This window comes from Ranitomeya variabilis, chromosome 2, assembly GCF_051348905.1.
Source record: "Ranitomeya variabilis isolate aRanVar5 chromosome 2, aRanVar5.hap1, whole genome shotgun sequence".
Classification (NCBI taxonomy): Eukaryota; Metazoa; Chordata; class Amphibia; order Anura; family Dendrobatidae; genus Ranitomeya; species Ranitomeya variabilis.
Genome location: NC_135233.1, coordinates 481,284,266 through 481,428,444, shown reverse-complemented (window position 1 = coordinate 481,428,444; position 144,179 = coordinate 481,284,266).

The following is a 144,179-nucleotide window of genomic DNA, read 5'->3' as shown; positions in this document are numbered from 1 at the left end:
TAAACACAGCCCACGTAGTATATAGCAGTGTGGGCACCATTTACCTGTTAAAAAAAATGAAAATAAAAAATAGTTATGTACTCACCCTCCGGCGTACACCGAAGCTGTCCCGATGTGTGCAATGCTGCTGCCAGCTTCCCTTCCCAGTGATGCATTGCAAAATTGCCCAGATTACTTAGCGGTCTCGCAAGACCGCTAAGTCATATGGCTAATTTCGCAATGCATCACTGGGAAGGGAAGCTGGCGGCAGCATCACGAGCATCAGTGGACGGCAGAAGGTGAGAATAGCACAATTTTTTATTTTTTTAATTATTTTCAACATTATATCTTTTTACTATTGATGCTGCATAGGCAGCATCAATAGTAAAAAGTTGGTCTGGGATGGGGCGTCACACTGGCACTGACTGGAGGGGAGTAGGGAGGGGGCACTGACTTGAGGAGAGTAGAGAGGGGCCAATTCGTGGCCGGACTAAGCCTGTCACCAATCAGCGACGCGGGATTTCCGTTACAGACAGAAAGACAGACAGACAAACAGACGGAAGTACCCCTTTGTGATTATATAGATAGATTGTGATCACGTCTGTAGATATAAATATGGAGATTATAGATTATTGTGATCACATCTGTTGATATAAATATGGAGATTATAGATTACTAGATGGTGGCCCGATTCTAACGCATTGGGTATTCTAGAATATGTATGTGCATCACGCTTAGCACAGCCACGTAGTATATAGCACAGCCACGTAGTATATAACACAGCCACGTAGTATATAACAGCCACGTAGTATATAACACAACCCACATAGTATATAGCACAGCCACATAGTATATAGCACATCCACATAGTATATAGCACAGCCACGTAGTATATGACACAGCCATGTAGTATATGACACAGCCACATAGTATATTGCACAGCCACGTAGTATATAGCAGCCACATAGTATATAGCAGCCTCATAGAATATAGCACAGCCACATAGTATATAACACAGCCACGTAGTATATAACACAGCCACGTAGTATATAACACAGCCAGCCACGTAGTATATAGCACAGCCACATAGTATATAGCACAGCCATGTAGTATATTGCACAGCCACGTAGTATATAGCAGCCACATAGCATATAGCATCCACATAGTATATAGCACAGTTACATAGTATATAACGCAGCCACGTAGTATGTAGCACAGCCACGTATTATATTGCACAGCCACATAGTATATAGCATAGCCACGTAGAATATAGCAGCCGCATAGTATATAGCAGCCACATATTATATAGCACAGCCCACATAACACAGACAGCCACATAGTATATAGCACAGCCACGTAGTATATAGCAGCCACGCAGTATATAGCAGCCACATAGTATATTACACAGCCCACATAATATATAGTACAGCCCACATAATATATAGCACAGCCCACGCAGTATAAAACACAGGCCACGTAGTATATAACACAGCCCACACAGTATATAACACTGCCCTCATAGTATATAGCAGCCAGGCAGTATATAACTGTTGTGAATTCTGTTCTTGAACTCCCTCCTGTGGTCATGAATGATACTTCGGCGAGTTCTGTCTGTGGACTCCCTCTGGTGGCTGTGAGTGGAGCTGCTGGTTATGAGGTCGCTTCCTCAGCTGCCCTCATTTGCGGCTAGGCTGGCTTCTCTATTTAACTCCACTCAGATCGTTACTCCATGCCAGCTGTCAATGTATTAGCACTGGTTCAGATCTCTCTTGAATCTTTCTGATGACCTGTCTACTCCAGCAGAAGCTAAGTCCCTGCTAGTTCATTTGTTGTTCATTTTGCACTGAATATATTTCTTAGTACTTGCTAAGTTCTTGTCCAGCTTGCTAACATGATATTGCCTTGCTAGCTGGAAGCTCTGGGTTGCAGAGTGGCACCTCCGCACCGTGAGTCGGTGCGGGGGTCTTTTTGCACACTCTGCGTGGCTTTTTGTAGTTTTTTGTGCTGACCGCATAGATCCATTTCCTATCCTCAGTCTATCTAGTAAGTCTGGCCTCCTTTGCTGAAACCTGTTTCATCCCTGTGTTTGTGACTTTCCTCTTAACGCACAGTTAATATATGTGGGGGGCTGCCTTTACCTTTGAGGAATTTTCTCTGAGGCAAGGTAAGGCTTATTTTCCTATCTTTAGGGGTAGTTAGCTCTTAGGCTGTGAAGAGGCGTCTAGGGAGAGTTAGGTACGCTCCACAGCTATTTATAGTGTGTGTTGTTGTGAATCCGCTTTTTGGACTCCCCTGGTGGTTGCTGGTGGTACTGGTGACTTGTGTGTGCTTTGCTGTCTCAGTTCACCTGCTCCCATCAGTGTTTGGGAGTTTCCTATTTAGCCTTGCTCTTCAGTCATTTCCTTGCCGGTCATCATTGTAACCAGAGCCTTCGGTTGCATGTTCCTGCTACTAGTCTGCTGATCAGCTAAGTGGACTTTGTCCTTTTGTTTTGTATCTTTTGTCCAGTTTGCAGTTTTTGTTATTCTCTGTAGCTGGAAGCTCTTGCGGGCTGAAATTGCCACTCCTGTGTCATGAGTTGACACAGGAGTCTTAAAGTAATTTCAGGATGGTTTTTTGAAAGGGTTTTCAGTTGACCGTGAAGTCCTCTTTTGTATCCTTCTGCTATCTAGTAAGTGGACCTCTCTTTGCTAAATCTACTTTCATACTGTGTATGTCTTTTCCTCTTAACTCACCGTTATTACATGTGGGGGGCTGCTATCATCTTTTGGGGTATTTCCCTAGAGGTAAGCCAGGTCTGTTCCTTCCTCTACCAGGCGTAGTTAGTCCTCCGGCTGGCGCGTGGCATCCAGGAAGTCGTAGGCATGCTCCCTGGCTACTATTAGTTGTGTGGTAGATTTAGCTCACGGTCAGCTCGAGATTCCATCACCCAGAGCTCGTCCGTTATTTTTGTGTTCTGATGTTTCCCGGCCATTGGGAATCATGACAGTATGACCGGCCAATGTTAAAGTTATTGGCAGAAGAAAGGAGAGAAAAAAGAAGTCTGTAGATTTTTTTTTTTTTTCCCTCCTATGCTTGCTCCATAGTTGGATCAGTTGTATTTCAGCTCTAATTACAGCCTTTGCCTTTTTCTCCTTCTAATCCTTGAATGGCTCTGATCTCACCTGTTTAAAGATGGACCCTCAGAGATTGGCTGTAGGTTTAAATAATCTTGCTAAAAAGGTTCAAAATTTACAAGATTTTGTTATACATACTCCGATGTCTGAACCTAAAATTCCTACACCAGAGGTGTTTTCCGGAGATAGATCTCGGTTCCTGAATTTCAAATATAATTGTAAATTGTTCCTTTCTCTCAGACCTCACTCCTCTGGAGATCCTGTTCAGCAGGTTAAGATTGTAATCTCTTTGCTGCGAGGTGACCCTCAAAATTGGGCATTTTCATTGACACCAGGGGATCCTGCGTTGCTCAATGTGGATGCGTTTTTTCTGGCTTTAGGGTTGCTTTATGAGGAACCTAATTTGGAGATTCAAGCTGAAAAAGCTTTGATAGCCCTATCTCAAGGGCAAGATGAAGCTGAGATATACTGCCAAAAATTTCGTAGATGGTCTGTGCTTACTCAGTGGAATGAGTGCGCCCTAGCGGCAAATTTCAGAGAGGGCCTTTCTGATGCCGTTAAAGATGTTATGGTCGGGTTCCCTGCGCCCACAGGTCTGAATGAGTCCATGACAATGGCTATTCAGATTGATCGGCGTTTGCGGGAGCGCAAACCCGTGCACCATTTGGCGGTATCTTCTGAAGATACGCCAGAGAAAATGCAATGTGACAGAATTCTGTCCAGAAGCGAGCGGCAGAATTATAGGCGTAAAAATGGGTTATGCTTCTATTGTGGTGATTCTGCTCATGTTATATCAGCATGCTCTAAACGTACAAGGAAGGTTGACAAGTCTATTTCAATTGGCACTTTACAGTCTAAATTTATTCTGTCTGTAACCTTGATTTGTTCATTATCAGTTATTACCGTGGATGCCTATGTGGACTCTGGCGCCGCTCTGAGTCTTATGGATTGGTCCTTTGCCAGGCGCTGTGGGTTTGATTTAGAGCCTCTGGAAGTCCCTATACCTCTGAAGGGTATTGATTCTACGCCTTTGGCTTGTAATAAACCACAATTCTGGACGCAAGTGACTATGCGTATGACTCCAGACCATCAGGAGGTGATTCGCTTCCTTGTGTTGTACAATTTGCATGATGTTTTGGTGCTTGGATTACCATGGTTACAATCTCATAACCCAGTCCTTGACTGGAAAACAATGTCTGTGTTAAGCTGGGGATGTCGGGGGGCTCATGGGGATATACCTTTGGTTTCCATTTCGTCATCTATTCCCTCTGAGATTCCGGCATTTTTGTCTGATTATCGTGATATTTTTGAGGAGCCAAAAATTGGTTCACTCCCTCCCCACAGAGATTGTGATTGCGCCTTAGATCTGATTCCTGGCAGTAAATTTACAAAGGGTCGTTTGTTTAACTTATCTGTACCTGAACATGTTGCTATGCGAGAGTATATTAAGGAGTCCCTGGAAAAGGGACATATTCGTCCTTCTTCATCTCCTTTAGGAGCTGGTTTTTTCTTTGTATCTAAAAAGGATGGCTCTCTGAGGCCTTGTATTGATTATCGACTCCTGAATAAAATTACCGTCAAATATCAGTATCCATTGCCTTTGCTGACTGATTTGTTTGCTCGCATAAGGGGGGCTAAGTGGTTCTCTAAGATTGATCTTCGTGGGGCATATAATTTGGTGCGAATTAAGCAGGGGGATGAGTGGAAAACCGCATTTAATACGCCTGAGGGCCATTTTGAGTATTTAGTAATGCCTTTCGGCCTTTCTAATGCACCTTCAGTTTTTCAGTCCTTAATGCATGATATTTTCCGTGAATATTTGGATAAATTTATGATTGTGTATTTGGATGATATTTTGATTTTTTCTGATGACTGGGAGTCTCATGTTCAACAGGTCAGGAGGGTTTTTCAGGTTTTTCGGGAGAATTCTTTGTGTGTAAAGGGTTCAAAGTGTGTTTTTGGGGTTCAAAAGATTTCCTTTTTGGGGTACATTTTTTCCCCTTCTTCTATTGAGATGGACCCTGTCAAGGTTCGGGCTATTTGTGACTGGACGCAGCCTACTTCTCTTAAGAGTCTTCAGAAATTCTTGGGCTTTGCTAATTTTTATCGTCGATTTATAACTGGTTTTTCTGGCGTTGTTAAACCTCTGACGGATTTGACCAAAAAGGGTGCTGATGTTGCCAATTGGTCCCCTGCTGCTGTGGAGGCCTTTCGGGAGCTTAAGCGCCGCTTTTTGTCTGCCCCTGTGTTGCACCAGCCTGATGTTTCTCTTCCCTTTCAGGTTGAGGTCGATGCTTCCGAGATCGGAGCGGGGGCGGTTTTGTCGCAGAAAAGTTCCGACTGCTCAGTGATGAGACCTTGTGCGTTCTTTTCTCGAAAATTTTCGGCCGCCGAGCGAAACTATGATGTTGGTAATCGGGAGCTTTTGGCCATGAAGTGGGCATTTTAGGAGTGGCGTCATTGGCTTGAGGGTGCCAGACATCAGGTGGTAGTTTTGACTGATCACAAGAATCTGATTTATCTAGAGTCTGCCAGGCGCCTGAATCCTAGACAGGCACGATGGTCGTTGTTTTTTTCTCGGTTTAATTTTGTGGTTTCATACTTACCGGGTTCTAAAAATGTTAAGGCAGATGCTCTTTCTAGGAGTTTTGAGCCTGACTCTCCTGGGGATTCTGAACCTGCTGGTGTCCTTAAGGATGGGGTGGTTTTGTCTGCTGTCTCCCCAGATCTGCGACGTGCTTTGCAAGAATTTCAGGTGGATAGACCTGATCGTTGTCCGCCTGGTAGACTGTTTGTTCCTGATGATTGGACCAGTAGAGTCATCTCGGAAGTTCATTCTACTTCGCTGGCAGGTCATCCTGGAATTTTTGGTACCAGAGATTTGGTGGCTAGATCCTTCTGGTGGCCTTCCCTGTCTCGGGATGTGCGTGTTTTTGTGCAGTCTTGTGATGTGTGTGCTCGGGTCAAGCCTTGTTGTTCTAGGGCTAGTGGGTTATTGTTGCCCTTGCCTGTTCCGAAGAGGCCTTGGATGCACATCTCTATGGACTTTATTTCTGATCTCCCTGTTTCTCAGAAGATGTCTGTCATCTGGGTGGTGTGTGACCGTTTTTCTAAAATGGTTCATTTGGTACCATTGCCTAAGTTGCCTTCCTCATCTGAGTTGGTCCCTCTATTTTTTCAAAATGTGGTTCGCTTGCATGGTATTCCGGAAAACATCGTTTCTGACAGGGGAACCCAGTTCGTGTCTAGATTTTGGCAGGCATTCTGTGCCAGGTTGGGCATTGATTTGTCCTTTTCGTCTGCATTCCATCCTCAGACTAATGGCCAGACGGAGCGAACTAATCAAACTTTGGAGACTTATTTGAGGTGTTTTGTGTCTGCGGATCAGGATGACTGGGTTGCCTTTTTGCCGTTGGCAGAATTTGCTCTTAATAATCGGGCTAGTTCTGCCACTTTGGTTTCTCCTTTCTTTTGCAATTCAGGGTTTCATCCTCGTTTTTCATCTGGTCAGGTGGAATCTTCGGATTGTCCTGGAGTGGATGCGGTGGTGGATCGGTTGCATCAGATTTGGGGACAAGTGGTGGACAATTTGAAGTTGTCCCAGGAGAGGACTCAGCAGTTTGCTAACCGCCGTCGTCGTGTTGGTCCTCGCCTTCGTGTTGGGGACTTGGTGTGGTTGTCTTCCCGTTTTGTCCCTATGAGGGTTTCTTCTCCTAAGTTTAAGCCTCGGTTCATCGGTCCTTATAGGATTTTGGAGATACTTAACCCTGTGTCCTTTCGTTTGGACCTCCCGGCATCTTTCGCTATCCATAATGTATTCCATCGGTCGTTGTTGCGGAGATATGAGGTACCGGTGGTTCCTTCTACTGAACCTCCTGCTCCTGTGCTGGTGGAGGGTGAATTGGAGTACGTTGTAGAGAAGATCTTGGATTCCCGTATTTCCAGATGGAGACTTCAATATCTGGTTAAATGGAAGGGCTATGGTCAGGAAGATAATTCTTGGGTAACTGCCTCTGATGTTCATGCCTCGGATTTTGTTCGTGCCTTTCATAGGGCTCATCCAGATCGCCCTGGCGGTTCTCGTGAGGGTTCGGTGCCCCCTCCTTAAGGGGGGGGTACTGTTGTGAATCCGCTTTTTGGGCTCCCCTGGTGGTTGCTGGTGGTACTGGTGACTTGTGTGTGCTTTGCTGTCTCAGTTCACCTGCTCCCATCAGTGTTTGGGAGTTTCCTATTTAGCCTTGCTCTCCAGTCATTTCCTTGCCGGTCATCATTGTAACCAGAGCCTTCGGTTGCATGTTCCTGCTACTAGTCTGCTGATCAGCTAAGTGGACTTTGTCCTTTTGTTTTGTATCTTTTGTCCAGTTTGCAGTTTTTGTTATTCTCTGTAGCTGGAAGCTCTTGCGGGCTGAAATTGCCACTCCTGTGTCATGAGTTGACACAGGAGTCTTAAAGTAATTTCAGGATGGTTTTTTGAAAGGGTTTTCAGTTGACCGTGAAGTCCTCTTTTGTATCCTTCTGCTATCTAGTAAGTGGACCTCTCTTTGCTAAATCTACTTTCATACTGTGTATGTCTTTTCCTCTTAACTCACCGTTATTACATGTGGGGGGCTGCTATCATCTTTTGGGGTATTTCCCTAGAGGTAAGCCAGGTCTGTTCCTTCCTCTACCAGGCGTAGTTAGTCCTCCGGCTGGCACGTGGCATCCAGGAAGTTGTAGGTATGCTCCCTGGCTACTATTAGTTGTGTGGTAGATTTAGCTCACGGTCAGCTCGAGATTCCATCACCCAGAGCTCGTCCGTTATTTTTGTGTTCTGATGTTTCCCGGCCATTGGGAATCATGACAGTGTGTGTTATAGGATTAGGATTTGCGGTCAGCAGAGTTCCCACTTCCCAGAGCTCGTCCTGTCTTCTAGTTTAACCATCAGGTCATTCCAGGTGCACCTAACCACCAGGTCCAAAACAATAACACAGCCCACATAAAATATAGCACAGCCCACGTAGTATATAACACAGCCCACATAGTATATAACACACCCAACACAGTATATAACACAGCCCACACAGTATATAACACAGCCCACGTAGTATATAGCAGTGTGGGCACCATATCTCTATTAAAAAAAATTAAAATAAAAAATAGTTATATACTCACCCTGCAGCGTCCACCGAGGCTGTCCCGACTTGTGCCGTGACCTTGCCCAAAACCGTTCCTCATCAGAGTCAGATGTCCCGGCTCATTGTAAGATGCCTGGATAGTTCAGCATCAGCATCGAGGATTAGAAGATGCATCAAGTACCAGACAGGTATCTATGAAGATCGAAGGGGCAAAACAGGTGAGCGTTAAAATGAGTATATGGATTTTTACATTTTTTATTGACCTTTTGTTGGCCCTTTACAGGTCAGAAAAATGTCAGGCTTTGTTGAATCCACAAAAACGCAAATTGCAAAAAATTCAAATCACCAGAAACATCAATTCATAGCCCACATGTTATCAGAACTCACTAAAAGTGGTGGTCCGAAACACAAATTTTATTTTAATCCTAAAGGTCTATACAGTTTAATTAAAAAATCCCTATCCTTCTTTCATCAGGCTATCTAACTGCTTTTATTTATATTTTTACTACTTTCTCTTTGACTCTTTGTTTGAGAATCCTAGTGCATACTGGGATATTTAAACGGGGTGCAGAACCCGCTGTAGTTACTTCTGATCTGAGATGGCAAGAGCACGCTGTGCATTGAGAAGAATAGTGTACAGTGTCACAAATCTACTGAGCATACATGGAATTGACAACCGACACATGCTCAGTAGAGCAGGGACTGGTCCAGAGCCAAGAAATGAACATCACTGATGACTAGAGATGAGCGAACCTGAACTTAAAAGTTTGGCGATGGTACGGGACAGTTAGTGTCACAAGGACAAGGACCCTTGACGTGGGTTGCCAGCTTCCGTATTGTGTCCCCAATATTAACTAATACCTGACATATACTGATAATTTTTTTGCACTTTATCTTACAGGATGCAGTTGGACCCAGATGGCTCTGTAAACTGGGGCCTCTGTTCACATAGTATGCTTTTTGTAGCACTGGGCGGCCTAACTGTGTGTGCACTACTAATAGGCCGTTAGCCAGATGCTCTGCATTGCCGGTGTGAATACCATAACACCACATACAGATTATTATCTTTTATCTTTTATGCACTAATAAAACAAGCAATCACCCCCTCCATGGATTGGTAGGCTGAGACTGATTGCTATATCTGTATTGCTGCATCTGTGTTTCTGCCATCATTAATCGGGTCCGCTGCACCCTGTCAGTGCATTTATTTGGAGGCCTGAGCAGGTAAACATCTCTGCTTCGTTTTCTGTGATTTTTCAAATTTTTGGAGGATTTTCAAGTCCTCTTTTTGTGTCGGTGAGCTCTGCTAAATGCAGATGATGGCCTTTCCCCAAACATCCATTGCAATGTTTGCAGTTCCAGGGGAAGAGAGAAAGAGATATTTTTTGTTTTAAAGTCAATGTCCTCATTGTTTTCAATGGGGTTTGAGTTCTAGTTCAAGGTTTGTGTAGAGTTCTTTGAATTCAGTTTGGGTCAGGTACCAGAACCCGAACTTCCACGAGTCCTCTCATCCCTACTGATGATGCTTCATTTCAGGGTAGGGGCAGTGGCTGTGTCAGTGAATTTTAATTAAGGTTTATTAAAAAAAAGATTATATTATGATATTAAATTAATAAGCATTAAGGATTAAAGTTAATTTGTGTTTTGTCCCACTCCTTTAGCTCCCTGTGGAATAGTCCACAAAATTCACAAAGACCAGGCAGTAAGGGTCTTTAAGGGTATCGGTTAGATGCCCCACAGTCCCCTGATGAATCATTATTGAGAAAATGCGTCAGAAGAAAGGAAATAAGCATGCCTGGAAGAGACCAGTGAGTTAAACATGTTTGGGAGAGACAAGTGTGGGAGTACAGATTAGGAATTTTGTGAACTGTGTCCTTAAAATTACCTTTGGTTGGTCATATTTCCTGATCTGTATTTGTGTTGACCCCTATTGTTTGGCCTAAGTGGGGCTATTTTTCAGATGGTTCTTAGACCCAGTACTCCAGGTGGTTAAAGATAACTGGCTGGTTTTCTGAGCAGGACTGGAGCAGACCTATCTAGGGGATCAAATTAATTTAATATCCCCCTACTTTTAGTAGGGTTTTGAGTAGTAATCTGCTACTTTTTACCGTTGCGTTAGCACAACACTTGGGCACGTTTGTACTTTATATGTTGTCTGCGTTGTTTGTGATTTTGGTTTTCAATTTAAACATTTATTAAAGGTTATATTTTATATATCCCAATCTCGATAATACCTACCTTATTCTGACTTGGATTTATTACTGCTCCTACTCTTTCATATTTGACCACCTCCCAGCCAGCAATAATTCTGGCACTCACAGACCTGTTAGTTTTTCTTTAAGAAGCCCTCCTACTCTGGACTCATTACCTGTATTAATTGCACCTGTTTGAACTTGTTACCTGTATAAAAGACACCTGTCCACACACTCAATCAAACTCTAACCTCTCCAACATGGCCAAGACCAAAGACCTGTCTAAGGACACCAGTGACAAAATTGTAGACCTGCACAAGGCTGTGATGGGTTACAAGGCAATAGGCAAGCAGCTTGGTGAGAAGGCAATAACTGTTGGCACAATAATTAGAAAATGAAAGAAACCTAAGATGACGGTCAATCTTCCGCAGTCTAGGACTCCATGCAAGATCCAAGTAAGGATGATTCTAAGAAAGGTCAGGAATCAGCCCAGAACTACGCAGGAGGACTTGATCAATGACCTGAAGAAAGCTGAGACCACAGTCTCAAACATTACCGATAGTAACACACTACGCTGACATGGATTAAAATCCTGCAAGGCACACAAGTTCCACCTGCTCACTCCAGCACATGATGAGGCTTGTTTTAAATTCACCAATGACATTTCGATGATCCAGAAGAGGGATGGGAAAAGGTAATATGATCAGATGGGAACAAAATAGAACTTTTTGGTATCAACTCCACTCATCGTGTTTGGAGGAAGAAGGAGGAGTACAACCCCAAGAGCACAGTCCCAACCATGAAGAATCATGGAGGAAACATCATACTTTGGGGGAGCTTTTCTGCAAATGGGGCAGAATGGCTGCACCATATTGAAGGGAGGATGGATGGGGTCATGTATTGCGAGATTTTGGCCAGCAGCCTTCTCCTCTCAGTAAGAGCATTGAAGATGGGTCATGGCTGGGTCTTCCAGCAGGCAATAACCTAAACACACAGCCAGGGCAATTAAACAGTGGCTCCGTAAGAAGCATTTCAAGGTCCTGGACAGTCCTACTCAGTCTCCAGACCTGAACCCAATAAAAATTCTTTGGAGGGAGCTGAAACTGAATGTTACCCAGTGACAGTCCTGAATAGAGTTGAGCGACTTTTACTTTTTTCGGATCGAGTGGGGTTTCGCGAAACCCGACTTTGTCAAAAGTCGGGTCAGGTGAAATCGGACGATTATTGCGAAAAGTCGGGGGCCGACTGAAACACGAAACCCAATGCAAGTCAATGGGGAATCAAAGTCGGCAGTGAGTGGAGGACAGGAAAACACCTACAGTGCCCATTTTAATGCCAAAAACATCAACTCATTACTTAAGCTTGACAATCTTAATTTACTTTATAATAATAGTTAGGCATTGAAAACTGGGGGTTATATGGCTAAAGTTGTGGGGGGGTAGGGCTGGCTCAAGATTTTCATGGGCCCAGGAAACGCGGAATATGTCACGGCGGTGGAGCAGTGAGAGGTAAGTATTTCAACTTTGCAAGTGCTGTGATCCTGAGCAAGCAGGGAGGCCCACTCATTCATAGGAAGGTGCAGATGAAAGTGCAGGTTCCTTCATCAGGTAGGGGGGCATACTCGTTGGCGACGTCACTGGCACAGGGCCCCTCATAATACAGCAGTGTGTTTGACGGCAGCTGGCGCCTCCCACTGGCAGAGACACTTTTGCATACTATGAGGAGCCCTGTGCCAGTGACGTCGCCAACGAGTATGCCCCCCACCTGATGAAGGAACCTGCACTTTCATCTGCACCTTTATCTTTGTCCCCGTGTAAGGTGGTATAGTATGCGGGAATGGGAACCTGAATTTCAGCAGGGTCAGATTCTGGCTGTGTGGAGTGCAAGGGGAATGTAGTGGTCTGGGTCAATGTACCAGCAGACTCATCTAGCAGTGGCTGGGCAATGGGCAGGATGAGGAGGAAACACAGTTAGTAGGCCCAAATAATAAAGTGGGCTAAATGCAGTTCAAATGTGATAACCGGACTAAACAGGCTGCATTGCTTTGTTCAGTGGAGGAAAAATGATAATTACTTATGGGTAATTTGATTTTCCAGATCCATGACAGCACCGGTACATGAGAGATGGTCCCGCCCCCAAGAACAGGAAACCTGCATAGGAGATAAAAGATGGGGGCGGCACCTCTCTCCTCAGTTTGTTTACAGAGAATGCAAGGTAACCGCTATGTTAGTTTTAGGCATATATACATTATCTTAAACCCATCTTTTGTTTGTGTTTTTTTTTTTTAAGAGAATTTTTTTTTTTTTAAGATTTTTTTTTTTTTGTGAATCACACACCATCACCAAGATAGGGCGGGAACTAGAGCGGTGCTGTCATGGATCTGGAAAATCAAATTACCCGTAAGTAATTATCATTTTTTCCCTTCCCCATGACAGCACCGGTACATGAGAGGAAGAAATAGAAAGAACCTCTAGGGTGGGACAACAGCAGATAGTACTTTTCTACCAAAGGCAAGATCTGATAGCCCCAGATTTTATCTATAATGGCGGAAGAAAGTAGAGGGTGAAGACCATACTGCTGCATTACAGATTTGCTCTATCGATGCATTTGCCCTCTCTGCCCAAGATGTGGAAATAGCCCTCGTAGAGTGGGCCGTAACACCAGGTGGAGGAACCTACCCCGAAGAGGAATAGGAAAGTGATATAGCCATACAGAGCCATCGTGCAATGGTTGATTTTGTGGCCTTTTTTCCCCTGTTTGCCCCCTGAAAGGAGACAAAAAGGGCTAAAGACTGTCGCCATGGTTTTGTCACTTCTATATATTGAAGTAGACAACGTCTGACGTCCAAGCAATAGAAGGTTTCTTCTCCCTGGGATTTTGGATTGGCACAAAATGAAGGCAAGACTATCTCCTGGTCCCTGTGAAATTTCGAGTTGACCTTTGGTAAGAAGGCCGGATCAGATTTTATAATTACCCTGTCCTCTAGAAATGTAGTGTAAGGAGGGTCTATAGATATAGCCTAAAGCTCACTAATGCGTCTGGCTGAGGTAAGGGCAATGAGAAGAACCGTTTTTAAAGTTAGCACTTTTTCCGATATGGAGGAAAGAGGCTCAAAGGGAGAGGAGGTCAAGGCATTTAAAACTAAATTTAAATCCCAGGGAGCGACCTTTGGACGAGGTTTGAATGGTCTGGCTGTAAAGGAGGCCCGAATGAACCTACACACCCAGGGGTGATCAGCCAATTTTTGGTCAAACAGGGCGCTAAGCGCCGAGACTTGCACTTTTAGGGTGCTGGTAGATAATCCTCTCTCCAGCCCCTTTTGGAGAAATTCTAGGATTTCTGATATAGGGACTTTCTGAACGGTATCTGTTATCCGTCGGCCTGAGAATTCTAAAAATTTTCCCCATACCCTTTGGTATTTATCAGCCGTGATCTTCTTTCTACTGGACAGTAGAGTAGTAACCAACGTATCCGAGAACCCCTTTGCTACCAGAAGTCCCCTCTCAAGTTCCAAGCAGTGAGGTGTAGGCTGTGAACCTGAGGATGTGTCACTGGACCCTGGTGCAGAAGGTTTGGAACCTCTGGAAGTATCCATGGGTCCGAGATGGACATACGTCTGAGCCAAGTGAACCAAACTCTCTTTGGCCAGAAGGGTGCGATTAAGATTATGCGTGATTTCTCTTCTCGGATCTTCAGGACTGTAGGGATTAATGGGATTGGGGGAAACGCATAGGCTAGTTGGAATCTCCATTGGTGCAGTAACGCATCTACTCCTTCCGGGTTTTCTTTCGGGTTTAGGGAGTAGAATCTTTCTACTTTTCGATTCTGCCTTGTGGAAAAAAGATCCACTTGAGGAAGCCCCCAGATGGCACAGATTTCTCCAAATATTTTTTGATTTAGTGACCACTCGCCCTGGTGCAGGACGTGACGACTCAGAAAATCTGCGACAAAGCTGTCCGACCCCTTTAAGTGTGTACTTGTAAGAGATAAAAGGTGGTTTTCGGCCCAAATAAATAGTCTTCTTGCTTCTTCCATTAGGGGACTTGATCTGGTTCCTCCCTGTCGATTTATATACGACACCGTTGTGCTGTTGTCGGACAACACTACCAGATGTTTTCCTTTGACATCCTCTTCCGTTTGAAGAATCGCTTGCTTTACCGCTGTTAATTCCTTCAAGTTTGAGGAGGCTAATTGCATTTGTGGATCCCATAGACCCTGTAGGATCCGATCTGATAGGTGTGCCCCCCAACCTAATGGGCTCGCATCCGTGGTTAGTACCACCGGATTCTGGATTGACCATGGGACCCCTTTTTTTAGATTTTCGGAATCTAGCCACCAGCTTAGAGAGTCCCGTACATGTTGTGACAATACGATTCTTCGATTTAAGTTGTAAGGTATTTTTGTTTGTTCTGACAGGATCTGCCACTGTAGGTCCCTTGAATGAAGTTGTGCCCATTGGACTGCCGGAATTGTTGCAGTTAGCATACCTAGGAGGGACATGGCTTCCCTCACCGAGACATATTGGGCCACCTGTATTTGTCTTACTCGTTGTTTTCTGGCCTCGACTTTTCTGTCTGGAAGGATACAGACTTGTCTGATTGAATTTAATTGAATCCCCAGGAACTCCTGTATCTGGACCGGAATCAATCTTGATTTTTTTAAGTTTATTATCCACCCTAGTCTGGTTAGCAGCTCTCGTACTGTCGTAACTGCTTTTATGCAATCTTCTTGATTGTTGGCTATAAGGAGGAAATCGTCTAAATAGGGCACTAGTAGAATGTTTTCTCTCCTTACGAAGGATGCTACTCCCGAAATTATTTTTGTAAAAATACGAGGAGCCACCGATACCCCAAAGGGGAGACATTGGTATTGTAGGTGGGTGTAGACCTGCCCCAGCTGCACAACCAACCTCAGGAATTGTTGATGCTCTCTGCTGATCGGCACATGATAATAGGCATCGGTAAGGTCTATCACTGCCATGTAACATCCTGGATACAGCAGTTTTACCGCCGTTCTCAGAGTCTCCATTTTGAATTTTTCCACTCGGATGAATTTGTTTAATTCTTTTAAGTTGAAAATTGTTCTTAATGACCCATCCGGTTTTGGAGTGAGGAAAAGGGTGCTGTAAAACCCCCTCCCTATTTCCTGTGGAGGTACTCTTACCAGGACTTTTTTGTCTAAAAGAAGACGAACTTCTTTCTCGAGAACTAACTGGTTCTTTTTGGTCGCTTAGTTCCTCTAGCCATTTAACCATGGCACGGGCAGTGCAGGTAGCCGCTACTCCAGGCTTGAACACCCAAGTTGAGGCTTCCCAGGCTGATTTTAGAAAGGCATCCGCCTTTTTATCTAGGGGGTCTTTTAGGGCCCCCATATCCTCGAAGGGAAGCGCTATGCCCCTGGAGGTACTTGCGATAGCCGCGTCCAACCTAGGCGCTTTTTCCCATTTCTCGCAAATTTCCTCATCAAAGGGATATTTACGTTTTAAGGCCTGGGGAACTGAAATCCTCTTATTCGGTTTTTTCCATTCTTTTTTGATAAGATTTAATATATTATCGTGAAAAGGGAAAACTTTCCGTATTTTATCTTCTAAATTACTGAATATGGAGTCCTGAATCGTTTGTTTTTCTTTTGGCGTCTCAACCCCCAGGGTGGACCTGACCAGTTTCAGCAACTTCCCCATGTCTTCTGATAACATATATGGCCGGCCACACTCTTCATCTGAAGAGTCCAGGCCCGAACCCTCCTCGGGCGGAAGTTCCCCCAGTTCACCCTCGGATTCTACATCAGACATTTGGGCAGGCGTAGAGGGCGGGTTTACGGAGCTCTGCAATCCATGATGTTTTAACTGCTCCTTTACAGTGCTGTGTACTTCGTTTCTCACAATATCCTTTATACTCTGAAGCAAAGATGATGACTCTTCAGATACAGTTTTTTCTATGCATGAGCGGCACATACGCTTCTCATATGCTTTGGGAAGGCTTCTATCACAGAGTGCACACACTTTATGCTTTTGTTTAGAGGTAACTTTCTTTCCCTGCATATATATATATATACAGAAAACACAGAGTTACTAACATGTTTTTTTGCCTTACAAAGGCACTCACCCACCGGACCCTTAGTACCACGACAGGCTGTGGGTTCTCTGCTGGGATCGCTGATTCCTTTGGATCTGCCATCTTGCAGGAGACCGTTACCGGTGCCTGCTTGCCGCCTTGCAGTTTAAATATAGCCGGCCAGGAAGCGGTGTGTGCGCCCCTGAACTTCCTCCCCCCTGGGGAGTGTCAGCACACCGCTCCTTCAGCATGTAGCGTCACTTCCGGTTCCCACCCGGAAGTTCCTTCATTCACTCGGCGCCAGCGTCGTGATGGACACGCTTTCACCGTCTCCCCCAGCCCAGCCTCCGGCCAGGAGCAGACGCCGGGGAGTCCGCAGTGGGGAGGACGCACCTGCAGTCAGGTATGGAGGCGACGCTCGTACGCCGCCGCCGCCGCTGCTCCCACCGCGGACCTCGGTCAGAGACTGGCCTTAGCAAGGGAGACCTCTCCCCATGCAGCACCGCAGGTTCCCCGCAGGAACAGGAAACCAAACTGAGGAGAGAGGTGCTGCCCCCATCTTTTATCTCCTATGCAGGTTTCCTGTTCTTGGGGGCGGGACCATCTCTCATGTACCGGTGCTGTCATGGGGAAGGGAAAAACTGTAATGAGTGGCACACACAGTTAGTAGGCACACATAATAAAGTGGGCTAAATGTCTGCCAAAAAATTGTTCATAAATAAACAGGTGGCATAGCTAGGTACAGGGGTGGGCTCCTCTGCTGAGTAGCAGACAGTGGTAGTAGGCGTAAAGTATTAACTGGTCTAAATGGAGGCCAAGGCCCCTGTATATTTTAACTATCATCTATTATTTCTACAAATTTGTATTGGCAGTGCCATTGAAGGATTTAACAGCACAGACTACACAGTGGTGGAGCAGGGAGAGGTAAGTATTGCAGGTGGTAGAGAACTGTTCGAGCTGGGGGGAACACTCTCTCATGGGCGGCGATTGTTGTGAAATTGGATTCTGGGCTCCCCCGGTGGCCACTTGTGGAATTTAACTTGTGTGCATCATCCCCTCTGTTCACCTGCTCCTATCAGGATGTGGGAGTCGCTATATAACCTTGCTCCTCTGTCAGTTTCATGCCGGTCAACAATGTAATCAGTAGCCTTTCTGTGCATGTTCCTGCTACTAGACAACTCCCAGCTAAGTTGGACTTTTGTCCTTGTGTGTTTTTGCATTTTGTTCCTGTTCACAGCTGCTGTTTCGTTACTGTGTCTGGAAAGCTCTTGTGAGCGGAAATTGCCACTCTGGTGTTATGAGTTAATGCTAGAGTCTTAAAGTAATTTCTGGATGGTGTTTTGATAGGGTTTTCTGCTGACCATGAAAGTGCCCTTTCTGTCTTCATGCTATCTAGTAAGCGGACCTCGATTTTGCTAAACCTATTTTCATACTACGTTTGTCATTTCATCTTAAATCACCGCCAATATATGTGGGGGCCTCTGTCTGCCTTTTGGGAAAATTTCTCTAGAGGTGAGCCAGGACTGTCTTTTCCTCTGCTAGGATTAGGTAGTTCTCCGGCTGGCGCTGGGCATCTAGGGATAAAAAAACGTAGGCATGCTACCCGGCCACTTCTAGTTGTGCGGCAGGTTTAGTTCATGGTCAGTATAGTTTCCATCTTCCAAGAGCTAGTTCTCATATATGCTGGGCTATGTTCTCTAGCCATTGAGAATCATGACAGTTTGACCGGCCCAAAAAAGGGTTAAATTACTGGCTGAGAAAGGAGAGAAAAAAGAAGTCTGCTACAATTTTTTTTTTTTTTTTTTTCCCTCTAGTTCTGAGTGTGCTCTTAATTGAATCACTTGCTAGTCTGCCTATACTGCAGCCTTCCTCTCTTCCTCTCCTTCTAATCCTTGAATGGCTCTGTGTTCACCTGTTTCAAATGGATCTTCAGAGTGTAGCTACAGGTTTGAATAATCTCGCCACAAAGGTACAAAATTTGCAAGATTTTGTTGTTCATGCACCTATGTCTGAGCCTAGAATTCCTTTGCCTGAATTCTTCTCGGGGAATAGATCTCACTTTCAAAATTTTAAAAATAATTGCAAATTGTTTTTGTCCCTGAAGTCTCGCTCTGCCGGAGACCCTGCACAGCAGGTCAGGATTGTAATTTCCTTGCTCCGGGGCGACCCTCAAGACTGGGCTTTTGCATTGGCACCAGGGGATCCTGCGTTGCTCAATGTGGATGCGTTTTTTCTGGCCTTGGGGTTGCTTTATGAGGAACCTCATTTAGAGCTTCAGGCGGAAAAGGCCTTGATGTCCTTGTCTCAGGGGCAAGATGAAGCTGAAATATACTGCCAAAAATTCCGCAAATGGTCTGTGCTTACTCAGTGGAATGAGTGCGCCCTGGCGGCGATTTTCAGAGAAGGTCTCTCTGATGCCATTAAGGATGTTATGGTGGGGTTCCCTGTGCCTGCGAGTCTGAATGAGTCCATGACGATGGCTATTCAGATCGATAGGCGTCTGCGGGAGCGCAAACCTGTGCACCATTTGGCGGTGTCTACTGAGAAAACGCCAGAAAATATGCAATGTGATAGAATTCTGTCCAGAAGCGAGCGGCAGAATTTTAGACGAAAAAATGGGTTGTGCTTCTATTGTGGTGATTCAACTCATGTTATATCAGCATGCTTTAAGCGTACTAAGAAGCCTGACAAGTCTGTTTCAATTAGCACTTTACAGTCTAAGTTTATTCTATCTGTGACCCTGATTTGTTCTTTGTCATCTATTACCGCGGACGCCTATGTCGACTCTGGCGCTGCTTTGAGTCTTATGGATTGGTCCTTTGCCAAACGCTGTGGGTATGATTTGGAGCCATTGGAGGCTCCGATACCTCTGAAAGGGATTGACTCCACCCCATTGGCTAGTAATAAACCACAATACTGGACACAAGTGACTATGCGTGTTAATCCGGATCACCAGGAGGTTATTCGCTTTCTGGTGCTGTATAATCTACATGATGTTTTGGTGCTGGGATTGCCATGGCTGCAATCTCATAACCCAGTCCTCGACTGGATAGCTATGTCTGTGTTAAGCTGGGGATGTAAAGGAACTCATGGGGACGTACCTTTGGTTTCCATTTCATCATCTATTCCCTCTGAGATTCCTGAATTCTTGTCTGACTTTCGTGACGTTTTTGAAGAACCCAAGGTTGGTTCACTACCTCCGCACCGGGAGTGCGATTGTGCCATAGACTTGATCCCGGGTAGTAAATACCCTAAGGGTCGTTTATTTAATCTGTCTGTGCCTGAACACGCTGCTATGCGAGAATATATAAAGGAGTCCTTGGAAAAGGGACATATTCGTCCTTCGTCATCTCCCTTAGGAGCCGGTTTTTTCTTTGTGTCTAAGAAAGACGGCTCTTTGAGGCCGTGTATTGATTATCGACTTTTGAATAAAATCACGGTTAAATATCAATATCCGTTACCACTGCTTACTGATTTGTTTGCTCGTATAAAGGGGGCCAAGTGGTTCTCTAAGATTGATCTCCGTGGGGCGTATAATTTGGTGCGAATCAAGCAGGGGGATGAGTGGAAAACCGCATTTAATACGCCCGAGGGCCATTTTGAGTATTTGGTGATGCCTTTTGGTCTTTCAAATGCCCCTTCAGTCTTCCAGTCCTTTATGCATGACATTTTCCGCGATTATTTGGATAAATTTATGATTGTGTATCTGGATGATATTCTGATTTTTTCGGATGACTGGGACTCTCATGTCCAGCAGGTCAGGAGGGTTTTTCAGGTTTTGCGGTCTAATTCCTTGTGTGTGAAGGGTTCTAAGTGTGTTTTTGGGGTTCAGAAGATTTCCTTCTTGGGATACATTTTTTCCCCCTCTTCCATCGAGATGGATCCTGTCAAGGTTCAGCCTATTGGTGATTGGACGCAACCCTCTTCTCTTAAGAGTCTTCAGAAATTTTTGGGCTTTGCTAACTTTTATCGTCGATTTATTGCTGGTTTTTCTGATGTTGTAAAACCATTGACTGATTTGACTAAGAAGGGTGCTGATGTTGCTGATTGGTCCCCTGATGCTGTGGAGGCCTTTCGGGAGCTCAAGCGCCGCTTTTCTTCCGCCCCAGTGTTGCGTCAGCCTGATGTTGCTCTTCCTTTTCAGGTTGAGGTCGACGCTTCTGAAATCGGAGCTGGGGCGGTGTTGTCGCAGAGAAGTTCCGACTGCTCCGTGATGAGACCTTGTGCTTTTTTTTCCCGTAAATTTTCGCCCGCCGAGCGGAATTATGATATTGGGAATCGGGAGCTTTTGGCCATGAAGTGGGCTTTTGAGGAGTGGCGTCACTGGCTTGAGGGGGCCAGACATCAGGTGGTGGTATTGACTGACCACAAAAATTTAATTTACCTTGAGTCTGCCAGGCGCCTGAATCCTAGACAAGCGCGCTGGTCGTTGTTTTTCTCTCGGTTTAATTTTGTGGTGTCTTACCTACCGGGTTCTAAGAATGTTAAGGCGGATGCCCTTTCTAGGAGTTTTGAGCCTGACTCCCCTGGTAATTCTGAGCCCACAGGTATCCTTAAAGATGGAGTGATATTGTCTGCCGTTTCTCCAGACCTGCGGCGGGCCTTGCAGGAGTTTCAGGCGGATAGACCTGATCGTTGCCCACCTGGTAGACTGTTTGTTCCTGATGATTGGACCAGTAGAGTCATCTCTGAGGTTCATTCTTCTGCGTTGGCAGGTCATCCTGGAATCTTTGGTACCAGGGATTTGGTGGCAAGGTCCTTCTGGTGGCCTTCCCTGTCACGAGATGTGCGAGGCTTTGTGCAGTCTTGTGACGTTTGTGCTCGGGCCAAGCCTTGTTGTTCTCGGGCTAGTGGATTGTTGTTACTAGGGTTGAGCGACTTTCATTTTTTTAAGATCGAGTAGGGTTTTGGGAAACCCGATTTTGTCCAGAGTCGAGTCGAGTGCAGTCGGCCGATTATCGCTAAAAGTCGGGGATCGACCGAAACACGAAACCCAATGCAAGTCAATGGGGAAGCATAGTCGGCAGTGAGTGGAGGCCAGGAAAACACCTACAGTGCCCATTTTAATGCCAAAAACATCCATTCTTGTTTCTGAAGCTTGCCAATCTTAATTAACTGTATAATAATAGTTGGGCATAGGGAATTGGGGGAAAGTTGTGGGGGGAGTAGGGCTGGCTCAAGTTTTTCGTGGGCCCAGGAAATGCGGACTACGTCACGGCGGTGTTGCAGGGAAAGGTAAGTATTTAAAAGTTGCAAGTGCTGTGATCCTGAGCAAGCAGGGGGGGCCCACTCGTTCGCATTGCCACTGGCACAGGGCCCCTCAAAGTACGGCGGTGTGTTTGCATGGCGGGGGCGCCTCCCACCAGCAGCGACACTTTTGCGTACTCTGAGGGGCCCTGTGCCAGTGACGTCGCCAACGAGTATGCCCCCCCACCTGATGAAGGAACCTGCACTTTCATCTGCACCTTCCTCTTTGTCCCTGTGTAAGGTGGTATAACATGCGGGAAGGGGAACCTTACTTTCAGCAGGGACAGATTCTGGCTGTGTAGAGTACAAGGGGAATGTAGTGGTCTAGGTCAATGTACCAGCAGACTCATTTAGCAGTGGCTGGGCAATGGGCAGGATGAGGAGGAAACAGATATAGGGCCAAAGAATAAAGTAGGCTACATGCAGTTCAAAATTGGTAACAGGACTAAACAGGCGGCATTGCTTTGTTCAGTGGAGTAGCAAACCCAAGAGCAGCAGACACTGTTTCAAGGGCCTAACCACACTAGTAGGCCAAATGCAGTTTAATATCTGATAGTATAGGGCGAAAGCCAGAATGTGGAAGCTCAGCTTTGTTCAGTTGAGGACAACACCAGGGAGGGGCAGACACCTTTAGTAGGCCGGAAAAGCCTATTGCATTTTTTAAAATGGTAATTTGGAGCAGAAGGTTGAAGCTCAGCTTTATTTAGTTGAGGGCAACACCAGGGAGGGGCAGAAGCCGTTAGTAGGCCCTAACCACCATTTTTTTTTTTTTTAAAACCACTTAATGAGAGCCGGAAGGTTGAAGCTCAGCTTTATTTAGTTGAGGACAACACCAGGGAGGGGCAGAAGCCGTTAGTAGGCCCTAACCACCATTTTTTTTTTAAAACCACATAATGAGAGCCGGAAGGTTGAAGCTCAGCTTTATTTAGTTGAGGACAACACCAGGGAGGGGCAGAAGCCGTTAGTAGGCCCTAACCACCATTTTTTTTTTAAAACCACTTAATGAGAGCCGGAAGGTTGAAGCTCAGCTTTATTTAGTTGAGGACAACACCAGGGAGGGGCAGAAGCCGTTAGTAGGCCCTAACCACCATTTTTTTTTTTTTTAAAACCACATAATGAGAGCCGGAAGGTTGAAGCTCAGCTTTATTTAGTTGAGGACAACACCAGGGAGGGGCAGAAGCCGTTAGTAGGCCCTAACCACCATTTTTTTTTTTAAAACCACATAATGAGAGCCGGAAGGTTGAAGCTCAGCTTTATTTAGTTGAGGACAACACCAGGGAGGGGCAGAAGCCGTTAGTAGGCCCTAACCACCATTTTTTTTTTAAAACCACATAATGAGAGCCGGAAGGTTGAAGCTCAGCTTTATTTAGTTGAGGACAACACCAGGGAGGGGCAGAAGCCGTTAGTAGGCCCTAACCACCATTTTTTTTTTAAAACCACTTAATGAGAGCCGGAAGGTTGAAGCTCAGCTTTATTTAGTTGAGGACAACACCAGGGAGGGGCAGAAGCCGTTAGTAGGCCCTAACCACCATTTTTTTTTTTTTAAAACCACATAATGAGAGCCGGAAGGTTGAAGCTCAGCTTTATTTAGTTGAGGACAACACCAGGGAGGGGCAGAAGCCGTTAGTAGGCCCTAACCACCATTTTTTTTTTTAAAACCACATAATGAGAGCCGGAAGGTTGAAGCTCAGCTTTATTTAGTTGAGGACAACACCAGGGAGGGGCAGAAGCCGTTAGTAGGCCCTAACCACCATTTTTTTTTTTAAAACCACATAATGAGAGCCGGAAGGTTGAAGCTCAGCTTTATTTAGTTGAGGACAACACCAGGGAGGGGCAGAAGCCGTTAGTAGGCCCTAACCACCATTTTTTTTTTTTTTAAAACCACATAATGAGAGCCGGAAGGTTGAAGCTCAGCTTTATTTAGTTGAGGACAACACCAGGGAGGGGCAGAAGCCGTTAGTAGGCCCTAACCACCATTTTTTTTTTTAAAACCACATAATGAGAGCCGGAAGGTTGAAGCTCAGCTTTATTTAGTTGAGGACAACACCAGGGAGGGGCAGAAGCCGTTAGTAGGCCCTAACCACCATTTTTTTTTTTAAAACCACATAATGAGAGCCGGAAGGTTGAAGCTCAGCTTTATTTAGTTGAGGACAACACCAGGGAGGGGCAGAAGCCGTTAGTAGGCCCTAACCACCATTTTTTTTTTTAAAACCACATAATGAGAGCCGGAAGGTTGAAGCTCAGCTTTATTTAGTTGAGGACAACACCAGGGAGGGGCAGAAGCCGTTAGTAGGCCCTAACCACCATTTTTTTTTTAAAACCACTTAATGAGAGCCGGAAGGTTGAAGCTCAGCTTTATTTAGTTGAGGACAACACCAGGGAGGGGCAGAAGCCGTTAGTAGGCCCTAACCACCATTTTTTTTTTTAAAACCACATAATGAGAGCCGGAAGGTTGAAGCTCAGCTTTATTTAGTTGAGGACAACACCAGGGAGGGGCAGAAGCCGTTAGTAGGCCCTAACCACCATTTTTTTTTTTAAAACCACATAATGAGAGCCGGAAGGTTGAAGCTCAGCTTTATTTAGTTGAGGACAACACCAGGGAGGGGCAGAAGCCGTTAGTAGGCCCTAACCACCATTTTTTTTTTAAAACCACTTAATGAGAGCCGGAAGGTTGAAGCTCAGCTTTATTTAGTTGAGGACAACACCAGGGAGGGGCAGAAGCCGTTAGTAGGCCCTAACCACCATTTTTTTTTTTAAAACCACATAATGAGAGCCGGAAGGTTGAAGCTCAGCTTTATTTAGTTGAGGACAACACCAGGGAGGGGCAGAAGCCGTTAGTAGGCCCTAACCACCATTTTTTTTTTTAAAACCACATAATGAGAGCCGGAAGGTTGAAGCTCAGCTTTATTTAGTTGAGGACAACACCAGGGAGGGGCAGAAGCCGTTAGTAGGCCCTAACCACCATTTTTTTTTTTTTTAAAACCACATAATGAGAGCCGGAAGGTTGAAGCTCAGCTTTATTTAGTTGAGGACAACACCAGGGAGGGGCAGAAGCCGTTAGTAGGCCCTAACCACCATTTTTTTTTTTAAAACCACATAATGAGAGCCGGAAGGTTGAAGCTCAGCTTTATTTAGTTGAGGACAACACCAGGGAGGGGCAGAAGCCGTTAGTAGGCCCTAACCACCATTTTTTTTTTTAAAACCACATAATGAGAGCCGGAAGGTTGAAGCTCAGCTTTATTTAGTTGAGGGCAACACCAGGGAGGGGCAGAAGCCGTTAGTAGGCCCTAACCACCATTTTTTTTTTTAAAACCACATAATGAGAGCCGGAAGGTTGAAGCTCAGCTTTATTTAGTTGAGGGCAACACCAGGGAGGGGCAGAAGCCGTTAGTAGGCCCTAACCAAAGTTGAAGGCCAAATGCAGTTTAATTTCTGATACTATAGGCCGAAAGCCAGAAGGTGGAAGTTCCGATTTAGACAGTGGAGGACAATTTGAATTAGGGACTGCAGACAGACTTAGTAGGCTGTCCCCTGTGGACCATGCATCCACCACATTAACCCATTGCGCCGTAATGGACACGTAATCTTCCGTGGCCATGCCTACAGGTCCATGCGTCTGTTGTCAGGTGCACCTTTGTACTCACAGATTGCCAGAGTGCATGGACAATGCGGTCTTCTACATGCTGGTGGAGGGTTGGGATGGCTTTTCTCGCAAAAGAAGTGTCGACTGGTTAGCTTGTAGCGTGGTACAGCGTAGTCCATCATGGCCTTATTAATAGTAAATAAAATATATAACTAGGCTCTATGAACTTTTAAATAGGTTCCAGGGGTACACGGGCAGCATTGGTGTGGTCAGTGGAGGAGTATTGCAAGTAGGGGCTGCAGACAGGCTATCAAAGGCCTAAAATAACAAACAGTAGGCAGTCATGGCAGTTTTACATCGGTTACATGGATACACAGGCAGGCACTCCAGGCAGCATTGTGCTCAGTGGAGGAGTATTGCAAGTAGGGGCCGCAGACAGGCTATCAAAGGCCTAAAATAACAAACAGTAGGCAGTCATGGCAGTTTTACATCGGTTACATGGATACACAGGCAGGCACTCCAGGCAGCATTGTGGTCAGTGGAGGAGTATTGCAAGTAGGGGCCGCAGACAGGCTATCAAAGGCCTAAAATAACAAACAGTAGGCAGTCATGGCAGTTTTACATCGGTTACATGGATACACAGGCAGCTAGGTGGTGAGTGGAGGAGTATTTAAAGTAAGGACCGCAGACAGGCTATCAAAGGCCTAACATAACAAACAATAGGCTCATGGCAGTTTTACAGCGGTTACATGGATACACGGGCAGGCAGCTTGGTGGTGAGTGGAGGAGTATTTAAAGTATGGACCGCAGACAGGCTTCGAAGGCCTAACACAATAAAATGGGCTGGCTGTAGGCACTTTAAAATTGGTTCCAGGGGTACACGGGCAGCAGTGGTCTGGTCAGTGGAGGCCTAGTGGAAGTATGGACCGCAGACAGGCTTCGAAGGCCTAACACAATAAAATGGGCTGGCTGTAGGCACTTTAAAATTGGTTCCAGGGGTACACGGGCAGCAGTGGTCTGGTCAGTGGAGGCCTAGTGGAAGTATGGACCGCAGACAGGCTTCGAAGGCCTAACACAATAAAATGGGCTGGCTGTAGGCACTTTAAAATTGGTTCCAGGGGTACACGGGCAGCAGTGGTCTGGTCAGTGGAGGACTAGTGGAAGTATGGACCGCAGACAGGCTTCGAAGGCCTAACACAATAAAATGGGCTGGCTGTAGGCACTTTAAAATTGGTTCCAGGGGTACACGGGCAGCAGTGGTCTGGTCAGTGGAGGCCTAGTGGAAGGAGGGACCGCAGACAGGCTTCGAAGGCCTAACACAATAAAATGGGCTGGCTGTAGGCACTTTAAAATTGGTTCCAGGGGTACACGGGCAGCAGTGGTCTGGTCAGTGGAGGACTAGTGGAAGGAGGGAGCGCAGAAAGGCTTCAAAGGCCTAAAATAACAAACAATAGGCTCATGGCAGTTTTACAGCGGTTACATGGATACACGGGCAGGCAGCTTGGTGGTCAGTGGAGGAGTAGGGACCGCAGACAGGCTATCAAAGGCCTAAAATAACAAACAATAGGCTCATGGCAGTTTTACAGCGGTTACATGGATACACGGGCAGGCAGCTTGGTGGTGGTGAGTGGAGGAGTATTTAAAGTAGGGACCGCAGACAGGCTATCAAAGGCCTAACATAAAAAAACAATAGGCTCATGGCAGTTTCACAGCGGTTACATGGATACACGGGCAGGCAGCTTGGTGGTGGTGAGTGGAGGAGTATTTAAAGTAGGGACCGCAGACAGGCTATCAAAGGCCTAACATAACAAACAATAGGCTCATGGCAGTTTTACAGCGGTTACATGGATACACGGGCAGGCAGCTTGGTGCTGAGTGGAGGAGTATTTAAAGTATGGACCGCAGACAGGCTTCGAAGGCCTAACACAATAAAATGGGCTGGCTGTAGGCACTTTAAAATTGGTTCCAGGGGTACACGGGCAGCAGTGGTCTGGTCAGTGGAGGCCTAGTGGAAGGAGGGACCGCAGACAGGCTTCGAAGGCCTAACACAATAAAATGGGCTGGCTGTAGGCACTTTAAAATTGGTTCCAGGGGTACACGGGCAGCAGTGGTCTGGTCAGTGGAGGCCTAGTGGAAGTATGGACCGCAGACAGGCTTCGAAGGCCTAACACAATAAAATGGGCTGGCTGTAGGCACTTTAAAATTGGTTCCAGGGGTACACGGGCAGCAGTGGTCTGGTCAGTGGAGGCCTAGTGGAAGGAGGGACCGCAGACAGGCTTCGAAGGCCTAACACAATAAAATGGGCTGGCTGTAGGCACTTTAAAATTGGTTCCAGGGGTACACGGGCAGCAGTGGTCTGGTCAGTGGAGGCCTAGTGGAAGTATGGACCGCAGACAGGCTTCGAAGGCCTAACACAATAAAATGGGCTGGCTGTAGGCACTTTAAAATTGGTTCCAGGGGTACACGGGCAGCAGTGGTCTGGTCAGTGGAGGACTAGTGGAAGTATGGACCGCAGACAGGCTTCGAAGGCCTAACACAATAAAATGGGCTGGCTGTAGGCACTTTAAAATTGGTTCCAGGGGTACACGGGCAGCAGTGGTCTGGTCAGTGGAGGCCTAGTGGAAGTATGGACCGCAGACAGGCTTCGAAGGCCTAACACAATAAAATGGGCTGGCTGTAGGCACTTTAAAATTGGTTCCAGGGGTACACGGGCAGCAGTGGTCTGGTCAGTGGAGGACTAGTGGAAGTATGGACCGCAGACAGGCTTCGAAGGCCTAACACAATAAAATGGGCTGGCTGTAGGCACTTTAAAATTGGTTCCAGGGGTACACGGGCAGCAGTGGTCTGGTCAGTGGAGGCCTAGTGGAAGGAGGGACCGCAGACAGGCTTCGAAGGCCTAACACAATAAAATGGGCTGGCTGTAGGCACTTTAAAATTGGTTCCAGGGGTACACGGGCAGCAGTGGTCTGGTCAGTGGAGGCCTAGTGGAAGTATAGACCGCAGACAGGCTTCGAAGGCCTAACACAATAAAATGGGCTGGCTGTAGGCACTTTAAAATTGGTTCCAGGGGTACACGGGCAGCAGTGGTCTGGTCAGTGGAGGACTAGTGGAAGTATGGACCGCAGACAGGCTTCGAAGGCCTAACACAATAAAATGGGCTGGCTGTAGGCACTTTAAAATTGGTTCCAGGGGTACACGGGCAGCAGTGGTCTGGTCAGTGGAGGCCTAGTGGAAGTATGGACCGCAGACAGGCTTCGAAGGCCTAACACAATAAAATGGGCTGGCTGTAGGCACTTTAAAATTGGTTCCAGGGGTACACGGGCAGCAGTGGTCTGGTCAGTGGAGGACTAGTGGAAGTATGGACCGCAGACAGGCTTCGAAGGCCTAACACAATAAAATGGGCTGGCTGTAGGCACTTTAAAATTGGTTCCAGGGGTACACGGGCAGCAGTGGTCTGGTCAGTGGAGGCCTAGTGGAAGGAGGGACCGCAGACAGGCTTCGAAGGCCTAACACAATAAAATGGGCTGGCTGTAGGCACTTTAAAATTGGTTCCAGGGGTACACGGGCAGCAGTGGTCTGGTCAGTGGAGGCCTAGTGGAAGTATGGACCGCAGACAGGCTTCGAAGGCCTAACACAATAAAATGGGCTGGCTGTAGGCACTTTAAAATTGGTTCCAGGGGTACACGGGCAGCAGTGGTCTGGTCAGTGGAGGACTAGTGGAAGTATGGACCGCAGACAGGCTTCGAAGGCCTAACACAATAAAATGGGCTGGCTGTAGGCACTTTAAAATTGGTTCCAGGGGTACACGGGCAGCAGTGGTCTGGTCAGTGGAGGCCTAGTGGAAGTATGGACCGCAGACAGGCTTCGAAGGCCTAACACAATAAAATGGGCTGGCTGTAGGCACTTTAAAATTGGTTCCAGGGGTACACGGGCAGCAGTGGTCTGGTCAGTGGAGGACTAGTGGAAGTATGGACCGCAGACAGGCTTCGAAGGCCTAACACAATAAAATGGGCTGGCTGTAGGCACTTTAAAATTGGTTCCAGGGGTACACGGGCAGCAGTGGTCTGGTCAGTGGAGGCCTAGTGGAAGGAGGGACCGCAGACAGGCTTCGAAGGCCTAACACAATAAAATGGGCTGGCTGTAGGCACTTTAAAATTGGTTCCAGGGGTACACGGGCAGCAGTGGTCTGGTCAGTGGAGGCCTAGTGGAAGTATGGACCGCAGACAGGCTTCGAAGGCCTAACACAATAAAATGGGCTGGCTGTAGGCACTTTAAAATTGGTTCCAGGGGTACACGGGCAGCAGTGGTCTGGTCAGTGGAGGACTAGTGGAAGTATGGACCGCAGACAGGCTTCGAAGGCCTAACACAATAAAATGGGCTGGCTGTAGGCACTTTAAAATTGGTTCCAGGGGTACACGGGCAGCAGTGGTCTGGTCAGTGGAGGCCTAGTGGAAGGAGGGACCGCAGACAGGCTTCGAAGGCCTAACACAATAAAATGGGCTGGCTGTAGGCACTTTAAAATTGGTTCCAGGGGTACACGGGCAGCAGTGGTCTGGTCAGTGGAGGCCTAGTGGAAGTATGGACCGCAGACAGGCTTCGAAGGCCTAACACAATAAAATGGGCTGGCTGTAGGCACTTTAAAATTGGTTCCAGGGGTACACGGGCAGCAGTGGTCTGGTCAGTGGAGGCCTAGTGGAAGGAGGGACCGCAGACAGGCTTCGAAGGCCTAACACAATAAAATGGGCTGGCTGTAGGCACTTTAAAATTGGTTCCAGGGGTACACGGGCAGCAGTGGTCTGGTCAGTGGAGGCCTAGTGGAAGTATGGACCGCAGACAGGCTTCGAAGGCCTAACACAATAAAATGGGCTGGCTGTAGGCACTTTAAAATTGGTTCCAGGGGTACACGGGCAGCAGTGGTCTGGTCAGTGGAGGACTAGTGGAAGTATGGACCGCAGACAGGCTTCGAAGGCCTAACACAATAAAATGGGCTGGCTGTAGGCACTTTAAAATTGGTTCCAGGGGTACACGGGCAGCAGTGGTCTGGTCAGTGGAGGACTAGTGGAAGTATGGACCGCAGACAGGCTTCGAAGGCCTAACACAATAAAATGGGCTGGCTGTAGGCACTTTAAAATTGGTTCCAGGGGTACACGGGCAGCAGTGGTCTGGTCAGTGGAGGACTAGTGGAAGTATGGACCGCAGACAGGCTTCGAAGGCCTAACACAATAAAATGGGCTGGCTGTAGGCACTTTAAAATTGGTTCCAGGGGTACACGGGCAGCAGTGGTCTGGTCAGTGGAGGCCTAGTGGAAGGAGGGACCGCAGACAGGCTTCGAAGGCCTAACACAATAAAATGGGCTGGCTGTAGGCACTTTAAAATTGGTTCCAGGGGTACACGGGCAGCAGTGGTCTGGTCAGTGGAGGACTAGTGGAAGGAGGGAGCGCAGAAAGGCTTCAAAGGCCTAAAATAACAAACAATAGGCTCATGGCAGTTTTACAGCGGTTACATGGATACACGGGCAGGCAGCTTGGTGGTCAGTGGAGGAGTAGGGACCGCAGACAGGCTATCAAAGGCCTAAAATAACAAACAATAGGCTCATGGCAGTTTTACAGCGGTTACATGGATACACGGGCAGGCAGCTTGGTGCTGAGTGGAGGAGTAGTGCAAGGAGTGTCTGTCCCAGTACTCCCAAAATATAAATAGATGTTAATGTCTCGCAAAACAACCAAAACAAAAAAAAAGATGGCATACTTAGGTACAGGGGTGGGCTCATCTGCTGTGTTTCTGACATAGTAATTTGGCAGTAACTATTTAATGGTGCCAATATAGGACACAGACACAGACTACTTTAAGTTGCATCATAGATGTCTACAAATTTGTATTGTCAGTGCCAGACATTGAATGATGTCAGCGAATAGACTAAAGATTGGTGGAGCTGTGCGACATAATTTTGCACGTAGTAGAGCCCAGTTTGAGCTGGGGTAGGGGGGAACTCTCTTGAGGCCGGCGGGACCGCCCCAGGGCCACTCATGTTACAACGGTGTGTCTGACGTTGGGTGCGCACCACCACCGCCAGAGACACTACATTGTACTATGAGGGACCCAGTAGCAATGCCGTCAACCAAAAGCGAGCACACCCACCTCTTCAGACAAACAGCAGTCTCACGGGTGCTTGCGCCAAGTCGCGATACCACGGCCCCGTGTGGGGAGTTTGGCCATTTAGGGAGGTGTAAACATGTCGTATGCTGTACAATCTGCAGCAGCAAATTAGACATTAGAAAAGTAATTCACAGGCAAGAGCTTTTCATAGGAAAGCTAGGTGTCGGCCGGGCAAGGTGGGGCAAAAGATTTTGAAATCCAGTTGTGGTTCATTTTAATGAATGTTAGATCGTCAACATTTTGGGTAGCCAGACGAGTCCTTTTTTCGGTTAATATTGACCCTGCAGCACTGAATACTCTTTCTGATAGGACACTTGCTGCCGGGCAAGCAAGCTCCTGCAATGCATATTCTGCCAATTCTGGCCAGGTGTCTAATTTGGAGGCCCAGTAATCAAATGGGAATGACGGTTGAGGGAGAACATCGATAAGGGATGAAAAATAGTTAGTAACCATACTGGACAAATGTTGTCTCCTGTCACTTTCAATTGATGCAGCAGTACCTGTCCTGTCTGCGGTCATAGCAAAATCACTCCACAACCTGGTCAGAAAACCCCTCTGTCCAACGCCACTTCTGATGTGTGCACCCCTAACACTCCTAGTCTGCTGCCCCCTGGAGCTCGTGTGAGAACGATCACGTGCGCTGTGTGCTGGGAATGCCTGAAGCAAACGGTCAACAAGAGTTGATTGTTTGGTTGCTAATATTAGTTCCAAGTTCTCATGTGGCATAATATTTTGCAATTTGCCTTTATAGCGTGGATCAAGGAGGCAGGCCAACCAGTAATCGTCATCGTTCATCATTTTCGTAATGCGTGTGTCCCTTTGTAGGATACGTAAGGCATAATCCGCCATGTGGGCCAAAGTTCCACTTGTCAAATCTCCGGTTGTGATTGGTTGAGGGGCAGTTGCAGGCAAATCTACGTCACTTGTGTCCCTCAAAAAACCAGAACCCGGCCGTGACACGCAACCAATTTCCTGTGCCCCCGTGAAAGTTTCCGCATTAAAAATATACTCATCCCCATCATCCTCCTCGTCCTCCACCTCCTCTTCGCCCGCTACCTCGTCCTGTACACTGCCCTGACCAGACAATGGCTGACTGTCATCAAGGCTTCCCTCTTCCTCTGGTGCAGACGCCTGCTCCTTTATGTGCGTCAAACTTTGCATCAGCAGACGCATTAGGGGGATGCTCATGCTTATTACGGCGTTGTCTGCACTAACCAGCCGTGTGCATTCCTCAAAACACTGAAGGACTTGACACATGTCTTGTATCTTCGACCACTGCACACCTGACAACTCCATGTCTGCCATCCTACTGCCTGCCCGTGTATCCTCCCACAAATAAATAACAGCACGCCTCTGTTCGCACAGTCTCTGAAGCATGTGCAGTGTTGAGTTCCACCTTGTTGCAACGTCTATGATTAGGCGATGCTGGGGAAGGTTCAAAGACCGCTGATAGGTCTGCATACGGCTGGCGTGTACAGGCGAACGTCGGATATGTGAGCAAAGTGCACGCACTTTGAGGAGCAGGTCGGAGAACCCAGGATAAGTTTTCAATAAGCACTGCACCACCAGGTTTAAGGTGTGAGCCAGGCAAGGAATGTGTTTCAGTTGGGAAAGGGAGATGGCAGCCATGAAATTCCTTCCGTTATCACTCACTACCTTGCCTGCCTCAAGATCTACTGTGCCCAGCCACGACTGCGTTTCTTGTTGCAAGAACTCGGACAGAACTTCCGCGGTGTGTCTGTTGTCGCCCAAACACTTCATAGCCAATACAGCCTGCTGACGCTTGGCAGTAGCTGGCCCATAATGGGACAACTGGTGTGCAACAGTGTCATCTGCCGATGGAGTGGTTGGCCGACTGCGTTCTGTGGAAGAGCTGTAGCTTCTGCAGGAGGACGAGGAGGAGGAGGAGGGGGTGCGAACGCCTACAGCCAACTGTTTCCTAGACCGTGGGCTAGGCACAACTGTCCCTAAATTGATGTCGCCTGTGGACCCTGCATCCACCACATTCACCCAGTGTGCCGTGATGGACACATAACGTCCCTGGCCATGCCTACTGGTCCATGCATCTGTAGTCAGGTGCACCTTTGTACTCACAGATTGCCTGAGTGCATGGACGATGCGCTGTTTAACATGCTGGTGCAGGGCTGGGATGGCTTTTCTGGAAAAAAAGTGTCGACTGGGTAGCTCGTATCGTGGTTCAGCGTACTCCATCAGGGCTTTGAAAGCTTCGCTTTCAACTAACCGGTAGGGCATCATCTCTAACGAGATTAGTCTAGCTATGTGGGCGTTAAAACCCTGTGTACGCGGATGCGAGGATAAGTACTTCCTTTTTCTAACCAGAGTCTCATGTAGGGTGAGCTGGACTGGAGAGCTGTAGATCGTGGAACTTTCGGGTGTGCCGGTGGACATGGCAGACTGAGAGACGGTTGGAGACGGTATTGTTTCCGCCGGTGCCCTACATGCAATATTTCCTCCTACAAAACTGGTGATTCCCTGACCCTGACTGCTTTTGGCTGGCAAAGAAACCTGCACAGATACTGCCGGTGGTGCGGAAAATGGTGGCCTTACAGTGACGGAAGGGATGTTGCGTTGCTGACTAGCTTCATTGGCCGAGGGTGCTACAACCTTGAGGGACGTTTGGTAGTTAGTCCAGGCTTGAGAATGCATGGTGGTTAAGTGTCTATGCATGCAACTAGTATTTAGACTTTTCAGATTCTGACCTCTGCTTAAGCTAGTTGAACATTTTTGACAGATGACTTTGCGCTGATCAGTTGGATGTTGTTTAAAAAAATGCCAGACTGCACTCTTCCTAGACTCTGATCCCTTTTCAGGGATTGCAGACTGAGCTTTAACCGGATGGCAACGCTGTGCTCCAACAGGTTTTGGCTTTGACACGCGTTTTGGTCCAGATACGGGCCCGGCAGATGGAACCTGTTGCGATGTTGATGCCTGCTGCGGCCCCTCCTCCACCTCCGCTTCTGAACTACTGCCGCCTGCACCCTGTTCCCCCAATGGCTGCCAATCGGGGTCAATAACTGGGTCATCTATTACCTCCTCTTCGAGCTCGTGTGCAACTTCGTCTGTGTCACTGTGTCGGTCGGTGGTATAGCGTTCGTGGCGGGGCAACATAGTCTCATCAGGGTCTGATTGTGGATCTGTACCCTGAGAGGGCAATGTGGTGGTCTGAGTCAAAGGAGCAGCATAGTACTCTGGCTGTGGCTGTGCATCAGTGCACTCCATGTCAGAATATACTTGTAATGGGCATGGCCTGTTAAATGTTTCACTTTCTAAGCCAGGGACGGTATGTGTAAAGAGCTCCATGGAGTGACCCGTTGTGTCGCCTGCTGCATCCTTCTCTCTTGTTGTAGTTTTTGCTGAGGAGGACAAGGAAGCGACTTGTCCCTGACCGTGAACATCCACAAGCGACGCGCTGCTTTTACATTTACCAGTTTCGGAAGAGGAGGCAAAAGAGCTAGAGGCTGAGTCTGCAATGTAAGCCAAAACTTGCTGTTGCTGCTCCGCCTTTAAAAGCGGTTTTCCTACTCCCAGAAAAGAGAGCGTTCGAGGCCTTGTGTAGCCTGACGACGAAACTGGCTCCACAGCTCCAGACTTAGGTGGAATATTTTTATCCCCACGACCACCTGATGCTCCACTACCACTACCATCATTACCAGCTGACAATGAACGCCCACGACGACCTCTTGCACCAGACTTCCTCATTGTTTTAAAATCTTAACCAAAGTAACTTTATTTGTTGCTATCAAACAACTTACACGGTGAGCTATAACTTCAGTATGATTTCAATATCCCTTAACAGGTTGGTGAGACCACAAGGAAAATCAGGCACAATGTTACACACTCTGTTTTCTGTGGCACAAAATCACAGAGATGACACACACGCAGGACTGTCACTCAAGCACTAATGTCAATATTAATCTCCCACCTAATTTATTTATTTTTTTTTCTCAGGGAGACTTTAGAAACCAAATAATATTAAAAAAAAAAAAAAAAAAGGCTTTCTATGGCCCACAATTAGAGAGAGAGAGGTGGCACAACCAGGAGTCAAGACTGGCGCACAAGCTGAAAGGGCAATATTACTCTCCCACTGTTTTTTATGTTTTTTTTGTTTTTTTCAGGGAGACTTTAGAAACCAAATAATATTAAAAAAACCAAAAAAAAAAAAGGCTTTCTATGGCCCACTGAATGAGAGGGAGAGAGGTGGCACACCCAGGAGTCAAGACTGGCACACAAGCTGAAAGGGCAATATTACTCTCCCACTGTTTTTTTATGTATTTTTTGTTTTTTCAGGGAGACTTTAGAAACCCAATAATATTTAAAAAAAAAAATAAATAGGCTTTCTATGGCCCACTGAATGAGAGGGAGAGAGGTGACACACCCAGGAGTCAAGACTGGCACACAAGCTGAAAGGGCAATATTACTCTCCCACTGTTTTTTTATGTATTTTTTGTTTTTTCAGGGAGACTTTAGAAACCCAATAATATTTAAAAAAAAAAATAAATAGGCTTTCTATGGCCCACTGAATGAGAGGGAGAGAGGTGACACACCCAGGAGTCAAGACTGGCACACAAGCTGAAAGGGCAATATTACTCTCCCACTGTTTTTTTAGGTTTTTTTTTTTTTTTCAGGGAGAATTAGAAACCAAATAATATTAAAAAAAAAAAAAAAATAGGCTTTCTATGGCCCACTGAATGAAAGGGAGAGAGGTGGCACACCCAGGAGTCAAGACTGGCACACAAGCTGAAAGGGCAATATTACTCTCCCACTGTTTTTTTATGTATTTTTTGTTTTTTCAGGGAGACTTTAGAAACCCAATAATATTTAAAAAAAAAAATAAATAGGCTTTCTATGGCCCACTGAATGAGAGGGAGAGAGGTGGCACACCCAGGAGTCAAGACTGGCACACAAGCTGAAAGGGCAATATTACTCTCCCACTGTTTTTTTAGGTTTTTTTTTTTTTTTCAGGGAGAATTAGAAACCAAATAATATTAAAAAAAAAAAAAATAGGCTTTCTATGGCCCACTGAATGAAAGGGAGAGAGGTGGCACACCCAGGAGTCAAGACTGGCACACAAGCTGAAAGGGCAATATTACTCTCCCACTGTTTTTTTATGTATTTTTTGTTTTTTCAGGGAGACTTTAGAAACCCAATAATATTTAAAAAAAAAAATAAATAGGCTTTCTATGGCCCACTGAATGAGAGGGAGAGAGGTGGCACACCCAGGAGTCAAGACTGGCACACAAGCTGAAAGGGCAATATTACTCTCCCACTGTTTTTTTAGGTTTTTTTTTTTTTTCAGGGAGACTTTAGAAACCAAATAATATTAAAAAAAAAAAAAAAAAAAAAAAAATAGGCTTGCTATAGCCCACTGAATGAGAGATAGCACACACAGCAGTGGCACACAAGCCCTGACTGAGGCCAATATTTTTCTCCCACTGATTGATGTAGTGTTTTTGTGTTGAGGTAGAATTTAGAACACAAATCACGGAAAAAATAAATAGGCTTTCTATGGCCCAATGAAAGAAAGGGAGAGAGGTGGCACACCCAGGAGTCAAGACTGGCACACAAGCTGAAAGGGCAATATTACTCTCCCACTGTTTTTTTATGTATTTTTTGTTTTTTCAGGGAGACTTTAGAAACCCAATAATATTTTAAAAAAAAAAAAAGGCTTTCTATGGCCCACAATTAGAGAGAGAGAGGTGGCACAACCAGGAGTCAAGACTGGCGCACAAGCTGAAAGGGCAATATTACTCTCCCACTGTTTTTTATGTTTTTTTTGTTTTTTTCAGGGAGACTTTAGAAACCAAATAATATTAAAAAAACCAAAAAAAAAAAAGGCTTTCTATGGCCCACTGAATGAGAGGGAGAGAGGTGGCACACCCAGGAGTCAAGACTGGCACACAAGCTGAAAGGGCAATATTACTCTCCCACTGTTTTTTTATGTATTTTTTGTTTTTTTCAGGGAGACTTTAGAAACCCAATAATATTTAAAAAAAAAAATAAATAGGCTTTCTATGGCCCACTGAATGAGAGGGAGAGAGGTGGCACACCCAGGAGTCAAGACTGGCACACAAGCTGAAAGGGCAATATTACTCTCCCACTGTTTTTTTAGGTTTTTTTTTTTTTTCAGGGAGACTTTTGAAACCAAATAATATTAAAAAAAAAAAAAAAAAAAAAATATAGGCTTGCTATAGCCCACTGAATGAGAGATAGCGCACACACAGCAGTGGCACACAAGCCCTGACTGAGGCCAATATTTTTCTCCCACTGATTGATGTAGTGTTTCTGTGTTGAGGTAGATTTTAGAACACAAATCACGGAAAAAATAAATAGGCTTTCTATGGCCCACTCAGTGAGAGATGGCACACACAGGGATGGCACTGTAGCAGAAATGCCAATCTTAATCTCCCACAAAAAAAAAACAAAAAAAAAAAAAAAACTGTCCTACAATTACTATCTCCCTGCAGTAATGTAAGCCAGGTATGGCAGGCAGCAATAGGAGTGGACTGATGCACAAATTAAATAAAAAGTGTGGACAAACAAAAAAGATAGCTGTGCAGAAAGGAAGGAACAAGAGGATATGTGCTTTGAAAAAAGCAGTTGGTTTCCACAGTGGCGTACACACAGCAATACAGCTATCACGGAGCCTTCTAGGGCAGCCCAATGAGCTACAGCGCTGAGGGGAAAAAAAAAAAAAAATAGCTTCCACTGTTCCTGCACACCGAAGGTGGTGTTGGACAGTGGAAATCGCTGCAGCACAAGCGGTTTGGTGGTTAGTGGACCCTGCCTAACGCTCTCCCTGCTTCTGATGAAGCGGCAGCAACCTGTCCCTAAGCTCAGATCAGCAGCAGTAAGATGGCGGTCGGCGGGAACGCCCCTTTATAGCCCCTGTGACGCCGCAGACAGCAAGCCAATCACTGCAATGCCCTTCTCTAAGATGGTGGGGACCAGGATCTATGTCATCACGCTGCCCACACTCTGTGTTCACCTTCATTGGCTGAGAAATGGCGCTTTTCGCGTCATTGAAACGCGACTTTGGCGCGAAAGTCGCGTACCGCATGGCCGACAAGCACAGGGGTCGGATCGGGTTTCATGAGACGCCGACTTAGCCAAAAGTCGGCGACTTTTGAAAATGATCGACCCGTTTCGCTCAACCCTAGTTGTTACCCTTGCCTATCCCGAAGAGGCCTTGGACGCACATCTCGATGGATTTTATTTCGGATCTGCCTGTTTCTCAGAAGATGTCTGTCATCTGGGTGGTGTGTGACCGTTTCTCTAAGATGGTCCATCTGGTTCCCTTGCCTAAGTTGCCTTCTTCTTCCGAGTTGGTTCCTCTGTTTTTTCAAAATGTTGTTCGTTTGCATGGTATTCCGGAGAATATCGTTTCTGACAGAGGGACCCAATTCGTGTCTAGATTTTGGCGGGCATTCTGTGCTAGGATGGGCATAGATTTGTCTTTTTCGTCTGCTTTCCATCCTCAGACTAATGGCCAGACCGAGCGGACTAATCAGACCTTGGAGACATATTTGAGGTGTTTTGTGTCTGCGGATCAGGATGATTGGGTTGCTTTTTTGCCTTTGGCGGAGTTCGCCCTCAATAATCGGGCCAGCTCTGCCACCTTGGTGTCCCCGTTTTTCTGTAATTCGGGGTTTCATCCTCGATTTTCCTCCGGTCAAGTGGAATCTTCGGATTGTCCTGGAGTGGATGCTGTGGTGGAGAGGTTGCATCAGATTTGGGGGCAGGTGGTGGACAATTTGAAGTTGTCCCAGGAGAAGACTCAGCTTTTTGCCAACCGCCGTCGTCGTGTTGGTCCTCGGCTTTGTGTTGGGGACTTGGTGTGGTTGTCTTCTCGTTTTGTCCCTATGAGGGTTTCTTCTCCTAAGTTTAAGCCTCGGTTCATCGGCCCGTACAAGATATTGGAGATTCTTAACCCTGTGTCCTTCCGTTTGGACCTCCCTGCATCCTTTTCGATTCATAATGTTTTTCATCGGTCATTGTTGCGCAGGTATGAGGTACCAGCTGTGCCTTCCGTTGAGCCTCCTGCTCCGGTGTTGGTTGAGGGTGAGTTGGAGTACGTTGTGGAAAAGATCTTGGACTCTCGTGTTTCCAGACGGAAACTCCAGTATCTGGTCAAATGGAAGGGATACGGTCAGGAGGATAATTCTTGGGTCACTGCCTCTGATGTTCATGCCTCCGATCTTGTCCGTGCCTTTCATAGGGCTCATCCTGATCGCCCTGGTGGTTCTGGTGAGGGTTCGGTGCCCCCTCCTTGAGGGGGGGGTACTGTTGTGAAATTGGATTCTGGGCTCCCCCGGTGGCCACTTGTGGAATTTAACTTGTGTGCATCATCCCCTCTGTTCACCTGCTCCTATCAGGATGTGGGAGTCGCTATATAACCTTGCTCCTCTGTCAGTTTCATGCCGGTCAACAATGTAATCAGTAGCCTTTCTGTGCATGTTCCTGCTACTAGACAACTCCCAGCTAAGTTGGACTTTTGTCCTTGTGTGTTTTTGCATTTTGTTCCTGTTCACAGCTGCTGTTTCGTTACTGTGTCTGGAAAGCTCTTGTGAGCGGAAATTGCCACTCTGGTGTTATGAGTAGTGTTGAGCGATACCGTCCGATACTTGAAAGTATCGGTATCGGAAAGTATCGGCCGATACCGGCAAAGTATCGGATCCAATCCGATACCCGATACCAATACAAGTCAATGGGACTCATGTATCGGACGGTATTCCTGATGGTTCCCAGGGTCTGAAGGAGAGGAAACTCTCCTTCAGGCCCTGGGAACCATATAAATGTGTAAAAGAAAGAATTAAAATAAAAAATATCGCTATACTCACCTGTCCGACGCAGCCGGGACTTCAGCGAGGGAACCGGCAGCGTTGTTTGTTTAAAATTCGCGCTATTACTTGGTTACGTGAATTCCCGGCTTGTGATTGGTCAGGTCGGCCATGTTGCCGGGACGCGGACCAATCACAGCAAGCCGTGACGAAATTACGTCACGGCTTGCTGTGATTGGTCCGCGTCCCGGCAATATGGCCGCCCTGACCAATCACAAGCCGTGACGTCACGGGAGGCTGGACACGCGCTCATTTTAAAATGGGCGCGTGTCCAGCCTCCCGTGACGTCACGGCTTGTGATTGGTTGCGCCGCGGTCAACCAATCACAAGCCGGGAGGCTGGACGCGCTCATTTTAAAACGGGCGCGTGTCCAGCCTCCCGTGACGTCACGGCTTGTGATTGGTTGCGCCGCGGTCAACCAATCACAAGCCGGGAGGCTGGACGCGCTCATTTTAAAATGGGCGCGTGTCCAGCCTCCCGTGACGTCACGGCTTGTGATTGGTCAGGGCGGCCATATTGCCGGGACGCGGACCAATCACAGCAAGCCGTGACGTAATTTCGTCACGGCTTGCTGTGATTGGTCCGCGTCCCGGCAACATGGCCGACCTGACCAATCACAAGCCGGGAATTCACGTAACCAAGTAATAGCGCGAATTTTAAACAAACAACGCTGCCGGTTCCCTCGCTGAAGTCCCGGCTGCGTCGGACAGGTGAGTATAGCGATATTTTTTATTTTAATTCTCTCTTTTACACATTTTAACATTAATGTTGTTGCGATACCCGATACCCGATACCACAAGAGTATCGGAATCCCGGTATCGGAATTCCGATACAGCAAGTATCGGCCGATACCCGATACTTGCAGCATCGGAATGCTCAACACTAGTTATGAGTTAATGCTAGAGTCTTAAAGTAATTTCTGGATGGTGTTTTGATAGGGTTTTCTGCTGACCATGAAAGTGCCCTTTCTGTCTTCATGCTATCTAGTAAGCGGACCTCGATTTTGCTAAACCTATTTTCATACTACGTTTGTCATTTCATCTTAAATCACCGCCAATATATGTGGGGGCCTCTGTCTGCCTTTTGGGAAAATTTCTCTAGAGGTGAGCCAGGACTGTCTTTTCCTCTGCTAGGATTAGGTAGTTCTCCGGCTGGCGCTGGGCATCTAGGGATAAAAAAACGTAGGCATGCTACCCGGCCACTTCTAGTTGTGCGGCAGGTTTAGTTCATGGTCAGTATAGTTTCCATCTTCCAAGAGCTAGTTCTCATATATGCTGGGCTATGTTCTCTCGCCATTGAGAATCATGACAGGCGATACTGGCACAGGGCCCCTCATATTATGACGGTGTGTCTGACGTTGGTTGTGCACCACCACCGTCAGAGACACTTCATTGTACTATGAGGGACCCTGTGCCAGTGCCGTCGCCCAAGAGTGGGCCAACCCACCAGTCCAGGCAAACGGCACTCGCACGGGTGCTTGCACCAGGTGGTGACCACGGCACTGTGGGGGGAGTCAGCCCATTTAGGGAGGTATAAAAATGGCCTATGGTGGACATTCAGCAGCTGCAAGTGGAAGAATTGGAGAAGCCAGTAAGAGGAGGCCAAAAGCAAGACATTTTTCAGGCAAGCTACATGTCAGCAGAGGAAGGTGGGGCAACATTATTTGAAATCCATGATTGGTTCATTTTAATGAAGGTGAGATCATCAACATTTTGGGTAGCGACGTGTCCTTTTTTCAGGCAGTATTGAACTAGCAGCACTGAAGACTCTTTCTGATAGCACACTAGCAGCAGGGAAAGCGAGCTCCTGTAATGCATAATTCTGCCAATTCAGGCCAGGTGTCTATTTTAGATGCCCAGTAATCAAAGGGGAATGACCTGTGAGGGAGAACATCGATAAGGGAGGAAAAATAGTTTGTTTGTAACCATACTGGACAAATGCTGTCTTTTGTCACTTTGAATCGATGCAGCAGTACCTGTCGTGTCAGCGGTCATTGCGAAATCACTCCACAACCTGGTCATAAAACCCCTCTGTCCAACGCCACTTCAGATTTGTGCACCTCTAAAACCTCTGCCATGTTGCCCCCTATGGCTTGTGTGAGAACCATCACCGCCGCTGTGTGCTGGGAATGCCTGAACCAAACGGTCTACAAGAGTTGCTTGTTTGGTAGCCAATATTTGCTCATGGTTCTCATGTGGCATGATATTTTGTAATTTTCCTTTATATCGTGGATCCAGGAGGCAGGCCAACCAGTAATCGTCATCGGTCATCATTTTGATAATGCGGGGGTCCCTTTTTAGGATACGCAAGGCATACTCAGCCATGTGGGCCAATGTTCCAGGTGTCAATTCACTGCTTGTGCTGGGTTGAGGAGCACTTTCTTGCAAATCAACATCACTTGTGTCCCGCAAAAACCCTGTACCTGACCTTGCAACGCCACCAGTTTCTATTGCCCCCTGAGAAGCATCCTCCTCCCATAAATATTCATCCCCATCATCCTCCTCCTCCTCTTTGTCCTCCACCTCATCCAGGAGAGTTCCCTGAGCAGACAATGGCTGACTATCATCAAGGCTTCCCTCCTCCTCGGCTGCAGACGCCTGCTCCTTAATGTGCGTCAAACTTTTCATCAGCAGACGCATTAGTGGGATGCTCATGCTTATGATGGCGTCGTCTGCACTTACCAGCCGTGTGCATTCCTCAAAACACGAACCAGAAAACATGAAGAAAAAGTACATACATATAACAGGGATCACCCAAACCGATAAGAGTGTCAAAAAAGCTTTATTATAGAACAACAATAAGCACACATAAAAACAATTAAAAATCCTCAAAGGACTATACACATAAATGCAGATCCATAGATAAAGGGTGAAATACCCAAAAGAGGGGGTAATCCTGGGCTGGAAGTGACAAATGTAACAATTTCACAGATTACAGCGACAAAGCATACATAAATGCCAACATATACTACTGAATGCCGAATCACAGCATAAAGGCCGCAGCAATCCAAACTAAATGTGTGTAAACAATGAATAGATGCTGTCACTCCTAAAGGTACCTTCAGACTCAGCAACTTTACAACGAGAATGACAACGATCCGTGACGTTGCAGCGTCCTGGATAGCGATCTCGTTGTGTTTGACACGCAGCAGCGATCTGGATCCCGCTATGATATCGCTGGACGGAGCTAGAAGTCCAGAACTTCATTTGGTCATCAGGTCGGCGTGTATCGTCATGTTTGACAGCAAAAGCACCGATGTCAGCAATGTTTTACATGGAGCTAACGACCTGTGAGAACGATAAGTGAGTCACCGTTACGTCACAGGATCGCTCCTGCATCGTTGTGGAGCTGCTGTGTTTGACGTTTCTACAGCGACCTAAACAGCGACGCTGCAGCGATCGGCTCATTGTCTATATCGCTGCAGCATCGCTGAGTGTGACGGTACCTTTAGCCTGTGTGTGTGGACACTGAAACATCTTCAATGGCTTAAGTAGAGTGACAGACAATACGGGGAGTCCCCCACACACATGACCTGGCTGCGGACACCCAGGGATAAGTTTGGATGAGGCAATAAACAATACTCAAACCTGGCTCAAATACAGTCAAGATTTGCCTTGAGAAAGACACCACGAGTGTCGGAACGCGTGGGTCCGGGTATCCTAGAGGCTGGACTTCTGACTGGGGCGACTCTCTGACTGTATTTGAGCCAGGTTTAAGTATTGTTTATCGCCTCATCCAAACTTATCCCTGGGTGTTCGCAGCCAGGGCATGTGTGTGGTGGACTCCCCGTATTGTCTGTCACTCTACTTAAGCCATGGAAGATGTTTCAGTGTCCACACACAAAGGCTTAGGAGTGACAGCATCTATTCATTGTTTACACATATTTAGTTTGGATTGCTGCGGCCTTTATGCTGTGATTCGGCATTCAGTAGTCTATATTGGCATTTATGTATGCTTTGTCGCTGTAATCTGTGAAAATTGTTACATTTGTCACTTCCAGCCCAGGATTACCCCCGCTGATGGTTCTGCATACGGCTGGAGTGTACAGGCGACCTTCGGATGTGCGAGCAAAGTCTTTGCACCTTCAGGAGCAGGGCTGGTAACTCCGGATAATTTTTCAGGAAGCACTGCACCACCAGGTTCAAGGTGTGAGCCAGACAAGGCATGTGTTTCAGTTCTGAAAGGGCTATGGCAGCCATAAAATTCCTTCCGTTATCACTGACTACCTTGCCTGCCTCAAGATGTACACTGCCCAGCCATGACTGAGTTTCTTGCTGCAAGTATTCGGCCAGTACTTCCGCGGTGTGTCTGTTGTCACCCAAACACTTCATTTGTAACACAGCCTGCTGAAGCTTACCACTAGCTGTTCGATTATGGGACACCTCGTGTGCAACACTGGCAGCTGCGGCTGGAGTTGTCGTGCGACTGCACTGTGTGGACGAGCTTTCGCTTAAAGAGGAGGAGGAGGAGGGGTGGAGAACGCCTACAGCCAACTGTTTCCTAGACCGTGGGATAGGCAGAACTGTCCCACTATGGCTGTCCCCTGTGGACCCTGCATCCACCACATTAACCCAGTGTACCATGATGGACACGTAACGTCCCTGGCCATGCCTACTGGTCCATGCATCTGTTGTGAGGTGCAATTTTCCACTGACTGATTGCCTCAGTGCATGGACAATGCGGTCTTTGACATGCTGTTGGAGGGCTGGGATGGCTTTTCTCGCAAAGAAGTGCCGACTGGGTAGACCATAGCATGGTACTGCGTAGGCCATCAGGTCTTTGAAAGCTTTGCTTTCAACCAACCGGTAGGACATCATCTCTAACAAGATTAGTCTAGCAATGTGGGCGTTCAAACCCTGTGTACGCTGATGAGAGGAGTACTTTCTTTTCCTAACGAGAGTCTCTTGTAGGGTGAGCTGGACTGGAGAGCTGCATATGGTGGAACTAGCGGTGGGGGTGGTGGACATGGCGGATTGAGAGAGGGTTGGTGATGGTATTCTTGATGTTGGCCTACATACAGTGTTTCCTACCAATAACCTTGTGATTCCCTGACTGCTTTGGCCTTGCGACGATACCTCCACATTTGCTGCTGGTTGTGTCCTAACCAGTGGGCTTACAGTGAGGGAAGCAATGTAGCGTTGCTGACTACCTTCATTCTGAGCAGGTGCACCAACAGTACGGGACGTTTGGTAGTTAGTCCAGGCTTGCAAGTGCATGCTGATTAAATGTCTAAGCATGCACGTTGTATTTAAATTTTGAAGATTCTTCCCTCTGCTAAAGGTTTTTGAGCATTTCTTACAGATAACTTTGCACTGATCATTCGGATCTTGGTTAAAAAATTGCCACACTACACTCTTCCTACTATGGAATACCTTTTCAGGCATTGCACGCTGTGCTACTTTCACCAGATGGCCACGCTGTCCTAAAACTGTTTTTGCTTTTGACAAACGTTTTTGGCCTGATATGAGCCTGCCAGATGACAGCTGTTGCGATGTAGATGGCTGCTGCGGATCATCCTCCTCCGCTTCTGAGCTACTGGCAGCGGCACCCTCTTCCCCCAATGGCTGCCAATCTGGGTCAACAACTGGGTCATCTATCACCTCCTCTTCAATGTCATGTGCACCTTCCTCTGTGTCACCGTGTAAGGTGCTATAGCGTTCGGGATGGGGCACCATAGTCTCATCAGGGTCAGATTCTGGCTCAGTACACTGCGGGGGCAATGTAGTGATCAGAGTCAATGGAACAGCATAATAATCCAGCTGTGGCTGTGCATCAGTGCACTCCATGTCCGATTCATCTTGTAATGGGCAGTTAACAATTTCCCTTTCTAATCCAGGCACGGTATGTGTAAAGAGCTCCATGGAGTAACCTGTAGTGTCGCCTGACACATCCTTCACTTTTGGTTTGGGTGAAGGACACAAGGAAACATCTTGTTCCTGACCGGGAGCATCCACTGACGACTCGCTGCTTTTATATTTTGAACTTTCTGAAGAGGAGACGAAAGAGCTAGAGGCCGAGTCAGCAAGGAAAGCCAAAACTTTTTCCTGCTGCTCCGGCTTTAAAATCTGTTTTCCCACTCCCAGATAAGGGAGCCTTCGAGGCCTTGTGTAGCCAGACGATGAGGCTGGCTTAACACCTCCAGCCTTAGGTGCTATTGTGCTTTTGCCACTACCACTAGATGCACCACCACCACCACCACCACCACCACCATCAGTACCAGCTGGCAACTTACACCCATGGGCTCTTCCACCAGACTTCCTAATTTTTGGGAAAATCTAACCAAAATAACAACCATTATATGGTACTGTAAAACATGGTAGAAGGTGTGGTACTGTAAAACAAGGTAGAAGGTGTATATAAACTTGTTGAGAATTTGAATCTCACTTTCTTTTTTTGGAGACTGAACCAAAACTCAGGCCCAGTGTATAAAACAACGCAATGTAAGTGGTAGAAAGTGGCTGGCTGATATACGACAAACTAACAGGACTGAAATATATCCACTTTGTGAGATTTTGAATCTCACTTTTTTTTTTGGAGACTGAACCAAAACTCAGGCCCAGTGTATAAAACAATGCAATGTAAGTGGCAGAAAGTGGCTGGCTGATACACGACAAACTAAGGGTATGTGTCGATGTGCCGTTTTACATCCTTAATAGCAGCGGTGTCATGATTCCCCAATGGCATGGGAACATCAGAAACACAAAAATAACAGACTAGCTCTCGGGTGATGGAAACTCAAGCTGACCGTGACCTAAATCTACCACACAACTAACAGTAGCCAGGAAGCATTCCTACGGCTGCCTAGATGCCATGCGCCAGCCGGAGAACTAACTATGCCTGGAAGAGGAAGGAACAGACCTGGCTTACCTCTAGAGAAATTCCCCAAAGATGATAGTAGCCCCCACGTATATTAACGGTGAGTTCAGAGGAAAAGACATACACAGTATGAAGGTAGATTTAGCAAAGCGAGGTCCACTTACTAGATAGAGGAAGGATACAAAAGAGGACTTCACGGTCAGCTGAAAAACCCTTTCAAAAAACCCATCCTGAAATTACTTTAAGACTCCTGTGTCAACTCATGACACAGGAGTGGCAATTTCAGTCCACAAGAGCTTCCAGTAACAGGAAATGACAAAACTGTAAACTGGACAAGAAAAACAAAACAATAAGGACAAGAGTCCACTTAGCTGATCAGCAGACTAGTAGCAGGAACATGCAACTGAATGACTCAGGTTACAATGATGACCGGCAAGGAAGTGACTGGAGAACAAGGCTAAATAGGGAACTCCCAAAACTGATGGAAGCAGGTGAGCTGAGGCAGAAAAGCACACACAAGTCTCCAGTACCACCAGCCACCACCAGGGGAGCCAAAAGCGGATCACAACAGTACCCCCCCTTAAGGAGGGGGCACCGAACCCTCACAAGAACCGCCAGGGCGACCTGGATGAGCCCTATGAAAGGCACGAACCAAATCTGAGGCATGAACATCAGAGGCAGTTACCCAAGAATTATCTTCCTGACCATAGCCCTTCCATTTAACCAGGTACTGGAGTCTCCGCCTGGAAATACGGGAGTCCAAGATCTTCTCTATAACGTACTCCAATTCACCCTCAACCAGCACAGGAGCAGGAGGCCCAGCAGAAGGAACCACCGGCACCTCGTATCTCCGCAACAACGACCGATGGAACACATTATGGATAGCGAAAGATGCCGGAAGGTCCAAACGAAAGGAAACAGGGTTAATAATCTCCAAAATCCTATAGGGACCGATGAACCGAGGCTTAAATTTAGGAGAAGAAACCCTCATTGGGACAAAACGGGAAGACAACCACACCAAGTCCCCAACACGAAGGCGAGGACCAACCCGACGCTGGCGGTTAGCAAACCGCTGAGTCCTCTCCTGGGACAAATTCAAATTGTCCACCACTTGTTCCCAAATCCGATACAACCGATCCACCACAGCATCTACTCCAGGACAATCCGAAGACTCCACCTGACCAGAAGAAAAACGGGGATGAAACCCCGAATTGCAAAAGAAAGGGGAAACCAAAGTGGCAGAACTGGCCCGATTATTAAGAGCAAACTCCACCAACGGCAAAAAGGCAACCCAATCATCCTGATCCGCAGACACAAAACACCTCAAATACGTCTCCAAAGTTTGATTAGTTCGCTCCGTCTGGCCATTAGTCTGAGGATGGAAGGCAGACGAAAAAGACAAATCAATGCCCAACCTGGCACAGAATGCCCGCCAAAATCTAGAAACGAACTGGGTACCCCTATCAGAAACGATATTTTCAGGAATACCATGCAAGCGAACCACATTTTGAAAAAACAAAGGAACCAACTCAGACGAGGAAGGCAACTTCGGCAATGGCACCAAATGAACCATCTTAGAAAAACGGTCACACACCACCCAGATAACAGACATCCTCTGAGAGACAGGAAGATCAGAAATAAAGTCCATCGAGATGTGCGTCCAAGGCCTCTTCGGAATAGGCAAGGGCAACAACAACCCGCTAGCCCTAGAACAACAAGGCTTGGCCCGAGCACACACATCACAAGACTGCACAAAAACACATCACGAGACAGAGATGGCCACCAGAAGGATCTAGCCACCAAATCCCTGGTACCAAAAATTCCAGGATGACCCGCCAGCGTAGAAGAATGAACCTCCGAGATGACTCTACTGGTCCAATCATCAGGAACAAACAGTCTACCAGGTGGACAGCGATCAGGTCTATCCGCCTGAAACTCTTGCAAAGCACGTCGTAGATCTGGGGAAATAGCAGATAATATCACCCCATCCTTAAGGATACCTGTAGGTTCCGAATCACCAGGGGAATCAGGCTCAAAACTCCTAGAAAGGGCATCCGCCTTCACATTCTTAGAACCTGGTAGATATGAGACCACAAAATTAAACCGAGAGAAAAACAACGACCAGCGCGCCTGTCTAGGATTCAGGCGCCTGGCAGACTCAAGATAAATCAGATTCTTGTGATCAGTCAAAACCACCACCTGATGTCTAGCACCCTCAAGCCAATGACGCCACTCCTCAAATGCCCACTTCATGGCCAAAAGCTCCCGATTACCGACATCATAATTTCTTTCGGCGGCAGAAAATTTTCGAGAAAAGAACGCACAAGGTCTCATCACTGAGCAATCGGAACTTTTCTGCGACAAAACCGCCCCCGCTCCGATCTCGGAAGCATCGACCTCAACCTGAAAGGGGAGAGAGACATCGGGCTGGCGCAACACAGGGGCAGACGAAAAGCGGCGCTTAAGTTCCCGAAAGGCCTCCACAGCGGCAGAGGACCAATTGGCAACATCAGCACCCTTCTTAGTCAAATCCGTAAGAGGCTTAGCAACACCAGAAAAACCAGTTATAAATCGACGATAAAAATTAGCAAAGCCCAAGAACTTCTGAAGACCCTTTAGAGAAGTAGGCTGCGTCCAGTCACAAATAGCCCAAACCTTGACAGGGTCCATCTCAACAGAAGAAGGGGAAAAAATGTACCCCAAAAAGGAAATTTTTGAACCCCAAAAACACACTTAGAACCCTTTACACACAGAGAATTCTCCCGCAAGACCTGAAAAACCCTCCTGACCTGCTGAACATGAGACTCCCAGTCCTCAGAAAAAATCAAAATATCGTCCAAATACACAATCATAAATTTATCCAGATATTCACGGAAAATATCATGCATAAAGGACTGAAAAACTGAAGGCGCATTAGAAAGGCCGAAAGGCATTACTAAATACTCAAAGTGGCCCTCAGGCGTATTAAATGCGGTTTTCCACTCATCCCCTTGCTTAATTCGCACCAAATTATACGCCCCACGGAGATCAATCTTGGAGAACCACTTAGCCCCCATTATGCGAGCAAACAAATCAGTAAGCAGCGGCAACGGATACTGATATTTGACAGTAATTTTATTCAGGAGTCGATAATCAATACAAGGCCTCAGCGAGCCATCCTTTTTAGAGACAAAGAAAAACCCAGCTCCTAAAGGTGATGAAGAAGGATGAATATGTCCCTTTTCCAGGGACTCCTTAACATATTCTCGCATGGCAGCATGCTCAGGTACAGATAGGTTAAACAAACGACCCTTTGGAAATTTACTGCCTGGAATCAGATCTATGGCGCAATCACACTCTCTGTGGGGAGGGAGAGAACCAATTTTAGGCTCTTCAAAAATATCCCCAAAATCCGACAAAAATGCAGGAATCTCAGAGGGAATAGATGACGAGATAGGAACCAAAGGTATGTCCCCATGAGCCCCCCGACATCCCCAGCTTAACACAGACATAGTTTTCCAGTCCAGTACTGGGTTATGAGATTGTAACCATGGTAATCCAAGCACTAAAACATCATGTAAATTATACAACACGAGGAAGCGAATCATCTCCTGATGGTCTGGAGTCATACGCATAGTCACTTGCGTCCAGAACTGTGGTCTATTACAAGCCAGAGGTGTAGAATCAATACTAGTGTTGAGCATTCCGATACTGCAAGTATCGGGTATCGGCCGATACTTGCTGTATCGGAATTTCCGATACCGAGATCCGATACTTTTGTGGTATCGGGTATCGGGTATCGCAACAACATTAATGTAATAATGTGTAAAAAAGAGAACTAAAATAAAAAATATCGCTATACTCACCTGTCCGACGCAGCCGGGACCTCAGCGAGGGAACCGGCAGCGTTGTTTGTTTAAATTTCGCGCTTTTACTTGGTTACGTGAAGTCCCGGCTTGTGATTGGTCAGGGCGGCCATGTTGCCGGGACGCGGACCAATCACAGCAAGCCGTGACGAAATTACGTCACGGCTTGCTGTGATTGGTCCGCGTCCCGGCAACATGGCCGCCATTAACCAATCACAAGCCGTGACGTCACGGGAGGCTGGACATGCGCGTATTTTGAAAAGCGCGCGTGTCCAGCCTCCAGTGACGTCCCGGCAACATGGCCGCCATTAACCAATCACAAGCCGGGACGTCACGGGAGGCTGGACATGCGCGTATTTTGAAAAGCGCGCGTGTCCAGCCTCCAGTGACGTCCCGGCAACATGGCCGCCATTAACCAATCACAAGCCGGGACGTCACGGGAGGCTGGACATGCGCGTATTTTGAAAAGCGCGCGTGTCCAGCCTCCAGTGACGTCCCGGCAACATGGCCGCCATTAACCAATCACAAGCCGGGACGTCACGGGAGGCTGGACATGCGCGTATTTTGAAAAGCGCGCGTGTCCAGCCTCCAGTGACGTCCCGGCAACATGGCCGCCATTAACCAATCACAAGCCGGGACGTCACTGGAGGCTGGACACGCGCGCTTTTCAAAATACGCGCATGTCCAGCCTCCCGTGACGTCACGGCTTGTGATTGGTTAATGGCGGCCATGTTGCCGGGACGCGGACCAATCACAGCAAGCCATGACGTAATTTCGTCACGGCTTGCTGTGATTGGTCCGCGTCCCGGCAACATGGCCGCCCTGACCAATCACAAGCCGGGACTTCACGTAACCAAGTAAAAGCGCGAATTTTAAACAAACAACGCTGCCGGTTCCCTCGCTGAGGTCCCGGCTGCGTCGCACAGGTGAGTATAGCGATATTTTTTATTTTAATTCTTTATTTTACACATTAATATGGTTCCCAGGGCCTGAAGGAGAGTTTCCTCTCCTTCAGACCCTGGGAACCATCAGGAATACCGTCCGATACTTGAGTCCCATTGACTTGTATTGGTATCGGGTATCGGTATCGGATTGGATCCGATACTTTGCCGGTATCGGCCGATACTTTCCGATACCGATACTTTCAAGTACCGGACGGTATCGCTCAACACTAATCACTACCCTTCAGAGGTATAGGAACTTCCAGAGGCTCCAAATCAAACCCACAGCGCCTGGCGAAGGACCAATCCATGAGACTCAGAGCGGCGCCAGAGTCCACATAGGCATCCACGATAATAACTGATAATGAACAAATCAGAGTTACAGACAGAAGAAATTTAGACTGTAAAGTGCCAATAGAAACAGACTTGTCAACCTTCCTAGTACGTTTAGAGCATGCTGATATAACATGCGCGGAATCACCACAGTAGAAGCACAAGCCATTTTTGCGCCTATAATTCTGCCGCTCGCTTCTTGACAGAATTCTGTCACATTGCATTTTCTCTGGCGTCCCTTCAGAAGATACCGCCAAATGGTGCACGGGTTTGCGCTCCCGCAAACGCCGATCAATCTGAATCGCCATTGTCATGGACTCATTCAGACCTGTGGGCGTAGGAAACCCCACCATGACATCCTTAACGGCATCAGAAAGGCCCTCTCTGAAATTTGCCGCTAGGGCACACTCATTCCACTGAGTAAGCACAGACCATTTACGAAATTTTTGGCAGTATATCTCAGCTTCATCTTGCCCTTGAGACAGGGCTATTACAGCTTTTTCAGCTTGAATCTCCAAATTAGGTTCCTCATACAGCAACCCTAAAGCCAGAAAAAACGCATCCACATTGAGCAACGCAGGATCCCCTGGTGTCAATGAAAATGCCCGATTCTGAGGGTCACCTCGCAGCAAAGAAATCACAATCTTAACCTGCTGAACAGGATCTCCAGAGGAGTGAGGTCTGAGAGAAAGGAATAATTTACAATTACATTTGAAATTCAGAAACCGAGATCTATCTCCGGAAAATACCTCTGGTGTAGGAATCTTAGGTTCAGAAATAGGAGTACGTATAACATAATCTTGTAAATTCTGAACCTTCGTAGCAAGATTATTTAAACCTGCAACCAAACTCTGAGGGTCCATCCTTAAACCGGAGAGATCAGAGCCATTCAAGGATTAGAAGGAGAGAAAGGCAAGGCTGTAAATAGAGCAGAAATACAACTGAGCCAACTAAGTAGCAAACATGAGAAGAAAAAAAAAAAAAAAAAATCTACAGACTTCTTTTACTCTCCTTTCTTCTGCCAATTACTTTAACAGCGGCCGGTCATACTGTCATGATTCCCCAATGGCATGGGAACATCAGAAACACAAAAATAACAGACTAGCTCTCGGGTGATGGAAACTCAAGCTGACCGTGACCTAAATCTACCACACAACTAACAGTAGCCAGGAAGCATTCCTACGGCTGCCTAGATGCCATGCGCCAGCCGGAGAACTAACTATGCCTGGAAGAGGAAGGAACAGACCTGGCTTACCTCTAGAGAAATTCCCCAAAGATGATAGTAGCCCCCACGTATATTAACGGTGAGTTCAGAGGAAAAGACATACACAGTATGAAGGTAGATTTAGCAAAGCGAGGTCCACTTACTAGATAGAGGAAGGATACAAAAGAGGACTTCACGGTCAGCTGAAAAACCCTTTCAAAAAACCCATCCTGAAATTACTTTAAGACTCCTGTGTCAACTCATGACACAGGAGTGGCAATTTCAGTCCACAAGAGCTTCCAGTAACAGGAAATGACAAAACTGTAAACTGGACAAGAAAAACAAAACAATAAGGACAAGAGTCCACTTAGCTGATCAGCAGACTAGTAGCAGGAACATGCAACTGAATGGCTCAGGTTACAATGATGACCGGCAAGGAAGTGACTGGAGAACAAGGCTAAGTAGGGAACTCCCAAAACTGATGGAAGCAGGTGAGCTGAGGCAGAAAAGCACACACAAGTCTCCAGTACCACCAGCCACCACCAGGGGAGCCAAAAAGCGGATCACAACACAGCGGATTGAACGCTGCATGGAGCCGCAGTGTTCAAACTGCAGCGTCCAGATGTTACAGCATAGTGGAAGAGATTTTATGAAATCCCGCCTCCACTATGTTTGGTAACACGCACCCGGCGGCCCTGCGATTACGGACATGCGGCGCGTCTTTTTAGATCACAGCATGTCAGTTTACTGTTATGATCCTTAGTGGTTGAGGATCACAAATTACTCCAGCTAAGTAACAAACCTAGGACAAGCTCTAGGGAGGTGGCAAACTGGACTGACCGCAAATCTGAACCTATCCAAACACACTAGAAGTAGCCGGTGAACGTGCCTAAAAATCCTAGACGTCTCGAGCCAGCCTGAGGAACTAACTACCCCTAGAGAGAAAGAAAGACCTCTCTTGCCTGCAGAGAAATAATCCCCAAAGATATAGAAGCCCCCAACAGATAATAACGGTGAGGTAAGAGGAAGGCACATACACAGGGGTGAAAGCAGATTCAGCAAATGAGGCCCACTAATACTAGATAGCAGAAAATAGAAAAGAGAATCTATGCGGTCAGTAAAAAACCCTTACAAAATATCCACTCTGAGATATCAAGAACCCCCACACCAACTAATGGTGTGGGGGGAGAAACTCAGTCCCCTAGAGCAACCAGCAAGCGAGGAAATCACATTTTAGCGAGCTGGACAAAAAAACCATAATGAACACTGATAACATTGGTCAACAGCATTTTTGGTGCCAAAGATATTTCATCGAATTTAGGGTATTTTTGGGGTGCTGATTCTGAATATGTCATCAGTTTTGCCAGATTGGCTCAAGTTTTTGAGATTTTTGGTATCTTATTTATAGCACTTGTTGGTAAATGCGACGCATCATCTCATTAATTTCTTTGGATTAGTACTTGAACTGAGCAGTTCTCAATATAGTTTTGTGTTAATTAGTGTTCTAAAAGTTTGTTCATAGCTTGATTTTTGCACTAACTTTATGTTGTTGTCTGTTTTCCAGTGAAAAGCATGAACTCATCAAGAAGAAGTTGTCTTAACGATCCAGACTCATTCTGTTACATTTGTGGTGAATACACACTGCCAAAACATAGAAGAAACATAACAGACTTCGTAAAAAAAGTGTATTTTGCCTATTTTGGGGTTATGCTTGGGGACCAAGACAAGTTTTGGGCACCACACATAGTGTGCAAAGCATGTATCGAATTATTACGAAAATGGAGCAAAGGACAAAGAAAAAGCTTCAAATTTGGTGTTCCAATGGTGTGGAGAGAGCCAAAAAATCATCATGATGACTGTTATTTATGGTAAACACAGGTACAGGCACATCTTCACAATGAGGGACAGGCCTTCTTGCAGATTCCATGTTACTCCCATTTTCGTTTCTTATGCTTATTGAATCCTTGCACTTGCACTGCACAGAAATAACAGTCATCATGATGATTTTTTGGCTCTCTCCACACCATTGGAACACCAAATTTGAAGCTTTTTCTTTGTCCTTTGCTCCATTTTCGTAATAATTCGATACATGCTTTGCACACTATGTGTGGTGCCCAAAACTTGTCTTGGTCCCCAAGCATAACCCCAAAATAGGCAAAATACACTTTTTTTATGAAGTCTGTTATGTTTCTTCTATGTTTTGGCAGTGTGTATTCACCACAAATGTAACAGAATGAGTCTGGATCGTTAAGACAACTTCTTCTTGATGAGTTCATGCTTTTCACTGGAAAACAGACAACAACATAAAGTTAGTGCAAAAATCAAGCTATGAACAAACTTTAGGAACACTAATTAACACAAAACTATATTGAGAACTGCTCAGTTCAAGTACTAATCCAAAGAAATTAATGAGATGATGCGTCGCATTTACCAACAAGTGCTATAAATAAGATACCAAAAATGTCAAAAACTTGAGCCAATCTGGCAAAACTGATAGCATATTCAGAATCAGCACCCCAAAAATACCCCAAATTCATTAAAATATTTTGGACACCAGAAAAAAATTTTTTTTTTGTTGACCTGTGTAATCAAAAAATGATCAAACAAAAACTTAGCTTGTCTTGGAGAGACTGGGAGCAAGGTAGACACAAGGAGTCTGAAGAGCACTGAATACATTGATAGCAGGCAAGGAACTGAGTCTCCAGGTGAGCTAAATAGGAAACCAACCAAGGATAACGAACCAGCTGATGCAGCCAACCTGCAGAAAGACAACACTACACAGTACCGCTTGTGACCACTAGAGGGAGCCCAAAAATAGAATTCACAACAGTTTACCTTGCGGCGACGCAGCACCGCCGCAAGGTAAATCACAGGGCCCTATGTGTGGAATGCGATGCTGCTGGATGTGTGCGATGAACATATCCGGCATCATCGCTTCTTCAGAAGGGGGAGGAGCTTTGAGCGGAGCAAGTTTGCCACTCCGTCCAAATCGCCGGCCATCCTGAAAGTGGACACATACCCTGACAGGACTGAAGTATATCAACTTTGTGAGAATTTGAATCTCCCTTTTTTTTTTTTTGGAGACTGAACCAAAACTCAGGCCCAGTGTATAAAACAACGCAATGTAAGTGGCTGAACGTGGCTGGAAGATATATGAAAAAATACAAGGACTGTAGTACAATTTCAATCTCCCTACAATGATCAGGACAAGTATGGCAGCAATAAAAAGGACTGCTGCACACAAAAGTGTGGACAAATAAACAAGATAACTGTGCAGAAAGGAGCTACAGGATTTTTGCTTTTAAAAAAGCAGTTGGTTTGCACAGCAGCTGTGCAAGCAGCAATGCAGCTATCAGGGAGCCTTATAAGGCAGCCTAATAAGCTACAGAGCTGATGCACAAAAATATAGCCTCCACTGTCCCTGCAAAACAAAGGTGGTGTTGGACAGTGGAAATCGCTACAGCACAAGCAGTTTGTGGGTTAATCTTCCCTCCCTAACTATATCCCTTCTTCTGACGAAGCTGCAGCAATCTCTCCCTATGCTAAGATCGGCAGAAGTAAGATGGCGGTCGGCATGCACGCCCCTTTACAGCCCCTGTGACGCCGCAGAAAGCAAGCCAATCACTGTCATGCCCTTCTCTAAGATGGTGGGGACCGAGACCTATGTCATCACGCTGTCCACACTCTGCGTCCTCCTTCATTGGCTGAAAAATGGCGCTGAAAGTATCATACGAAACGTGACTTTGGCACCCAGATCGCCGACCTCATGGCCGATCCCACACTAGGATCGGGTCGGGTTTCATGAAACCCGACTTTGCCGAAAGTCGGCGATTTTTGAATTTGTCCGATCCATTTCGATCAACCCTAGTCCTGAAACCTGAAAGATCTGGCGAAGACCAGTATGGAGGACGAGGCCAAAATCCCTGCTGCAGTGTGTGCAAACTTGATGAAAAACTACAGGAAACATCAGACCTCTGTAACTGCAAACAAAGGTTTATGTACCAAATATTAAGTTCTGTTTTTCTATTGTATCAATTACTTAATTCATGCAATAAAATGCAAATTAATTATATAAAAATCATACATTGTGATTTTCTGGCTTTATTTAAGATTCTGTATCTAACAGTTAAATGTACCTACAATAAAAATTACAGACCTCTCCATTTTTTTATGTTGGGAAAACTTGCAAAATCGGCAGTTTTAAATACTAATTTTCCTCACTGTATGTTAAACTCAATGAACTTATGTTTACCTTCAACCTTAAAAATGACGAAAGTATGAAACCATGAATAGTAGATGGATTTTATCAAATTTGCATTTCTTGGCCTATTTGAATAATTTTCAATTTGTATATATTGACAAAAAATAGCTTGTTACCCTTTTACACATTGCTGCAGATTGCATCAGTTTCAGAATGCTGACATCACCTCGAATGTAATCACAAGGGCTTCCCCTTAATGTTTTCCCACTATCACATCACGTGGTATAGCAACCTGAGTAAGAAGCGACAATCATTGCTTGAATAAAATTCTAGGCAGGGAATGCAGCAGTCATTTTAAAGTTATTTTGGTATCGAGAGAGGATGTCAGAACTCACAGCTCAGCAGTAGCTGCTGGAAGAGAAAGCCCTAAAACATTAGAGTAAAACCCAAACAGTAATGCATTGTATACATGTTGCAGTGAAGAAGAGAGCTTAGAAGTCTGGCAATAAAACAGGGATTCACTTGATCTGGGAAAGAGTTAGAGGAGGTGCCAGCAACAGTACCAATCTCAGTGTAATGGATCAATTATATACTATATCTGGCATCTGTCCTGCTGCATTTAAATCACATTTTAACATGCTTCTTCATTCTTAATGTACTAGAAAGTAGAAGCAAGACAGCACAAAAAGTTTTTTCAGATAAGACTGAAGTATAGTGTCAGTTTGCTTTTTTGTCACAAGCAGAAGTACAGAGTTTTCACATTTCTTGTGCATTCATTTAGATGAAGAGGGAAATGCAGTTCTTGTTTTTTAAAAATGCTAAAGAAATTTCCCTAAAATCCCGACCTTTACCTTTGATTGTCTACTTCGAAACATGTGGAGGACATATACAATTTTTTCGTACATCTCTATTACTAGTCAAATTACATGTCACACCAATACCGCTCTTGTTCCGGTGTTAACTTTTTAGTCATGTACCTACATAGAATTTCTTAATTTATTATTTTTGGAAAGGAAGTTGAATTTTGTTGAAAAAAGCAGAAAACGTTTGTAGACATTTAACTGTGCATAGCTGCGTAGACATTTAACTGTGCATATATGCTTTGGCACACCTGTTTTACTAGTCCAAATTAACAACTGTACATGCCATACCAATACTGCGGCCTACGGCCACATTTTGATTTGTGTGCATTTCTTATTACATCCTTTCTTACAAAGATTAAAACATTGGGGTGGAAGGGATTGTGAAAAGGTAATTATTATGTTGTTTAAAATGTATAGTAAAGCATTTAAATGAATAAGAAAGATATAACCCTCCAGAGACTACAAAGGATCCCAATTTCCACAGCAAAGGGAATCCAAAAACAGTAGTTGATTCAGCACTTTGATGGAATTAAAAAGTTATTTATGTATATCCTATAAAAACCATATATAAGAATGTCATTTTCAATAAGAGGAATGTCCCAAAAAGATTTTATAGTTCCACTCATGGCTGAAAGTGTTGGCACCCTTGAAATTGTTTCAGAAAAATAAGTATTTCTTCGTGAAAATGTCTAACAGCTGCAAAACATGTAGGAGAGGGACTCGAATATGGCGCTCGACTACCTGAAATACTAGATTAAGTAACGAGTGTACCTGAGCACCCTGATGCTTGATACAGTTTCGAGAAAGTTGCGAGCACGCTCGCTCAACGCTAATTATTATTTTTTTAATTATTGCACTTATACAATATTTGTATTCTTATACTCTGTGTACATTGTTTAAACAATATAACAAATTGAGACACATGTTTTATTGTTTCTGCGTGAATAATAAGATAAATTAACCATCAATGAATAGTAATATTTCATTATATTTTAGTTAACACTGATCACATTTATCTTGGCATTCATTCTATGAAGTGTTTGGTTATGTCAACCACAAATTATTTGCGGCTTAATAACAACATGCCCTCACATATTTGCACAGCCACACCTTAGGACATTCCAACATAACACAGTAATTAACTCTTTATTCCTAAATCAGAAATCTTTTGAAATAGATTGTCCTGAGTTTCTAGTATGGGACCTGTCCCAGTTTATGATTTAGTTATATATATGATGCCCACAAAGAGCTCTAATACAGCATTGTGAATAAGGTAATGGTCAGATTCATAAAATTCCATGGTTTTATGCATAACTTGGATCCTAGAAATTTAAAGATTAATTTACTCAAGTTGATAATTAGATCAGAGCATTCCTAGGAACGCTTGTTTCACCAATTATTGTTCTATTTAATTCATGCTGCCTATCAATAGATGAAAAAACAAAATACATTAATAATATTCCATGCACACAGAACAACTGAATTAATCTTTCTGTGCTCGTAAATTTATGGGACGCCTGTCTACACAATCTATTAAATGACCACTGATTGGCTTGCAAGTAGTTGATCAAGTCATTTAATGGCCCCAAAGGGCCAGTGTAAAATCGATCAAAGTATGAAAGTATTAGTCCAACAATGAGCTTAATCTACTGGTCCATTTATAATATAGCAATTAATAAAGTCATAGTCTTTAGGATTTCTATAAAAACCCTTAGGCAAGTCTCATAGGAATTCACAAGCAAAGTGGTGCCATGTCCACTTATAAGACACTTGTAAGACACTGTGTGATCTACACTTTATAGGTCATGTGATATAGACCAGAGGACTGGTATGGGGCTGATAGCGATGGAATGCAGTGATAGATGAGCAAAATAACAATGATGATATGGACAATAGCTACATTACAAAGGGATCAGAAGACCTGAAGACGTATCCATTTACTGATACTTTGATTGAACTGTCCCAAGATTTTTACAATACAATCTCCTTAGAATACTAAATAGATCTCTTAGATTTGATGAGGTTGGTGTACATACTTTAAAAATTCATAGCACTTTACACTTCTACACACCTAGACTGGTTTATAGCTCCTCAGTGTCCCTCCTGCTGTTGAGATCTCACACTGCTCAGTATAAGCAGTAGCTATCAGTGAGGCTGGGGAAGACTGAATATATTTGAAGTCATGAGCTTTCTTACTACTTAGATGGGCTTATATAAAGCTAATTTTGTTATTAGGATTATCCAGCAATTATTTTCATATTAATTTATAATCATATTAATTCAGAAATTAATTTTCATAGTACCCGAACCAGACTTTGTTTTTGGTCTACATATATACTACAACTGATGCAAAAATTTTGTGAACAGGGTAAGCTGACCCCTGCTCTTTTGTAGACGAAAATGCTGCTACAATCTTGATTACCTAAGAATATATAATTCATGTTTTCACCATGGAGCCTAACAGATTGAATAATGTACTGGGAACAAGACAAACCACTGTATTGAAACCTGTTGAAGTATAGAAATTACAAAAAGTCTAACTGCAGACTTGATATCATTTCTGTCTCATAGGTTAATTTCTTGCTCCAACTTTCAATTTTAATCTTTATAACAGCATACTAGACTTTAGCAATTTTTTCTGAAACTTCACAATAAAAAGGCATTTTTTGAATATAGAACAGTGAACTCCAGGAACTGTTTTAGAATCAGGGGATAATAACAATCCAATTACTCCCTGTAAAAATCTGAGGTTGTGGGTTATAATAATCACCTAGGCAGGTCAACGATGCAACTATTTTTTATTCCATACATCCATGGTTGTACAGCAAATCCAGATAGATGGCCAAAGTACAATGTCCTCAGTACACAAGATCCCTTCCCTGGGGGCTGATAGTCCCACTGCCCCTTGCCAGGCAATACTTATTGTCTCACAACTTTTGGTTCACCCACAGATTTCGTATGGCCCCCCAGTACTGTCTGTAGTCACAATCTAGGCTCCTCTTAATGACAGGTAAGGTAACACAACCAAAGCCTATGTATCCAACAGCAACAGTTCCAGTTAACAAAGTTCCTGAAATCCAGACGACAAATCCCTCAACAGTAGCACGTATGTTCAGCCCAGCCGGCAACCGATCTCCAAATTCCATAGGCCAGCCATATGCAGCTCCGGGAAAAATTAAGAGACCACTGCAAAATGTTCAGTTTGTCTGATTTTTCTCTCCATAGGTACATTTATGAGTAAATTGAAAATTTTTGTTTAGTCTACAAACTTCTGACAACATGTCTCCGAATTTCCAAGCAATAAATTTTGGGTTTTTTTTCTTTAAAGGAGAAATGGTCAAAATAAACAAAACAAAACAGTGCTTTCAGACCTCAAATAATGCAAAGAAAACAAGTTCATTATCATTTAGAAAAAACAATACTAATGTTTTAACTCAGGAAGAGTTCAGAAATCAATATTTTGTGGGATAACCATGATTTTTAATCACAGCTTTCATGCGTCTTGGCATGCTTTCCACCAGTCTTTCACACTGCTTCTGGCGCAAAAATTAAAGCAGTTCTTTGTTTGATGGCTTGTGACTATAGATCTTCCTCTTGATTACATTCCAGAGGTTTTCAATGGGGTTTAGGTCTGGAAATTGGGCTGCCCATGTCAGGTTTTGATTGCGTGGTCTCTTAATTTTTGCCAGAGCTGTATGTCCTACAGTACGTCATCCTCAATCCTCTCTCTTCGACTTCACTCCAACAACTCCCTGACTAAGCATGTGGAATCTTTTCTCCTTCTCCCTTAAACACTTGCCTTTAGCAAAAGAGAATGAAGCATATTCCATGAGCCCATCACCTGGGACTGCATCTGAGACCCCTGTGACAATGGCTCCCCTGGGTCTACTATCCCCATCCACACAATGGGCCTAGGACTGAGAGTACAATTGCTTGAGACCTTGAAATACATAAATAGAAGGATTGCTTTACATTTACCTTTGGCAATCTCTTGTCTGGCCTTAGGTATACATAAGATCCAGCCTGCACACCTTCCTCTGCTTGCTGTCACTGAATGGAAACATTGATTCCTGAGGGTGAGCAAGCAAATAACTAATAAATCAAAACAATATCAATGCAACTGGTGCTCCGTGCTGGAAAAGTCTGCATCCTGTAGAGCAGTGGAATCCTCTCTACAAGCGTTGGTCCAATAGTCAATAGTCCGTGGCCAGTTTCTTACACTCCCAATGACAAACACTCCAACACTGTTACAGCTACATTAATAACTACTCTCTGATTAAGGAAAAGGGTTTCCCGAAACAGGTACCAAGATAGTATTTAGCAGGATTAAACTCAAAGTCATATGAACACAATAATCCCCACTCAGCAGAAGTAAAGCAAAAGGAGGTCAACGAGTGTCTAACCATCAAATCAAATTGATTAAATAATTAAACATTAAAAAAGTGCCAAACCCAAGTATCACTAACCAAGCAGGAAAAATTTATAGGTATAGTAAGTATAACTATGGACGAACAAGTAAAATTGGTGTATATCAGAACACAGTTCATTAAAAAGTTACAAATTGTGCAAAGGCAAAGCAACAATAAAAGGGTGTGAAATGAGCACCAAAAATCCTAGTAAAGTCCAGCATTTACTTCAAGTGTCCTATATAAAGAGTACTTTACTCATGTGAGATGGAGATTTAGGTTGGATGTATTTGAGGCAGTGCTAAAGTGCTTGCTGTTCAAAAAAGCAAAGTAGAAAAGTGCATGTGCTAGGTTATTACTTACATAGTTATATGATGAATAGACCCCCGCCCTGCCGCCCCTACGTGCGTTTTGTCATGTCTTCGCCGTGGCGTGGCATATGATGAGAAACTGGTTGTCACAGTCTTATTTATACATGATTTCAATTTTAATGCTGCATTCATCATCCATTAACAGCTGCACTAATTTTGTGTCGTCCATAGATCACCCTAGACTAGTATTGCTCATATTTTCTTGTTGTAATAAGTGACAGTGTTTTTTGCTATCTTGAAAGTTATTCTCCTGCATGTTGCACCAATTACTTATCTAATGCAATTCATTAATATGAGACACTATACTGACAGTTAACACCCTACATTACTCTCTATAACACTTGACAAATTCTGTGTGTGAATCCTAAGTACCCACATCCTAGGAATCCGATACCGAGCGCTGATTCCTTCCCAATTAATTATATTTGCTAATTGACATAGGTCAGATATGGCAGCTCAGTTTGTTTCACCTTAGTAATCCAATGAACAAGGGTGTTTTCATACACCTGAAACATGTCAGGTCCTGAGGTTTCTGCTTTATGTTTTTAAAACAGAAACCTCAGGACCTGACAGTTTTTTTCAATAAAGAAATAATTTTTATTAAAGAAGTTGTCCACTACTATAACCTTTTTTTTTTTTCATAAATCTTGCCATTATATGCCACTGAAAACATCTGTGTTTATTTTAGCAATATTCCCTTTTATCATGCTGTAGCAGCACATCTTTAGTGCTGGATCCAGCTCTCATGGGGTTAATCGACAACTTCCTTTCTCCTGAGTTATTGTGCTCTAATACTACAAGTTCCATGATGCATTGCACTCGCCTGTAACTCTGCACCTGGCGCACCCACTCCAAAACACACCCCAACCCCTCCCTCCTCTATCTTCAAAAAAATTTGTGATGTCATTTCTGTCCAACCTCCTCTTTTACATTTGTCCAACCCACACTCCATTACACACGGATAGATAGATGATAGATAGATAGATAGATAGATAGATAGATAGATAGATAGATAGATAGATAGATAGATAACAAAAAGATAGATAGATAGATAGATAGATAGATAGATAGATAGATAGATAGATAGATAGATGTTGTGAATTTGGTTTTTGGGCTCCCCCGGTGGTCACTGGTGGTACTGGACTTGTGTGCTTCACTTTCTCTGTTCACCTGTTTCCATCAGGATATGGGTGTATCCTATTTAGCCTTGCTGCTCAGTTATTCTAGTGCCGGCCATCAATGTAACCAGAGCCTTTCTGTTGCATGTTCCTGCTTCTAGACTACTATCAGCTAAGTTGGACTCTTAGTCCTAAGTTTGTTTTGCATATTTGTTCCAGTTCACAGTTATGTTATTTTTCTGTAGCTGGAAGCTCTTGTGGGCCGAAATTGCCACTCCGGTGTCATGAGTTGACACATGAGTCTTAAAGTAATTTCGGGATGGTATTTTAATAGGGTTTTCAGCTGACCGTGAAGTTCCCTATTGTATCTTCTTGCTATCTAGTAAGCGGACCTCGCTTTGCTGAACCTACCTTCATACTACGTATGTCTTTTCCTCTGAACTCACCGTCAATATATGTGGGGGGCTTCTGTCTCCTTTTTGGGGGAATTTCCCTAGAGGTAAGCCAGGTCTGTCTTTTCCTCTATTAGGGTTAGTTAGTCCTCCGGCTGGCGCTAGGCGTCTAGGGATAAAACGTAGGTACGTCACCCGGCCACTGTTAGTTGTGTGGTAGGTTTAGCTCACGGTCAGCTCGAGATTCCATCACCCAGGAGCTAGTCTGTAGTTTAAGTTCTCTGACGTTTCCTTGCCATTGGGAACCATGACAGTATGGCCGGCCAAGGGTTAAAACCGTTGGCAGAAGAAAGGAGAGAAAAAGAAGTCTGCAGATTTTTTTTTTTCTTCTGAGCTTGCTTTTTAGTTTACTCAGTTGCATTTCTGCTCTAATTGCAGCCTTTGTCTCTCTCTCTCCTTCTAATCCTTGAATGGCTCTGATCTCACCTGATTAAAATGGATCCTCAGAGTTTGGCTACAGGTTTGAATAATCTTGCTATGAAGGTTCAAAATTTACAGGATTTTGTTATTCATGCTCCTATATCTGAACCTAGAATTCCTATACCAGAATTTTTCTCCGGGGATAGATCTCGTTTCCTGAATTTCAAAAATAATTGTAAATTATTTCTTTCCCTGAGATCTCGCTCCGCTGGAGATCCCGCACAGCAGGTTAAGATAGTAATTTCCTTGCTGCGGGGTGACCCTCAAAACTGGGCATTTGCATTGGCACCCGGGGATCCTGCGTTGCTCAATGTGGATGCGTTTTTTCTGGCTTTGGGGTTGCTTTATGAGGAACCTAACTTAGAGATTCAGGCTGAAAAAGCCTTGATGGCCCTATCTCAAGGGCAAGATGAAGCTGAAATATACTGCCAAAAATTTCGTAAATGGTCTGTGCTTACTCAGTGGAATGAGTGCGCCCTGGCGGCGAATTTCAGAGAGGGTCTCTCTGATGCCATTAAAGATGTTATGGTGGGGTTCCCTGCACCTACAGGTCTGAATGAGTCCATGACAATGGCTATTCGGATTGATCGGCGTTTGCGGGAGCGCAAACCTGTGCACCATTTGGCGGTGTCTTCTGAGAAGGCTCCAGAAAATATGCAATGTGATAGAATTCTGTCCAGAAGCGAACGGCAGAATTTTAGGCGAAAGAATGGGTTGTGCTTCTATTGTGGTGATTCAACTCATGTTATATCAGCATGCTCTAAACGTACAAAAAAGGTTGATAAGTCTATTTCAATTTGCACTTTACAGTCTAAGTTTATTCTGTCTGTGACCTTGATTTGTTCATTATCGTCAATTACCGCGGATGCCTATGTCGACTCTGGCGCCGCTTTGAGTCTAATGGATTGGTCCTTTGCCAGGCGCTGTGGGTTTGATCTAGAGCCTCTGGAAGTTCCTATACCTCTGAAGGGTATTGACTCTACACCATTGGCTAGTAATAAACCACAATACTGGACACAAGTGACTATGCGTATGAATCCAGACCATCAGGAGATGATTCGCTTCCTTGTGTTGTACAATCTACATGACGTTTTGGTGCTCGGATTACCATGGTTACAATCTCATAACCCAGTCCTTGACTGGAAAGCTATGTCTGTGTTAAGCTGGGGATGTCAGGGGGCTCATGGGGACGTACCTTTGGTTTCCATTTCGTCATCTATTCCCTCTGAGATTCCGGAATTTTTGTCTGATTATCGTGATGTTTTTGAGGAGCCTAAGCTTGGTTCACTACCTCCTCACAGAGATTGCGATTGTACCATAGATCTGATTCCGGGCAGTAAATTTCCAAAGGGTCGTTTATTTAATCTATCTGTACCTGAACATGCTGCTATGCGAGAATATATTAAGGAGTCCCTGGAAAAGGGACATATTCGTCCTTCTTCATCTCCCTTAGGAGCCGGTTTTTTCTTTGTATCTAAAAAAGATGGCTCTTTGAGGCCGTGTATTGATTATCGACTCTTAAATAAAATTACAGTCAAATATCAGTATCCTCTGCCACTGCTGACTGATTTGTTTGCTCGAATAAAGGGGGCTAAGTGGTTCTCTATGATTGATCTCCGTGGGGCGTATAATTTGGTGCGAATTAAGCAGGGGGATGAGTGGAAAACCGCATTTAATACGCCCGAGGGCCATTTTGAGTATTTAGTAATGCCTTTTGGTCTTTCAAATGCCCCTTCAGTCTTTCAGTCCTTTATGCATTACATTTTCCGTGAATATTTGGATAAATTTATGATCGTGTATCTGGATGATATTTTGATTTTTTCGGATGACTGGGATTCTCATGTCCAACAGGTCAGGAGGGTTTTTCAGGTTTTGCGGGCTAATTCCTTGTGTGTGAAGGGTTCTAAGTGTATTTTTGGGGTTCAAAAGATTTCTTTTTTGGGGTACATTTTTTCCCCCTCTTCCATTGAGATGGATCCTGTCAAGGTTCGGGCTATTTGTGATTGGACGCAGCCTTCTTCTCTTAAGAGCCTTCAGAAATTTTTGGGCTTTGCTAATTTTTATCGTCGATTTATAACTGGTTTTTCTGATGTTGCTAAACCTTTGACTGATTTGACCAAAAAGGGTGCTGATGTTGCTGATTGGTCCCCTGCTGCTGTGGAGGCCTTTCGGGAGCTTAAGCGCCGCTTTTCTTCCGCCCCTGTGTTGCGTCAGCCTGATGTTACTCTTCCTTTTCAGGTTGAGGTCGATGCTTCTGAGATCGGAGCTGGGGCGGTCTTGTCGCAGAAAAGTTCCGACTGCTCCGTGATGAGACCTTGTGCGTTCTTTTCTCGAAAATTTTCGCCCGCCGAGCGAAATTATGATATTGGTAATCGGGAGCTTTTGGCTATGAAGTGGGCTTTTGAGGAGTGGCGTCATTGGCTTGAGGGGGCTAGACATCAAGTGGTGGTATTGACCGATCACAAGAATTTGATTTATCTTGAGTCTGCCAGGCGCCTGAATCCTAGACAGGCGCGCTGGTCGTTGTTTTTCTCTCGGTTTAATTTTGTGGTCTCATACTTACCAGGTTCTAAAAATGTGAAGGCGGATGCCCTTTCTAGGAGTTTTGAGCCTGATTCCCCTGGTGATTCTGAACCTACAGGTATCCTTAAGGATGGGGTGATATTATCTGCTGTTTCCCCAGACCTGCGACGGGCTTTGCAGGAGTTTCAGGCGTATAGACCTGATCGTTGCCCGCCTGGTAGACTGTTTGTTCCTGATGATTGGACCAGTAGAGTCATCTCGGAGGTTCATTCTTCTGTGTTGGCAGGTCATCCCGGGATCTTTGGTACCAGGGATTTGGTGGCTAGGTCCTTCTGGTGGCCTTCCCTGTCTCGAGATGAACGAGTTTTTGTGCAGTCTTGTGATGTTTGTGCTCGGGCCAAACCTTGTTGTTCTCGGGCCAGCGGATTGTTGTTATCTTTGCCTATTCCGAAGAGGCCTTGGACTCACATCTCTATGGATTTTATTTCTGATCTCCCTGTTTCTCAGAAAATGTCTGTCATCTGGGTGGTGTGTGACCGTTTTTCAAAGATGGTCCATTTGGTGCCCTTGCCTAAGTTACCTTCCTCATCCGAGTTGGTTCCTCTGTTTTTTCAAAATGTGGTTCGCTTGCATGGTATTCCGGAGAATATCGTTTCTGACAGGGGGACCCAGTTCGTGTCTAGATTTTGGCGGGTGTTCTGTGCTAGGATGGGCATTGATTTGTCTTTTTCGTCTGCGCTCCATCCTCAGACTAATGGCCAGACTGAGCGAACTAATCAGACCTTGGAGACTTATTTGAGGTGTTTTGTGTCTGCGGATCAGGATGACTGGGTTGCCTTTTTGCCGTTGGCGGAGTTTGCCCTCAATAATCGGGCTAGTTCTGCCACTTTGGTTTCTCCTTTCTTTTGCAATGCGGGGTTTCATCCTCGTTTTTCTTCCGGTCAGGTGGAGTCTTTGGATTGTCCTGAAGTGGATACTGTGTTGGATAGGTTGCATCGGATTTGGGGACAGGTGGTGGACAATTTGGAGTTGTCCCAGGAGAAGACTTGGCATTTTGCTAACCGCCGTCGTCGTGTTGGTCCTCGTCTTCGTGTTGGGGACTTGGTGTGGTTGTCTTCTCGTTTTGTCCCTATGAGGGTTTCTTCTCCTAAGTTTAAGCCTCGGTTCATCGGCCCATATAAGATTTTGGAGATTCTTAACCCCGTGTCCTTTCGATTGGACCTCCCAGCATCTTTTTCTATCCATAATGTCTTCCATCGGTCATTATTGCGCAGGTATGAGGTACCGGTTGTGCCTTCCGTTGAGCCTCCCGCTCCGGTGTTGGTTGAGGGTGAATTGGAGTACGTTGTGGAGAAGATCTTGGACTCCCGTGTTTCCAGACGGAAACTTCAGTATCTGGTCAAGTGGAAGGGCTACGGTCAAGAGGATAATTCTTGGGTGACAGCCTCTGATGTTCATGCCTCTGATTTGGTCCGTGCCTTTCATAGGGCTCATCCTGATCGCCCTGGTGGTTCTTGTGAGGGTTCGGTGCCCCCTCCTTGAGGGGGGGGTACTGTTGTGAATTTGGTTTTTGGGCTCCCCCGGTGGTCACTGGTGGTACTGGACTTGTGTGCTTCACTTTCTCTGTTCACCTGTTTCCTTCAGGATATGGGTGTATCCTATTTAGCCTTGCTGCTCAGTTATTCTAGTGCCGGCCATCAATGTAACCAGAGCCTTTCTGTTGCATGTTCCTGCTTCTAGACTACTATCAGCTAAGTTGGACTCTTAGTCCTAAGTTTGTTTTGCATTTTTGTTCCAGTTCACAGTTATGTTATTTTTCTGTAGCTGGAAGCTCTTGTGGGCCGAAATTGCCACTCCGGTGTCATGAGTTGACACATGAGTCTTAAAGTAATTTCGGGATGGTATTTTAATAGGGTTTTCAGCTGACCGTGAAGTTCCCTATTGTATCTTCTTGCTATCTAGTAAGCGGACCTCGCTTTGCTGAACCTACCTTCATACTACGTATGTCTTTTCCTCTGAACTCACCGTCAATATATGTGGGGGGCTTCTGTCTCCTTTTTGGGGGAATTTCCCTAGAGGTAAGCCAGGTCTGTCTTTTCCTCTATTAGGGTTAGTTAGTCCTCCGGCTGGCGCTAGGCGTCTAGGGATAAAACGTAGGTACGCCACCTGGCCACTGTTAGTTGTGTGGTAGGTTTAGCTCACGGTCAGCTCGAGATTCCATCACCCAGGAGCTAGTCTGTAGTTTAAGTTCTCTGACGTTTCCTTGCCATTGGGAACCATGACAGATAGATAGATAGATAGATAGATAGATAGATAGATAGATAGATAGATAGATAGATAGATAGGTTCACTAAATGCTAAGGCTGTGTGCACACGTTGCGGATTTGATTGCAGATCTGCAGGGTTTTTTGTTGCACTGAATTGCATCAAATCCGCAGTGTAGTGCACAACCAATGTAAGTCTATGGGAGCCGCAGACTTGTGCATATGCTGCGGAAAAGCCACACCGAAACGCAGCTTTTTTTTTTTGCAGCATGTCACTTCTTTTGTGCCGAACTGCAGCGTTTCTGCACCCATAGACTTTCATTGAGTTGGGCACATCCACAGCAAAACCGCAGATATAAAAGAGATCTGCAGTTTAGATGCGGATGTGGGTCCAAGAAACGCTGCAGTTTGGGAGGAGGGAAGTGTGTGTGGGTGGTGACGGTGTGCGTGTATGTGTGTGCTGGGTCTGCTGGCTGTTTGGATGTGTTGGGCGTTGTGCGGGACTGTTCAGGTGTGTGCGGGGTCTGCGGGCTGTTCGGATGTGTGCGGGACTGTTCAGATGTGCGGCCCTGTGCGGGACTGTTCGGGTGTGTGCGGGGCTGTGCGGGGGGTCTTTTCGGGTGTGTGTGCAGGCATCATCCGATGGGACTACAAGTACGCAGCATCCAATCTGCAGCTCATTCGGATGTAATCCGGACAGTGGACACACACCCTACGCTATCCATACATCTATCAATAGATATATCTATCCAGACACATCTATAGATAGATATATGAATAGATAGATGTATGCATCTATAGATTTATCTATATGTAGATCTGTCAATCCATTTCATCTATCATCTATCTGTTTATCTGTGTGTGTAATGGAGTGTGGGTTGGACAAATGTAAAAGAGGAGGTTGGACAATAATGACACCACAAATCTTTTATTTTTGTTCAATAATACATCTTTATTTAGCTTTCCAAAACGCATAAAAACCGCACCAAAAGCGAAGTAAAAACTGCATCAAAACCGTGCAAAAACCTGCATAAAAAGTGCATCAAAACTGCAACAAAAACTGCATCAAAACCGCACCAAAATTGCAACAGCACTGCATCAAAACCGCACCAAAAACTGCATCAAAACTGCGCAAAAACCTTGCCAAAACTGCACCAAAAACTCCATCAAAACCGCACCAAAACTGTACCAAAAACTGTATCAAAACCGCACCAAGAACTGCATCAAAACCGCAACAAAAACTGCATCAAAACCGCACCAAAACTGCAAAACTGCACCAGGTTTTGATGCAGTTTTTATGCAGTTTTTGGTGCAGTTTTAATGCTTTTTTTGGTGCGGTTTATGCACGGTTTTAATGCCGTTTTTGGAAATAAACAAATAAATGGAAAATGTGCATGATTTGAATGGAAACATGCATGAAAAAACGGATTCCAAGGCCGGATTCATCATTTCACATCTCAGTTTCATACGTTTTTTGCCGGATCCGTCGCTGTGCGTTTTTTCGCCAGACAGAAATAACGTTCCTCTGTATGTGTTTTCCGTCTGGCGGAAACAGCTTTTTTGACGGATCTGGCAAAAAACATATGAAACGTGTGGCCATCAGGTGCAATCCGGTGCTAATACAACTATATAAGAAAAAACGGATCCGGCGGAAAAAAATGGATCCGTTTTTTTTCAAAACTCGCCGGATTGTGCCTCACAGCAAAAACCTGATGTGAAAGCAGCCAAATATATGGATAGATACATCTATGTATCTATAGATATATCTATCTATAAATATATCTATGGATAGATACAGTGGGGCAAAAAAGTATTTAGTCAGTCAGCAATAGTGCAAGTTCCACCACTTAAAAAGATGAGAGGCGTCTGTAATTTACATCATAGGTAGACCTCAACTATGGGAGACAAACTGAGAAAAAAAATACAGAAAATCACATTGTCTGTTTTTTTATCATTTTATTTGCATACTCTGGTGGAAAATAAGTATTTGGTCAGAAACAAACAATCAAGATTTCTGGCTCTCACAGACCTGTAACTTCTTCTTTAAGAGTCTCCTCTTTCCTCCACTCATTACCTGTAGTAATGGCACCTGTTTAAACTTGTTATCAGTATAAAAAGACACCTGTGCACACCCTCAAACAGTCTGACTCCAAACTCCACTATGGTGAAGACCAAAGAGCTGTCAAAGGACACCAGAAACAAAATTGTAGCCCTGCACCAGGCTGGGAAGACTGAATCTGCAATAGCCAACCAGCTTGGAGTGAAGAAATCAACAGTGGGAGCAATAATTAGAAAATGGAAGACATTCAAGACCACTGATAATCTCCCTCGATCTGGGGCTCCACGCAAAATCCCACCCCGTGGGGTCAGAATGATCACAAGAACGGTGAGCAAAAATCCCAGAACCAGTAACACACTACACCACCATGGACTCAGATCCTGCAGTGCCAGACGTGTCCCACTGCTTAAGCCAGTACATGTCCGGGCCCGTCTGAAGTTTGCTAGAGAGCATTTGGATGATCCAGAGGAGTTTTGGGAGAATGTCCTATGGTCTGATGAAACCAAACTGGAACTGTTTGGTAGAAACACAACTTGTCGTGTTTGGAGGAAAAAGAATACTGAGTTGCATCCATCAAACACCATACCTACTGTAAAGCATGGTGGTGGAAACATCATTCTTTGGGGCTGTTTCTCTGCAAAGGGGCCAGGATGACTGATCCGGGTACATGAAAGAATGAATGGGGCCATGTATCGTGAGATTTTGAGTGCAAACCTCCTTCCATCAGCAAGGGCATTGAAGATGAAACGTGGCTGGGTCTTTCAACATGACAATGATCCAAAGCACACCACCAGGGCAACGAAGGAGTGGCTTCATAAGAAGCATTTCAAGGTCCTGGAGTGGCCTAGCCAGTCTCCAGATCTCAACCCTATAGAAAACCTTTGGAGGGAGTTGAAAGTCCGTGTTGCCAAGCGAAAAGCCAAAAACATCACTGCTCTAGAGGAGATCTGCATGGAGGAATGGGCCAACATACCAACAACAGTGTGTGGCAACCTTGTGAAGACTTACAGAAAACGTTTGACCTCTGTCATTGCCAACAAAGGATGTATTACAAAGTATTGAGATGAAATTTTGTTTCTGACCAAATACTTATTTTCCACCAGAATATGCAAATAAAATGATAAAAAAACAGACAATGTGATTTTCTGTATTTTTTTTTCTCAGTTTGTCTCCCATAGTTGAGGTCTACCTATGATGTAAATTACAGACGCCTCTCATCTTTTTAAGTGGTGGAACTTGCACTATTGCTGACTGACTAAATACTTTTTTGCCCCACTGTATATCCATAGATATATAATAGAAAGGCCGATGTTTCTAAGGCCTCTTTCACACTAGCGTCGTGCACTGCACGTCGCAATGCGTCGTTGTGGAGAAAAAACGCGTCCTGCAAAGTTGCCCGCAGGATGCAATTTTTCTCCATAGACTTTTATTAGCGACGCATTGCTACGCAGTGCCACACGTCGCAACCATCACGCGATGGTTGCGCCGTGTTTTGGTGCACCGCCGGCACAAAAAAAGTTACATGCAACGTTTTTTGTGCGTCTAGTCTGCCATTTTCGACGGTGCATGCACGGGCGAAACGCAGCCCCCTCCTCCCCAGACCTTGCAATGGGGCAGCGGAAGCGTCTTAAGACTGGACCAGTATGCGTCGGTACGTCGCACTTGCGTTTTTAGCAATCCATCTTTTTGGGAAAAAAACGGATCCTGCAAATGTGCTCAGAGGATGCGTTTTTTACCCATAGACTTGTATTAGTGACAGATCGCGACGGATGGCCACACGTCGCGTCCGTCGTGCAACGGATGCGTCGTGTTTTGGCGGCCCGTTGGGACGAAAAAACGTTCAAGTGAAAGTTTTTTTTGTCTGTCGCGTCCGCCATTTTCTACCGCGCATGCGCTGCCAAAACTCCACCTCCTCCTCCCTGGACTTCAGAATGGGCAGCGGATGTGTTGAAAAACTGCATCCGCTGCCCACGACGTGCACAAATTTCACAACGTGTGTCAGTACGTAGGCCCGACTCATAGCGACGGACCTGTACGACGCAAGGGTGAAATAGGCCTTTATGAGCATTTAATTTAATTAAAAAATGGAAGAAAACGGCATGGGCTCCCGCGCAATTTTCTGCACCAGAGGGGGAAAGCCGACGGCCGGGTGCCAATATTTGTAGCCTGCTAGGAATATCAGCCCACAGCTGTCTGCGTAGCCTTTACTGGCTATTAAAATAGGGGGACCCCCAAAAAAATGACGTGGGGTCCCCCTATATTTTATAGCCAGAAAGGCTACGCAGACAGCTGCGGGCTGATATTCATAGCCTAGAGAGGGGCCATGGATATTAATCCCCCCCCCCCCGCTACAAATACCAGTCCGCAGCCGCCTGTTATGGACCTGGTGGTTAGGAGCACCCGAAATGACCTGATGATTAAACCGTAGAATAGGACAAGCTCTGGGAAGTGGGAGCTCTGCTGACCGCAACACCTAATCCTATCACACACACTAGAAATAGCCGTGGAGCGTACCTAACTCTCCCTAGACGCCTCTTCACAGCCTAAGAGCTAACTACCCCTAAAGATAGGAAATAAAGCCTTACCTTGCCTCAGAGAAATTTCCCCAAAGGAAAAGGCAGCCCCCCACAAATATTGACTGTGAGTTAAGATGGAAGTCACAAACACAGGAATGAAACAGGTTTTAGCAAAGGAGGCCAGACTTCACTAAACAGACGGAGGATAGAAAAGATATATTTGCGGTCAGCACAAAAAACTACAAAATACCACGCAGAGTGTGCGAAAAGACCCCCGCACCGACTCATGGTGCGGAGGTGCCACTCTGCATCCCAGAGCTTCCAGCTAGCAAGGCAATATCATGGTAGCAAGCTGGACAGGAAAACAATGAACAACAATATAACTAGCAGGGACTTAGCTTCTGCTGGAGTAGACAGGTCATCAGAAAGATCCAGGAGAGATCTGAACCAGTACTAAGACATTGACAGCTGGCATGGAGTAACGATCTGAGTGAAGTTAAATAGAGAAGCCAGCCTAGCCCTAAACGAGAGCAGCTGAGGAGGGAATCTCAGAACCAGCAGCTCCACTCATAGACACCAGAGGGAGTCCACGGACAGAACTCACCGAAGTACCATTCATGACCACAGGAGGGAGTTCGAGAACTGAATTCACAACAGTACCCCCCCTTGAGGAGGGGTCACCGAACCCTCACCAGAGCCCCCAGGCCGATCAGGACTAGCCAAATGAAAGGCACGAACTAGATCGGCAGCATGGACATCAGAGGCAACAACCCAGGAATTATCCTCCTGACCATAGCTCTTCCATTTGACCAGGTACTGAAGTTTCCGTCTCGAAATATGAGAATCCAAAATTTTCTCCACCACATACTCCAACTCCCCCTCGACCAACACCGGAGCAGGAGGGTCAACGGAGGGAACCATAGGTGCCACATATCTCCGCAACAACGACCTATGGAACACATTATGGATGGCAAAAGAAGCTGGAAGGGTCAAACGAAATGACACAGGATTGAGAATTTCAGAAATCTTATAGGGACCAATGAAACGAGGCTTAAACTTAGGAGAAGAAACCTTCATAGGAACATAACGAGATGACAACCAAACCAAATCCCCAACACGAAGTCGGGGACCAACACAGCGACGGCGGTTAGCGAAACGTTGAGCCTTCTCCTGGGACAATGTCAAATTGTCCACCACGTGATTCCAAATCTGCTGCAACCTGTCCACCACAGAATCCACACCAGGACAGTCCGAAGGCTCAACCTGCCAGAAGAAAAATGAGGATGGAAACCAGAATTACAGAAAAAAGGCGAAACCAAAGTAGCCGAACTGGCCTGATTATTAAAGGCGAACTCAGCCAGAGGCAAGAAGGTCACCCAATCATCCTGATCAGCAGAAACAAAGCATCTCAGATATGTTTCCAAAGTCTGATTGGTTCGTTCGGTTTGGCCATTTGTCTGAGGATGGAAAGTCGAAGAAAAAGACAAATCAATGCCCATCTTAGCACAAAAGGACCGCCAAAACCTTGAAACAAACTGGGAACCTCTGTCCAACATGATGTTCTCCGGAATGCCGTGCAAACGAACCACATGCTGGAAAAACAATGGAACCAAATCAGAAGAGGAAGGCAATTTAGGCAAGGGTACCAAATGGACCATCTTAGAGAAGCGATCACAAACCACCCAGATGACCGACATCCTTTGAGAGACAGGAAGATCTGAAATAAAATCCATGGAAACATGCGTCCAGGGCCTTTTCGGGACTGGCAAGGGCAAAAGCAACCCACTGGCATGAGAACAGCAGGGCTTAGCCCGAGCACAAGTCCCACAGGACTGGACAAAGGAACGCACATCCTGTGACAAGGACGGCCACCAAAAGGACCTAGTCACCAAATCCCTGGTACCAAAGATTCCAGGATGACCAGCCAACACCGAACAATGAACCTCAGAGATAACTCTACTAGTCCATCTATCAGGGACAAACAGTCTCTCCGCTGGACAACGGTCAGGTCTATCTGCCTGAAACTCCTGTAGCACCCGCCGTAAATCAGGGGAGATGGCAGACAAAATTACCCCCTCTTTGAGAATACCAGCCGGCTCAGGAACTCCCGGAGAATCAGGCACAAAACTCCTTGAAAGGGCATCAGCCTTCACATTCTTAGAACCCGGAAGGTATGAAACCACAAAATCGAAACGGGAGAAAAATAGCGACCATCGAGCCTGTCTAGGATTCAACCGCTTGGCAGACTCGAGATAAGTCAGATTCTTGTGATCCGTCAAGACCACCACGCGATGCTTGGCTCCTTCAAGCTAATGTCGCCACTCCTCAAATGCCCACTTCATAGCCAACAACTCCCGATTGCCAACATCATAATTACGCTCAGCAGGTGAAAATTTCCTAGAAAAGAAAGCACATGGCTTCATCACAGAGCCATCAGAACTTCTTTGAGACAGAACAGCCCCTGCTCCAATCTCAGAAGCATCCACCTCGACCTGAAAAGGGAGCGAAACATCTGGCTGACACAACACAGGGGCTGAAGAGAAACGACGTTTCAACTCCTGAAAAGCCTCAATGGCCGCAGAAGACCAATTCACCACATCCGCACCTTTCTTGATCAAATCAGTCAACGGTTTAACCACACTAGAGAAATTAGCGATGAAGCGATGGTAAAAATTAGCAAAGCCCAGGAATTTCTGAAGGCTCTTCACAGATGTAGGCTGAGTCCAATCATAAATGGCCTGAACTTTAACAGGATCCATCTCGATAGTAGAAGGGGAAAAAATGAAGCCCAAAAATGAAACCTTCTGAACTCCGAAGAGACATTTAGACCCCTTCACAAACAAGGAATTAGCACAAAGGACCTTGAACACCATTCTGACCTGCTTCACATGAGACTCCCAGTCATCCGAGAAGACCAAAATATCATCCAAATATACAATCATGAATCTATCCAGGTAATTTCGGAAGATGTCATGCATAAAGGACTGAAACACAGACGGGGCATTAGAAAGCCCGAATGGCATCACCAGGTACTCAAAATGGCCCTCGGGCGTATTAAATGCTGTTTTCCATTCATCGCCCTGTTTAATACGCACCAGATTATACGCCCCTCGAAGATCTATCTTGGTGAACCAACTAGCCCCCTTAATCTGAGCAAACAAATCAGACAGTAGAGGCAAAGGGTACTGAAATTTGACCGTGATTTTATTAAGAAGGCGGTAATCTATACAAGGTCTCAGAGAACCATCCTTCTTGGCCACAAAAAAGAACCCTGCTCCCAATGGTGACGACGACGGGTGAATATGCCCTTTCTCCAAGGACTCCTTTATATAACTCCGCATAGCGGCGTGTTCTGGCACAGATAAATTGAACAATCGGCCCTTAGGAAACTTACTACCAGGAATCAAATTAATAGCACAATCTCAATCCTTATGAGGAGGTAGGGCACTAGATTTGGGCTCATCAAATACATCCCAGTAATCCGACAAAAACTCAGGGATTTCAGAAGGAGTGGAAGAAGAAATTGACAACAATGGAACATCACCATGTACCCCTTGACAACCCCAACTGGACACAGACATCGATTTCCAATCCAATACTGGATTATGGACTTGTAGCCATGGCAAACCCAATACGATCACATCATGCAGATTATGCAACACCAAAAAGCGAATATCCCCCTGATGTGCAGGAGCCATGCACATGGTCAACTGAGTCCAGTACTGAGGTTTATTCTTGGCCAGAGGCGTGGCATCAATTCCCCTTAAAGGAATAGGATGCTGCACAGGCTCCAAGGGAAAACCGCAGCGCCTGGCAAACTCCAAGTCCATCAAATTCAGGGCAGCGCCCGAATCCACAAATGCCATAACAGAATATGTCGACAAAGAGCAAATCAGAGTAACGGGCAAAAGGAATTTAGGCTGTACAGTACCAATGGTGACAGACCTAGCGAACCGCTTAGTGCGCTTAGGACAATCAGAGATAGCATGAGTGGAGTCATCACAGTAAAAACACAGCCCATTCTGACGTCTGTGTTCTTGCCGTTCAGCTCTGGTCAAAGTCCTATCACATTGCATAGGCTCAGGCCTCTGCTCAGAAGATACCGCCAAATGGTGCACAGCTTTGCGCTCACGCAAGCGCCGATCATTCTGAATGGTCAAGGACATAGACTCATTCAGACCAGCAGGCGTGGGGAACCCCACCATAACATCCTTAAGGGCTTCAGAAAGACCCTTTCTGAAAATTGCCGCCAGGGCACACTCATTCCACTGACTAAGCACAGACCACTTTCTAAACTTCTGACAATATACCTCTGCTTCATCCTGACCCTGACACAAAGCCGGCAAGATTTTCTCTGCCTGATCCACTGAATTTGGTTCATCATAAAGCAATCCAAGCGCCAGAAAAAACGCATCTACATTACGCAATGCAGGGTCTCCTGGCACCAGGGAAAATGCCCAGTCTTGAGGGTCGCCACGTAACAAAGAAATAATGATTTTTACTTGCTGAATGGGGTCACCAGAGGAGCGGGGTTTCAAAGCAAGAAACAGTCTACAATTATTTTTGAAATTCAGGAACTTAGATCTATCCCCAGAAAACAAATCAGGAATTGGAATTCTAGGCTCTAACATCGGATTCTGAACTACATAATCCTGAATGCTTTGTACCCTTGCAGTGAGTTGATCCATACAAGAGGACAGACCCTGAATGTCCATATCTGCACCTGAGTCCTGAACCACCCAGAGGTTAAGGGGAAAAGAAAGACAAATCACACTGCAGAGGAAAAAAAAAATGGTCTCAGAACTTCTCTTATCCCTCTATTGAGATGCATTACCACTTTGTGGGCCAGCTGTACTGTTATGGACCTGGTGGTTAGGAGCACCCGAAATGACCTGATGATTAAACCGTAGAACAGGACAAGCTCTGGGAAGTGGGAGCTCTGCTGACCGCAACACCTAATCCTATCACACACACTAGAAATAGCCATGGAGCGTACCTAACTCTCCCTAGACGCTTCTTCACAGCCTAAGAGCTAACTACCCCTAAAGATAGGAAATAAAGCCTTACCTTGCCTCAGAGAAATTTCCCCAAAGGAAAAGGCAGCCCCCCACAAATATTGACTGTGAGTTAAGATGGAAGTCACAAACACAGGAATGAAACAGGTTTTAGCAAAGGAGGCCAGACTTCACTAAACAGACGGAGGATAGAAAAGATATATTTGCGGTCAGCACAAAAAACTACAAAATACCACGCAGAGTGTGCGAAAAGACCCCCGCACCGACTCACGGTGCGGAGGTGCCACTCTGCATCCCAGAGCTTCCAGCTAGCAAGGCAATATCATGGTAGCAAGCTGGACAGGAAAACAATGAACAACAATATAACTAGCAGGGACTTAGCTTCTGCTGGAGTAGACAGGTCATCAGAAAGATCCAGGAGAGATCTGAACCAGTACTAAGACATTGACAGCTGGCATGGAGTAACGATCTGAGTGGAGTTAAATAGAGAAGCCAGCCTAGCCCTAAACGAGAGCAGCTGAGGAAGGAATCTCAGAACCAGCAGCTCCACTCATAGCCACCAGAGGGAGTCCACAGACAGAACTCACCGAAGTACCATTCATGACCACAGGAGGGAGTTTGAGAACGGAATTCACAACAGCCGCCCCAGAAATGGCACATCTGTAAGATGCGCCAATTCCGGCACTTAGCCCCTCTCTTCCCACTCCCGTGTAGCGGTGGGATATGGGGTAATAAGGGGTTAATGTCACCTTGCTATTGTAAGGTGACATTAAGCCAGGTTAATAACGGAGAGGCGTCAATATGACGCCTATCCGTTATTAATCCAATAATAATAAAGGGTTAATAAAACACACACATTAGGAAAAAAGTATTTTAATATTCTTCATTTCACCATACTTACCATACTTCAGCGCCTGCAAAAAACTTAAAATAATAAACCGTATACTACCTGTCCGCCGTAGTCCAATTAATAACGAGTGTCCCACGACGATCTCCCCTATAGAACAGTGACATCGGGTGATGTCACTGCTCTATAGGACCCTCAGTGACATACTGACAGGAGACAATGGCTCCTGCAGTGCATCACTGAGGTTACTAACGTTCAAAGTCTCACTTTATGGCAATTGCTGCCTGGGAAAATGTCTCATACAGCAATGCCATAAAGTGAAACTAGGGACTATTTTCTCACAGGGGAGTAGGAATACATTGTGAGGAATACATTGTGGAAGGATACCTTCCATCATTGTGTTCCTGGAGCCCCTGGAGAGCAGTCGCATCAGCAGATGCTCCTGCTTTCCACGGGAGATCGTCGAGGGACACTCGTTTTAATTGGATTTCTGCGGATCAGGGAGTATATTGGTTGTTTATTATTTTAATATTTTTTACAGATGACAATGGCTTCGGGGATCAAGGTGACAAGTGATGGTGAGTATGTACTCTATGTTACATGTACTGTATGTCTGTATGTATGTTGTATGTATGTACGTACTGTATGTGGCATGTTGCATGTCGCATGTCACATGTTGCATGTCATCGCATGTTGCTGCATGGTGCATGGTGCATGGTGCATGTCTGCCGCATGGTGCATGTCGTCGCATGGTGCATGTTGCATGTCATAAGATGCATGTCGTCGCATGGTGCATGTCGTCGCATGGTGCATGTTGCATGTCGTCGCATGGTGCATGTCGCATGTCATATGTTGCATGTCGTCACATGGTGCATGTCGTCGCATGGTGCATGTCGTCGCATGTTGCATGTCGCATGTCATATGGTGCATGTCGTCGGATGGTGCATGTCTGCCGCATGTCGTTGCATGGTGCATGTCGCATGTCGCATGGTGCATGTCATCGCATGGTGCATGTCGTTGCATGGTGCATGTCGCATGGCTCATGTCGCATGGCGCATGTTGTCGCATTGGTGCATGTCGCATGTCGTTGCATGGTGCATGTCGTCGCATGGGGCATGCCGACGCATGGTGCATGTCGTCGCATGGTGCATGTCATATGTTGCATGTCGTCGCATGGTGCATGTCATATGTTGCATGTCATCGCATGGTGCATGTCATATGTTGCATGTCATCGCATGTTGCATGTCAAATGTTGCATGTCATATGTCGTCGCATGTTGCATGTCATCGCATGGTGCAAGTCGTCGCATGGTGCATGTCGCATGTTACATGTCGCGTGTCCCATGTCACATGTCCTGTGTTGTCACATGTTGCGTGTTACATGTTGCATGTCACATGGTGTATGTTGTATATCTGTATGTACTGTATGTCTGTATGTATTGTACATATAGATTTTTTTTAACATTGAACACATTAGCCGGATGATGGGACTACTACTGTCCCATCATTGGCTAATGTGTCACTCACTGCCACTGTAGCAGACATAGCCCGATGGAACTTGTAGTCCCATCGGACGATGTCTGCACGCTGAGACATACCTCCCGCCGCAAACCCCTGCACGGCCAGCGGACCCACCGCACAGCCCGGCGCAGCCCCACGGCACATCCCGGCGCCAGCACATATCGGCACCATGGCACATCCCGGCGCCAGCACATACCGGCACCACGGCACATCATGGCGCAGGCACCGGCACATCCCAGCGCCAGCACATACTGGCACCACAGCACATCACGGTGCAGGCACCGGCACATCCCGGCGCCAGCACATACCAGTACCACGGCACAGTCACCGGCACAGTCACCGGCACATCCCGTAGACTCCTCCACGCCCGCCAATCCCAGAACACAGCGTTCAGTTCACATCCCTGCCTACTACCTTGCCCCATCCGCCCCCAGCACAGTCCTGCATCCCCCAGTGCCGCCCACAGCCCAGTCACTCTTGATGAGTGACTGCTGTCTGTGGAGCCTGGGGTCACGCCTGCTACTGACGTCACGTCAATTTCCAGAGTCTGGAAATTGACGTGACGTCAGCGGAAATTAGCGGTGGCTGCAGCCTGGGGGTCACGTGACCCGGACTCAGCCACCAGCATAGTGCCGCTCACAGGCGAAAACGGCAACGGAAGGTATTTACACAATTCACCAGGGGCCACGGGGGGATACATTGGGGGGATAATTGAAAGTAGTGGACAACCCCTTTAAGTCATGGATGGTTGTGCTGGTGAACTTCCCTTTTCTCAATAATTTTGCCTGTGATCACCAGTGCTCAGGAAGAACTCCAGTAGGAAACTTTTATTTCCGATCTAAAAAGTGGTAATCTCCTCGATCCCCTTGCCTTCTTCACTACCAATTCCTCAGAGTTATGTCAATTAGTTTATTGGGTGCAGGAGTTGAGATATAATCAAAGTTTTTAAATGTAGAATGTAGGAGAGCTCTGAAAGCTGCCCACATCACAGCTCTCCGTGTATCTTGTATATTGACAGTGAGCTGCTAATCAGTGCTGGGGGCGGAGTTGGACCAGAACCTACATGGGCACCAGTCCAGCATTTATAATCTCCTGCGGAGATACATTGTTGTAGCTTTGATGGGGGTAAAATTTTCCTCTTCGATAGCTCTAGTCTTCATGGCTATCGATGAGAAGTCAAAAATTGTGTTTAGTGACCGGAATCCAATTTTGAATTCTTTATTAACCCCTTTACCCCAAAGGGTGGTTTGCCTGTTAATGACCGGGCCAATTTTTACAATTCTGACCACTGTCCATTTATGAGGTTATAACTCTGGAACACTTCAACAGATCCTGGTGATTCTGACAAAGTTTTCTCATGACATATTGTATTTCATGATAATGGTAAAATTTATTTGATATTACTTGCGTTTACTTGTGAAAAAAATTGATATTTGGCAAAAATTTGAAAATTTAGCATTTTTCTAAATTTTAATTTTCATGCCCTTAAATCATAGAAACATGTTACACAAAATATTTAATAAGTAACATTTCCCACATGTCTACTTTACATCAGCACAATTTTGGAACCAAATTTTTTTTTTGCTAGGGAGTTATAAGGGTTATAAGTTGGCCAGCGATTTCTCATTTTTACAACACCATTTTTTTAAGGACAACATCACATTTGAAGTCACATTGAGAGGTCGATATGATAGAAAATGTCAAAAAGTGACAACATTCTAAAAACTTCACCCCTAAAGTTGCTCAAAACCACATTTAAGAAGTGAATTAACCCTTCAGGTGCTTCACAGGAATTTTTGGAATGTTTAAATAAAAATGAACATTTATATTTTTTTCACAAAAAAATTACTTCAGATCCAAGTAGTTTTATTTTACCAAGGGTAACAGGAGAAATTGGACACCAAAAGTTGTTGTACAATCTATCCTGAGTACGCAGATACCCCACATGTGAGGTATACCACTGGTTTGCGCGCATGGCAGAGCTTGGATGGGAAGGAGCGCCATTTGACTTTTCAATGCAAAATTGGCTGGAATTGAGATCGGATGCCATGACGCATTTGGAGAGCCCCTGATCAGCCTAAACATTGAAACCCCACACAAGTGACACCATTTTGGAAAGTAGACCCTCTAAGGAACTGATCTAGATGTGTGGTGAGCACTTTGAACCCCCAAGTGCTTCACAGAAGTTTATAACGTAGAGCTGCAACAATAAAAAATCATTTTTTTCACAAAAATGATCTTTTCGCCCCCAATTTTTTTCCCCAAGGGTAGCAGGAGAAATTGAAATGCAAAAGTTATTGTGCAATTTGTTCTGAGTATGCTGATGCCCCATATGAGGGGGTAAACCACTGTTTGAGTGCATGGCAGAGCTCGGAAGGGAATGAGCATCACTACATAGTGTCAGATCGCTGATCTGACACTTTTCAAAGCACTGTGTCAGATCAGCGATCTGACAGGCAGTGCAGGAGACTTGCCGGTGCCTGCTCTCAGCAGGCGCCAGCAAGCCACCTCCCTGCAGGACCTAGAATGACCCCACGGCCATCTTAGATCCGGGGGCCTGCAGGGAGGACGACGGAGGAGACCCTTGGAACAATGTGATCACAACGCATTGCTCTGAGAGTCTCAGGGAAGCACGCAGGGAGCCCCCTCCCTGCACAATGCTTCTCTATGCCACCGGAACACTGCAATCTTTGATCACAGTGTTCCGGGGGTTAAAGTGCCGGATATCAGCTGTGATAATCAGCTGACACCTGGCCGTGACCAGCTGCGCTCCCCCCGTGAGCATGGCTGATCGCATATGATGTACTATCCCGTAGATGGCCATATGGGCCCAGGTCTCCTCGATGATATAGAACATCTAATGTCAGAAAGGGGTTAATTAAGTTATTGTTACCAGTTGTCTGGTCTGAAATCCACACCATATTTTATTCATTCTTATCTCAATAGTAATGTGATGTAAAATTCAATGATTCTGGTTATCTGATGGAGATTACTGTCATGGTTCCACCCCTCAGTGTGTCTGGGATCCAGTTACTGACAGCTCGGCTGTCCAATCTGCTATAGGGGCATGCTGAAGCTCTCAGTACTTTGAATGACAGCTTAGCCATCCAATCTGGTACAGGGGTGTGCTGAGCTGTCAGTGTGTTAATTGATAGTTTGAATAATCTGAGACTGGGAGGCATCGGCTGTCTCCAAGTGTTCATTATTCGAGGTGATTGCCATGCTACTTAACTGAGCTGTTTCTCCCAGACCTCTGCCAGACCTACATTCAGCTTGTGAGGTTGGTGCTTCTTGCGCCTTGAGTTCTGTATGCTTGATCTTTTGTTGCCTGACCTTGAACTTCATTTCTGACCATCCATCTGCTTAACCCCTTCTGCTCTGATCCATTATCCTCCTGTAACTCTGACCTCAGAACGTTACCTGACTGCACTTTTGTCTATTCCTTCTGTTTATGATGTACCTTCCTGGCTTCTGACCTTGGATTCCTTAACCATTCTGATGCTCTGCTTGGCCATGAGAAGCAACCAGCGTCAGAATTAATTTTAACTCTAAGTATCTAAGTACAGTACAACAAAACTTGGTCATTTCAGAAAAGACACCGTGTGTAATAATTTGCCTGCTAAATCTTATCATCTACAGTCATAGCCAAAAGTATTGACACCCCTGCAATTCTGTCAGATAATTCTCAGTTTCTTCCTGAAAATGATTGCAAACACAAATTCTTTGCTATTATTATCTTCATTTAATTTGTCTTAAATGAAAAAACACAAAAAGAATTGTCCTAAAGCCAAATTGGATATAATTCCACACCAAACATAAAAAAGGGGGTGGACAAAAGTATTAGCACCCTTCAAAAAAATCATGCGATGCTTCGCTAATTTGTGTAATTAACAGCACCTGTAACTTACCTGTGGCACCTAACAGGTGTTGGCAATAACTAAATCACACTTGCAGCCAGTTGACATGGATTAAATTTGACTCAACCTCTGTCCTGTGTCCTTGTGTGTACCACATTGAGCATGGAGAAAAGAAAGAAGACCAAAGAACTGTCTGAGGACTTGAGAAACCAAATTGTGAGGAAGCATGAGCAATCTCAAGGCTATCTCCATCTCCAAAGACCTGAATATTTCTGTGTCTACCGTGAGCAGTGTCATCAAGAAGTTTAAAGCCCATGGCACTGTGGCTAACCTCCCTAGATGTGGACGGAAAAGAAAAATTGACAAGAGATTTCAATGCAAGATTGTGCGGATGTTGTATAAAGAACCTCGACTAACATCCAAACAAGTTCAAGCTGCCCTGCAGTCCGAGGGTACAACAGTGTAAACCCGTACTATTACCCGTCGGCGTTTGAATGAAAAGGGACTGTATGGTAGGAGACCCAGGAAGACCCCACTTCTTACCCCGAGACATAAAAAAGCTAGGCTGGAGTTTGCCAAAACTTACCTGAAAAAGCCTAAAACGTTTTGGAAGAATGTTCTCCGGTCAGATGAGACAAAAGTAGAGCTTTTTGGGCAAAGTCATCAGCATTGAGTTTACAGGAGAAAAAAAAGGCATTCAAAGAAAAGAACACGGTCCCTACAGTTAAACATGGCGGAGGTTCCCTGATGTTTTGGGGTTGTTTTGCTGCCTCTGGCACTGGACTGCTTGACCGTGTGCATGGCATTATGAAGTCTGAAGACTACCAACAAATTTTGCAGCATAATGTACGGCCAGTGTGAGAAAGTTGTTTCTCCCTCAGAGGTCATGGGTCTTCCAGCAGGACAATGACCCAAAACACACTTCAAAAAACACTAGAAAATGGTTTGAGAGAAAGCACTGGAGACTTCTAAGGTGGCCAGCAATGAGTCCAGACCTGAATCCCATAGAACACCTGTGGAGAGATCTAAAAATGGCATGTTGGAGAAGGCACCCTTCAAATACCAGGGACTTGGAGCAGTTTGCCAAAGAAGAATGGTCTAAAATTCCAGCAGAGCATTGTAAGAAACTCGTTGATGGTTACCGGAAGCGGTTGGTCGCAGTTATTTTGGCTAAAGGTTGTGCAACCAAGTATTAGGCTGAGGGTGCCAATACTTTTGTCTGGCCCATTTTTGGAGTTTTGTGTGAAATGATCAATGTTTTGCTTTTTGCTTCATTCTCTTTTGTGTTTTTTCATTTAAGACAAATTAAATGAAGATAATAATACCAAAGAATTTGTGTTTGCAATCATTTTCAGGAAAAAACTGAGTATTATCTGACAGAATTGCAGGGGTGTGAATACTTTTGGCCATGACTACACACAATTTAGGGCATCTCAGTTGGTGAATTATTCTACATCATACAAGACTGTACCAGTGAACTGCAATACTTATATCAAAGTGATTTTATTTGTTGCAGGTTTTTATAATGCCAATATTCAAAATGGAGCTAAAAAATATAATTGTGCACCATTCTTGCTCCTAATTAGGGCACTCATAAACAAACTTGGAGGGAACTTCTAGTTCCCAATTAATTTTTTTCCACTCAGTAGTTTACCGTACAATGTTTGTAATAGATATACAAATGCATGGAGTTTCCTAAAGGAAAACAATAGGAAGTAGTGCTTTCAGAGCATAGTAAATTAAAATTGTGAAATCCAAGTGTAAAGAATATTTTCACATGGCAAAGCTGTGCTGTGTTTACAACTCATGAAAAACTCGTGAAAAATCCAATGGGTGCAGCCAAACTGGTGTACTGTGGAAACTTCCTCCTAGATATGGAGTTTTAAAAGAGCTTGAAGAGGTTAAAAAAACCAAGTGCTCCCTGTTGTGAAATTGGATTTTGGGCTCCCCCGGTGGCCACTGGTGGAATTGAACTGGGGTGCATCATCCTCTCTGTTCACCTGTTTCCATCAGGATGTGGGAGTCGCTATTTAGCCTTGCTCCTCTGTCACTTCCATGCCGGTCAACATTGTAATCAGAAGCCTTTCTGTGCATGTTCCTGCTGCTAGACAACTCCCAGCTAAGTTGGACTTTAGTCCTTGTTTGTTTTTGCATTTTGTTCCAGTTCACAGCTGTAGTTTCGTTTCTGTGTCTGGAAAGCTCTTGTGATCTGAAATTGCCACTCTGATGTTATGAGTTAATACTAGAGTCTTAAAGTAATTTCAGGATGGTATTTTGATAGGGTTTTCAGCTGACCATGAAAGTGCCCTTTCTGTCTTCCTGCTATCTAGTAAGCGGACCTCAATTTTGCTAAACCTATTTTCATACTACGTTTGTCATTTCATCTAAAATCACCGCCAATATTTGTGGGGGCCTCTGTCTGCCTTTCGGGGAAATTTCTCTAGAGGTGAGCCAGGACTATATTTTCCTCTGCCAGGATTAGTTAGTCCTCCGGCCGGCGCTGGGCGTCTAGGGATAAAACGCAGGCTACGCTACCCGGCTACTGTTAGTTGTGCGGCAGGTTTAGTTCATGGTCATTTTAGTTTCCATCCTTCCAAGAGCTAGTTCGTATGTTTGCTGGGCTATGTTCTCTTGCCATTGAGAACCATAACAGTTTGACCGGCCTAAGAGGGTTAAATTAATTGACAGAGAAAGGAGAGAAAAGAGAAGTCTGCTGAAGATTTTTTTTTTTTTTTTCTCAGTTCTGAGTGTGCTTGTAATTGAATCTCTTGCAAGTCTGCCTATATTGCAGCCTTTCTCTCTCTCTCTCCTTGTAATCCTGGAATGGCTCTGTGTTCACCTGTTTAAAATGGATATTCAGAGTTTAGCTGCAGGTTTGAATAATCTCACCACGAAAGTTCAAAACTTACAAGATTTTGTTGTTCATGTTCCTATATCTGAACCTAGAATTCCTTTGCCTGAATTTTTCTCGGGGAATAGATCTTGCTTTCAAAATTTCAAAAATAATTGCAAGTTGTTTTTGTCCCTGAAATCTCGCTCTGCTGGAGATCCTGCTCAGCAGGTCAGGATTGTGATTTCTTTGCTCCGGGGCGACCCTCAGGATTGGGCTTTTGCGTTGGCTCCAGGGGATCCTGCGTTGCTCAATGTGGATGCGTTTTTTCTGGCCTTGGGGTTGCTTTATGAGGAACCTCAGTTAGAACTTCAGGCGGAAAAGGCCTTGATGTCCCTATCTCAGGGGCAAGACGAGGCTGAAATATACTGCCAGAAATTCCGTAAATGGGCTGTGCTTACTCAGTGGAATGAGTGCGCCCTGGCGGCGAATTTCAGAGAGGGTCTCTCTGATGCCATTAAGGATGTTATGGTGGGGTTCCCTGTGCCTGCGGGTCTGAATGAGTCCATGACAATGGCTATCCAGATCGATAGGCGTCTGCGGGAGCGCAAACCTGTGCACCATTTGGCGGTGTCTACTGAGAAGACGCCAGAGAATATGCAATGTGATAGAGTTCTGTCCAGAAGTGAACGGCAGAATTTTAGACGAAAAAATGGGTTGTGCTTCTATTGCGGTGATTCAACTCATGTTATATCAGCATGCTCTAAGCGTACTAAGAAGCTTGATAAGTCTGTTTCAATTGGCACTTTACAGTCTAAGTTTATTCTATCTGTGACCCTGATTTGTTCTTTATCATCTATTCCCTCTGAGATTCCTGAATTCTTGACTGAATATCGTGACGTTTTTGAAGAACCTAAGCTTGGTTCATTACCTCCGCACCGGGAGTGCGATTGTGCCATAGATTTGATTCCGGGTAGTAAATACCCTAAGGGTCGTTTATTTAATCTGTCTGTGCCTGAACATGCTGCTATGCGAGAATATATAAAGGAGTCCTTGGAAAAGGGACATATTCGTCCTTCGTCATCTCCCTTAGGAGCCGGTTTTTTCTTTGTGGCTAAGAAAGATGGCTCTTTGAGGCCGTGCATTGATTATCGGCTTTTGAATAAAATCACGGTTAAATATCAATATCCGTTTCCACTGCTGACTGATTTGTTTGCTCGCATAAAGGGGGCCAAGTGGTTCTCTAAGATAGATCTTCGTGGGGCGTATAATTTGGTGCGAATTAAGCAGGGGGATGAGTGGAAAACCGCATTTAATACGCCCGAGGGCCACTTTGAGTATTTGGTGATGCCTTTTGGTCTTTCAAATGCCCCTTCAGTCTTTCAGTCCTTTATGCATGACATTTTCCGTGATTATTTGGATAAATTTATGATTGTGTATCTGGATGATATTTTGATTTTTTCGGATGACTGGGACTCTCATGTCCAGCAGGTCAGGAGGGTTTTTCAGGTTTTGCGGTCTAATTCCTTGTGTGTGAAGGGTTCTAAGTGCGTTTTTGGGGTTCAAAAGATTTCCTTTTTGGGATATATTTTTTCCCCCTCTTCCATCGAGATGGAACCTGTCAAGGTTCAGGCTATTTGTGATTGGACGCAACCCTCTTCTCTTAAGAGTCTTCAGAAATTTTTGGGCTTTGCTAACTTTTATCGTCGATTTATTGCTGGTTTTTCTGATGTTGTTAAACCATTTACTGATTTGACTAAGAAGGGTGCTGATGTTGCTGATTGGTCCCCTGCTGCTGTGGAGGCCTTTCGGGAGCTTAAGCGCCGCTTTTCTTCCGCCCCTGTGTTGCGTCAGCCTGATGTTGCTCTTCCTTTTCAGGTTGAGGTCGACGCTTCTGAAATCGGAGCTGGGGCGGTTTTGTCGCAGAGAAGTTCCGATTGCTCCGTGATGAGACCTTGGGCTTTTTTCTCGCGTAAATTTTCGCCCGCCGAGCGGAATTATGATGTTGGGAATCGGGAGCTTTTGGCCATGAAGTGGGCTTTTGAGGAGTGGCGTCATTGGCTTGAGGGGGCTAGACATCAGGTGGTGGTATTGACTGACCACAAAAATCTAATTTATCTTGAGTCCGCCAGACGCCTGAATCCTAGACAGGCGCGCTGGTCGTTGTTTTTCTCTCGGTTTAATTTTGTGGTGTCCTACCTGCCGGGTTCTAAGAATGTTAAGGCGGATGCCCTTTCTAGGAGTTTTGAGCCTGACTCCCCTGGTAATTCTGAACCTACAGGTATCCTTAAGGATGGAGTGATATTGTCTGCCGTTTCTCCAGACCTGCGGCGGGCTTTGCAGGAGTTTCAGGCGGATAGACCTGATCGTTGCCCACCTGGTAGACTGTTTGTTCCTGATGATTGGACCAGTAAAGTCATTTCTGAGGTTCATTCTTCTGCGTTGGCAGGTCATCCTGGAATCTTTGGTACCAGGGATTTGGTGGCAAGGTCCTTCTGGTGGCCTTCCCTTTCTCGAGATGTGCGAGGCTTCGTGCAGTCTTGTGACGTTTGTGCTCGGGCCAAGCCTTGTTGTTCTCGGGCTAGTGGATTGTTGTTGCCCTTGCCTATCCCGAAGAGGCCCTGGACGCACATCTCGATGGATTTTATTTCGGATCTTCCTGTTTCTCAGAAGATGTCTGTCATCTGGGTGGTGTGTGATCGTTTCTCTAAGATGGTCCATTTGGTTCCCCTGCCTAAGTTGCCTTCTTCTTCCGAGTTGGTTCCTCTGTTTTTTCAAAATGTGGTCCGTTTGCATGGTATTCCGGAGAATATCGTTTCTGACAGAGGTACCCAATTCGTGTCTAGATTTTGGCGAGCATTCTGTGCTAGGATGGGCATAGATTTGTCTTTTTCGTCTGCTTTCCATCCTCAGACTAATGGCCAGACCGAGCGGACGAATCAGACCTTGGAGACATATTTGAGGTGTTTTGTGTCTGCAGATCAGGATGATTGGGTTGCTTTTTTGCCTTTAGCGGAGTTTGCCCTCAATAATCGGGCCAGTTCTGCCACCTTGGTGTCTCCCTTTTTCTGTAATTCGGGGTTTCATCCTCGATTTTCTTCTGGTCAGGTGGAATCTTCGGATTGTCCTGGAGTGGATGCTGTGGTGGAGAGGTTGCATCAGATTTGGGGGCAGGTAGTGGACAATTTGAAGTTGTCCCAGGAGAAGACTCAGCTTTTTGCCAACCGCCGGCGTCGGGTTGGTCCTCGGCTTTGTGTTGGGGACTTGGTGTGGTTGTCTTCTCGTTTTGTCCCTATGAGGGTTTCTTCTCCCAAGTTTAAGCCTCGGTTCATCGGCCCGTACAAGATATTGGAGATTCTTAACCCTGTGTCCTTCCGTTTGGACCTCCCTGCATCTTTTTCTATTCATAATGTTTTTCATCGGTCATTATTGCGCAGGTATGAGGTACCGGTTGTGCCTTCCGTTGAGCCTCCTGCTCCGGTGTTGGTTGAGGGCGAGTTGGAGTACGTTGTGGAAAAAATCTTGGACTCCCGTGTTTCCAGACGGAAACTCCAGTATCTGGTCAAATGGAAGGGATACGGTCAGGAGGATAATTCTTGGGTGACTGCCTCTGATGTTCATGCCTCCGATTTGGTCCATGCCTTTCATAGGGCTCATCCTGATCGCCCTGGTGGTTCTGGTGAGGGTTCGGTGCCCCCTCCTTGAGGGGGGGGTACTGTTGTGAAATTGGATTTTGGGCTCCCCCGGTGGCCACTGGTGGAATTGAACTGGGGTGCATCATCCTCTCTGTTCACCTGTTTCCATCAGGATGTGGGAGTCGCTATTTAGCCTTGCTCCTCTGTCACTTCCATGCCGGTCAACATTGTAATCAGAAGCCTTTCTGTGCATGTTCCTGCTGCTAGACAACTCCCAGCTAAGTTGGACTTTAGTCCTTGTTTGTTTTTGCATTTTGTTCCAGTTCACAGCTGTAGTTTCGTTTCTGTGTCTGGAAAGCTCTTGTGATCTGAAATTGCCACTCTGATGTTATGAGTTAATACTAGAGTCTTAAAGTAATTTCAGGATGGTATTTTGATAGGGTTTTCAGCTGACCATGAAAGTGCCCTTTCTGTCTTCCTGCTATCTAGTAAGCGGACCTCAATTTTGCTAAACCTATTTTCATACTACGTTTGTCATTTCATCTAAAATCACCACCAATATTTGTGGGGGCCTCTGTCTGCCTTTCGGGGAAATTTCTCTAGAGGTGAGCCAGGACTATATTTTCCTCTGCCAGGATTAGTTAGTCCTCCGGCCGGCGCTGGGCGTCTAGGGATAAAACGCAGGCTACGCTACCCGGCTACTGTTAGTTGTGCGGCAGGTTTAGTTCATGGTCAGTTTAGTTTCCATCCTTCCAAGAGCTAGTTCGTATGTTTGCTGGGCTATGTTCTCTTGCCATTGAGAACCATAACAGCTCCCATTTGGATGAGGGAGGGATGATAGCTCCAATGGATAAAGTAAAAAATATAAGCTATGTAAAAAAATATTTTTTTATCAAACAGAAACACAACATGTTTTGACTACATCCAGCCTTCCTCTGGTGCAATGATGATGGAAGGATAATAGCTCCAATGGATTAAGTAAAAAATAAAAACTATGTAAAAAAGTATTTTATGTAAAAAAGAATAACACAACACGTTTCAACTGCATCCAGACTTCCTCAGGTGCAACGTTTGTGCAATTATTTGTAAATACTTACTTGTTTTATTTACTGATAGAGCATCTAAATGAAATTAAGTGTGTTGTTTAGCAGCAAAAATTTTACATATTGGCAAAACTGTACAGGGATGAATCACAATTAGAGTTGAGCTAAAATGTTCGGAATCGGTTGCCGAATCTGAATTTGCCATATCCGTGCAATATTGGTACCCTATTCGTGCCGAATTTGTGTTTGTTGATTGATTTGATCATTTCTACTCCCATTGACTCCAATGACGTTAGGCGAATATTGCAAAAACAATATTTGGCACCGATCGTTATCGGAACCGAATTTTGAAAAATTAGCTCAACTCTAGTCACAATCTGCGGCAGCTTGATTATGGTATGAGGCTGCTACAGATTTAGTTTAACCCTCTGTAAATGTTCCTGTGTTTTAAATGTTTTCCAATTTTTTTTTCATCTTGTCACTCATTATCAATGTCAAATCAGACACTACATAGGCATTATGTCAAGTGCCTCACGTAGAATGTACATCATGGAGTTTACAGACCTTTGCTGGGTGACATTTGTTGGGTACAGGCAAAATTGAAAAAAAAACATCTCTGCAGTGTTGTCACTCAAATACAAACTTCTAATATAACTACTTTAAAATGCCAAACTACTGAATGTGTTACTAAGCCATTCCGCGGTAGAAATTTATGGCACAAACTTTTAAACAGGAAATCTTATTGGATGTTTGTATTGAAAACATATCATCTGGATGGTTTAAATGATAGACAAGAATTGCTGCTACATAATTGAATTCAAATTTTTTCTCTTTTTTTATTATATTCTTTTATCATACATATCTTTTTGAATTTATTAATACATTATCAGTTGAAATCCTCTAAAGTACCTTGTTAATAAATGGTTAATGCAAATTTTAATTGATAACATCAGTTGTAATTGCTTTTTCTGATTGCGTTACTATTTAAATAACGTACACATGGGGAAAACTTGTTTATACCTTCTTGTTTATACAAACGGTCACTCAAGTAACGTGGAATGGATAAAAGTAACTTTCAATGCAAATTTACTGAATACCAACTAGACAAAATCAAACATGGATTTTGAATTGTAGTTCAACAGAGAATGAAAAGAATGGTCTGGACAAAAACTATTTTTCCTAAACTTAATTTTTTATTGCACAACCTTTAAAAGCAAGCACTGCAAACAAATGATTTCTGTAACTCGAAGTAAGACGTCTGCATTTGTACATAGCTGTTTCGGCCCACTCCTCATGAGCAAACTGCTCCGTGTATCTCAGGTGTGATAGTGCCTTCTGCAAACTGCAGGTTTCAGCTCCTTCCACAGATGATCTATAGAATTTAGATCAGGATTCATAGAAGCTGTTCCAGAATAATTCATTGCTTTGCTCTTAACCATTCTTGAATGCTTTTAGCTGTGTTTTAGATCATTACCCTGTTGAAGTACCCATGACCTGCAACTTAGACCTAGCTTTCTGATACCTGGAAGCACATTTGGGTCCAGAAAGACTAAACAGTCTTAAGATTTCATTGCACCCTGCACAGATTCAAGAAAACCTTGTGACAGATGCAGCAAAGCATGCCCAAAACATAATCAAGGCTTCCTCCATGTTTCCCAGTAGGTACAATGTTCTTCTCTTTGTGCATCTATGAACATAGAACTGATGTGTCTTGCCAAAAAGTTTGTGTCACATCATCTTTCCACAGGACATTCTCCAAGAAGCTTTGTGTCTTGTCAGTATGAACAAATTTCAGTCTAGCTTTTTAATGATTTGCTGACAACAGTGTTTTCCTCCTCAGTCGTCTTCCATGAAGTCCCCTTGTATGTTCAGCTATTCGTGAGATGACTAAGGCCAAGACTAGTCAAATAATTAGAAGGTTTTTTGTCCTCTTCTGTCTTTTATGGCCCACTTTTTTTTAGAAGATTCAATAAAGTATCAGGTAAACTTATTACGTTTTGGATGCTGGCAAATTCTTTGTTTTTGGTCTAAGCCCTCCAGATTTACCACACTATTTTACTGCTATTCAACAGTCAGATGTACAGCAGATGTCATCCACATGTGTATGGAGTGGACTCAGGACTCCATGCATGGTACAAACTGGTAGTGTTTTACAGCTTGCTCAGATTGCTGCTAACTACATAAAGGCTGCTGTCAATCTTCAAGTGGTGAAATTTGGGGCAGGGGTCTGATTTGATGCCTATTGTCCCCCATGATAACGTTACAAGCTACTCATGGGGTGCCGAGACAGCTGGGGGTCTTCTAAAGGACCTATTTGCAGCCATCTTAGTAATCCTTAGAAACCACTAGGCAAGTCTGTAATTTCAATACACAATACAATGCTGATGTTTTGCAGTACAAAGTACAAAAGGTCAAACGATTTTAGGTTCAAGTTTTCTAGGGGAACTAACAGAGATAAAAAGAAATATAAAAAGTTTAAAAAAAACATGGCACACTTCAAATAAAGCATGTGTTTGAATATCCCCTCCATACACTTTTCCTAATACATCAATAAAGAAATAAAAAAAAAAAAATGAAATTTAGCATATTGGTATGTCAAGATCCACCAAAAATGTGATGTATCATATTTGGTCCTCCCAAAAAATGCCTCTGTCAAAAATGCAAGAAAACGGAGCTAAACTTTGTGTGTACCATCAAAATGCGACCAATAAAAACATCAGCTTGCCATGCAAAAAAAAACAAACCCTCAAACAACTTCAATTGAAAATTTAAAAAGTTACAGATCTCAGAATATAACAACACAAAACAAAGTTTTTGGAGTTCTGAATTTATTTTTTAAACAACAAAATATATGAAAACAAAAATCAATACAAAGTTGGTATTGAACTAATCATAGTGACCTGAAGAATTATGTAGGTCATTTTGGCCACAATGCTTAAATTATTACAGTTACTGATCATTGGATACTAATAGGCAAAAAAAATGTTGTAGTGTAGTCTTATTTTAGGGTTGTGTTTCCCTTCATCCTGTTGCTATATGAAAGTTTTATAATAACTAAAAATCTTTTTCTCAGTTACTTGCTGTGATTGTATTGGGATTATTGCAAGCTGCTGAGAAAGTGATACATAGCTGGAATAAGGGTCTCAGCTCCTACATTCTGGTGGTCTCAGATTAAACAGGTTCCTTTTAATTTGAAGCATTGTGCTATTACTGCATGCAAACTTACTCAGGGTTGTTACGGCTGAAGGAAGTGTATGTTTGCAGATATTAACTTGTAATCATATTCCTTCCTCTTTACCCGTATACCTTCGTCTTTCACTGCTAATGTGTTTCCTCTTCATTTCTACTTTAATTAATCTTAGCACTAATGTTGTCAATAAGATTATAGTGCTGTCCGACTGAAAGATGGAGTACAAGGTAGAGGTTACTTCAGACTTTGCCTCATATTTTAAAAACATTCCTTTATGTCTTAATGTGAAATCAAAGAAATTAACACTTTGGCCATTTGTCAGACAAAACCTAAGAAAAAAAAACAAAATGAGCATATACCCTGAATAAAGCAATAATTATCAAATTTTGTGGATTATAAGATGCACCCCAAATTTGGAGGAGGAAAAAAGAAAAACTTTTTTTAACAAAATGGTTGTTGTGTCTTATAATCTGCCTTTATGATAGCTTACCTGGGAGGTGGCGGTGGTGGAGCGGGGGCCCAGGTGGCATGCTTGCTGATGCAGGAGGTTGGCGGCGGCAGCAGGAGTGGGGCGATGCTGCAGGGCTCGGGCTGGTGGGAGGTGGTGTTCGATGGAGGTAGTGTGGGGTATTGCTGCAGGCTCCAGGCTGGTAGAAGTTGGTGTTAGACACAGGTAGGGGTGGGGTATTGCTGCAGGCCCCAGGCTGGTAGGAGGTAGTGTTCGACAGATGTAAGATTGGAGCGATGCTGCAGGCCCACGGCTGGTAGGAGGTGGTGTTCAATGGAGGTAGGGTTGGGATATTGCTGTGGTCTCTAGGCTGGTAGAAGGTGGTGTTCAGCGGTGTGGGGGCTCCACCGACATTTTGTGGAAGCTCGGAGCTTCTGCAATTTCCATGCTTTTCAATGTAGTGAACCCCAGGAAAACAGCCACTGGAGGCAGTGCATTTGCAATTGAGATCCCAGGAGATGAGATCTTGGGAAGCAAGACCTCAGTGGCGAGATCTTAATCTGTGCATACATTGCCTCTGGCAGCCATTTTCCCGGAGTCCACTGCATTGAAAAGCATGGAAAGTGTGGGGCTTTCACAAAATGTTGGCAGAGACCCCATACTGCTGAACACGCCCTCCTACCAGCCTGGGACCCGCAGTATTACTCCTCTACTTCCACCACCCCCGCCAGAAGCTTCCTGAAGTAGCAACCCTGGAACCCTGCTCCACCGCAGCCGGTAAGCTACATTTGGATCACAAGATGCACCCCTAAAATTTGTGGGGATAAGTGTGTCTTATGATCCGAAAAATACAGCAAATTGTAACAGTACAAGTAATAAGAGAGGGCACTTGGATAAAAGTAGTTTGAGTACAAAAGTATAAAAGCCATCGCACCGCGACAAGGTGTACCCAATTGGGATAGTCCTATATCTAATAATAACACTTCACCTTGTGTCAACTGACCTCAATATAGATAATGGCAGTGCACGACAGGGGCCCAACTGTCCAGACACCGGTCAATGGGAAGCTATATAGATGAAAAGTCTAGCTCAGAAAGGGGGAGTCACAGCCAAGTTTGTACAAAGTAGAATAAACTACAGCAAATCCAAAGAAATGAGCCTGAGTATAAAATGAGCATATACCCTGAAGTAAGTAAAGAGTAAATCGTAATAGTACGTGAAATAACATAAAATACTTAGTTGATAGTTATGACCTAATTTATCGAACATCAGAGTGCTGAACTTCAGACCCAATTCTTCTGTATATAACAATGCTATTTATTTGAATGACCATATGCAATATTATGTAGCCTCTATTGACCCTTCTTCCTGAAAAATGAATGGCTGAAAGCTGAATTTCTCAATCGCTCCTGTTAGTCAGCTTTCAAAAATATTAACTTTTACCAATCACTTGCTATTTAAAAAGAGCCCTTGTTTCAAGACTTGGCCACATGTCATGTATCAAGTAATGTAATGTTTTCCTCTTGGTGTGACAACATTCCATACGCCAACTATATGTCCATGTAGAGACCCAGTATACAGTATGTTACGAGTCACGTGCCATTAAGAGGATGGTCTGCTTCACTGCAATTTTTTAAATCAAGGAGTAATTTGTGGGGCCATCATACTATTTGGAAGGCTATTTGGGGGCCCGTCATAGTATTTGGAGGACTATTTGGGGATTTATCATACTATTTGGGGGACTATGTGAGGGGCCATAATGCAAGTTTGATGACTATGTGGAGGGCCATCTTAGTATTTGGAAAATTATGTAGGGGGTCATTACTATTTAGAGGACTATGTTGGGGAATCACACTATTTGGAGGGCTTTGTGGGGCTATCATACTATTTGGATGGTTTTGTGGGAGGCTATCATATTACTTGGAGGGCTATGTGGGGGTCACTGTATTATTTGGAGAGCTGTGTGGGGGCCATTATATTTTTGAGAGCTATATGGGGACCATTATATTATTTGAAGGGCTGCATGGGGTCCAATTACGGTTTGGAGGGTTGTATAGGGGTCATTATACTGTTTGGGGGGCTATGTGAAGGGGACACTATACTGTTTGGAGGGCTAGTGCTAGACTTTCTAATGTATGCAGGCCATTCTACAGTGTAGTATAGAAAATGTTTCAGCACAGCCTGCTAAGGAGGTGCACAAATATAGGTTCCCAAACCTTAAAACATGAAATAATTTATAATTGGCACACTCCAGAAATGTGATGCAAAGGGGAATATTTAATGTACATACAGTAGTCACAAACGTTTCGGTCTATATATCTAGCACACTGATGAAGGTCCACGCGGACCGAAACGTTTGTGACTACTGTATGTACATTAAATATTCCCCTTTGCATCACATTTCTGGAGTGTGCCAATTATAAATTATTTCACATTCTCCTAAAGAGGGCCTGGGAGGCTTCTGAGGCCCTGATTAGGACAAACATAGCAGCAACTTCGGTGGCCAGATCTATGTACTTATGGATGGGTCAGTTGGAGGAACATCTAGCCAATAAGACCCCTAGATCTGATATTCTGGGCTCCATACCTATTATGAAGTCAGCCATGGCATTTTTATCAGATATGACCGCAGAATCGGTTAGATTCTCAGCTCGTAACAGTTCCCTACCTAATGCGGCTAGGAGGGCTGTATGGCTGAGGTCCTCGTCAGGTGACAATGCCTCCAAGTCCAAACTTTGCTCTATTCCGCTTTCAGGACAGAGGGTGTTTGGACCTGCTTGGGACTCTAGCCTCTGATAAAAAGGGGTTCCCTGAGGACAAGCCTAAGCGGTCTCAGCCCTTACGGAGAGGTTTCTTCTCCAGATAGCAGTTTGATTCTAGGGGACAGTCGGTCCAACAGAGGATCCTACAGAGGCTCCCGTGGACAGGGTAACAGGAGCAGAGGTCTTTTCTTTAGTCCATCCTCTAGAAATAAGTCACAATTACACCACCTGCATTGGGGGAAGGCTTTGGCAGTTTGCAAAAAACTGGGCCCACATCACTCAAAATCAATGGGTTCGCAGAACAGTGTCAGAGGGATACAGCATAGAGCTTTACTCCCCTCCCTCAGAAAGGTAAATTGCACCTACTACAGTTACTGCAGACTCTGCCATAATAAAAGACTTACAAGACATGCTCAGTACGGAGGTAATAATCCCGGTTCCTCTGTTAGAGATAGTGAATAGGGATGAATAGTGCCCTTTTCCTATCACAAAGCCATCGGGCGACACTTGCACCAAAATAAATCTAAAGCCTTTGAATGCCTGGGTGAGATACAAAAGGTTACGAATGGAATCTATCCGGTCAGCAGTTCATCTTATAGATCAGGATACTGTTATGTGCACACTTGACCTAAAAAGTGCCTACTATCAGGTCTCGGTGCATCCCTAGTCACAGAATCTGCTGAGGTTTGCAGTAGCTCTACCAACTCGGACCTGTCACTACCAGTTTCAGGGCCTCTCCTTCGGGCTGTCTTCTGCTCCTCGTATTTTTACAAAACTTGTATCAGAGATGGTGGCCTTCCTGAGAAGCCAAGGTATTATAATAATTCCGTATCTGGATGACTTTCTTCTCATGGCAGATTCAGTAGAGCTCCTGGCGGATCACAGGACTCAGATGATTTCAGTAATGGAACATCTTGGATGGGTACTAAACTGGCAGAAGTCCGACCTACTACCAGAACGTCTCACTGTCATACGGTCTCTGGGATCCGGCAGCTTCTTCCAATGTTCAGTGGTCACGTACCGCTCATTAAAGTAATGAATATGCGTCCATATTCATTACTTTAATGAGCGGTACCACATGACCGCTGAACACAGGAAGCGCTGCCCGGATGAGCGGTGTTCGAGTCGAACTGTTCGCCCATTTTCAATTTCGAGCTGTTTTGGGCGGTGTTCGAGTTGTTCGTCAAACTCGAACAATTTGCTTAAAATTCGGCTGTTCGAGTTTCTGTTCGATAACTGTTCGTTCACCAAAAGATCTGTGCTGAATAGTGTTGAGCATTCTGATACTGCAAATATTGGGTATTGGCCGATATTCGCTGTATCGGAATTCCGATACGAGTTCCGATACTTTTGCGATATCGGATACCGGAATCAGAAGTTCCCATAGTGCAATGATGCACTATAATGGAGTGTGGGCGATGCGTGGTTGGAGACTGCGTGTCTGTGTGTGCGGGCGGGGTCTGTTCGTGACCGTGGGGGTCTGTGCGTGACTGCCGGAGGCTCTGTGCGTGACTGCCAGGGGCTCTGTGCGTGACTGCCGTGGGCTCTGTGCGTGACTGCCATGGGCTCTGTGCATGACTGCCGTGGGCTCTGTGCGGGCTGCCGGGGGTCTGTATGTGCCTGCCGGGGGCTCTGTGTGGGCTGCTGGGGGTCTGTGGTGACTGCCAGGGGCTCTGTGTGGGATGCCGGGGGCTCTGTGCGTGACTGGCGGGGGCTCTGTGTGGGCTGCCGGGGGCTCTGGGCGTGCCTGCCGGGGCTCTGTGCGGGCTGCTGGGTGTCATGATCTCTGCAGGCAGAGATCATAGCAAGCCTATAGAGGGACAAGCTCTCGGAAGATGGAACTATACTGACCATGAACTAAGCCTGCCGCGCAACTAGAAATAGCCAGGTAGCATTTCCTATTTATCGCTAGATGCCCAGCTCTGGCCTAAGACCTAAATAGCTAGCAGAGGGAAATATAAGACCTGGCTCACCTCTAGAGAAATATTCCAAAGAAGACAGTAGCCCCCCACATATAATGACGGTGAGTTCAGATGAAACAACAAACGCAGCAGGAAAATAGTCTTAGCAAATTTGAGGTCCGCTTACTAGATAGCAGAAGACAGATAGTATACTTTCATGGTCAGCAGAAAAACACTAACAAAACACCATCCAGAGATTACCTTAAACTCTGGCATTAACTCATAACGCCAGAGTAGCAATCCCTGATCAACGAGAGCTTTCCAGACACAGTAACAAAACTTCAGCTGTGAACTGGAACAAATAGGCAAAACGAAACATGGACAAAAGTCCAACTTATCTAGTAGTTGTCAGAAGCAGGAACAAGCACTGAGAGGCATCAGATAACATTGTTGACCGGCAAGAAACCACCAGAGAAATGAGCTTAAATAGCGACACCCACTACTGATGGAACCAGGTGAAACAGGAAAGAGGATGACAAGTCCAATTCCACAAGCGGCCACCGGGGGAGCCCAGAATCCAAATTCACAACAGTACCCCCCCCTCAAGGAGGGGGCACCGAACCCTCACCAGATCCACCAGGGCGACCAGGATGAGCCCTATGGAAGGCACGAACAAGATCAGAAGCATGAACATCAGATGCATTGACCCAAGAATTATCCTCCTGGCCGTAACCCTTCCAGTTGACCAGATACTGGAGTCTCCGTCTGGAAACACGAGAGTCCAAAATTTTCTCCACAACGTACTCCAACTCACCCTCAACCAACACCGGAGCAGGAGGCTCAACTGAAGGTACAACAGGTACCTCATACCTGCGCAATAACGACCGATGAAAAACGTTATGAATGGAAAAGGACGCAGGGAGGTCCAAACGGAAAGAAACAGGATTAAGAATCTCCAATATTCTATAAGGGCCGATGAACCGAGGTTTAAACTTAGGAGAAGAGACCCTCATAGGGACAAAACGAGAAGACAACCACACCAAATCTCCAACACAAAGCCGAGAACCAACACGACGATGACGGTTGGCAAAACGCTGAGTCTTCTCCTGGGACAACTTCAAATTGTCCATAACCTGCCCCCAGATGTGATGCAATCTCTCCACCACCGCATCCACTCCAGGACAATCCGAGGATTCCACCTGACCGGAGGAAAATCGAGGGTGAAACCCCGAATTACAGAAAAACGGGGACACCAAGGTGGAAGAGCTGGCCCGATTATTGAGGGCGAACTCTGCCAATGGCAAAAAAGCAACCCAATCATCCCGGTCAGCAGAGACAAAACACCTCAGATATGTCTCCAGGGTCTGATTAGTCCGCTCGGTCTGGCCATTAGTCTGAGGGTGAAAAGCAGATGAAAAAGACAAATCTATGCCCATCCTAGCACAGAATGCCCGCCAAAATCTAGACACAAATTGGGTACCTCTGTCAGAAACAATATTCTCAGGAATACCGTGCAATCGGACAACATTCTGAAAAAACAGAGGAACCAACTCAGAAGAAGAAGGCAACTTGGGCAGAGGAACCAAATGGACCATTTTAGAGAAACGGTCACAGACCACCCAGATGACAGACATCTTCTGGGAAACAGGCAGATCTGAAATAAAATCCATCGAGATGTGTGTCCAAGGCCTCTTAGGAATAGGCAAGGGCAACAGCAGTCCGCTAGCCCGAGAACTACAAGACTTGGCCCGAGCACAAATGTCACATGACTGCACAAAGACTCGCACATCTCGTGACAGGGAAGGCCACCAGAAGGATCTTGCCACCAAATCCCTGGTACCAAAAATTCCGGGATGACCTGCCAATGCAGAAGAATGTACCTCAGAGATGACTCTACTGGTCCAATCATCCGGAACAAACAGTCTATCAGGCGGACAACGATCCGGTCTATCCGCCTGAAACTCTTGCAAGGACCGCCGCAGATCAGGAGAAACGGCCGACAAAATTACTCCCTCCCTAAGGATACCTGTGGGTTCAGCATTACCAGGAGAGTCCGGGTCAAAACTCCTAGAAAGGGCATCTGCCTTAACATTCTTAGAACCCGGTAGGTATGACACCACAAAATTAAAGCGAGAAAAAAATAAAGACCAGCGCGCCTGTCTAGGATTCAGGCGCCTGGCAGTCTCAAGATAAATCAAATTTTTGTGGTCAGTCAATACCACCACCTGATGCTTAGCCCCCTCTAGCCAATGGCGCCACTCCTCAAACGCCCACTTCATGGCCAAAAGCTCCCTATTCCCAACATCATAATTCCGCTCTGCGGGCGAAAATTTGCGAGAAAAGAAGGCACAAGGCCTAATGACGGAGCAGTCGGAACCTTTCTGCGACAACACTGCCCCAGCTCCGATCTCCGAAGCGTCAACCTCAACCTGAAAAGGCAGATTCACATCAGGCTGACGTAACACAGGGGCAGAGGCAAAACGGTGCTTAAGCTCCTGAAAGGCCTCTACAGCATGAGGGGACCAATTAGCAACATCAGCGCCATGTCTGGTCAAATCAGTCAGTGGTTTAACGACATCCGAAAAACCAGCAATAAATCGGCGGTAAAAGTTGGCAAAGCCCAAAAATCTCTGAAGACCCTTAAGAGAGGAGGGCTGAGTCCAGTCACAAATAGCTTGCACCTTGACGGGATCCATCTCAATGGAAGAGGGAGAAAAAATATACCCCAAAAAGGAAATTTTCTGGACCCCAAAAACGCACTTAGACCCCTTGCCTGATCCGCACCAAATTATACGCCCCACGAAGATCAATTTTAGAGAACCACTTAGCACCCTCTATACGAGCAAACAAATCAGTAAGCAATGGCAATGGGTATTGGTACTTAACAGTGATCTTATTCAGAAGCCGATAATCAATACATGGTCTCAAAGAGCCGTCCTTTTTTGAGACAAAGAAAAACCCAGCTCCCAAGGGAGAAGAAGATGGACGAATATGTCCCTTTTCCAAAGACTCCTTTATATATTCCCGCATAGCAGCATGTTCCGGCACAGACAGATTAAACAAACGACCCTTTGGATATTTGCAACCCGGTATCAAATCTATGGCACAATCGCACTCACGGTGCGGAGGTAACGACCCAAGCTTGGGTTCGTCAAAGACGTCTTGATAATCAGAGAGGAACTCAGGGACTTCAGAGGGAATGGACGACGAAATAGAAACCAAAGGTAAGTCCCCATGAATACCCTTACATCCCCAGCTCAACACAGACATTGCTCTCCAGTCCAAGACTGGATTGTGAGACTGCAACCATGGCAATCCCAGTACCAAATCGTCATGTAAATTATACAGCACCAGGAAACGAATAATCTCCTGGTGATCCGGATTGATACGCATGGTTACTTGTGTCCAGTATTGTGGTTTATTATTAGCCAATGGGGTGGAGTCAATCCCCTTCAGAGGAATAAGAGTCTCCAAAGGCTCTAAATCAAAACCACAACGATTGGCAAAGGACCAATCCATAAGACTCAGAGCGGCGCCAGAGTCAACATAGGCGTCCGTGGCAATGGATGACAAAGAGCAAATCAGGGTTACAGACAAAATAAACTTAGACTGAATGGTGCCAATGGAAACAGACTTATCAAGCTTCTTTGTACGCCTAGAGCATGCTGATATAACATGAGTAGAATCCCCACAATAGAAGCACAATCCATTCTTCCGTCTAAAATTCTGTCGCTCGCTCCTGGACAGAATTCTATCACACTGCATACTTTCTGGCGTCTTTTCCATAGACACCGCCAGATGGTGCACCGGTTTGCGCTCCCGCAGACGCCTATCAATCTGAATAGCCATTGTCATGGACTCATTCAGACCTGCAGGCACAGGGAACCCCACCATAACATCCTTAACGGCATCAGAGAGACCTTCTCTGAAAGTTGCCGCCAAGGCGCACTCATTCCACTGAGTAAGCACAGACCATTTACGGAATTTTTGGCAGTAAACCTCAGCTTCGTCTTGCCCCTGAGATAGTGCCATCAAAGTTTTTTCTGCCTGAAGTTCCAAATGAGGTTCCTCATAAAGCAAGCCCAAGGCCAGAAAAAACGCATCCACATCGCGCAACGCAGGATCCCCTGCTGGCAATGAGAAGGCCCAATCTTGAGGGTCACCCCTGAGCAAGGAAATCACAATCCTAACCTGCTGAGCAGGGTCTCCAGCTGAACGAGACTTCAGGGACAAATAAAGCTTACAATTATTTCGGAAATTCTGGAAGCTAACTCTATTCCCTGTGAAGAACTCCGGCAAAGGAATTCTCGGCTCAGATACTGGAGCATGTACCACAAAATCTTGTAAATTTTGTACTTTCGTGATGAGATTATTCAAACCCGCAGTTACACTCTGAAGATCCATTATTGTCAGGTGCACACAGAGCCATACAGAGATTAGGAGGAGAGAGAGAAAAAAGACTGCAGCAAGGCAAACTGGAAAAAAAAAAAAAAAAAAAAAAAATTCCAGCAGACTTCTTATAACTCTCCTTTCTCAACCTGGGTCTTTAACACTTTATTGGCCGGTCAAACTGTCATGATCTCTGCAGGCAGAGATCATAGCAAGCCTATAGAGGGACAAGCTCTCGGAAGATGGAACTATACTGACCATGAACTAAGCCTGCCGCGCAACTAGAAATAGCCAGGTAGCATTTCCTATTTATCGCTAGATGCCCAGCTCTGGCCTAAGACCTAAATAGCTAGCAGAGGGAAATATAAGACCTGGCTCACCTCTAGAGAAATATTCCAAAGAAGACAGTAGCCCCCCACATATAATGACGGTGAGTTCAGATGAAACAACAAACGCAGCAGGAAAATAGTCTTAGCAAATTTGAGGTCCGCTTACTAGATAGCAGAAGACAGATAGTATACTTTCATGGTCAGCAGAAAAACACTAACAAAACACCATCCAGAGATTACCTTAAACTCTGGCATTAACTCATAACGCCAGAGTAGCAATCCCTGATCAACGAGAGCTTTCCAGACACAGTAACAAAACTTCAGCTGTGAACTGGAACAAATAGGCAAAACGAAACATGGACAAAAGTCCAACTTATCTAGTAGTTGTCAGAAGCAGGAACAAGCACTGAGAGGCATCAGATAACATTGTTGACCGGCAAGAAACCACCAGAGAAATGAGCTTAAATAGCGACACCCACTACTGATGGAACCAGGTGAAACAGGAAAGAGGATGACAAGTCCAATTCCACAAGCGGCCACCGGGGGAGCCCAGAATCCAAATTCACAACAGCTGGGGCTCTGTGCGGGCTGCCAGGGGGCTGTTCGTGCCTGCTGTGGGCTCTGTGCAGGCTGCCGAGGCTCTGTGCGTGCCTGCCAGGGGCTCTGAGCGGGCTGCCGGGGGCTCTGTGCAGGCTGCCGGGGCTCTGTGCTTGACTGCCAGGGGCTCTGTGCGTGACTGCCGGGGCTCTGTGCAAGCTATACATAGACATACAGTACAATTATCAAAGAGTACATACTTACCATTACTTCATCTGTGAAAAAGATTAAAATAACAAACAACCAATATATTCCTTGTCCACAGAAATCCACGAGTGTCCCACAACGATCTCCCGAGGAGAACGGCAGCACCAATTGATGCGACCGCTCTCCAGGGGCTCCAGGAACACAATTACAGGAGGAAGGTATCCTTCCGCACTGTATTCCTCCACCGCTGTAAAAAATTAGTCACTAGTCTCACTTATGGCATTGCTGTGTGAGAAATTTTCCCACGCAGCAATTGCCATAAAGTGAGACTTTGAACTCAGGTCATCATCAGGTCAATATCCATGGCCCCTCTCTAGGCTATGAATATCAGCCCGCAGCTGTCTGCATAGCCTTTCTGGCTATAAAATATATGGGGATCCCACGTAATTTTTTTGGGAGGTGCCCCTATTTTAATAGCCAGTAAAGGCTACGCAGACAGCTGCGGGCTAATATTCATAGCAGGCTACAAATATTGGCCCCCGGCCGTCTGCTTTCCCCCTCTGCCGCAGAGAGTTGCGCGGGAGCCCACGCCTTTTTTTTTTTTAATTAGACGCTCTTTAAGGCCTCTTTCACAGTTGCGTCGGTACGGGTCCGTCGCTATGCGTCTGGCTGACGTACCGACGCATGCTGTGAAATTTGTGCACGACGTGGGCAGCGGATGCAGTTTTTCAACGTATCCGCTGCCCATTCTGAAGTCTGGGGAGGAGGGGGTGGAGTTTCGGCCGCACATGCGCGGTAGAAAATGGCAGATGCGACAGACAAAAAAGTTCACTTGAACGTTTTTTCGTGCCGACAGTCCGCCAAAACATGAAGGATCCGTTGCACGACGGACGCGATGTGTGGCCATCCGTCGCTAATACAAGTCTATGGGTGAAAAACACATCCTGCGAGTACATTTGCAGGATCCGTTTTTTTCCAAAAATGACAGATTGCTAAAAACGCAAGTAAAGTAGGAAAGTAGGCTTAGAAACATCGGCCTTTCTATTATATATCTATGGATATATCTATCTATAGATATATTTATAGATAGATATATCAATAGATACATAGATGTATCTATCCATATATCTGGCTGCTTTCAAACATCAGGTTTTTGACGTCAGGCACAATCCGGCGAGTTTTGAAAAAAAAAAACCGATTTGCCGGAAAAAATGGATCCGACGGCAAAAAACGGATCTGGCGGAAAAGAACGGATCCGGTGGAAATGATCGGATCTGGCGGAAAAAACAGATCCAGCAGAAAAGAACGGATCCAGCGGAAAAAAACCGCATCCTGCGAGCACATTTGCAGGATCCGTTTTTTTCCGCTGGATCTGTTTTTTTCTCAGAGTTGTATTAGCGCCGAATTGCGCCTGATGGCTACATGTTTCATCTGTTTTTTGCATGATCCGTCAAATAAGTTGTTTCCGCCAGACGGAAAACACATACAGAGGTACGGTTTTTCTGTCCGGCGAAAAGTCGGGGGCCAACTAAAACACGAAGCCCAATGCAAGTCAATGGGGAATCAAAGTCGGCAGTGAGTGGAGGACAGGAAAACACCTACAGTGCCCATTTTAATGCCAAAAACATCAATTCTTATTACTTAAGCTTGTCAATCTTAATTTACTTTATAATAATAGTTAGGCATTGAAAACTGGGGGTCATTTGGCTAAAGTTGTGAGGGGGTAGGGCTGGCTCAAGATTTTCGTGGGCCCAGGAAATGCGGAATACGTCACAGCGGTGGAGCAGGGAGAGGTAAGTATTTCAACTTTGCAAGTGCTGTGATCCTGATCAAGCAGGGGGGCCCACTCGTTGGCACTGGCACAGGGCCCCTCATAGTACGGTGGTGTGTTTGACGGTGGGTGGCGCCTCCCACTGGCAGAGACACTTTTGCGTACTATGAGGGGCCCTGTGCCAGTGATGTCGCCAACGAGTATGCCCCCCATCTGATGAAGGAACCTGCACTTTCATCTGCACCTTCCTCTTTGTCCCCGTGTAAGGTGGTATAGTATGCGGGAAGGGGAACCTGACTTTCAGCAGGGTCAGATTCTGGCTGTGTAGAGTGCAAGGGGAATGTAATGGTCTGCATCAATGTACCAGCAGACTCATTTTGCAGTGGCTGGGCAATGGGCAGGATGAGGAGGAAACACAGATATAGGCCCAAATAATAAAGTAGGCTAAATGCAGTTCAAATGTGGTAACAGGAGTAAACAGGCGGCATTGCTTTGTTCAGTGGAGGAAAACTGTAATGAGTGGCAGACATAGTTAGTAGGCCCAAATAATAAAGTGGGCTAAATGTCTGCCAATTTTTTTTTCATAAACAAACAGGTGGCATAGCTAGGTACAGGGGTGGGCTCCTCTGCTGTGTAGCAGACAGTGGTAGTAGGCGCAAAGTATTAACTGGTCTAAATGGAGGCCAGGGCCCCACTATATTTTAACTATCATCTATAATTTCAACAATTTGTATTGGCAGTGCCATTGAAGGATTTAACAGCACAGACTACAGTGTAAGTATTGCAAAAGGTAGAGCACTGTTCGAGCTGGGGGGAACACTCTCGTGGGCGGCGGTACTGGCACAGGGCCCCTCATATTACGACATTGATTGTGCACCACCACCGTCAGAGACACATCATTGTATTATGAGGGACCCTGTGCCAGTGCCGTCACCCAAGAGTGGGCCCACCCACCTGTCCAGGCAAGCGGCACTGGCACGGGTGCTTGCACCAGGTGCTGACCACGGCCCTGTGGGGGGGGGGGAATCAGCCCATTTAGGGAGGTGTAAAAATGGTCTATGGTGGACATTCAGCAGCTGCAAATGGAGGAATTGGAGAAGTCAGTAAGAGGAGGCCAAAAGCAAGAAATTTTTCAGGCAAGCTACGAGTCTCAGCAGGGGAAGGTGGGGCAAAATAATTTGAAATCCATGATTGGTTCATTTTAATGAAAGTTAGATCATCAACATTTTGAGTAGCCAGACATGTCCTTTTTTCGGTCAGTATTGATCCTGCAGCACTGAAGACTAGTGTTGAGCATTCCGATACCGCAAGTATCGGGTATCGGCCGATACTTGCGGTATCGGAATTCCGATACCGGGATTCCGATACTTGCCGCGTATTGGATACCGGAATCGGAAGTTCCCAGATTCAAAATGCACAAATTCAGCCAATGAGAATGATTCCAAGTGTGGGCACATCCTGTTTAGCATGGAGGGCATGAAACTACTGGCAAGGCTGTGATTGGCTGCTGAAATGATGTCATGATGCAGTTTAAAAGTCGCTGGCGCCATTTTGCGATCACTCTGCTGTGAATTCAGTTAGTGACAGGACGCTGTTTGCTGACTGAGGGCCAGTTTAGAGATAGCGATTTGCTTCTTTGTGCTTTCCAAAGGCTAATTTAGCAACCGCTGTGTTCACCTACTATTCACCTTGCTTTTGCCTTGTAGCGCTGTTTTCACAGCGATCTGCAAGGTCTGTGTGTGTGTGTGTGAGTGCAGCCCACTCTCTTGTCTGAGTGCAGCCACATAGGCCATCCATAGCTGGTTGTATTCAGTTCAGGGAGGGTGGTTCATTGCCTCATACTGTTCTTTTTTTTTTTTTTTCCAAGTAGTGTAGTCTGTTGCTAATTTATTCAAAAAAATCCTATTAGTGTCTTTCCACCCGTCTCCAGTTAATTTGTGGAAAAACACTACATAGGATAACGTAGAGGAGGGTTTTTGGGCCTTGCAGCGCCGTTTACGGCTGTCTGCACGGTCTCCGTGTGACTGCAGCTCGCCCTGTAGTCTGTGAGCAGCCATAGCCTGGTTGTCTCCAGCTCAGGGTTCTTCACTGCGTCATACCGCCAAATCAATTTTCATTTTGTTTTAAGTAGTGCAGGCTGCTGCACATTTTTTCAAAAAATTCCTATTAGTGTCTTTCCACCCGTCTCCAGCTAATTTGTGGAAAAACACTACATAGAATAACATAGAGGAGGGTTTTTGGGCCTTGCAGCGCCGTTTACGGCTGTCTGCACGGTCTCCGTGTGACTGCAGCTCGCCCTGTAGTCTGTGAGCAGCCATAGCCTGGTTGTCTCCAGCTCAGGGTTCTTCACTGCGTCATACCGCCAAATCAATTTTCATTTTGTTTTAAGTAGTGCAGGCTGCTGCACATTTTTTCAAAAAATTCCTATTAGTGTCTTTCCACCCGTCTCCAGCTAACTTGTGGAAAAACACTACATAGGATAACGTAGAGGAGGGTTTTTGGGCCTTGCAGCGCCGTTTACGGCTGTCTGCACGGTCTCCGTGTGACTGCAGCTCTATCTGTTGTCAGTTCAGCCTCCAAAAAATAAATAAATAATAAAGTTCACCAAAACACACCAGTTACACCACTTTACATTTGTGTAGGCCACATTAGCTCATATTAAAGTCTAGTCCACACTTTAGAAAATTAGTGTTTCTTATACCTGTTAGGAGCAGTTGTTCAGGAATAAGCACACAAAGCCGTTAGTACTTTTCTGCTTATCTTTATCAGTCAACCAAGATGAAGAAGGCAGTGAGTAAGGCACGTGGGCGTGGGCGTGGAGCAGGGAGGGGACGTGGGGATTCTGTGCCTGCTGCGGGCACCGGTGAATCATCAGCACCCACTTTCACCAGGCAACAGTCATTCATGCGCAGCTTTGTGTCAGAGCGCCGTACACCGCTGCTGCGTGAAGAACAAATTGAAGCCGTTGTCGGATGGATGGCAGCTAATGCATCAACTTCAATTAGTGCCACATCCTCTTAGACACAGAGCACTGGAGAACAACCATCTGTCTCTTCACCACCTGCCAAATTGCCCAGGCAGACAGAGAGCCCAGGACAGGAGCCGTCTCTACTTCTGTTCTCTGAATCTCTTGGCTTGGAAACAGGGGGCCAGCCAAGCAGCATTGGAGAAATGGAAGAAGAGGCAGGGTGCAGTGATGCCCAACAGCTTTTTCTCTCTTCCTCTGAAGAGGCGGGTGGGCCAGTGGCTCCGGTCACCACATCGCAGGCCGCATCAGCTGATGATGACACTCAGGTGCCACTTACTGGTGCGTGCTCTGCTGCTGAGACTACCCAGGAGGAGCAGTTGGGGGCAGAGGGTAGTGTAGATGATGAGGTCCTTGACCCATCTTGGCGTGAGGGACAGGAAGGTGGTGGGAGCAGCTCTGAGGAAGAGATTCCCCGTACGGCCCAAAGAGGGAGAGGGAGGGGGACGACTGCGGATCCTGCAGCCTCTGCTTTGGCACCCGTTAGGAGCATGTCTCTTCCAAAAGCCAAAAAGGGCGCTCCCAAGACTTGCAGTGCCTGGTCCTTTTTTGACACAGTTGCAGATGACATTTGCTATGTCAGATGCAAGGTGTGTCATCAAAAAGTCAAAAGAGGGAAAAATGTCAGCAACCTCAATACCTCCAACATGTGGAAACGTGCGCACCAGGCACCCGGCGGAGTTAGAAAAACACACTGAAGAGCTAGGCCAACCAACAGCGGCAGCTACCACCTCTTCAGCTCGTGTTGCCTCTTCCTCCAGCTCACACGTAGCTGGTTCGGCTTCCTCCCAGGATCGCCGTGGAAGAACCTCTGGCCCTGTTGTCCAGAGACCCGCTGTAATTCCACCCGCAGCACCACTTTCCCAGTCATCCACACACTCCCAGCCCAGTCTACAGCCATCGGTAGTACAGGCATGGGAGAAAAGGCGGCCTTTCTCGTCAAACCACCCACGAGCACAGGCTCTGACTGCAGGCATTGCCAAACTTCTGTCACTGGAAATGCTGTCATTCAGGCTGGTGGAGACTGACAGCTTCCGTGACTTGATGTCATTGGCAGTCCCACAGTACAATGTGCCCAGCCACTTTTACTTCAGCAGGCAAGCCGTCCCTGCCCTGCACAAGCATGTGGAGGGACACATAAAACACGCGCTACTGAACGCCGTCAGTAGCAAGGTCCACCTCACCACCGATGCGTGGACCAGTCAACATGGACAGGGGCGATACCTTTCCCTCACTGCCCATTGGGTTAATGTCGTTGAGCCGGGTACAGACCGTGCGAGTGGCACAGGACGTGTCCTGCCCACTCCAAGGATTGCAGGAATCCATTCTGTACGCATTGACTCCTCCTCTTACACCAGTTCCTCAGAATCATCGCTGCAGGAGCCGTCACAGTCCACCTCCACATGGACCCGTGATGAACGTGTACCTGTTACGACCGACATGAGCACAGCCGTGGCCAAACGTCAACAGGCCGTCTTGAAATTAATTTTTTTGGGGAATCGTAGCCACACAGCGCAGGAGCTCTGGAATGCCATCAAGCAGGAGAGCGATGTGTGGTTTGTGCCAGCGAATCTCCAGCCAGGCATGGTAGTGTGTGATAATGGCCGAAATCTGGTGGCAGCTCTGGGCCTCGGCAACCTCACTCACATCCCATGTCTGGCACATGTGCTCAATTTGGTCGTGCAGAGCTTTTTGAGGGACTATCCGGATCTTGATGCACTGCTGCACAAGGTCCGCCTAGAGTGTGCTCACTTGCGGCGTTCCAGCACGGCAAAAGCGCGCATTGCGGCTCTGCAGCGCCGACACCGCCTGCCGGAACATCGCATCATATGTGACCTACCTACCAGGTGGAATTCCACGTTACATATGTTGGAGCGGTTGTGTGAGCAGCAGCAAGCTGTAATGGAGTACCAGCTGCTTCAGGCGCAAAGAAGTCGCACTCAGCGCCGTACAGACTTCACAACCACAGAGTGGGCCACTATGAATGACGTCTGCCAGGTTTTGCATCCCTTTGATTATTCCATGCGGATGGCGAGTGCAGATGATGCACTAGTCAGCATGACTGTCCCCCTTATCTGCCTGCTTGAAAAATCACTGCAAGCGCTAAGGAATGATGTTGTGGAAGAGGTGGAGGATGAGGATTCACCATTTCCATCATTTTCTGGACAGTCAGCGCCACGTGGTTCCTCACAAACGCGTAGGCAGGGGACAGTTTGTGAGGAGGATGAGGAGGAGTCAATGGAGGAGGAAGACATCCGTCCAGAGGAGGGAGTTACACAATTGTCCAGTACTCAGTGTGTACAGCGAGGGTGGGGTGATGACGAGCGGGCAGAGATCACGCCTCCAGCAGGGGACAGCGTTTCTTGGGCAGTTGGCAGTCTGCAGCACATGGTGGATAACATGCTGCAGTGCCTGAGAAATGACCGCCGCATCGCCCACATTCTCAACATGTCTGATTATTGGGTGTTCACCCTCCTCGATCCTCGCTACCGGGACAACGTAGAAAGCCTCATCACACCGTTGAACCGGGAGCGAAAAATGCGGGAGTACCAAGACACACTGGTCAATTCCATCATCTTCTCCATTCCAACTGAGAGAAGTGCTGCTAGTGCATTCCAAAGCAGCTCAGTGCGTCCAGGCAGTGGTGGAGGCTCTGCACAAAGAGGGAGCAGAAGCAGTGCCTCTGCCCAAGGCAAGACCAGTATGGCCCAACTGTGGCACAGTTTTCTGTGCCCCCCACAAAAGTCTACACCATCACAGACGGCTCCAGTCAGCAGGAGGCAACGGTTCGGTCAGATGGTGACAGACTACATGTCTTGCCCTCTTGCTGTACTCCCAGACGGCTCTTCCCCTTTCAAGTTTTGGGTCTCAAAGCTGGATACATGGCCAGAGCTAAGCCAGTATGCATTGGAGGTGCTGTCTTGCCCTGCGGCCAGTGTATTATCGGAACGCGTCTTTAGTGCTGCAGGTGGTGTACTAACTGACCGTCGCATGCGACTATCCTCCGATAACGTTGACCGGCTTACTTTCCTGAAAATGAACAAGGCCTGGATCTCGCAGGAATTTGCCACTCCTCTTCCTGATTAAATAATTAGGTCACTGTATACGTTATCCAGGTCTCCTGTTGTGTTCATCTTTCTACCACCTGAACTTAAATTCCTGGGCTCCAACACCGCCAGTTGAGGCTCAGAAGTGCCGTCTGCACAGTCAAAACATACGACCCAGTGTTATTGGGTTTCAGTAACGTCAGCTGATCCCCAGCTGTGTAGCCGGCAATGTGTCCTGCGACCGCCACGCTGACACAACAACTGAAATGTAAGGGAATCTGTCCCCCCCCCCAAGGCGTTTGTTACTGAAAGAGCCACCTTGTGCAGCAGTAATGCTGCACAAGGAAAAGGTAGCTATTTTTGTTTAGCTCCTTGCAGACGCAGAACTTAACACTTATAAAATGTGTCCACTGATACCGTAAAACCGTCCCGGAGGTGGTACTTTCCTTCGTAATATGACGCAGCACAGCCGTCATTCCTACCCCCCCCCCCCCCGGCGCCGTGCCCCGGCTCCTCAGCGTTGTTTGATTCAGTCCAGGAGCCTGCGCTGTTATGTTATTCCGTGGCCAGGCACACTTAGCGCTGCCCGTCTTCTGGCATCATTTGGTGTCAGGCTGGCTGCGCCTGTGCGGCCGCGCTGGCCGAGAGCCCGCCTCGCAGTGTCTTCTGATTTAATCCCACTGGGGGCCTGAGATCCATGGACATGCGCAGTGCATATCTGAACCTCCACCTCTCACTCATCTCCCTACGGCTTCTTCAGACTGTGCGGTGTCAGCTGGTCCCTAATAGCATGCCACGGCCGTGACACCGCACAGTCTTAAGAAGCCGTAGGGAGGGGAGTGAGAGGCGAGGATATGCACTGCGCATGGCCATGGATCCCAGGCCCCCAGTGGGATTAAATCAGAAGACACTGCGAGGCGGGCTCTCGGCCAGCGCGGCCGCACAGGCGCAGCCAGCCTGCCACCAAATGATGTCAGAAGATGGGCAGCGCTAAGTGTGCCTGGCCACGGGATAACATAACAGCGCAGGCTCCGGGACGGAATCAAACAACGCTGAGGAGCCGGGGCACGGCGCCGGGGGGGTAGGAATGACGGCTGTGCTGCATCATATTACGAAGGAAAGTCCCACCTCCAGGACGGTTTCACGGTTTCAGGGGACACATTTTATAAGTGCTTAGTTCTGTGTTTGCAAGGAGCATGATGAAAAGAGCCACCTTTTCCTTTTGCATCTTTTGTGCTGCACAAGCTGGCTCTTTCAGCTACAAACGCCTTGGGGGGGGTTAAAGGTTCCCTTTCGACTTTCTCAGGCTTCGGCCTACATTGTGTTCCTCTGCTTTTCCACCTGTCCCTGGGCTCCAACACCGCTAGTTGCCGTCCAGAAGTGCTGTCCGCACAGTCCCAACAGTCGCTCCTCTGTTATTGGGGTTCAGTAACGTCAGCTGTTCCCCAGCTGTGTGTGTGGCAATCCCTCCTACCTCCTCCACCTCCTCCTCCTCCACCTGTCCCTGGGCTCCAACACCGCTAGTTGCCGTCCAGTAGTGCTGTACGCACAGTCAACAGTCCCTCCTCTGTTATTGGGGTTCAGTAACGTCAGCTGTTCCCCAGCTGTGTGTGTGGCAATCCCTCCTACCTCCTCCTCCTCCACCTGTCCCTGGGCTCCAACACCGCTAGTTGCCGTCCAGAAGTGCTGTACGCACAGTCAACAGTTCCTCCTCTGTTATTGGGGTTCAGTAACGTCAGCTGTTCCCCTGCTGTGTGTGTGGCAATCCCTCCTACCTCCTCCACCTCCTCCTCCTCCACCTGTCCCTGGGCTCCAACACCGCTAGTTGCCGTCCAGTAGTGCTGTACGCACAGTCAACAGTCCCTCCTCTGTTATTGGGGTTCAGTAACGTCAGCTGTTCCCCTGCTGTGTGTGTGGCAAACCCTCCTACCTCCTCCACCTGTCCCTGGGCTCCAACACCGCTAGTTGCCGTCCAGTAGTGCTGTACGCACAGTCAACAGTCCCTCCTCTGTTATTGGGGTTCAGTAACGTCAGCTGTTCCCCTGCTGTGTGTGTGGCAATCCCTCCTACCTCCTCCACCTCCTCCTCCTCCACCTGTCCCTGGGCTCCAACACCGCTAGTTGCCATCCAGTAGTGCTGTACGCACAGTCAACAGTCCCTCCTCTGTTATTGGGGTTCAGTAACATCAGCTGTTCCCCTGCTGTGTGTGTGGCAATCCCTCCTACCTCCTCCACCTGTCCCTGGGCTCCAACACCGCTAGTTGCCGTCCAGTAGTGCTGTACGTACAGTCAACAGTCCCTCCTCTGTTATTGGGGTTCAGTAACGTCAGCTGTTCCCCTGCTGTGTGTGTGGCAATCCCTCCTACCTCCTCCACCTCCTCCTCCTCCACCTGTCCCTGGGCTCCAACACCGCTAGTTGCCGTCCAGTAGTGCTGTACGCACAGTCAACAGTCCCTCCTCTGTTATTGGGGTTCAGTAACGTCAGCTGTTCCCCTGCTGTGTGTGTGTGGCAATCCCTCCTACCTCCTCCACCTCCACCTATCCCTGGGCTCCAACACCGCTAGTTGCCGTCCAGAAGTGCTGTGCGCACAGAGCCAAACACCTCGCCAATGTGTTAGTGGGGTTCAGCACCGCCAGCTGTTCTCCTGCTGTGTATACGGCAACGTGTACTGCGACCGCCACGCAGGCACAACAAGTTAAATTTAAGGGAACGTGTCCCTCCCCCAGGCATTTGTTACTGAAGGAGCCACCTTGTGCAGCAGTAATGATGCAAAGGGAAAAAGTGCCTCTTTTCGTGGTGCTTCTTGCACATGCTGAACCTAACACTTATGAAATGTGTCCCCACACACCGTTAAACCGTCCGGTAGGTGGAACTTTCCTTTGTCGTGTGACGCAGCACAGCCATCATTTTTACCCCCTTGGCGCCGTGCGCCGCCTCCTCAGCGTTGTTTGAATCTGTCCCGGAGCCTGCGCTGTTAGGTTAGCCCTTGGCCATGCACACATGTTGCGCTGCCCGTCTTCTGACATCATTTGGTGTCAGGCTGGCTGCGCCTGTGCGGGTGCGCTGGCCGAGATCCCGCCTCGCAGTGTCGTCTAATGTAATCCCACCGCGGGCCTGGGATCCGTGGCCATGCGCAGTGCATATCCTCGCCTCTCACTCCCCTCCCTACGGCTTCTTCAGACTGTGCGGTGTCAGCTGATCCCTAATAGCATGCCACGGCCGTGACACCACACAGTCTGAAGAAGCCGTAGGGAGGGGAGTGAGAGGCGAGGATATGCACTGCGCATGGCCACGGATCCCAGGCCCGCGGTGGGATTACATTAGATGACACTGCGAGGCGGGATCTCGGCCAGCGCACCCGCACAGGCGCAGCCAGCCTGACACCAGATGATGTCAGAAGACGGGCAGCGCAACATGTGTGCATGGCCAAGGGCTAACCTAACAGCGCAGGCTCCGGGACAGATTCAAACAACGCTGAGGAGGCGGCGCACGGCGCCAAGGGGGTAAAAATGATGGCTGTGCTGCGTCACACGACAAAGGAAAGTTCCACCTACCGGACGGTTTAACGGTGTGTGGGGACACATTTCATAAGTGTTAGGTTCAGCATGTGTAAGGACCATAATTAAAAGAGCTAAGTTTACCTTTTCCAGCATTAGTGCTGTACACAATGGCTCTTTCAGCTACAAACGCCTGGGGGGGGGGGGGGTTAAAGGTTTCCTTTCAACTTGCTCCAGTGCAGGCTTCGGCCTACACTCTGCTCCCTCTCCTCCTCCTGCTGACCCCGGGCTCTAACACCGCCAGTTGGGGCCCGGTACTGCTAGCTGCACAGAGAAAAACACCAGCCAATGTGTCAGTGGGGTTCAGCACCGCCAGCTGTTCCCCTGCTGTGCAGCCGGCATCGTGTCCTGCAAAAGCCACGCAGACACCAGAACTGAAATTGAAGGGAACCTGTCCCCCCTCCCCCAGGCGTTTGTACGTTTTACAGCCACCTTGTACAGCGGTAATGCTGCATGTGTGCAAGGTGGCTCATAAACGTATTCTCCTCGCACATGTGGAACTGAAAACACGTCTAAAATGTGTCCTCTGTGTGACCATTTAACCGTCCCGGTGGTGTGACTTTCCTTTGTAATGACACGCTGCAACCCCCTTGGTAGCGCTGCCCGTCTTCTGGCATCATTGTCTGGCTGCCTGCGCCTCTGCGGCCGCCCTGACCCACACAACGCCCCTCGGTGTCTTATTTATTGGGACTGCGAGGGTGTGATTGATGGGCATGATCAGTGCATCAGTTCGCCTGTCCCTCATCTCCTTCCGCCTTCTTCAGACTGTGCGGCTTCATGGCCGTGGCATGCGATAAGGGATCAGCTGACGCCGCACAGTCTGAAGCGGGTGTAAGGACCCGAGTGTGAGAGTCGAACATATGTGCTGCGCCAGGCCATGAATCCCAGCCCCGCAGTGTTTTAACAATGTTAAGACACTGCGGGGCTGGGATTCATGGTCATCGCGAACCGCACCGGCCGACATTAAATGATGTCAGAAGATGGGCAGCGCTAACAGCGCTAGGCCAGGGGATAACACGACAGCGCAGACTCCTGTACAGCAAATAACAACGCTCAGGAGGCTGCACCCAGCACCAAGGTGGGATTCTTGACATCTGTGCTGCGTCTCATTACAAAGGGAACTCGCGCCTCCAACACAGTTTGACTGTATAAAGGGCTAAATGTTATACGTGTTTCATTCAGCGTGTGCAAGGAGCAAAATTAAAAGAGCAACCTTTGACTTGTGCAGCACTACTGCTGCATAAGCTGTGGCTCTTCTACTTTGTAACCCCTGAGGGGGGGTTAAAGGTTACCTTTGAAATTGGTTCAATTAGGCTTCGGCCTACACTCTGCTCCCCCTGCAGAGCCCGGGCTCCAACACCGCCAGTTGGGGCCCGGTACTGCTAGCTGCACAGAGAAAAACACCAGCCAATGTGTCAGTGGGGTTCAGCACCGCCAGCTGTTCCCCTGCTGTGCAGCCGGCAACGTGTCCTGCAACTGCCACGCAGGCACAACAGACCCAAAGCTGCCGCCAGTGCAGGCTTCGGCCTACACTCTGCTCCCTCTCCTCCTCCTGCTGACCCCGGGCTCTAACACCGCCAGTTGGGGCCTGGTACTGCTAGCTGCACAGAGAAAAACACCAGCCAATGTGTCAGTGGGGTTCAGCACCGCCAGCTGTTCCCCTGCTGTGCAGCCGGCATCGTGTCCTGCAAAAGCCACGCAGACACCAGAACTGAAATTGAAGGGAACCTGTCCCCCCTCCCCCAGGCGTTTGTACATTTTACAGCCACCTTGTACAGCGGTAATGCTGCATGTGTGCAAGGTGGCTCATAAACGTATTCTCGTCGCACATGTGGAACTGAAAACACGTCTAAAATGTGTCCTCTGTGTGACCATTTAACCGTCCCGGTGGTGTGACTTTCCTTTGTAATGACACGCTGCAACCCCCTTGGTAGCGCTGCCCGTCTTCTGGCATCATTGTCTGGCTGCCTGCGCCTCTGCGGCCGCCCTGACCCACACAACGCCCCTCGGTGTCTTATTTATTGGGACTGCGAGGGTGTGATTGATGGGCATGATCAGTGCATCAGTTCGCCTGTCCCTCATCTCCTTCCGCCTTCTTCAGACTGTGCGGCTTCATGGCCGTGGCATGCGATAAGGGATCAGCTGACGCCGCACAGTCTGAAGCGGGTGTAAGGACCCGAGTGTGAGAGGCGAACATATGTGCTGCGCCAGACCATGAATCCCAGCCCCGCAGTGTTTTAACAATGTTAAGACACTGCGGGGCTGGGATTCATGGTCATCGCGAACCGCACCGGCCGACATTAAAGGATGTCAGAAGATGGGCAGCGCTAACAGCGCTAGGCCAGGGGATAACACGACAGCGCAGACTCCTGTACAGCAAATAACAACGCTCAGGAGGCTGCACCCAGCACCAAGGTGGGATTCTTGACATCTGTGCTGCGTCTCATTACAAAGGGAACTCGCGCCTCCAACACAGTTTGACTGTATAAAGGGCTAAATGTTATACGTGTTTCATTCAGCGTGTGCAAGGAGCAAAATTAAAAGAGCAACCTTTGACTTGTGCAGCACTACTGCTGCATAAGCTGTGGCTCTTCTACTTTGTAACCACTGAGGGGGGGTTAAAGGTTACCTTTGAAATTGGTTCAATTAGGCTTCGGCCTACACTCTGCTCCCCCTGCAGAGCCCGGGCTCCAACACCGCCAGTTGGGGCCCGGTACTGCTAGCTGCACAGAGAAAAACACCAGCCAATGTGTCAGTGGGGTTCAGCACCGCCAGCTGTTCCCCTGCTGTGCAGCCGGCAACGTGTCCTGCAACTGCCACGCAGGCACAACAGACCCAAAGCTGCCGCCAGTGCAGGCTTCGGCCTACACTCTGCTCCCTCTCCTCCTCCTGCTGACCCTGGGCTCTAACACCGCCAGTTGGGGCCCGGTACTGCTAGCTGCACAGAGAAAAACACCAGCCAATGTGTCAGTGGGGTTCAGCACCGCCAGCTGTTCCCCTGCTGTACAGCCGGCATCGTGTCCAGCAAAAGCCACGCAGACACTTGCTCTTGTACCTTCTGCTCCCCATCCTGGTTCCAATACCATCAGCTGGTTCCAGGCAGAGCCTTTGGCTTAGGTGCCTCCCTCTGGGTATCCGAGTTCCACCAACGTCAGGTGGTCCTTGGTAGTGCTTTCAGGCACGGGTACCTCCTGCTTAGTAACCGGGTTCCAGTAACGTCAGCTGGTCCTCGGTAGTTCCATTGGCTCTTGGACCTTCGGCTACCCATCCGGGTTCCAGCACCGTCAGCTGGTTCTCGGCACTGTCTTTTGCTGTTGTACCTTCTGCTCCCCATCCTGGTTCCAGTACCGTCAGCTGGTTCCGGGCAGAGCCTTTGGCTTAGGTGCCTCTCTCTGGGTATCCGAGTTCCACCAACGTCAGGTGGTCCTTGGTAGTGCTTTCAGGCACGGGTACCTCCTGCTTAGTAACCGGGTTCCAGTAACGTCAGCTGGTCCTCGGTAGTTCCATTGGCTCTTGGACCTTCGGGTAGCCATCCGAGTTCCAGTTCCATCAGCTGGTTCTCGGCATTTTCTCAGCCTTCTTGTACATTCTGCTACATTTCCAAGTTCAAGAGACTAAACACGATGACCCGGAAGACCACCCCTAAGATGACGACACCAGAGACGACAACCACCGTGATGACGACGACCCTGGAGACGATGACCCTGAAGACCACCCCGATGACGACGACCTCGGAGACGACGACCCTGAAGACCACCCCGATGATGACGACCACGGAGACGACGACCCTGGAGACGACGACGACCTGGAAGACCGAGAAGCAGAAGAACAAGAGGTTGCAGAACAAAGAGCAGAAGAACATTAAGCATAACACTAAATATCAGAGCAAAAAATATTATCTAAATTATAAGCAGAAGAAGACTAAGCAGTGTATGGGGGTGAGTCCGTTCCTCCTCGTGGTGCCCCTGGATAAAGCCTGATGCTGCAGGCCAAACTGAACGCGGACAAATGTAACTGTTTTGTGACAGGCAGAACGGAAGGTGTAATCTTCAAACTTTTATAGATAACAACTATGGGAATGCCTGTCACAAATAAGAATATGATGAAGAAGTAGAATATGATGAAGATAATAGTAAAATAAAAAGAATATGAACAATGTAACCAAAAAAATAATAGGTAGAAGATGAAGAAGATGAATAAGGTGAAGAAGTTGATGTCAAAGAAGCTGATGATGAGGATAATGAAGAAGAAAGTGTGGGAGAAGTAAAAAAGAAGGTGAAGGGCGTGGAAGTAGTGAAACATCAATATCTGACAAAATAAAAAAAAAATTAACATAGTCAAAATCTTTCTAACGCCGAACGTCATAAAAAAAACCCCAAAATCCTGCTATTCTATTACATTGGGCTAAACCTCTGTGCTTTTAATGTCTCCGCCACCTCCCCCAATACATCCTACATTATTCTTAGTTGTTTTCCTTCATGTAGAATGAACCTACAAGTTTATAAAGGGTTTATTTTAATTCCGATATTTTCGTCCCATTGACTTGCATTGGGATCGGGTATCGGTATCGGATTAGATCCGATATTTTGACGGTATCGGCCGATACTTTCCGATACCGATACTTTCCGATATCGGAAGGTATCGCTCAACACTACTGAAGACTCTTTCTGATAGCACACTAGCAGCAGGGCAAGCGAGCTCCTGTAATGAATATTCTGCCAATTCAGGCCAGGTGTCTATTTTAGATACCCAGTAATCAAAGGGGAATGACCTGTGAGGGAGAACATCGATAAGGGAGGAAAAGTAGTTCATAAGCATACTGGACAAATGCTGTCTCCTGTCACTTTGAATCGATGCAGCAGTACCTGTCATGTCAGCGGTCATTGCGAAATCACTCCACAACCTGGTCATAAAACCCCTCTGTCCAACGCCACTTCGGATTTGTGCACCTCTAACACCTCTGTCATGTTGCTCCCTACGGCTCGTGTGAGAACCATCACCGCCGCTGTGTGCTGGGAATGCCTGAACCAAACGGTCTACAAGAGTTGCTTGTTTGATAGCCAATATTTGCTCAAGTTTCTCATGTGGCATGATATTTTGTAATTTTCCTTTATATCGTGGATCCAGGAGCCAGGCCAACCAGTAATCGTCATCGGTCATCATTTTGATAATGTGGGGGTCCCTTTTTAGGATACGCAAGGCATACTCAGCCATGTGGGCCAATGTTGAGGAGCACTTTCTTGCAAATCAACATCACTTTTGTCCCGCAAAAACCCTGTACCTGACCTTGCAACCACCAGTTTCTATTGCCCCCTGAGAAGCATCCTCCTCCCATAAACATTCATCCCCATCATCCTCCTCCTCTTCGTCCGCCACCTTGTCCAGGAGAGTTCCCTGAGCAGACAATGGCTGACTGTCATCAAGGCTTCCCTCCTCCCCGGCTGCAGACGCCTGCTCCTTAATGTGTGTCAAACTTTGCATCAGCTGACACATTATTAGCATGCTCATGCTTATGATGGCGTCGTCTGCACTTACCAGCCGTGTGCATTCCTCAAAACACTGAAGGACTTGACAGAGGTTTTGTTGCTTCGACCACTGCACACCAGACAACTCCATGTCTGCCGTCCAAGTGCCTGCCCGTGTATGTGTATCCTCCCACAAATTAATTACAGCATGCCTCTGTTCGCACAGCCTCTGAACCATGTGCATTGTGGAGTTCCAACTTGTTGCAACGTCGATTATTAGGCGGTGCTGGGGATCATTCAGCGATCGCTGATGGTTCAGCATACGGCTGGAGTGTACAGGCGACTGGCGGATGTGCGAGCAAAGTCTTCGCACCTTCAGAAGCAGGCCTGGTAACTCCGGATAATTTTTGAGGAAGCACTGCACCACCAGGTTCAAGGTGTGAGCCAGGCAAGGTATATGTTTCAGTTCTGAAAGGGCTATGGCAGCCATAAAATTCCTTCCGTTATCACTGACTACCTTGCCTGCCTCAAGATGTACACTGCCCAGCCATGACTGAGTTTCTTACTGCAAGTATTCGGCCAGTACTTCCGGTGTGTCTGTTGTCGCCCAAACACTTCATTTGTAACACAGCCTGTATAATGTAGAAAAAATGCACACCACGTCATATGTACACAAAATACAAAAGAGGCATTTATTGATACAATACACATGGGTTAAAACATAACTAAAAATGCAACACAGCAGAGAACCTGGTCCATTAGAAATGAAATCCACATAACAATTCATGCATAATAGAATACCTAAACATGGCCTATACAACTACTGGCTCATGGGACTGCTAATCTGAACTTTATAACGCGTCACTAGTGTTGAGCATTCCGATACTGCAAATATCGGGTATCGGCCGATATTTGCTGTATCTGAATTCCGATACCGAGTTCCGATATTTTTGTGATATCGGAAATCGGAATCGGAAGTTCCTATAAGTTCCCAAGCGTGTGCAGTGCGTATGGTTCCCAGGGTCTGGAGGAGAGGAGACTCCTTCAGGCCCTGGGATCCATATTCATGTAAAAAATAAAAATAAAAAATATGGATATACTCACCCCTCCGACGGACCCTGGACCTCAGAGGTGCAACCGGCAGCCTCCGTTCCTAAGAATGCAGTTAGTGTAGGACCTGCGATGACGTCGCAGCTTGTGATAGGTCGCGTGGCCGCTCACGTGACCGCCATCGAAGGTCCTTCACTCTGCATTCTTAGGAACGGAGGCAGATGCTTGCAGCGGTGAGGTCCAGGGCTCGTCCGAGGGTCAGTATGTCCATATTTTTTATTTTTATTCTTTATTTTTTACATGAATATGGATCCCAGGGCCTGAAGGAGAGTTTCCTCTCCTTCAGACCCTGGGAACCATCCAGGATCACTTCCAATATTTGTGTCCCATTGACTAGTATTGGTATCAGGTATCAGTATTGGCGATATCCGATATTTTTTTGGATATCGGCCGATCCAATCCTATACCGATACTTTCAAATATCGGAAGGTATCGCTCAACACTACCCGTCACACAAGTATGTCTCTAGCAGAGAAATATATATATCCTACAAAAGGAGGAATAGAGCACGAACATTCCCAAGGCTGAAAAGCCCCTGGCCGGGAAACGTCTGTGAATTAACACAAAGGTCCATACAGCAGAAACCCTAAAGATCTGAAAGAGTATAGATTACCTATTTGTAGATATTGGCAGGGGCGGGTCACCCCATACACAAAGTGGACGGACCTAGGAACAAGGCCCCATGCGTATCGTCCTCCAGAGAGGGCTTCATCAGGGTCAGATTCTGGCTCAGTACACTGCGAGGGCAATATAGTGATCTGAGTCAATGGAACAGCATAATAATCTAGCTGTGGCTGTGCATCAGTGCACTCCATGTCTGATTCATCTTGTAATGGGCAGTTAACAATTTCCCTTTCTAAACCCAGGCACGGTATGTTTAAAGAGCTCCATGGAGTAACCTGTAGTGTCATTCTGTAGTGTCATTCTGCCCTGTAGATGAGCTCCCCAGCCCCATGCGCTGGCGTCCGTGGTGACGACTGCGTAAGGGGAGGTGGACCATAGAACGCCCACCTTCAGGTTCTCTGTCTGCGTCCACCAGTGGAGAGATCTCCGTTTTGGACCTACCAGCCTCAAGGGGGCATCTAGAGAAGCCCGATGGCAATCCCAAACCGACAGGATCTGTCTCTGAAGGGGTCTTGAGTGTGACTGTGCCCACCTGACACAAGGTAAGCAGGCTGTCATTAGGCCAAATTATTTCATCGCAATCCTTATGGAAACTCGATGTTCTAATAGCTACCTGACTCGAGTCTGAATTGTCACTCGCTTGACATCTGGTAATATGGATATTCTGCGTCTGGAGTCCAGGCACACTCCCAGGAAAATCTTCCTTTGTTCTGGTAGTAGGTCGGACTTCTGCCAGTTTAGTACCCATCCAAGATGTTTCATTACTGAAATCATCTGAGTCCTGTGATCCGCCAGAAGCTCTACTGAAACTGCCACGAGAAGAAAGTCGTCCAGATACGGAATTATTATAAAACCTTGGCTTCTCAGGAAGGCCACCATCTCTGATAGAAGTTTTGTAAAAATACAAGGAGCAGAAGCCAGCCCGAAGGGGAGGCCCTGAAACTGGTAGTGACAAGTCCAAGTTGGCAGAGCTACTGCAAACCTCAGCAGATTCTGTGACGAGGGATGCACCGGGACCTGATAGTAGGCACTTTTTAGGTCAAGTGTGCACATAACAGCATCCTGATCTATAAGATGAACTGCTGACCAGATAGATTCCATTTGTAACCTTTTGTATCTCACCCAGGCATTCAAAGGCTTTAGATTTATTATGGTGCGAGTGTCGCCCGATGGCTTTGTGATAGTGAATAGGGATGAATAGTGCCCTTTTCCTATCTCTGATGGAGGGACCGGGATTATTACCTCCATACTGAGCATGTCTTGTAAATCTTTTAGTATGGCAGAGTCTGCCGTAACTATAGTAGGTGCAATATACCTTTCTGGGGGAGGGGAGTAAAGCTCTATGCTGTATCCCTCTGACACGGTTCTGCGAACCCATTGATTTTGAGTGATGTGGGCCCAGTTTTTTTGCAAACTGCCGAAGCCTTCCCCCAATGCAGGTGGCGTAATTGTGACTTATTTCTAGAGTATGGACTAAAGAAAAGACCTCTGCTCCTGTTACCCTGTCCACAGGAGCCTCTGTAGGATCCTCTGTTGGACCGACTGTCCCCTCGAATCAAACTGCTATCTGGAGAAGAAACCTCTCTGAAAGGGCTGGGACCGCTTAGGCTTGTCCTCAGCGAACTCCTTTTCATCAGAGGCTAGAGTCCCAAGCAGGTCCAAACACCCTCTGTTCCGAAAACAGAATAGAGCAAAGTTTGGACTTAGAGGCATTGTCACCTGACCAGGACCTCAGCCATACAGCCCTCCTAGCCGCATTAGATAGGGAACTGTTACGAGCTGAGAATCTAACCGATTCTGCGGTCATATCTGATAAAAATGCCATGGCTGACTTCATAATAGGTATGGAACCCAGAATATCAGATCTAAGGGTCTTATTGGCTAGATGTTCTTCCAACTGACCCATCCATAAGTACATAGATCTGGCCACCGAAGTTGCTGCTATGTTTGTCCTAATCAGGGCCACAGAAGCCTCCCAGGCCCTCTTTAGGAGAATGTGAAATTATTTATAATTGGCACACTCCAGAAATGTGATGCAAAGGGGAATATTTAATGTACATACAGTAGTCACAAATGTTTCGGTCCGTGTGGACCTTCATCAGTGTGCTAGATATATAGCTGAGGTGATGTGAACCATATAATGGGCCCCAATACAGTTAGTTTGCATCAACTGGAAAGTGTTGAGGAAAACACTAAATGATGTGGCAGTCCAGCCGTTGAAGGAAAGGAAAAAGGCGCGCAGAGGACTGGTGCAGCTACGCGGTATCCACCGCAAGTAGACTGTGCATAGGTAAGTGTCTGCAGGCATTATATGGTTCACATCACCTTAGCTATATATCTAGCACACTGATAACGGTCCACGTGGACCGAAACATTTGTGACTACTGTATGTACATTAAATATTCCCCTTTGCATCACATTTCTGGAGTGTGCCAATTATAAATTATTTCACGCATTAAGGTTTGGGAACCTATATTTGTGCCCCTCCCTAGCAGGCTGTGCTGAAACATTTTCTATACTACTACTACTACTACTACTCCTCTTTAGGAGAATGTCAGCTTTCCTATCCATAGGGTCATGCAAATTAAAAGAGTCCTCGAAAGGTATAGCAGTCTTTTTGGTGACTTTTGCAACTGGAACGTCAATTTTAGGGAACTCCTCCCATAACTTGACTTCCTCTGGGTCGAATGGCAAACGACCTTTAAAGTCACGAGATAGCACCAGCCGGCGCTCAGCATCTTTCCACTCTTCTAGGACCATGGCTTTGATATGATCACTTATAGGAAACACAGTCTGGTTTTGCGCCACAAGTCCCCTCAATCTGCATAGTATTCCTCACTGCCTGGACAAGCTCGTCTGTCTCCTCAGACTGGAAGAGGTACTTCCTGGCTCTCTGCTGGAATCTCTCCCTCCTCTTGATAGAGAATCCCTTAACTCGGAACCTTCATCAGAAGAATACTCAGGTTCCCCATGGTCTTTTTCCCGCCTGGCTCGCTTACGACCAGCTATGGGACTGGCAGGGCGCAAATGTGACGCTGGATATAGAGGCCAGAACCTCCTCCCGTATTAGGGATCTCATCTCTGAAAGCAGTGATGTCTGCTCATCCTTCATGACCCTAGAAGTACAGGGTGCGCAGAGGGTCTTGCCATGGGAGTCTGGGAGCTTTATATGGCATACAGGACATCTGGTAGTCTTCACCGTGACCTTTCCAGATTTTTTTGCCGTGGCTGGTGGAGCAGCGGGGTTTCCCTTATCCTAAACGACATAAGATAGGGAGTAATAGGCTAGATGGTGTGCGTGGTATTATCTGAGGTGAGGTTGAACTGCCACCAAGCAGACTTACCCCTTCCTCCTCAATCCTGTCTTCCATAGCTGGTCTGAAGCCGACAACGCACCCCCTGCACGATGCTTGGATGCTAATGTTAGTAGCGGCCGCACTACTCTGCGTTCTCCTGATGGAGCGCCTGCTCTCCCCGCTTATGGAACGCCACCAGAAGTGACGTTTCGCCGGCCCTGCCAAAAACGGAAGTGATGCGGCTCCTCTGGTCCCAGAAATGCCCGTCAGGTGTAGCGTCTCCAGAACAGCGTGCCCTGCTGGAAGCCCGCCAGGATCACCGCCGCATCCTGAGCCGAGAGCCTCCCACCAGGAGGAGCAGCTCAATCCCGGAGCTTCGTCCCGCTCCGGGCCTTTGGGGTAGAGGGACTCCCCACTGGGGAGTTTCGACCCTGAGCCTCTTGACAGGGAAGGATGTTGGATGATCGCACGATCCCCCTGAGCTCGGTAAGCTTGCGCAGCTCTTTCCTCATGTGTCCCTCCATGCAGGGACAGGAAAAACACTGATGATTGGTGGGTGGGACCGGATATTTGAACTCTCGCGTTTCATGTCCCAGCAAGGAGGAGGAGGATGTCCTCCAGGGTGCTGTCAGGAGGGATATCCTGGAAAAAAGAATTAAAATAAAAAATTATTGATATACTCACCTTCTGATGGCCCCGGAGTCTTCCCGCCGCTCAGCGCTGCACGCGGCCGTCCGGTCACAGGGTTGCTATGTGAGCAAGACCTGCGATGACATCGCGGTCACATGACCGTGACATCACGAAGGTCCTTCTCGCACAGCATCTTTGGAAGCGGACCGCCGTGTGCAGCGCCAAGGAGATCGGGACATCGGAGGGTGAGTATAACCATTTTTTTAAATTATTTTTACCATTAGATCTTTTTTACTATTGATGCTGCATATGCAGCATCAATAGTAAAACAAGTGCAGGAGTAAACTCGCAGTGGAAACCGCAAGACAATCCGCGATAAATCTGCAGGGATAACCGCAGTGGTTTTGCCCTGCAGATTTATCAAATCTGCTGCAGGAGAACCCGCAGAGGACCCTTCCTACGTGTCCACCTAGCCTTAGGATATGTGCACATGCTGCAGATGTTGCTGCGGAACAGCAGCTTTTCCGCAGCTGCGTGTCTGCAGCGGTTTTCCTTGAGTTTATAGTACAATGTAAACCTATGGGAAACGAAGTCCGCAGTGCACATGCTGCGGAAAAAAAACACGCAGAAACACAGCGGTTTATATTCCGCAGCATGTCAATTCTTTGTGCGGATTCCGCTGCGGGTTTACACCTGCTCCAATAGAAAACTGCAGGTGTAAACCCGCAGCGGAAACCTCAATAGAAACCACGATAAATCCGCCGTAAAAACCGCAGCGGTTTTGCACTGCGGATTTATCAAATACGCTGTGGAAAATTCCGCAATGGAATCCGCAGCGTGGGCACATGGCCTTAGGCAGGTTTTGATGCGGTTTTTGGTGCTGTTTTTGATGCAGGTTTTTGATGCAGGGTCTGGTGCAGTGTCTGGTGCAATGTCTGGTGCAGTGTCTGCTGCAATTTTTGGTGCGTTTTTTGATGCAGGTTTTAGTGCAGTTTTTGGTGCAGTTATTGATGCAGTTTTGGTTCCGTATTTTGCGTGGTTTTGATGCAGTTTTTGGAAATAAATACATGGAAAATGTGCATGATTCGAATGGAAACATGCATGAAAAAATGGATTCGGAGGCCGCATTCATCATTTCACATCTCAGTTCCATCCGTTTTTTGCCGGATTCATCGCTGTGCGTTTTTTCGCCGGACAGAAAAACCATTCCTCTGTAAGTGTTTTCCATCTGGCGGAAACAGCTTTGACGGATCTTGCAAAAAATGGATGAAATGTGTGGCCATGAGGCGCAATCTGGCGCTAATACAACTATGAGAAAAAAACGTATCCAGCAGAAGAAACAGATCCTGCAAATATGCTTGCTAGAGTTAAAGGACTTCCTTTTTTCGGATCGAGTCGGTTTTCGCGAAACCTGACTTTCTCAAAAGTTGGGTTGGGTGAAATCGGCCGATTATTGCGAAAAGTCGGGGGCCAACTAAAACACGAATCCCAATGCAAGTCAATGGGGAATCAAAGTCGGCAGTGAGTGGAGGACAGGAAAACACCAACACCTACAGTGCCCATTTTAATGCCAAAAACATCAATTCTTATTACTTAAGCTTGTCAATCTTAATTTACTTTATAATAGTTAGGCATTGAAAACTGGGGGTTATTTGGCTAAAGTTGTGGGGGGGGTAGGGCTGGCTCAAGATTTTCGTGGGCCCAGGAAATGCGGAATACGTCACGGCGGTGGAGCAGGGGAGGTAAGTATTTCAACTTTACAAGTGCTGTGATCCTGAGCAAGCAGGGGGGCCCACTCGTTGGCACTAGCACAGGGCCCCTCATAGTACGGCGGTGTGTTTGACGGTGGGTGGCGCCTCCCACTGGCAGAGACACTTTTGCGTACTATGAGGGGCCCTGTGCCAGTGATGTCGCCAACGAGTATGCCCCCCACCTGATGAAGGAACCTGCACTTTCATCTGCACCTTCCTCTTTGTCCCCGTGTAAGGTGGTATAGTATGCGGGAAGGGGAACCTGACTTTCAGCAGGGTCAGATTCTGGCTGTGTAGAGTGCAAGGGGAATGTAATGGTCTGGATCTATGTACCAGCAGACTCATTTTGCAGTGGCTGGGCAATGGGCAGGATGAGGAGGAAACACAGATATAGGCCCAAATAATAAAGTAGGCTAAATGCAGTTCAAATGTGGTAACAGGAGTAAACAGGCGGCATTGCTTTGTTCAGTGGAGGAAAACTGTAATGAGTGGCAGACACAGTTAGTAGGCCCAAATAATAAAGTGGGCTAAATGTCTGCCAAAAATTTTTTCATAAACAAACAGGTGGCATAGCTAGGTACAGGGGTGGGCTCCTCTGCTGTGTAGCAGACAGTGGTAGTAATTGGAGAAGTCAGTAAGAGGAGGCCAAAAGCAAGACATTTTTCAGGCAAGCTGCGAGTCTCAGCAGCGGAAGGTGGGGCAAAATAATTTGAAATCCATGATTGGTTCATTTTAATGAAAGTTAGATCATCAACATTTTGAGTAGCCAGACATGTCCTTTTTTCGGTCAGTATTGAACCAGCAGCACTGAAGACTCTTTCTGATAGCACACTAACAGCAGGGCAAGCGAGCTCCTGTAATTAATATTCTGCCAATTCAGGCCAGGTGTCTATTTTAGATACCCAGTAATCAAAGGGGAATGACCTGTGAGGGAGAACATCGATAAGGGAGGAAAAGTAGTTCATAAGCATACTGGACAAATGCTGTCTCCTGTCACTTTGAATCGATGCAGCAGTACCTGTCGTGTCAGCGGTCATTGCGAAATCACTCCACAACCTGGTCATAAAACCCCTCTGTCCAACGCCACTTCGGATTTGTGCACCTCTAACACCTCTGTCATGTTGCCCCCTATGGCTCATGTGAGAACCATCACCGCCGCTGTGTGCTGGGAATGCCTGAACCAAACGGTCTACAAGAGTTGCTTGTTTGATAGCCAATATTTGCTCAAGTTTCTCATGTGGCATGATATTTTGTAATTTTCCTTTATATCGTGGATCAAGGAGCCAGGCCAACCAGTAATCATCATCGGTCATCATTTTGATAATGCGGGGGTCCCTTTTTAGGATACGCAAGGCATACTCAGCCATGTGGGCCAATGTTGAGGAGCACTTTCTTGCAAATCAACATCACTTTTGTCCCGCAAAAACCCTGTACCTGACCTTGCAACGCCACCAGCTTCTATTGCCACCTGAGAAGCATCCTCCTCCCATAAATATTCATCCCCATTATCCTCCTCCTCTTCGTCCGCCACCTTGTCCTGGAGAGTTCCCTGAGCAGACAATGGCTGTCATCAAGGCTTCCCTCCTCCCCGGCTGCAGACGCCTGCTCCTTAATGTGTGTCAAACTTTGCATCAGCTGACGCATTATTAGCATGCTCATGCTTATGATGGCATCGTCTGCACTTACCAGCCGTGTGCATTCCTCAAAACACTGAAGGACTTGACAGAGGTCTTGTAGCTTCGACCACTGCACACCAGACAACTCCATGTCTGCCATCCAAGTGCCTGCCCGTGTATGTGTATCATCCCACAAATTAATTACAGCATGCCTCTGTTCGCACAGCCTCTGAACCATGTGCATTGTGGAGTTCCACCTTGTTGCAACGTCGATTATTAGGCAGTGCTGGGGATCATTCATCAATCGCTGATGGTTCAGCATACGGCTGGAGTGTACAGGCGACTGGCGGATGTGCGAGCAAAGTCTTCGCACCATCAGGAGCAGGCCTGGTAACTCCGGATAATTTTTGAGGAAGCACTGCACCACCAGGTTCAAGGTGTGAGCCAGGCAAGGTATATGTTTCAGTTCTGAAAGGGCTATGGCAGCCATAAAATTCCTTCCGTTATCACTGACTACCTTGCCTGCCTCAAGATGTACACTGCCCAGCCATGACTGAGTTTCTTACTGCAAGTATTCGGCCAGTACTTCCGGTGTGTCTGTTGTCGCCCAAACACTTCATTTGTAACACAGCCTGTATAATGTAGAAAAAATGCACACCACCTCATATGTACACAAAATACAAAAGAGGCATTTATTGATACAACACACATGGGTTAAAACATAACTAAAAATGCAACACAGCAGAGAACCTGGTCCATTAGAAATGAAATCCACATAACAATTCATGCATAATAAAATACCTAAACATGGCCTATACAACTACTGGCTCATGGGACTGCTAATCTGAACTTTATAACGCGTCACTAGTGTTGAGCATTCCGATACTGCAAATATCGGGTATCGGCCGATATTCGCTGTATCTGAATTCCGATACCGAGTTCCGATATTTTTGTGATATCGGAAATCGGAATCGGAAGTTCCTATAAGTTCCCAGGCGTGTGCAGTGCGTATGGTTCCCAGGGTCTGGAGGAGAGGAGACTCCTTCAGGCCCTGGGATCCATATTCATGTAAAAAATAAAGAATAAAAAAAAAAAAATATGGATATACTCACCCCTCCGACGGACCCTGGACCTCAGAGGTGCAACCGGCAGCCTCCGTTCCTAAGAATGCAGTTAGTGTAGGACCTGCGATGACGTCGCAGCTTGTGATAGGTCGCGTGGCCGCTCACGTGACCGCCATCGAAGGTCCTTCACTCTGCATTCTTAGGAACGGAGGCAGACGCTTGCAGCGGTGAGGTCCAGGGCTCGTCCGAGGGTCAGTATGTCCATATTTTTTATTTTTATTCTTTATTTTTTACATGAATATGGATCCCAGGGCCTGAAGGAGAGTTTCTTCTCCTTCAGACCCTGGGAACCATCCAGGATCACTTCCAATATTTGTGTCCCATTGACTTGTATTGGTATCAGGTATCAGTATCGGCGATATCCGATATTTTTTTGGATATCGGCCGATCCAATCCTATACCGATACTTTCAAATATCGGAAGGTATCGCTCAACACTACCCGTCACACAAGTATGTCTCTAGCAGAGAAATATATATATCCTACAAAAGGAGGAATAGAGCACGAACATTCCCAAGGCTGAAAAGCCCCTGGCCGGGAAACGTCTGTGAATTAACACAAAGGTCCATACAGCAGAAACCCTAAAGATCTGAAAGAGTATAGATTACCTATTTGTAGATATTGGCAGGGGCGGGTCACCCCATACACAAAGTGGACGGACCTAGGAACAAGGCCCCATGCGTATCGTCCTCCAGAGAGGGCTTCATCAGGGTCAGATTCTGGCTCAGTACACTGCGAGGGCAATATAGTGATCTGAGTCAATGGAACAGCATAATAATCTAGCTGTGGCTGTGCATCAGTGCACTCCATGTCTGATTCATCTTGTAATGGGCAGTTAACAATTTCCCTTTCTAAACCCAGGCACGGTATGTTTAAAAAGCTCCATGGAGTAACCTGTAGTGTCATTCTGTAGTGTCATTCTGCCCTGTAGATGAGCTCCCCAGCCCCATGCGCTGGCGTCCGTGGTGACGACTACGTAAGGGGAGGTGGACCATAGAACGCCCACCTTCAGGTTCTCTGTCTGCGTCCACCAGTGGAGAGATCTCCGTGTTGGACCTACCAGCCTCAAGGGGGCATCTAGAGAAGCCCGATGGCAATCCCAAACCGACAGGATCTGTCTCTGAAGGGGTCTTGAGTGTGACTGTGCCCACCTGACACAAGGTATGCAGGCTGTCATTAGGCCAAATTATTTCATCGCAATCCTTATGGAAACTCGATGTTCCAATAGCTACCTGACTCGAGTCTGAATTGTCACTCGCTTGACATCTGGTAATATGGATATTCTGCGTCTGGAGTCCAGGCACACTCCCAGGAAAATCTTCCTTTGTTCTGGTAGTAGGTCGGACTTCTGCCAGTTTAGTACCCATCCAAGATGTTTCATTACTGAAATCATCCGAGTCCTGTGATCCGCCAGAAGCTCTACTGAAACTGCCACGAGAAGAAAGTCGTCCAGATACGGAATTATTATAAAACCTTGGCTTCTCAGGAAGGCCACCATCTCTGATAGAAGTTTTGTAAAAATACAAGGAGCAGAAGCCAGCCCGAAGGGGAGGCCCTGAAACTGGTAGTGACAAGTCCGAGTTGGCAGAGCTACTGCAAACCTCAGCAGATTCTGTGACGAGGGATGTACCGGGACCTGATAGTAGGCACTTTTTAGGTCAAGTGTGCACATAACAGCATCCTGATCTATAAGATGAACTGCTGACCAGATAGATTCCATTCGTAACCTTTTGTATCTCACCCAGGCATTCAAAGGCTTTAGATTATTATGGTGCGAGTGTCGCCCGATGGCTTTGTGATAGTGAATAGGGATGAATAGTGCCCTTTTCCTATCTCTGACGGAGGGACCGGGATTATTACCTCCATACTGAGCATGTCTTGTAAATCTTTTAGTATGGCAGAGTCTGCCGTAACTATAGTAGGTGCAATATACCTTTCTGGGGGAGGGGAGTAAAGCTCTATGCTGTATCCCTCTGACACGGTTCTGCGAACTCATTGATTTTGAGTGATGTGGGCCCAGTTTTTTTGCAAACTGCCGAAGCCTTCCCCCAATGCAGGTGGCGTAATTGTGACTTATTTCTAGAGTATGGACTAAAGAAAAGACCTCTGCTCCTGTTACCCTGTCCACGGGAGCCTCTGTAGGATCCTCTGTTGGACCGACTGTCCCCTCGAATCAAACTGCTATCTGGAGAAGAAACCTCTCTGAAAGGGCTGGGACCGCTTAGGCTTGTCCTCAGCGAACTCCTTTTCATCAGAGGCTAGAGTCCCAAGTAGGTCCAAACACCCTCTGTTCCGAAAACGGAATAGAGCAAAGTTTGGACTTAGAGGCATTGTCACCTGACCAGGACCTCAGCCATACAGCCCTCCTAGCCGCATTAGATAGGGAACTGTTACGAGCTGAGAATCTAACCGATTCTGCGGTCATATCTGATAAAAATGCCATGGCTGACTTCATAATAGGTATGGAACCCAGAATATCAGATCTAAGGGTCTTATTGGCTAGATGTTCTTCCAACTGACCCATCCATAAGTACATAGATCTGGCCACCGAAGTTGCTGCTATGTTTGTCCTAATCAGGGCCACAGAAGCCTCCCAGGCCCTCTTTAGGAGAATGTGAAATAATTTATAATTGGCACACTCCAAAAATGTGATGCAAAGGGGAATATTTAATGTACATACAGTAGTCACAAACGTTTCGGTCCGCGTGGACCTTCATCTGTGTGCTAGATATATAGCTGAGGTGATGCGAACCATATAATGGGCCCCAATACAGTTAGTTTGCATCAACTGGAGAGTGTTGAGGAAAACACTAAATGATGTGGCAGTCCAGCCGTTGAAGGAAAGGAAAAAGGCGCGCAGAGGACTGGTGCACCTACGCGGTATCCACCGCAAGTAGACTGTGCATAGGTAAGTGTCTGCAGGCATTATATGGTTCACATCACCTTAGCTATATATCTAGCACACTGATAAAGGTCCACGCTGACCGAAACATTTGTTACTACTGTATGTACATTAAATATTCCCCTTTGCATCACATTTCTGGAGCGTGCCAATTATAAATTATTTCACGCATTAAGGTTTGGGAACCTATATTTGTGCACCTCCCTAGCAGGCTGTGCTGAAACATTTTCTATACTACTACTACTACTCCTCTTTAGGAGAATGTCAGCTTTCCTATCCATAGGGTCACGCAAATGAAAAGAGTCCTCGAAAGGTATAGCAGTCTTTTTGGTGACTTTTGCAACTGGAACGTCAATTTTACGGAACTCCTCCCATAACTTGACTTTCTCTGGGTCGAATGGCAAACGACCTTTAAAGTCACGAAATAGCACCAGCCGGCACTCAGCATCTTTCCACTCTTCTAGGACCATGGCTTTGATATGATCACTTATAGGAAACACAGTCTGGTTTTGTGCCACAAGTCCCCTCAATCTGCATAGTATTCCTCACTGCCTGGACAAGCTCGTCTGTCTCCTCAGACTGGAAGAGGTACTTCCTGGCTCGATCCTGGCTCTCTGCTGGAATCTCTCCCTCCTCTTGATAGAGAATCCCTTAACTCGGAACCTTCATCAGAAGAATACTCAGGCTCCCCATGGTCTTTTTCCCGCCTGGCTCACTTACGACCAGCTATGGGACTGGCAGGGCGCAAATGTGACGCTGGATATAGAGGCCAGAACCTCCTCCCGTATTAGGGATCTCATCTCTGAAAGCAGTGATGTCTGCTCATCCTTCATGACCCTAGAAGTACAGGGTGCGCAGAGGGTCTTGCCATGGGAGTCTGGGAGCTTTATATGGCATACAGGACATCTGGTAGTCTTCACCGTGACCTTTCCAGATTTTTTTGCTGTGGCTGGTGGAGCAGCGGGGTTTCCCTTATCCTAAACGACATAAGATAGGGAGTAATAGGCTAGATGGTGTGCGTGGTATTATCTGAGGTGAGGTTGAACTGCCACCAAGCAGACTTACCCCTTCCTCCTCAATCCTGTCTTCCATAGCTGGTCTGAAGCCGACAACGCACCCCCTGCACGATGCTTGGATGCTAATGTTAGTAGCGGCCGCACTGCTCTGCGTTCTCCTGATGGAGTGCCTGCTCTCCCCGCTTATGGAACGCCACCAGAAGTGACGTTTCGCCGGCCCTGCCAAAAACGGAAGTGATGCGGCTCCTCTGGTCCCAGAAATGCCCGTCAGGTGTAGCGTCTCCAGAACAGTGTGCCCTGCTGGAGGCCCGCCAGGATCACCGCCGCATCCTGAGCCGAGAGCCTCCCACCGGGAGGAGCGGCTCAATCCCGGAGCTTCGTCCCGCTCCGGGCCTTTGGGGTAGAGGGACTCCCCACTGGGGAGTTTCGACCCTGAGCCTCTTGACAGGGAAGGATGTTGGATGATCGCACGATCCCCCTGAGCTCGGTAAGCTTGCGCAGCTCTTTCCTCATGTGTCCCTCCATGCAGGGACAGGAAAAACACTGATGATTGGTGGGTGGGACCGGATATTTGAACTCTCACGTCTCGTGTCCCAGCAAGGAGGAGGAGGATGTCCTCCAGGGTGCTGTCAGGAGGGATATCCTGGAAAAAAAGAATTAAAATAAAAAATTATTGATATACTCACCTTCTGATGGCCCCAGAGTCTTCCCACCGCTCAGCGCTGCACGCGGCCGTCCGGTCGCAGGGTTGCTATGTGAGCAATACCTGCGATGACATCGCGGTCACATGACCGTGACATCACGAAGGTCCTTCTCGCATAGCATCTTTGGAAGCGGACCGCCGTGTGCAGCGCCAAGGAGATCGGGACATCGGAGGGTGAGTATAACCATTTTTTTTAAATTATTTTTAACATTAGATCTTTTTTACTATTGATGCTGCATATGCAGCATCAATAGTAAAACAAGTGCAGGAGTAAACCCGCAGTGGAAACCGCAAGACAATCCGCGATAAATCTGCAGGGATAACCGCAGTGGTTTTGCCCTGCAGATTTATCAAATCTGCTGCAGGAGAACCCGCAGAGGACCCTTCCTACATGTCCACCTAGCCTTAGGATATGTGCACACGCTGCAGATGTTGCTGCGGAACAGCAGCTTTTCCGCAGCTGCGTGTCCGCAGCGGTTTTCCTTGAGTTTACAGTACAATGTAAATCTCTGGGAAATGAAATCTGCAGTGCACATGCTGCGGAAAAAAAACGCGCAGAAACACAGCGGTTTATATTCCGCAGCATGTCAATTCTTTGTGCGGATTCCGCTGCGGGTTTACACCTGCTCCAATAGAAAACTGCAGGTGTAAACCCGCAGCGGAAACCGCAATAGAAACCACGATAAATCCGCCGTAAAAACCGCAGCGGTTTTGCACTGCGGATTTATCAAATACGCTGTGGAAAATTCCGCAATGGAATCCGCAGCGTGGGCACATGGCCTTAGGCAGGTTTTGATGCAGTTTTTGATGCGGTTTTTGGTGCTGTTTTTGATGCAGGGTCTGGTGCAGTGTCTGCTGCAATTTTTGGTGCGGTATTCGGAGGCCGCATTCATCATTTCATATCTCAGTTCCATCCGTTTTTTGCCGGATTCATCGCTGTGCGTTTTTTCGCCGTACAGAAAAACCATTCCTCTGTAAGTGTTTTCCATCTGGCGGAAACAGCTTTGACGGATCTTGCAAAAAATGGATGAAATGTGTGGCCATGAGGCGCAATCTGGCGCTAATACAACTATGAGAAAAAACCGTATCCAGCAGAAGAAACAGATCCTGCAAATATGCTTGCTAGAGTTAAAGGACTTCCTTTATTCGGATCGAGTCGGGTTTCGCGAAACCTGACTTTCTCAAAAGTCGGGTTGGGTGAAATCGGCCGATTATTGTGAAAAGTCGGGGGCCAACTAAAACACGAATCCCAATGCAAGTCAATGGGGAATCAAAGTCGGCAGTGAGTGGAGGACAGGAAAACACCTACAGTGCCCATTTTAATGCCAAAAACATCAATTCTTATTACTTCAGCTTGTCAAATCTTAATTTACTTTATAATAGTTAGGCATTGAAAACTGGGGGTTATTTGGCTAAAGTGGTGGGGGGGTAGGGCTGGCTCAAGATTTTCGTGGGCCCAGGAAATGCGGAATACGTCACGGCGGTGGAGCAGGGAGAGGTAAGTATTTCAACTTTGCAAGTGCTGTGATCCTGAGCAAGCAGGGGGGCCCACTCGTTGGCACTAGCACAGGGCCCCTCATAGTACGGCGGTGTGTTTGACGGTGGGTGGCGCCTCCCACTGGCAGAGACACTTTTGCGTACTATGAGGGGCCCTGTGCCAGTGATGTCGCCAACGAGTATGCCCCCCACCTGATGAAGGAACCTGCACTTTCATCTGCACCTTCCTCTTTGTCCCCGTGTAAGGTGGTATAGTATGCGGGAAGGGGAACCTGACTTTCAGCAGGGTCAGATTCTGGCTGTGTAGAGTGCAAGGGGAATGTAATGGTCTGGATCTATGTACCAGCAGACTCATTTTGCAGTGGCTGGGCAATGGGCAGGATGAGGAGGAAACACAGATATAGGCCCAAATAATAAAGTAGGCTAAATGCAGTTCAAATGTGGTAACAGGAGTAAACAGGCGGCATTGCTTTGTTCAGTGGAGGAAAACTGTAATGAGTGGCAGACACAGTTAGTAGGCCCAAATAATAAAGTGGGCTAAATGTCTGCCAAAATTTTTTTCATAAACAAACAGGTGGCATAGCTAGGTACAGGGGTGGGCTCCTCTGCTGTGTAGCAGACAGTGGTAGTAATTGGAGAAGTCAGTAAGAGGAGGCCAAAAGCAAGACATTTTTCAGGCAAGCTGCGAGTCTCAGCAGGGGAAGGTGGGGCAAAATAATTTGAAATCCATGATTGGTTCATTTTAATGAAAGTTAGATCATCAACATTTTGAGTAGCCAGACATGTCCTTTTTTCGGTCAGTATTGAACCAGCAGCACTGAAGACTCTTTCTGATAGCACACTAGCAGCAGGGCAAGCGAGCTCCTGTAATGCATATTCTGCCAATTCAGGCCAGGTGTCTATTTTATATGCCCAGTAATCAAAGGGGAATGACCTGTGAGGGAGAACATCGATAAGGGAGGAAAAGTAGTTCATAAGCATACTGGACAAATACTGTCTCCTGTCACTTTGAATCGATGCAGCAGTACCTGTCGTGTCAGCGGTCATTGAGAAATCACTCCAGAACCTGGTCATATAACCCCTCTGTCCAATGCCACTTCGGATTTGTGCACCTCTAACACCTCTGTCATGTTGCCCCCTACGGCTCGTGTGAGGACCATCACCGCCGCTGTGTGCTGGGAATGCCTGAACCAAACGGTCTACAAGAGTTGCTTGTTTGGTAGCCAATATTTGCTCAAGTTTCTCATGTGGCATGATATTTTGTAATTTTCCTTTATATCGTGGATCCAAGAGCCAGGCCAACCAGTAATCGTCATCGGTCATCATTTTGATAATGCGGGGGTCCCTTTTTAGGATACGCAAGGCATACTCAGCCATGTGGGCCAATGTTGAGGAGTAGGGTTGAGCGAAACGGGTCGGCCATTTTCAGAAGTCGCCGACTTTTGGCAAAGTTGGGTTTCATGAAACTCAACCCGACCCCTCTGTGGGGTCGGCCATGAGGTCAGCGATCTTCTGAATCTGGTATCGGAATTCCGATATGTTTGCGATATCGGAAATCGGTATCAGAATCCATATTTAAGTGTAAAATACTCAAAATAAAAAATATTGATATACTCACCCTCGGACGAGCCCTGGTACTAACCGGCAGCCTTCCTTCTTAAGAATGAGTGCGTGAAGGGCCTTAGATGACGTCACAGCTTGTGATTGGTCACGGCCGCCCATGTGACCGCTCACGCGACCAATCACAAGCCGTGACATCACCGCAGGTCATTCACGTGCTCATTCTTAGGAAGGAAGGCTGCCGGTTAGTACCAGGGCTCGTCCGAGGGTGAGTATATCAATATTTTTTATTTTGAGTATTTTACACTTAAATATGGATCCCAGGGCCTGAAGGAGAGTTTCCTCTCCTTCAGACCCTGGGAACCATAGTATCCCATTGCACTGCATTGGGATTCGTGTTTCGGCCGACCCCGACTTTTTTATAGGATCGGCCGATTTCACTCGACCCGACTTTTGAGAAAGTCGGGTTTCGTGAAACCCGACCCGATCCTATAAAAATAAAAGTCGCTCAACCCTATTGATGTGCACTTTCTTGCAAATCAACATCACTTTTGTCCCGCAAAAACCCTGTACCTGACCTTGCAACGCCACCAGTTTCTATTGCCCCCTGAGAAGCATCCTCCTCCCATAAATATTCATCCCCATCATCCTCCTCCTCTTTGTCCGCCACCTTGTCCAGGAGAGTTCCCTGAGCAGACAATGGCTGACTGTCATCAAGGCTTCCCTCCTCCCCGGCTGCAGACGCCTGCTCCTTAGTGTGCGTCAAACTTTGCATCAGCTGACGCATTATTAGCATGCTCATGCTTATGATGGCATCGTCTGCACTTACCAGCCGTGTGCACTCCTCAAAACACTGAAGGACTTGACAGAGGTCTTGTAGCTTCGACCACTGCACACCAGACAACTCCATGTCTGCCATCCAAGTGCCTGCCTGTGTATGTGTGTATCCTCCCACAAATTAATTACAGCATGCCTCTGTTCGCACAGCCTCTGAACCATGTGCATTGTGGAGTTCCACCTTGTTGCAACGTCGATTATTAGGCAGTGCTGGGGATCATTCAGCGATCGCTGATGGTTCAGCATACGGCTGGAGTGTACAGGCGACTGGCGGATGTGTGAGCAAAGTCTTCGCACCTTCAGGAGCAGGCCTGGTAACTCCGGATAATTTTTGAGGAAGCACTGCACCACCAGGTTCAAGGTGTGAGCCAGGCAAGGTATGTGTTTCAGTTCTGAAAGGGCTATGGCAGCCATAAAATTCCTTCCGTTATCACTGACTACCTTGCCTGCCTCATGATGTACACTGCCCAGCCATGACTGAGTTTCTTACTGCAAGTATTCGGCCAGTACTTCCGGTGTGTCTGTTGTCGCCCAAACACTTCATTTGTAACACAGCCTGTATAATGTAGTTGTATGGGCCATGTTTAGGTATTTTATTATGCATGAATTGTTATGTGGATTTCATTTCTAATGAACCAGGTTCTCTGCTGTGTTGCATTTTTAATTATGTTTTAACCCATGTGTGTTGCATCAATAAAAGCCTCTTTTGTATTTTGTGTAGATATGATGTGGTTGTGCATTATTACAGGTGTGCTTTTTTCTACATTATACAATTCGGTATTCACCATTGTCTGCACCCCGTTTTGATTTTTAATCATGTTATGGTAGTGCGCCAGGTGCTTTTCCTGACTATATAGTTGTAACAGCCTGCTGACTCTTACCACTAGCTGTTCGATAATGGGACACCTTGTGTGCAACACTGGCAGCTGCGGCTGGAGTTGTCGTGCGACTTCACTGTGTGGACGAGCTTTCGCTTAAAGAGGAGGAGGAGGAGGAGGGGTGGAGAACGCCTTATGTGGATTTCATTTCTAATGGACCAGGTTCTCTGCTGTGTTGCATTTTTAATTATGTTTTAACCCTTGTGTGTTGCATCAATAAAAGCATATTTTGTATTTTGTGTAGATATGATGTGGTGTGCATTATTACAGGTGTGCTTTTTTCTACATTATACAATTCGGTATTCACCATTGTCTGCACCCCGTTTTGATTTTTAATCATGTTATGGTAGTGCGCCAGGTGCTTTTCCTGACTATATAGTTGTAACAGCCTGCTGACTCTTACCACTAGCTGTTCGATAATGGGACACCTCGTGTGCAACACTGGCAGCTGTGGATGGAGTGGTCGTGTGACTGCACTCTGTGGACGAGCTTTCGCTTCTGGAGGAGGAGGAGGGGTGGCGAATGCCTACAGCCAACTGTTTCCTAGACCGTGGGCTAGGCAGAACTGTCCCACTATGGCTGTCCCCTGTGGACCCTGCATCCACCACATTAACCCAGTGCGCCATGATGG